Source organism: Microchirus variegatus (assembly GCF_963457635.1).
Source record: "Microchirus variegatus genome assembly, chromosome: 19".
NCBI lineage: Eukaryota > Metazoa > Chordata > Actinopteri > Pleuronectiformes > Soleidae > Microchirus > Microchirus variegatus.
In genome coordinates, this window is record NC_139820.1 from 21,528,282 (window position 1) to 21,672,460 (window position 144,179).

General features: G+C 40.8%; 1 protein-coding gene across 1 annotated transcript; it reads right to left on the reverse strand.

Annotated features, from left to right (window-relative positions):
* Nucleotides 1-14,650: 14,650 nt before the first annotated feature.
* ppargc1b (peroxisome proliferator-activated receptor gamma, coactivator 1 beta) lies at nucleotides 14,651-100,727 on the reverse strand (the record flags this gene model as incomplete). The annotated part of the gene is made up of 12 exons (XM_083906219.1): nucleotides 14,651-14,750; nucleotides 15,335-15,462; nucleotides 16,328-16,446; nucleotides 16,570-16,627; nucleotides 17,126-17,720; nucleotides 17,977-18,041; nucleotides 19,775-19,820; nucleotides 20,894-21,914; nucleotides 25,007-25,132; nucleotides 33,709-33,912; nucleotides 40,901-41,086; nucleotides 100,647-100,727. 12 exons carry the CDS (start codon nucleotides 100,725-100,727, stop codon nucleotides 14,659-14,661), a joined length of 2,721 nt encoding a protein of 906 aa, XP_083762345.1. The 3' UTR covers nucleotides 14,651-14,658.
* Between the last annotated feature and the right edge of the window lie 43,452 nt (nucleotides 100,728-144,179).

Sequence of the window (144,179 nt, forward strand, 5' to 3'; positions counted from 1 at the left end):
TTTTTGGAAAAAACATTTTGGTCCAAAATTTGACAAAAACGACATACTATACTATGTCGTCCAAAATCTGAAAAATGTATTTAAATTTTTTCTTTTAGCCCAAAATGTGACAAAACGTCATACTATACTATGTCTTCGACCTCAATGTCATACTACACTATTTAGTCCAAAATCTGACCATTTTTTTGGAAAAAACATTTTGGTCCAAAATTTGACAAAAACGACATACTATACTATGTCGTCCAAAATCTGAAAAATGTATTTAAATTTTTTCTTTTAGCCCAAAATGTGACAAAACGTCATACTTTACTATGTCTTCGACCTCAATGTCATACTACACTATTTGGTCCAAAATCTGACCATTTTTTGAAAAAAGAATTTGGTCCAAAATTTGACAAAAACGACATACTATACTATGTCGTCCAAAATCAGAAATTTTATTTAAATTTTTTCTTTTAGCCCAAAATGTGACAAAACGTCCTACTCTACTATGTCTTCGACCTCAATGTCATACTACACTATTTAGTCCAAAATCTGACCATTTTTTTGGAAAAAACATTTTGGTCCAAAATTTGACAAAAACTACATACTATACTATGTCGTCCAAAATCAGAAATTTTATTTAAATTTTTTCTTTTAGCCCAAAATGTGACAAAACGTCATACTATACTATGTGTTCGACCTCAATGTCATACTACACTATTAAGTCCAAAATCTGACCATTTTTTTGGAAAAAACATTTTGGTCCAAAATTTGACAAAAACGACATACTATACTATGTCGTCCAAAATCAGAAATTTTATTTAAATTTTTTCTTTTAGCCCAAAATGTGACAAAACGTCATACTATACTATGTGTTCGACCTCAATGTCATACTACACTATTTGGTCCAAAATCTGACCATTTTTTGAAAAAAACATTTTGGTCCAAAATTTGACAAAAACGACATACTATACTATGTCGTCCAAAATCAGAAATTTTATTTTAATTTTTTCTTTTAGCCCAAAATGTGACAAAACGTCATAATATACTATGTGTTCGACCTCAATGTCATACTACACTATTTAGTCCAAAATCTGACCATTTTTTGAAAAAAAGAATTTGGTCCAAAATTTGACAAAAAAGACATACTATACTATGTCGTCCAAAATCAGAAATTTTATTTAAATTTTTTCTTTTAGCCCAAAATGTGACAAAACGTCATACTATACTATGTGTTCGACCTCAATGTCATACTACACTATTTAGTCCAAAATCTGACCATTTTTTTGGAAAAAACATTTTGGTCCAAAATTTGACAAAAACGACATACTATACTATGTCGTCCAAAATCTGAAAAATGTATTTAAATTTTTTCTTTTAGCCCAAAATGTGACAAAACGTCCTACTCTACTATGTCTTCGACCTCAATGTCATACTACACTATTTAGTCCAAAATCTGACCATTTTTTTGGAAAAAACATTTTGGTCCAAAATTTGACAAAAACTACATACTATACTATGTCGTCCAAAATCAGAAATTTTATTAAAAATTTTTCTTTTAGCCCAAAATGTGACAAAACGTCATACTATACTATGTGTTCGACCTCAATGTCATACTACACTATTTAGTCCAAAATCTGACCATTTTTATGAAAAAAACTTTTTGGTCCAAAATTTGACAAAAACGACATACTATACTATGTCGTCCAAAATCAGATATTTTATTTTAATTTTTTCTTTTAGCCCAAAATGTGACAAAACGTCATACTGTACTATGTCTTCGACCTCAATGTCATACTACACTATTTGGTCCAAAATCTGACCATTTTTTGAAAAAAAGAATTTGGTCCAAAATTTGACAAAAACTACATACTATACTATGTCGTCCAAAATCAGAAATTTTATTTAAATTTTTTCTTTTAGCCCAAAATGTGACAAAACGTCCTACTCTACTATGTCTTCGACCTCAATGTCATACTACACTATTTGGTCCAAAATCTGACCATTTTTTGAAAAAAAGAATTTGGTCCAAAATTTGACAAAAACGACATACTATACTATGTCGTCCAAAATCAGAAATTTTATTTAAATTTTTTCTTTTAGCCCAAAATGTGACAAAACGTCATACTATACTATGTGTTCGACCTCAATGTCATACTACACTATTTGGTCCAAAATCTGACCATTTTTTTGAAAAAAACATTTTGGTCCAAAATTTGACAAAAACGACATACTATACTATGTCGTCCAAAATCAGAAATTTTGTTAAAATTTTTTATTTTAGCCCAAAATGTGACAAAACGTCATACTATACTATGTCTTCGACCTCAATGTCATACTACACTATTTGGTCCAAAATCTCACCATTTTTTGAAAAAAAGAATTTGGTCCAAAATTTGACAAAAACGACATACTATACTATGTCGTCCAAAATCTGAAAAATGTATTTAAATTTTTTCTTTTAGCCCAAAATGTGACAAAACGTCATACTATACTATGTGTTCGACCTCAATGTCATACTACACTATTTAGTCCAAAATCTGACCATTTTTAAAAAAAAAAACATTTTGGTCCAAAATTTGACAAAAACGACATACTATACTATGTCGTCCAAAATCAGAAATTTTATTTAAATTTTTTCTTTTAGCCCAAAATGTGACAAAACGTCATACTATACTATGTCTTCGACCTCAATGTCATACTACACTATCTGGTCCAAAATCTGACCATTTTTTGAAAAAAAGAATTTGGTCCAAAATTTGACAAAAACGACATACTATACTATGTCGTCCAAAATCAGAAATTTTATTACAATTTTTTCTTTTAGCCCAAAATGTGACAAAACGTCCTACTCTACTATGTGTTCGACCTCAATGTCATACTACACTATTTAGTCCAAAATCTGACCATTTTTTAAAAAAAAAACATTTTGGTCCAAAATTTGACAAAAACGACATACTATACTATGTCGTCCAAAATCAGATATTTTATTTTAAATTTTTCTTTTAGCCCAAAATGTGACAAAACGTCATACTATACTATGTCTTCGACCTCAATGTCATACTACACTATTTGGTCCAAAATCTGACCATTTTTAAAAAAATAAGATTTGGTCCAAAATTTGACAAAAACGACATACTATACTATGTCGTCCAAAATCAGATATTTTATTTTAATTTTTTCTTTTAGCCCAAAATGTGACAAAACGTCATACTGTACTATGTGTTCGACCTCAATGTCATACTACACTATTTGGTCCAAAATCTGACCATTTTTTGAAAAAAAAATTTGGTCCAAAATTTGACAAAAAAGACATACTATACTATGTCGTCCAAAATCAGATATTTTATTTTAATTTTTTCTTTTAGCCCAAAATGTGACAAAACGTCATACTATACTATGTCTTCGACCTCAATGTCATACTACACTATTTGGTCCAAAATCTGACCATTTTTTGAAAAAAAAAATTTGGTCCAAAATTTGACAAAAACGACATACTATACTATGTCGTCCAAAATCAGATATTTTATTTTAATTTTTTCTTTTAGCCCAAAATGTGACAAAACGTCATACTGTACTATGTCTTCGACCTCAATGTCATACTACACTATTTGGTCCAAAATCTGACCATTTTTTGAAAAAAGAATTTGGTCCAAAATTTGACAAAAAAGACATACTATACTATGTCGTCCAAAATCTGAAAAATGTATTTAAATTTTTTCTTTTAGCCCAAAATGTGACAAAACGTTATACTATACTATGTGTTCGACCTCAATGTCATACTACACTATTTAGTCCAAAATCTGACCATTTTTAAAAAAAAAAACATTTTGGTCCAAAATTTGACAAAAACGACATACTATACTATGTCGTCCAAAATCAGAAATTTTATTTAAATTTTTTCTTTTAGCCCAAAATGTGACAAAACATCATACTATACTATGTCTTCGACCTCAATGTCATACTACACTATTTGGTCCAAAATCTGACCATTTTTTTGGAAAAAACATTTTGGTCCAAAATTTGACAAAAACGACATACTATACTATGTCGTCCAAAATCAGAAATTTTATTTACATTTTTTCTTTTAGCCCAAAATGTGACAAAACGTCATACTATACTATGTGTTCGACCTCAATGTCATGCTACACTATTTAGTCCAAAATCTGACCATTTTTTTTGAAAAAAACTTTTGGTCCAAAATTTGACAAAAACGACATACTATACTATGTCGTCCAAAATCAGAAATTTTATTTAAATTTTTTCTTTTAGCCCAAAATGTGACAAAACGTCATACTATACTATGTCTTCGACCTCAATGTCATACTACACTATTTGGTCCAAAATCTGACCATTTTTTTGGAAAAAACATTTTGGTCCAAAATTTGACAAAAACGACATACTATACTATGTCGTCCAAAATCAGAAATTTTATTTACATTTTTTCTTTTAGCCCAAAATGTGACAAAACGTCATACTATACTATGTGTTCGACCTCAATGTCATGCTACACTATTTAGTCCAAAATCTGACCATTTTTTTTGAAAAAAACTTTTGGTCCAAAATTTGACAAAAACGACATACTATACTATGTCGTCCAAAATCAGAAATTTTATTTAAATTTTTTCTTTTAGCCCAAAATGTGACAAAACGTCATACTATACCATGTGTTCGACCTCAATGTCATACTACACTATTTGGTCCAAAATCTGACAATTTAAAAAAAAAAAGAATTTGGTCCAAAATTTGACAAAAACGACATACTATACTATGTCGTCCAAAATCAGAAATTTTATTTAAATTTTTTCTTTTAGCCCAAAATGTGACAAAACGTCATACTATACTATGTGTTCGACCTCAATGTCATACTACACTATTTAGTCCAAAATCTGACCATTTTTAAAAAAAAAAACATTTTGGTCCAAAATTTGACAAAAACGACATACTATACTATGTCGTCCAAAATCAGAAATTTTATTTAAATTTTTTCTTTTAGCCCAAAATGTGACAAAACGTCATACTATACTATGTCTTCGACCTCAATGTCATACTACACTATTTGGTCCAAAATCTGACCATTTTTTTGGAAAAAACATTTTGGTCCAAAATTTGACAAAAACGACATACTATACTATGTCGTCCAAAATCAGAAATTTTATTTACATTTTTTCTTTTAGCCCAAAATGTGACAAAACGTCATACTATACTATGTGTTCGACCTCAATGTCATGCTACACTATTTAGTCCAAAATCTGACCATTTTTTTTGAAAAAAACTTTTGGTCCAAAATTTGACAAAAACGACATACTATACTATGTCGTCCAAAATCAGAAATTTTATTTAAATTTTTTCTTTTAGCCCAAAATGTGACAAAACGTCATACTATACTATGTCTTCGACCTCAATGTCATACTACACTATTTGGTCCAAAATCTGACCATTTTTTTGGAAAAAACATTTTGGTCCAAAATTTGACAAAAACGACATACTATACTATGTCGTCCAAAATCAGAAATTTTATTTACATTTTTTCTTTTAGCCCAAAATGTGACAAAACGTCATACTATACTATGTGTTCGACCTCAATGTCATGCTACACTATTTAGTCCAAAATCTGACCATTTTTTTTGAAAAAAACTTTTGGTCCAAAATTTGACAAAAACGACATACTATACTATGTCGTCCAAAATCAGAAATTTTATTTAAATTTTTTCTTTTAGCCCAAAATGTGACAAAACGTCATACTATACCATGTGTTCGACCTCAATGTCATACTACACTATTTGGTCCAAAATCTGACAATTTAAAAAAAAAAAGAATTTGGTCCAAAATTTGACAAAAACGACATACTATACTATGTCGTCCAAAATCAGAAATTTTATTTAAATTTTTTCTTTTAGCCCAAAATGTGACAAAACGTCATACTATACTATGTGTTCGACCTCAATGTCATACTACACTATTTAGTCCAAAATCTGACCATTTTTAAAAAAAAAAACATTTTGGTCCAAAATTTGACAAAAACGACATACTATACTATGTCGTCCAAAATCAGAAATTTTATTTAAATTTTTTCTTTTAGCCCAAAATGTGACAAAACGTCATACTATACTATGTCTTCGACCTCAATGTCATACTACACTATTTGGTCCAAAATCTGACCATTTTTTTGGAAAAAACATTTTGGTCCAAAATTTGACAAAAACGACATACTATACTATGTCGTCCAAAATCAGAAATTTTATTTACATTTTTTCTTTTAGCCCAAAATGTGACAAAACGTCATACTATACTATGTGTTCGACCTCAATGTCATGCTACACTATTTAGTCCAAAATCTGACCATTTTTTTTGAAAAAAACTTTTGGTCCAAAATTTGACAAAAACGACATACTATACTATGTCGTCCAAAATCAGAAATTTTATTTAAATTTTTTCTTTTAGCCCAAAATGTGACAAAACGTCATACTATACTATGTCTTCGACCTCAATGTCATACTACACTATTTGGTCCAAAATCTGACCATTTTTTTGGAAAAAACATTTTGGTCCAAAATTTGACAAAAACGACATACTATACTATGTCGTCCAAAATCAGAAATTTTATTTACATTTTTTCTTTTAGCCCAAAATGTGACAAAACGTCATACTATACTATGTGTTCGACCTCAATGTCATGCTACACTATTTAGTCCAAAATCTGACCATTTTTTTTGAAAAAAACTTTTGGTCCAAAATTTGACAAAAACGACATACTATACTATGTCGTCCAAAATCAGAAATTTTATTTAAATTTTTTCTTTTAGCCCAAAATGTGACAAAACGTCATACTATACCATGTGTTCGACCTCAATGTCATACTACACTATTTGGTCCAAAATCTGACAATTTAAAAAAAAAAAGAATTTGGTCCAAAATTTGACAAAAACGACATACTATACTATGTCGTCCAAAATCAGAAATTTTATTTAAATTTTTTCTTTTAGCCCAAAATGTGACAAAACGTCATACTATGTCTTCGACCTCAATGTCATACTACACTATTTGGTCCAAAATCTGACCATTTTTTGATATAGTATAGTATGACGTTTTGGTCAAATTTTGGACCAACGTTTTTTTTCAGAAAAGTGGTCAGATTTTTGATGAAATAGTGTAGTATGACATTTAGGGTGATGACATTGTATAGTATGACGTTTTGGTGACATTTTGGACCAAAACTTTTTTTTTTCAAAAAAGTTGTCAGATTTTGAACAAAATAGTGTAGTATGACATTGAGAATGAGGACTTAGTACAGTATGTCGTTTTCCTAAAATTTTGGACCAAAATAAAATTTTCAAAGAAATTCTGGACAACATATTATAGCATGTTGTTTGTGTCAAATTTTGGACCAAAATAAAATTTTCTAAAAATTTTGTCCGACAGTATTTGGTATACATTTTTTTTTAATGTCCAATTTTGGACATTAGACGTCAAAAATGTCATCGTATAGTAAGATATAGAATTTCATAAAATTGTCATATTCCATAAAATAGTTAAGAAACATTGTACAGTAAGATGTCAATGTCCTAATATATAAAGTTTTATTGAATGTCGCATCACAATGGTCCATAATTAGCTCAGTCACAAAGTTCATAAAAACCACATTCAAAGAATGCTGTTCATTAGGATTTTTATTTTTTTGGAGGCAAATCAATGAATATATGTACTTTTTACAGTATATGAGGAGCACATCTCTACAGTTTCATAATGTAAACAATCTCTGGAGAGAAATGTATTCAGTTTAAAAGGAAGCCGTAGTCTTCTGTTTTAAACTATTTACATGAATTAAAATATAATTTATAACATCATACTTCCGCTTCTATGAAACTAGATTTTAACAATTCAAAAATACTGAAATGCCTTTTGTCTCCACATTCTCAAGACATGAAATCACACAAAATGAAGAAAAACAAAAACACCATTTAGAGATATCCAAACTAAGTGGTATATAAATAAAAAAAGAACGAAAGAAAAAATTAAACCAACATATGTAAAAATATAAAATCTCACTAGCAGTATTTACTTTTCTTATTTTTTTATTTTTTTTTACCAAAAAAAACTAAGTTAAAAAAGGAAAAAAAAAAAATTGGTGAATTTGATAGTCATTAGATGTAAATTGACAATGAAATCAAAAAGGTCATTAAAAACAACAATAAAACAATGTGTATGCCCTTATGTCAAAGTATTTTCTTCCACCTGAAAATAAAACACCCGCTCACATGAAGCAGATTTTTTTGACGGTCCCTACTTAGTGCCTATGTGACATCACTGTCGCCGTCCCGTCGTGAAATAATGCGACGCAACCCTTGAACGTGGAATCTTGGGGCTGGTATTGCAAGCACTCTTTGCTCGAGTAGGGGCTGTAGTTCCGCGGTGAAGCTCGTTTACCAATATTATATATTTGTGTCCTGAAATAAAGAAACCGCAAAAAAGCGACATAAAAACAAGGAAGTAGGCCGTGGCGTTAGAAACACAAGATGAATATAAAACAGAATCTGATGATGAGCCAGTCTCTTTATTATTATTATTGTTATTATTATTATCGTTTTATTCTTTTGGTCAACTTGCCTGTCAAGTTTTTTCCCGATTTCCTTCCACGTTTCTGAAATGAATCATGGAAAGAAAGGTATTGCATTCTGATGATAGTTATATATATTTTTTATTAAAGGTTTTTCTTGTTTTTTTTAAATTATTATTATTATTATTATTTGGATTGGTTGCCCGTGGACCTAGGACCTAGACCGAGTGGACAGCGCTTTTATGTTGAAATGTGTCAACGTGTTCTCAAAACACTGAGGAGAATGGTCAACATCAAAGTTTTCTATAAGAAAGTATATAATCATCTAGATATCTACACAAACACACAAATATATATATTCATATATATGTATATACCTTTTTTATTATATGGCTATTGAAAAAAGTTTTAATTACGTCAGTAATTATTTCGTAATAAACCACATTGGATTGGAAAGAGAGTTGCAACGGAAAAACTAAAAGCTTGTGGTAGCTTTGTTTCCCACCCCGATTTGATATTTAAGGCTCACCATGAAGAAAAATGGGCTCGTTTTTCGATGTCGGAAACACCTCAACAACAAAGGTGGCGCCTCGCGGCCACTGTAGAAATCCCTCCACATGCTAATAATGGCTTACGGTTTCCTTAAAGAGCTGGAAGTCTGCATTTCGGATTACTTACAAATAAATACAAACAAAAGAAATTGTGCGTTTATCCTCCAAAAAAAAGCCTTTCAATCAAACAGGTCAAACAGGAAATAAATTTGCCCCATAAAATACCCGACATGTGAAAATGTTAGCAAACAGTTACGTGTTTAAAGGCATCATTTTGGTCATTTGGTTAAAAAACAAAACAAAAAAACAAAATTGGATAATTTTCCACGAGTTTGAAGGCAAATTTCTTCTTGTTCACCGTTTGACCTGCATCCATTTACCTTTGTCTGGGAGTATTTCAATGTCAAATTTCAAAAAAGCTTAGTTTGTAGCTTAGAAGCTAGCAAAAAAGCTTAGTCACTAGATTAAAAGCTTAGTTTGTAGCTTAGAAGCTAGCAAAAACGCTTAGTTATGAGATTAGAAGCTAGTTTGTGGCTTAGAAGCTAGCAAAAACGCTTAGTCACTAGATTAGAAGCTAGCAAAAAAGCTTTTTCACTAGTTGAAGCTTAATTTGTGGCTTAGAAGCTAGCAAGAAAAGCTTAGTCACTAGATTCGAAGCTAGCGAGAAAAGCTTAGTCACTAGATTAGAAGCTAGTTTATAGCTTAGAAGCCAGCAAATCAGTTTATTCACTAAATCAGAGGCTTGTTTTGTAGCTCAAAGGCTAGCAACAAAGCTCAGTTGCTAGGTTAGAAGTTAGCGGGACCATTATTCGGCAACTTGTATTTTATTGTGATTAACGTAAACCAAACGCTTCCATCGTGGTGTAAAGTAAAAGTTCAGCAGTGAAACTGGGATTTCTACAGCGTCTCCTTCAATGAAATAATAAACGGGGTCAAATCAGCGATAACTTTCTTCTTCTTCTTTTTTTCCCACCAAATCATTCTTTTCCTCCCTCCCACGTTGTTCTTCTACCAGTTTGTTATATATTGTTAGCTGATACTGAAATTCAAGCGTTGAGTCAGATTTGAACAAACCTGTGCACCATCAAAAAGTGGCAATAACATAAGTACAACAACTTCCTTTTGAAAAGAAGAAAATATTGCGATAATATATATATATTTATATATATTTCTTTTACTATTTGGGACGTTATTTGTGCAAGGGTATATTGTAAGGTTTGTTATTTTCTCCGTATACGTGACGACCACATTCTTCCTGCATTATATATATGTTTTTGTCTTAACAGCAGTCGACATACAGTACAGCAGCCTATTGAATCTGCAGCTAAAGGATTTTCCCGCGTTGTCGTTCGACCACCAACCGCACGCTGTACATTATTACCTCAGTGTTTCAGAAAGGCCGTCTTAAAGAGATAAGATTAATACGTATTGCATCTCAAATTGCTTCTTTTTTTTAAAAAAAACAAAAAAACAAGAAAGAAAATCATCAAAACAGCAACGAAACAGATCCGTCTAGTGTGATCGTCTAAAGGGAAAACGTGTACGCGTTTTTCTTTTTTTTTTGTCTTTCTTTAACAACAGTGTTGGACTTTGGGTGAAGTCGTTTCTACGTCTATTTTCTTCCCTTCATTTCCTTCCTGCACTGAACAAACATCAAGTTAAAACGCCTCCCGTCTGATTAGCTGATTAAAAGTGACCCGCCACCTTTAAAAACAGAAACAAACACACAGTACATTTCATGTTTACAATGAGGCATAGTGCTATGTACACATTATATCTCCATAATATATTTTTTTAATATGTAAACCAGCACATTCTCTCACTTTTTAGTAGTATACATACTAAGCACAAATACTCATTCAGTTGTTTTGGGATCAGTTTTGTCACAATTGTCAATTTTCTCTTCGTAAATCGCTGACGTCTCGTTTCATAATCAGTATGTATAGCACTAAATTTAGTTAGTTTCTATGAGCCTGGAGAGAGCGAGCGACATACGCCGCTTCTCTGTTATTTTGAAACACTGAATAAGGCGCCTTTGTACTTAGTGTGCGTTCCTAATAAAGTCAAAGGAGAATCAAGTGATGTAAACATTCAAATTTTTTTTGTGTGTGTTGCCAAGGAGTTGATTAGATAGAGAAAGAACAAGGAGAGGGAAAGGGATTATTTGTTAAAAAGGAGGTGAAGGTTTGAAAGACCTCGAACAAGAGGACGGACCCGCGGGATCAGGAAGCGACAGAGTTAGAAAGAGAGAGAGAGAGAGAGAGAGGAAGAGGCTGCGTTTTATTGAGATTCTTAAGCCGAGGAGAGGAGGAACAGGGAGATCGGGGTGAACGGCCACTTCCTCGAAGGCCGAAAAAGATCGGGGATCTTCCAATCCGAGCGCACACTCGAGGACTAAAGCCAAACACCCGGGCCACCGTCCTACCTCTCCGTACCAACCCCCGCAAGCGTTCAGCAGTGTCCGAGCCAAACACGAGACAAAGACAACACTCACAAGGACGCACTATTGAGACTCCAACGAACGGACACGCTTCAAACCGTTAAAGAGGCAAGCGAAGGATAAGAGTACTAGACAGCGAGCGATTTACTCCCCGTACAACGGGCTCAGCGGTAGGAGGAGTCGTAGTATAAAAGTAACGTAAAACGTAAAAAACAACAAACGCCCGATCGTCACACGGACGTCACGTCTGACAAAAAGGACAAAACAAAGGAAGAGCGAGAGCATCCAGACGGAAAGAGACGGGAGGACCGAGGATGGGTGGATGTGAGGTAGAGATGCTCAGCTGATACAGAACCTCCTGCACGAGAAATCGGACTCTAATCCGAGTCTAATCACCACCACCATCAAGCTCCTTCCCTGGCTTTCCTGCAGGTGGCGCTCGGTGCCACCTGGTTTGCAGACTCTCTTATTCGACACATCGGCTGCTACTGGCTGCGCGAGGAACGTCGATCGGTCGCTTTACTCGGAACCGAACTTTGAGCTTGAATTAGTGCAGATGGCGACGCGAGTTCACCGTTAAAGCACCGAAAAAAAAGCTCCACGATCTTTGGGGGGGGGGGGGCAAGCAGAGACGGGGAAAGAAAGTTGTGATGATTACATTCAGACTGTTGAGTACATTCGCGTTTGAACCAACAGATTCATCTACGTCCGTGGTCTGTGGGTGGATTATGAAGCAAGATTAGGAAGCAAATTGGTCTGTAGTTTTGAAATGCAATCAGAAATACAAAGAGTTGAGTTCTATTTACAGTGCCGTTCCTTCTAATTACAGGTGTATTTGAGCAGAGTGGAGTACGCTGGTCTGGACAAACTACACATGGATGAATCCATATCAAGTGTTGTATAAAGGTGCCAACAGCTCTATACCATCTTTTATTTCTGCTTGCTTGCAATCCAAATGTAAACAGTAATCGTTGCATTGCATTTAGGAGAAGGAAGTTGGGAAGTTCATTAGGCCGACGCCGACGCCTTTGGACATTGGATGTTCAGTGGGAACCGATCCAAGATCAAGACCCATGGAGATGAGGAAGAAATTTACCAGGTAACCTGTAAATAACCGTGTTTTCTGAAGTTTAGAGAGATTTGACCGTCGCTTTTAGATTTCGTAAGCAGTTTGTTGATCCATCCATGACAAGTAACTCATTGGATGGATGGATGGCGCTTACTTGGCCAAAGCAACGTAATTCCCTAAGAGCCTTCTCTTGCTTTGGTCAACCAACCATCCATCCTTCCATCCTGTTACTTGCTCTTAAAGAGGTAAATAGACGGTGTTTACTGTACGACCCTAAGAGCATTCTCTGGCCTTGGTCATGTAATGGCCATACATCAATCCAAACAGTTACGGGTAACGCTCTTAGCGACACAAGTCGATGGAAGTTTACTGCAAAGTAATGTGCGGTAGATGGCACAGTGGTGGCGAGGAGCTTTAGTTTTGCACCACTCAACTCCCTAAGAGCCTTTTTCTTGCTTTGGGCAAGTAAAGGGCTATCTACGAGAAATGAGCGTTCTGTAACTCAAATCATTGTAATTCCCTAAGACCTTTTGCTTTGGTCAAGTATAACTGGTAGATCGACGATGATCTGGCCATAAAGCATGTACTGTATGCTCTTTCTCGTGTGTGTCACCTGGATTTTATCCCACGGAAACACCCGATTCTACCCTTTACTTGGAGCACTACGTCGCCTGAGTGAAGCCAGGGCTCAACGCGAACAGACGTCTACTTAGTTTAGCTATCTTAATCTAGCCATCGTTCCTAGAGAACGACAGCAAGCACGTTTGATGATGTCGGATCGTTTGGTTTGGCCTGATTGGTTGTAGGTCGATCAAAGTGCCTCTGCACGCAGACGACACTCTTTTGCAGTCGTGGCGTTAATTATTAGGCCAAAACCTTAAAGAAATTAGCCTTTTTTTTTTTACTACGACAACTTTTTTTTGTTATTTCACAAGATTTGACAACAATAGCAGCTATATTTTTAGCATTTCACACGAGAAACATTCAAGATAAGTGCTTTTTTATCGAAGACAGTTACGAGGTCTTTTTTTTTTTTTTTCTTCCACCAAATCCAAGCTGGGGTCGTAATGAACAAAAGCGCCGATCGAGCAGAGTCTGCAGCAGCCAGCAGCAGACGGCAAAAGCATCAGCGTGGCAGAGTTAGAGATAAGAGTCACAGGGAGAGGGAAAAGCCGAGGACAGCGGAGACATTTACCTCCTTACAGTGCATAGATCAAATCAAGGAAGCACTACAATTACAAAAAAGAAAACAAAAAACATGATTTTCTTCTTCTTCATTTTAGATTTTGTAAACTTTTATCAGTCATCGGATGATTACGTTAAATGTTTTCGTTATACTCTTTGTTCATAACACACACACAATAGATTTTTAAAGTTCAATACATCCACAATTTTTCCGCTAAAACGAAATCAGGGTATCTTTTCTTTTTTTTTTTTTTGTTAACACAACCACACAACTTTAGGTTTCACCGTCCCTGGTCGGAAAAGAGGGAGGTTAATTGTTTTTTCTTCTCCTTTTTTCTTAGAAAACAAAACAAAAAAAACAAAGAACACGCACACACGCAGAAACGCACACCACGAGGACCAACGCAATGCAGGGTTAGCAAGGATCTGCTACAGAGGTCGCTCACACCCGCGCTTCCAAGGCAGGGGGCGATGATGTCACCAACATAGACAGGAAGCAGCTTTGTTGTTGTTGTTATTGTTGTTCAGCAGGCAACTAGCATTATTGTCTGTAGTTGTTTTGTACCATTGCTGTTTTAAAATCGTATCTCCTCCATTGTCTCTTAAGCTCATCGAGACTCCCGGTGGCTTCCCCGTGTTTTATATAAGCAGTATCCTCCGGTGAAAGAAACTTAAAAAACAACAAAAAAAAAAAACAACAACAACAACAAGGTCCTTGTTGTCACGTTAATCCAATGGTAAAAATGTAAACATTTTACGAGGTTGCCTTGCATGGAGGTACCGAGAGGTCTTTCTGAGGGCAGAGCAGAGTAGTCGGAGGGGGGTGTTGCTGTGGTTTTTACTAAGGCTGGCCAGACGAGGGCGCTGTGCTGTGTCAGCGGTGGAGGGACTTCTGGGCTTCCTTCAGCAGAGTGTCAAAGTCCAGCGCGTCGTACTTGCTCTTGACGGGGCCTGGACCTGCCTCGTCTGAGAGGAGACAAAGTGGCAGGTAAGTGAACGACGAAAGAGTCTAAAACAGCGTCACAGGCTAGAAGAATTAGCTCGAGTAAGATCAGCGAGAGACGAATTAAACTTCATTTTTAAGCACGTTCATCAAAACATACACGGTTAAATTGTGAATAAAAGGAAGGAAAAGTTCTGCAAAACCTCCCGCAACCCATCTGTGGCCACACTTCAACACAAGATTGGATGTTTTAGCTAGCTAGCTCAGGTAGTAGTGTAAGTGTGGCCCCTGCAACAATGCATAGGAAACCCCACCAAGCTAACAAGGTCTGTCCACCTCCTTAATGACCGCATGCCACAGTCAACTTTGGTTACACAGGATTGTCAACTTAGCAGAGACAGTTTTTTAGCAACTTAAAAACAAACAAAAAACATTATTTAAGGTCAGTGCTTTAGTTGTAGCCTTTAGCTGAGTTTGTTCGTTTGTTGGTTCTACATAGAGTTTAGTGATGTTGAAACATTGTTGGACACAGTTCAGTCTGGATTTGATCATTGCTAAAAAAATGGGCTAAAAGCTAACTTTCATCATGCGTTTGTGTGTCGATTACCAAGATCAATGTAGCGCTTTCTTGTCAGCCTCCTCTGGCCCGCAGGTCCATTCTGAAAAACTGGCTCCCGCTCTCTCCAGTGTCTTTGACCTCCTGACTTACGAATCTTTATCACCCCACAACGCTCCCTGAAAGCAGACGGGTATTCCATGAAAAAAAGGTTCAAATGTGTTTCCCAGTGCACAAATTTGGACTCAAATGTTCTAACACAGGAAGAGCAGCAGAAGAAATTACTAAAAATGCCTGATGTTCTACTAAATGCTTCACAGGACTAAGCTAACATTGTCAATAACACCTAGCAATGATCCCTCACATCTGCTGGCGTTTGACGACATCCACCGTCTCGTTGCTGCTATGTTTTGAAACAAAAAATGGACAACGCTTTGAATTCGTCAACCCTGTGTGGGTTCAGTTCGAGCAGGAAATTGGGCAAGAAGGCAAAACATAAACATGAAGAAGAAAGAGTTTTAAGGGATGGCAGAACATGGAGATCCAGAACGGAACGGGGAACCAACGAAGACGAAAACGTGTCTCCAATTCCAATTCAACTTTGTACTTCTGCTGCAAACTGTTGCCGCAGAACAGATCAAATCCAAACAGAAAACAATTTATCTCACAGTGAGGAAAGAGAAGAGCGAAAACTAATCCAAGATTATTTGGGACGCTGCAAGAAGCTTCTGCCGGCGGGGAAACATATGGCAAAGAATCCTGTACACGGAGGACGTAAAAACCCGGCTGCAATTTCCAAATATGAGTACAACAATACGTACAAGTGTCTGAATTTGAATACTGCAGTTTCTGACAACTTTTGAGGGTCTTTGTTCTTTCTCGCACTAATTTCCTACCATTCCTCAGTATCTGGAAACCATTTCCTACATATATCTTGAGGGAAATTAAGACGGGGTTTTTGTAATAACTTGGTATTTAAATTTATTTTGCTAACCCCCCCTTTACCAAAAAGTTCTCCCCATCTCCTGACGTTGAGGAACTTACTCGTTGCAGATGATGACTTTGCAGTCCTCTGCTTTGCCGAACACCTGGAAGCGTTTCCTCAGCATGTTCTGGGTCACGCTGCTCGGCAGGTTGTGGATGTAAAACACCTGGCAGTTGTCCTGGAAACAGGGAAACCATGGCAACGGTCAGGACAATGGACAATACAGGAAAAACGTGAATACACGCGGGAGGAACGCACACAGACTGTTAGTATAAATCATGCGAGCGAGAGCGTTACGTACCTCGTCAGACTTGGCTTTGTTCCTCTGCGCGTCGTCGGGACAGATCTCGGAATTCTCGCTAAAGGACAAGGAGAGAGGACGGTGAGCGAGAGATAAGGACGAGTACAAGGTGAAAGTGAAATGTCGGCAAATAAAAACCTGGAACCTGAGTGCAGACATGTCAACGTCTCGTTGTCGTGTATCAAAATAACTTATTGAACGCGATCGATCTCTACTAAGAATTCATTGATGGATGAACTATTTATTTCAAAGTAGATTTCCTATCATTCACGTCAGACGTTTTTGGAGCAAAGCACCGCAGAATTTTGTAGTTTTTAAAGGTATGCTAGAACTGGACCTGCATACATTAGTGTATTCTCTCCTTGAGAAAGCCAAGCACAGCTTGCCGACTGAGATTGTGCAGCAGTTGGTTTGCCGTATGTGGTGCAATATGCTCTCAGGAGTCAAACTTGGACAGAATGTACAAACGTCCAAATGCCCTTCAGTAACAAAACTCTTCTCTCTCTGCATTTCAACTGTGACCCACATCTTCACACACACGTCCTCTCTGTCTCACCTGGAGTCTGTCTTACTGGCCGGGGAGTCGGGACATGGAAGGATGGGTGAGGGTGAGCGGGACGCTAAAGAACGCTCCGCCTCTTCCTCCGAAGCCGGCGTCGTGGCTCCTGCCGACTGGAATTCTGAGGGCAGCGACGAGGACACGACCAGCTTCACGACCTGCTGCTCTTTGTCCGACATCACTTCCTTCCTCTCCTTCCCAACCGACTCCTGATCGTCGGCCGATTTGGCGCCGACTCCGTCGCTCGCCCCCTGCGCCTGCAGGATGGCGCCGAGCATGGCGGCGCTGCGCTTGCGGCTCTCGCCGAGGCTCAGCGCGCAGTAGTCGTGGTCGCCAAAGTCTCGGCGGCCGTCGCCATCGCCCGCCTGGCCCATGCGGCGGAGCTGGGCGTACAGCTCCGTCTGCTCCGGGAGCTTCCTCTGGTGGTGGGTGCGGCTCAGCCAGGACGAGGCCTTCGTGGACGAAGCGGGATGAACCGAGTCGCTGCCACTGCCGCCGTCGTCGCTGCTGCCGCCTCCCTTTCCTCCCTCCGTGGGCTTGAAGAGCTCGTCCTCGACAGACTTGTGAGGTGGGGTGGTGGGAGGGGTCAGACCTGATGGGAAGGGGAAGTCGTATGAGTGGCACTTTAAAATGTAGTTTTGGTACGTTACGCAGACACTACATGGACGCAAGTGTTGGCCAAACCCGGTAAATATTGTGTTTCACTCCGGCTTTGGTCTCTAGACTCGGGTTCTTCAATCCTGGTCCTGGGGACCCACCCAAGTTTCCTTTCTCCAACACACCTGATTCAAATTATCAGGCTTCTGCAGAGACGTGAGACGAACTCATACGTATTAAAATGTGTTTACCTGCCGTTCCACAAAGATCCACACTGAGCGGCTGCTCAAACGCCTTCGTGCTGAACTGTGACTCTCTGGTGATGGAGAGAAAAAGAAGAAGAAGAAGAAGAGAAATGAGAGATTAGAGACTGGAATCAGTTTAAAAACATTCTCGTCCACAGGAAAGAATCCAAGAACCTCCTTAAAAGACTGAAGTCAAATCAAAACGTGGACAGAATCTGAGTCACGTTTCCTTTTCCTTTTGAATTCGCTCTTATCGCAGACGCCACATGTTCTTTTGTTGTCCTCCACCTCTGTTCTGCCTTTGCTTTCCATCGTTCTATTTCTGTCTCAACCTCTTTCTGCTTCTGCGGTCGCCGTGAAAGGCAGCGGCATCAGCATCAGCAGCAGCAGCATCAGAGTGTATTGGCTTCAGGCCGGATATTATTTACCCTAAACCCTTAAAAACTTGTGTTGTTTTTAACGGTGAACGCTTCAGAAGACAAATTCATTTATTAGATGGACGAACGCCAGGAGTTTTTCTATTGTTGTGGAATCAGGTTCATTTTTTCGGGACAGGACGGAGCTGGAGACGTTCCAGACGTTTGTGGGCGGAGGTTAATTTAGAGCGAGCGCTTCAGTCTGGTTCAGATTCACATCTGAGACGGTCGGCCAGAAAGAGTCCAACTTCATCAGAGTAAAAAAAAAGAAATCCTACATTTGCCCCTGGTTTAATAGAAAAAAAAAGCAAATTCTACTCGTTCTTGAAGTGAAATTTGACAAATTCTGGAATATTTTGAGTCAAAATTCTACATTTGATTGATCCTGGTTTATTGTTTAATTTCGAGACTCAATATTAGAAAAGCAGCAAATTCAATCCATTTTTTAAGTAAAATTTGTCAAATTTCAGAATCTTTAGTCAAATTTCTAAATTTGCCCCCAGTTTATTGTGTTTAACTTCAAATTACAGTAAGTGGTTCTAAGAGACACTGTAAGAGAAAACAACTAATTCAATTCACCAGTAAAGGAAAATTTTTTACGAATTATTTTCGCAATTTGCTCCTTGTTCACTGTGTTTAACTTCAAAAATATGATGATGTAACAGTTGCAAGAGACTGAATATTAGAAAAAACAGCAAATTGGATACATTTTTGAATTAAAGTTTGACAAATTATGGAATCCAATTTCTCGATTGCTCTTAGTTCATGTTTATCTTCAAATAATGAAAATCTGATGATATAATAGTTATTAAAGACTTAATATTAGAAAACAACACATTTAACCCATTCCCGACTAAATTTTGCAATCTTTTGAGTAAAATTCTTTAACTGTTTAACTTCAGATTATAGCAATATATTAGTTTATAAGACTTAGTAAAGGAATTATGGAATATTGCCAGATTTAAAGCATAATCGACATAAATACTGGGATGGAATCAATTACATTAAGGCTTCATTTCATAAATGACGACATTAAAGGTGATTAAGTCAGTAATCTGCGCCGGATTAGGAGCTGAAACAATCCTCTCTGTTTATTAATGCTGTCTGTTTATGAGTAATAACAAATGAACTGAAGAAAAATGCTGATTTCTGTCACTAAATAATCAACAACCTCTCGCACAGAGAACGTAAACGAGTCGTGGACGTTTTGCGACGTCGATATTTCTTCACACAGAGCTGTTGCCTCACACTCGTGTCCTCAGTTAAACCTCGAACCGTCACAAACTGACATGTTTTTAAAAATCACACACAGATCCTGCATTGCTCAACATTTATGAGTGTGTGTGTGTGTGTGTGTGTGTGTGTGTGCAGGTGCTTCACACACTCACCCTGTGGACTTGGTGTTCAGAGGCAGGCAGAGGCAAGCTCGCTTTTCTGCAATCAGAGAACAGCGTTATCATCGAGATCATCGTTATCATTTTATATCAGTTATTAGTTATAATTGCGACTGATATCACGTTAAAGGAATGCAGTCGTACGACGTATTTATCAACACAAAGGATAAGAGACGATGTCAGAACGAGTCCAATACTGAGACGAGTGAGGACGACAAATGTCTTCCACGTAGATCCGCACATGTTTCTAGTTTTAACGAATAAAGACACGAAAACCAACTCGGGTTGAGATTCTCCAGCTGACGTCACGTCATCATCCCGCAACCGGACGCTTTCTCAAGCTAACTGTCGACAACAGACACTGAACGACACCGGACACGTGGGTGAACGTCAGGCTAACTGGTGATTTCTAAAACTCAGCAATTGTAGCGCTGTACATCCCTTAGTTAGCATTAGCCCCAGTTAGCTCAACAGTCAGGTTTAAACTAGTGCTGGGCACGTTAACGGCGTTACCGGCCGTGACTCCCGATTGTTAAAACTCGGCGGCACCGGAATCCAGGCACCGTTTACCGGTCAGCTCAGTTAGCTCCTTTAGCGCCGTTAGCATCGCCTGTAGTGGAACTGGAGCGGTCTGTTTATTAAAGGAAAAGAGCAGCGCTACAAATAACCAGCGTACCTGTGTACTGCATTTGTGCGCCACTGTTTTTAAAGATTAGCGTTACTTTAGAGACTAATTTTAACAATCGGTAGTCACGTAAACATGACGTCATCCAGGTCTTTTTCCGTTCATGGAAAAGTGTCAGGTATGTTAACGACTGTAGGCGCTCTAACGGTGCTAAAGGAGCTAACGCAGCTAACAGAGTTAACTGGTAAACGATGCCGTGGCACGAAAAACTGCGTTACTTTAGAGACTCATTTTAACAATCGGGAGTCACGTAAACATGACGTCAGGTGCATCTTTTTCCGGTCAGTCGTTATGAAAACGCGCCATGCGTTAACACCGTTCCCAGCGCTAGCTTAAACATGATGCCTTGTGTGTGTAAAAGACTCAGTGAAGGACAATTCATTTCAGGGTAAATCTGACTTTCACGGGTGTAAAAACACGGCTCTCACCGATGTGGCCGCAGGGATCGGTCGCCTCCGTTGACGTCAGCGGTTCGGGCCGAGCCTCCGTCGTGGTTCCGCCCCCCGCTTGCGTGGGCAGGAGTTTGACTCCGCCCCCTGCCGCCTGCTCGTCCCTGCCATCTCCGTCCCTCGCCCGTCCGCCCGGTCGCAGCCTCTTGGCGAATCGGCTCGGGAACGAAGCCAAGCGTCGGGAGCGCCGGACGGAGAAGGAGCCGCCGATGCCGTCCTCCGCGGCCTCCTCCGGTGTTTGAGGAGCCTCGGCAGAGTTCCCCCTCTCGGGGGAGGAAGAGTCTTTGTGGAGGCGCGGCTGTGGGTCCGTGGAGGCGTGGGCGTGGCAGTGGGGCGATTTAGTGGGCGGGGCAGCTGCCGCTCTGTGGGGGCTGTTGTGGGAGTGGGAATACGGCGCGCTGTGCAGTCTGTAAGGCTTGCTCACGTCGAAGGAGGCGCTCTGTTGCAGGAGCTCGCGTAGGACCGAGTCCGCCTTCGTCACCCGCTGCCTCACAAAGGGCAGCCTCCGGGGGGCGCCACCACCGCCCACACCGGTCACAGGAGTGGACACCAAGACGACTCGACTGGCAGAGTTTGTGGGCGGCGGTCGCGAGGCCTCAGTTCGAGCGCGGGCCCGGCTCAGGTCGCGGTCCTTGCGCTCCCATCCGTGCTGCTTGCGCGTGGGCAGACAGTAGGTGTGCATGTAGGTGATCAGCTCCACCACAGACCGCAGTTCTTTCTCCGAGCTGAACTGAGGCTTCGCCGGCTCCGACGCCGCCGCCACGGCCGAGGCGCCCTCTACCTCGCTGCTGGAAGACGACTCCTCTTCCTCCTCGTCGTCGTCGTCCTCCTCCTCCGACTCGCTGTCCTCGTCCTCTTCTTCCTCCTCTTCGTCCTCCTCCGTGTCCGGGGCGGGGACGTCCTCCGCGTCCCGGGCGGTGGTGAGGTGACGGTGGAGCTCGGTGCAGAGGCGTCCCGCCGGACGCACCGCCCGCGGTTTACGCTCCGGAGGAAGGTCGGTCTGAGGACGCAGAGACAGAGACACGTGAACACGCGAACGGCGTCTTTAACGCTGTGTTTTTCTGTGTTGTAACGCAAAAATAATGGGAATTTTGTACAAAAAAACCAGCAAAAACACTAAAAACATCATCGCAAACATTCATCTATTTCTGATAGTTTTGCCTGACAGAACCTTCCTCTCCACATGAAGAAAAACCCTCATCATTTCTCTTCAACTCGACCAAACAGAGGCAGGAACGACCGTTACCATGACGGCGTGAATTCAAACGTGCAGCTGCGACAAAAATGACTCGATTCTCTGACTTTTCTGCGATTCACTGCTCCCCTTTCACCCTGTCACTCAATACTCATGCTGCCATCTGCCACAGCAAAGACACACCACTCACACACACAGGGTCAGGAGTGTGTGTGTGTGTGTGTGTGTTGGATAATCCCTGTGCTGCTGCTGCTTCCTGTGGGTATTTAGTATCTTCCTCATCTTCCTCCTCCTCCTCTCTGTGGAGTCAGAGCAGAAGACTTCACTGTGTTTTTGTGCCTGTACAAGATAAACGACTGCTATTGTAATCAATGGCCACTTGACACACAAAGCTAGCAGCGATCCAATTACTGCACAGTCATACAGCAGCAGCAGCAGCAGCAGCAGCAGCAGCAGCCTCTTCTTCAACACTGCATCTGTCATATACAGCAGCAGCAGAGTCTGTAGACGCTTAAAACTCTGCAGAGCTTTTATTCTGAAAGGACAGATCCGTCACTTTGGGAGATAAACAGTCGTTCATGCTAAAAGTCTGATTTTAGTCGGACTAAGACAATAATTCTGTTTTCTTAATGTCATGGAAACACGACAGTCTGACTAATATTGACCTAGTCTTAGTCAGACTAACATACCTGTATAATGTGATTCATAGTCCGATTACTCCTGCATGTATACACGTTAGTCCGACTAACATTGAGCTACTCTTAGTCGGACTAACATACCTCTGGATGATGCGATTCATAGTCCGATTACACCTGCATGTATACGCTTAGTCTGACTAACATCGAGCTAGTCTTAGCCGGACCAATATACTTGGAAGATGCGATTCATAGTCCGATTACTCCTGCATGTATACGCTTAGTCCGACTAACATCGAGCTAGACTTAGTCAGACTATCATACCTGGATAATGCGATTCATAGTCAGATTACTCCTGCATGTATATGCTTAGTCGGACTAACATCGAGCTAGTCTTAGTCGGACTAACATACCTGGATGATGCGATTCATAGTCCGATTACTCCTGCATGTATACACTTAGTCAGACTTGGAGTTGGACTCTTTGACCCAGAAGTAGAAGGAGACGACGTATAAACTATAAAAACAAAGTACTATTGGTGGAAAAGAACAAACAACACTATGGTGAAAGTGAAAGCTACGGAGAATAAGACGGAATTTATCCGATTTGCCTATCTTAGTCTGACTATGACCTTAGCTTGATTAAAGTGTGACCGTAAACGTGCTGAAGAAATGCAGACAATTGACAAAAAGAAGACGACACCAATGGAATATGAAGCCTCTAGTTTTCCCACATCGTCTACTTTGGACTTCCTGAACGCCGAGTCCATGTGAATAAAAAGCTGATATAAGAAAAAAACATTCTCATTCTCCTTCGTAATGACCCTTAAATAATAAGAAAGAGAAACCTTTAAGGGGTTTTTTTCTGAGCCATTTCTTACAAAAACCAAAATTGACTTTATCTTTCACTGACAAAAGAACTGGGGAAAAAGACTCATCGTTTCAGTAAAGAACACTTTGACCTAATTCTTCGGCCCCAAAAAGACGAGATTCCAAAAAACCCTGAGACACTTGAATCTCTACAGGACGCAGACGCTCCCTGGAAAACAGGAAGTCTTCCAGTTTCCCTTCGCTTTGTAACCTGAAGGTTGCCGGTTTGAATCCCGACAGGTCAAGTGTTAGGTTGCGCTCGAAGAAGAAGAAAAAAATTAATAAGCATTTAATAAAGAGCGGCTCTTAATTTCCCCAGAAGTGATGTAAACATCTGTAATCTCAGCTTCCTTACAGTCAGAATTAAGGATTCCGATAACACTTTACACTAAATGCTTTATAATTGACTGATTAATTATGTGATTAGAACTTCATAAATAATTTAGTCTTTTATTAAACCTGAAGTCATATTGGAAAACCGATTTCTTTGATATTCTTTGGTAGATATTTGAAGGCATTACATTATTCACTCATGGTCATTGCGCCCTCTACTGGCAACACAAAATGTCATGTTTTGCTCGGAAAAAACAGGTCGCTATAATTACTTTGTAAATTACTTGGTGAATTTTTCCCAACCTGAGCCAAATTAGAGTCTGAACCTGAACAGAAATGCTAAACAGCAAAGTTTTGCTTGCCAAATAGTGAGCCCACATGTATCTTCAATGTGAAGCCGATTCATTGGGTTAATTCAGTGTCAATCCCAAGCTTGGATAAATGGGAGGGTTGTACGAGGAAGGCCGTTAAAAAACCATTTAAAAAAAGCCACTTTGACTAAATGCCTTAACGGAAACTTAAAGATAGGAATAGTTTCTAACTTTTCTGCGTAAATCAACCGCCGCAAACCTGCGACTTTTCCACTCCTTCTGCGTTTGTTTCTCCCAGAACTCTTTCGACCCCCGAGGTTCTGAGCTCCACAGCACGGCGTTGTTGTTTCTCAGTCTCGAATGTTTGGACAGCTTAATAACGCCTTATAATCAAATGTCAATATCTATTCGGCGTGTTAGTTTGACTGCGGCCTGGAGAAAAACAAGCGCAGACACTTGTTTGAAGAACAACAGCCTCGGCAGCACAAGACGCTTCGCTCTGACTTCAGGGCGGCAGTGAATTACTTCAGCTTTAACTCGCCGCCTCTGAGAGGAAAGTGGTTTGAGGAAAAAATCCAATTCCGTTATCTCTGCAGTCTTCAGAAGACACTGAGGAAACAGCTGTGTGTGTGTGTGTGTGTGTGTGTGTTTTTAATCTCCGACACGTCGCATTAAAACCTGCCGCCGACTGTAAAACCGCCACAAATCCACCTGTAATTGACGGACGTTGAGCGTAATCCCAGACTCACCTTGACCTGAGGTCTGACCGGCCGCAGACTCAGGCTCCTGTTGCCATAGCGATGGCCGTGGACGCCGTCTTTGTGTGCGTCGGCGCCCGCGGGAACGTTGGGAGGAGTCAGCAGCAGCTTCTTCAGCTAAAGAAGAAGAAGAAGAAGAAGAAAATTAATAAGCATTTAATAAAGAGCGGCTCTTAATTTCCCCCTGTGGTGAAACAGAAGTGATGGAAACATCTGTAATCTCAGCTTCCTTACAGTCAGAATTAAGGATTCCGATAACACTTTACACTAAATGCTTTATAATTGACTTATTAATTATGCGCTTAGAACTTCATAAATAATTTAGTCTTTTATTAAACTTGAAGTCATAGTGGAAAACCAGCAGAAAGTCAACCATTTTGAACCAGTTTTGGGGATTTCTTTGACGTTTAAAGGCATCATGAGAGATATTTGAAGGCATTACATTATTAACTCATAGTCATTGCGCCCTCTACTGGCAACACAAAATGTCATGTTTCGCCAGGAAAAGACATACTTAGTTCTTAAATTACTACTATTACAAAATTTTTACAATCTGAGCCAAATTTGAGAATCTGAACCCTAATAGAAATGCTAAACAGCAAAGTTTTGCTTGCCAAATAGTGAGCCCGCATGTATCCTTATTATGTCAAAGCATATTTTTGTCTTTTCCAATGGCCACCAGTGATATCTGTCAATTAAAGTAGTTTAATGTCGTCTTGAGAGATATCTGAAGGCATTACATTATTAACTCAGCCATAGCGCCCTCTACTGGCAACACAAAATGTCATGTTTTGCCAGGAAAAGACAGGTTGCGATAATTACTTCGTAAATTACGTAAAAAACTTTAGAGTCTGAATCTTAACAGAAATGCTAAACAGCAAAGTTTTGCTTGCCAAATAGTGAGCCCACATGTATCCTTAATGTAAAGCCTTGTATATATTATGTCATAGCATATTTTTGACTTTTCCAATGGCCACCATTGATATCTGTAAGTTTAACACAATATTCAATAAGTCACAAACAATCAACTGTCGTCTGCATAACTTAACAGTCAACAGTGTTTTTTAAGGTTTTTTTGGGGGGATATTGTTGCAGATGACGAAGACGCAACAGAAACAGGACGTTGGTAAAGATCAGGTGCTTTTTTTACAGAGCCACAGCAGGAAAAACACAATCTACATCAATATAGGTGGTTTGTTTTGGATAAATCAAGGAAAACTGTACAAATGAGGCTTTTAGGGACCAATATAAACACAGTGGGTGTTGTTTTTCTATCAGCTTTACATTGTGTAAACAGTTTTATCATCATAAATTACGAGTTTAATCCAAAACAATTGGTAGAAATTCGAAAAGATGTTAACATATGTTAGAATACAAATGTCCTCCTCAACACTAGGTGGCGATAAGTTTGGAAAAGTTAGTCCGACCTTATTTTATTTTATTTTACTTACAATTTGCCTTGGACAAACATGTTTACATGTCATTTTAAAAGTCTGGTTTTATCATATATTGTGTTACAAAAACAAACGTAACGAATGTCAACAATTTTAATATATTGCGTCATCTGCAAAAGAAAAGGTAATCGGAGCATCTTCAGTAAAGGATGAAGACGCGTCTATAAAATCACAGTGAGTTTGTAGTTTGTTCGGAATATGAAAATAATCCATGGATATAATCTCTATAAATCTGTCTTCTGTCAGACGTTTGTAAAGAGGGAAAAACATTCGCAGAAATCAGGAGCTGATGAAAACTGTAACATTCATCAAGCCGACGTTTCCCATTAAAGATCATGATTCCATCCCTGTAATAACATACGTGACTCCTGCTCCTCTCCCTCCCTTCATCCCTCCATCACCTCCATCTTTATGACCTTTCACACCTCCATCCCTCCATCCATCCATCCATCCATCCTTTCTTTCCCTCAGTGAAGATACAGAGACGAAACGCAGCAGAAGCTCCTGGGTTTTACTTTTCAAATGGATATTAAAACACATTCTTCTTTTATCCCTTTCTTCTCATCCGTCTATTCATTCATTCATTCATTCATTCATCCCAGAGCCGCGGCTCGATGACAGAGGCCATCAGCTGATATAAATCAGCTTAGGGAAGAAAATCCCACCCATCCCCGCGACGCTACGCTATGCTACGCTACGCACCACGATATGGAAAACGCAGCAGACATGATGGGAATGAGGATCAGAGCAGAGGAGGAAACAGCGGAGATTATTGATGAATAAATTACAGCTGTTTTCAAGGCCTGGAATAAAAGGGAAATCCAGACAAATACTGTTTTTTTTCTAGTTCTAGCATCTAATCAAATAGAACTCATAAATAACAATATATATAATGGATGATAATACAAACAAGGTCATTCAGAGAGCTCAGAGCTCCAGGAAAGCTAAAAAAAAAGGTGTGTTTTATAAACCAGAACCTGAAATCAACTGGATCCAGAAGAACTTGTAGAGAATATAATCTGGATCACATCTAGATGAAATTTGGCCTGATGATAGAGTGTGTGATCCTGCACACACGTACCAAATTATGTTCCAATCCGATGAGTTTTGACAAAGATGTGATTATTTAATTTTGCACTTCTGCCCATTATAAAAGAGTGGGTTTTATTGTTGTTGAAAATTTGATCGTTGTTTGTGACGTCATCAGTCGGTCGATTGTTACCAAAATTGAATGGGAACATACTTTGATCATCACCTAAGCATCAAGTAAAATTCAGATTCATCCGACAAAAAATGTAACTAAAACTTAAAAAATAAAATTGAACCATGTTAAATTGACATTGATGCCAATTCCGTAATACGCAACTCAAAACTTCAGTAAGAGTCAGTTTATAAACTTGACATAAAAATACATGAAACTGATGAAAAAGTAACGTTTAAGTTCCTGAGAGTGAAAACCGTGAGCTTCAGCTGCTCCAGCGTGAAGCGACTGATCCTCCTCAGCTCAGAGGTCATGTTTTATTTATCATTATCATGATCGTGAGGCTGTAAAGCTTTAAAGAACATTAACATTATACAACAGAGCTGATGTAAACACAGGCAAATCTGGGTCAAATGACGATCAGTGTGTGGACGAGCCAAGTTGGCTCAGTGTGTGTGTGTGATGATGATGATGATGATGATGATGATGATGATGATGATGCTCTGAGAGTCTCTCACACATTGAAGGGAAAGTGAAGAGGAGGCTGAAGGTTTGAGTCTGTGTGAAACACTGAAAACACTCTTTGGCAAACGCCGGGTCCTCCTTTAAACACTCACTGCTCTGGACCAGGTCCAGCTGAGCGCAACACTGGCCACATCAATGAGGACCTTGTTCTGTGACCACACACACCCCCCCACACACACACACACAGACACAGGGACCAGTAGAGGGCAGCACCGCACTCAGCAGGCCTGAACTCATGAGTGACAGCGGACCACTCAAGTGATGGAGACACACACCCTCACACCCCCCCCCCCCCCCACACACACACACACACACACACTGCTGTAATAACATTAGGCTGCTTACTCAACTGAAGCTGCCAGGTGTGTGTGTGTGTGTGTGTGTGTGTGTGTGTGTGTGTGTGTGTGTACGTCAGGTTTCTATTTCCGTCGCTGAAAGTGAACAGAGTGGAAACATCAGCTGATTCGTCTACGCTAAAGTGAAATATTCTGCCTCCGTGCGTCAGGAACGACGGCGGCGATAATCTCTAACCTGGATTAAATGAATCTCACTCGTCTCTCTCTCACACACACACACACACACACACACACACACACACACACACCCCCCCCCCCCCCACACACACACGTCTGGACAAATGTCTTCTGCAGGGACGTCAGGAGACAGTGAATATAAACACAGATGCATGTTTGACAGAGTGTAATATTTGACTGTTTTATGATAATAAAGAGGCTTTTACAGGTGAATTATGGATTATTTCCTATCAGTTTTAATAGATTTGTGCTTTAAAACAAGCTAAATATTGACCCGTTCGCCAAGTTTTCCCCCCGATCGACATACAACAAAAGGAATTGTAAATATCTAACGTTTGTCAGATTAAAAACTCGGGCCCACTGACTTGTCGCTCCAAAACTCAGTATCCAATCAGCAGGCAGCTTCCTAAAGCCCCGCCCACAAACGAAAAACCACGGCGCAAAGAACACAGACAATAAAATACAATATTTTTGAATGATTTGCTTCTTAAAAATCAGATTCCATAGTGAACGCAGTGGTTACCTGGCAACAGTGTGTGTGTGTGCGGCTCCTAAATGACGGACACTTAAACCCTAACCTGAGCTGAAACGTTTCACAGATTTTCCTGCAGAACTTTAATCTCCTGCAGCACAGAGACGTCGTTTATGTGGAACATTAACTTAACGTGGTTTCAGTGAAGTGTTTTTAAAGCTGCAGTACGTGAGATCACTGCAGAGACACAGACACTGTAGAGACTTCTCTGTTATTTAATAAAAACACATTTATCATCTTATTTATCTGTTTTTAATCCGTTTTATTTGAGTGCGTCTTTTAGATAACTGTCTTTTTAGTCTGTTGCCTTTGAGACACGCCCCCTCTGGACCAGAATAGACTAGAGATTGAGACACGCCCCCTCTGGACCAGATGAGAGTTTGAGACACGCCCCCTTTGGACCAGACTAAATTTTGAGACACGCCCCCTCTGGACCAGACTAAATCTTGACACACGCCCCCTTTGGACCAGACTAAATCTTGAGACACGCCCCCTCTGGACCAGACTAAATCTTGAGACACGCCCCCTCTGGACCAGACCAAATCTTGAGACACGCCCCCTCTGGACCAGACGAGAGTTTGAGACACGCCCCCTCTGGACCAGACTAAATCTTGAGACACGCCCCCTCTGGACCAGACTAAATCTTGAGACACGCCCCCTCTGGACCAGACTATATCTTGAGACATGCCGCCTCTGGACCAGATGAGAGTTTGAGACACGCCCCCTCTGGACCAGACTAAATCTTGAGACACGCCCCCTCTGGACCAGACTAAATCTTGAGACACGCCCCCTCTGGACCAGATGAGAGTTTGGGACACGCCCCCTCTGGACTAGACTTGAGTTTGATGTGCTTGACGTCCATGTGCTGTATTTACTTTGTCTTTCCTGTTCTTTGTAACAGAGGGTTTTTAATGAAGCTAACATCCTTAGCAGCAGCAGCAGCAGCAGCATCTCAGGATGTGATCTGGTGTCTCAGGACGTCCGGGACATTCCTTCCAAATTGGTGGAAACCGTAATGACTTGACTGATCTTAGCGCTGCTTCAGCACAGGAAGATTAAGGCGTCGCTTATCGCGAGCTAGCGTAGCAACAGCAACAAACAGGACGCGGCCGCACAGAACCGGTTCTTCTTCGTCGTCTGCTGTTAAACGCTGTGACGCCGCTGTTTAGTCCAAAACAACGGATCAGTGACGAGGAGAGCGCACGACTGCTGTTGTGTTGGTAACATAAACACACACACACACGTGTGGGGTCACCCTGGTTTGACCTTGAAGACGACAATGATATGTCAACAAAACTGAGTTAAGACTGAGTTTATCAGCGACAGAGGAGACGACGCTGAAGGTCAAACCACAGGAGGTGAATTTACCTCTGCAGGTAAACCACTGAATATGGAGAAGACGCGCTAACACAGAGCTAGCGTAGAGCTAACGCAGAGCTAGCGTAGAGCGTTTCTCCTGAGCTATTCATGAACGAGTCAAATCTTCTGAACGGCTCTTTTTCAAACGAACGATGAGAAGCGAATTCGTCTGGGAATCGGCTCGTGAAATCTTCTGTATCAACTGACGCCACGCTAGAATGAGGAAACGTAGCATTTAGCATTGTAGCCTGCTAATTTTTCACTGTGCTACAAAGGTGGGGGGGGGGGGGGTGTGGCACAGGGATACGGCGCCACCTTATGGACTTGTGTTTACAATAAAAATACTTTGATCAAATCTCACATTTAGGGTTTTTATGACTCCACTCAAACAACGGGAACACGGAAACAACTCAATGGACATTTACACTGTAGGTATTCATTCATTCATTCACTCACTCATTCATTAATTCATTAATTCACTCACTCATTCATTCACTCATTCATTCACTCACACACTCATTCACTCACTCATTCATTCATTCACTCACTCACTCACTCATTAATTCACTCTCTCACTAATTCACTCACTAATTCATTCATTCACTCATTCATTCACTCACACACTCATTTATTCACTCACTCACTCATTCATTCACTCACTCACTCATTCACTCACACACTCATTCACTCACTCACTCATTCACTCACTCATTCACTCACTCACTCATTCATTCACTCACTCACTCATTCACTCACTAATTCATTCATTCACTCACTCATTCATTCACTCACACACTCATTCATTCACTCACTCACTCATTCACTCACTCACTCATTCACTCACTCACTCATTCACTCACTCATTCACTCATTCTTTCACTCATTTATTCATTCATTCATTCACTCATTCACTCACTCAATCACTCATTCATTCACTCAGTGAATCACAACCATCAGACAAAAGCATCTTTGTAAATCAGAGAGAGCAGGACGAGGAAACTCTGCTGTGAACTCAAATCAAGGACACAACGACAACACGGGGACGTTTGATTCGTCCTCTGTGACGAAGAGGAGGTTTAGGTTCAGGTTTAGGTTCAGGTTCAGGTTTAGGTTCAGGTTCAGGTTCAGGTAAAGGCCGAGAAAACAGGAGGACGACGACAACGAGAGAGAAAAAACAAGCTGTTTCTGAGAAATGAGGTTCAGGGGAAGAGAGAGAGATAAAAGAGGGCGAGAGGCATTCAGCAGCACTGTGTGAAAAGAGAGAGAGAGAGAGGGGAGGGGCTAAAAACAAGCAAACACACACACACACGTGTTTGCATTACTACACATGTGAAGACCACATTTTTAATAGTGTAGTATAATGTGGACAGTGTTGGTTTTCTATCAGCAAAGAGGTTTTTTTGTGACCCCAAAAATTCTGTTTCCAACCTCTGAGTTAAGATTGATGTGGATATTTTTAAATAACGCGCATAAAATAAATTTGGGTTCCGTTTACCGATGTAAAATGATTTAAGGTGCAGTGTTCGACGCTACATTACGCTAAAATTTGGGTCGAAAAAGTGGGTCGCCGTCCAGAAAGTTTGGGAGTTATTACATTATGGACTAAAAATAACCGTTAACACGTGAAAATGTGTTCGGTGTGTGAGGTTAAACTGGTCCTCATAGGTATAGAGTTACTAGCACACACACACACACACACACACACAGGATGAAAGGTGACTGCGTGACCCCGTGACCTCCTGTTTTCCTGGAGTTGAAGCAGACTTTGAACCTCGCGGCGAACAAGAGGAACATGAAGGTTCACTAATGTTAACACTGATTAAGATACAGTGGAGAGAGAGAGAGAGAGAGAGAGGGAGAGAGAGAGCATGAGGAAAGACAGGTGAGTGAGAGAGCGAGAGAGAGAGAGAGAGGAGATGGTGTTTGAAGTGTTTATCAAAGCCTCTTCTTCAACAGCAGACAGGTTTTTCATTTGCAGACTTGATAAAAACTAAACCTGAGGGTTTGTGAGGTGAGAAGGTCAAGTTCTTATTAGGGATCGACCGATACAGCTATTTTTGTGTCTGATACCGATATAACAAACATGAAAATCTACCGATACCACAAGCTTGAGTATCTACTGATATCACAAACTTGAGTATCTACCGATAACGTTATAACAAACTTGAGTATCTACCAATATCAGAAGTGTGAGTATCTCCCGATACCGATATAACAAACTCAAGTATCTACCGATAACAATATGACAAACTTGAGTATCTACCGATATCACAAACCTGAATATCTACCAATATCAAAAATTTGAGTATCTACTGATACCGATATAACAAACATGACTATCTACCGATAGCGATATAACAAATTCAAGTATCTACAGATACAGCTATCACAAACTCGAGTATCTACTGATACCGATATCACAAACTCAAGTATCTACCATTGTCAGAAACTTGAGTATCTCTCGATACCGATATCACAAACATGAATATCTACCGATAGCGATATAACAAATTCAAGTATCTACAGATACTGATATCACAAACTTGAGTATCTACTGATACCAATATAACAAATTCAAGTATCTACCGATACAAGAAACTCAAGTATCTATCAAGACGGATATAACAAATTCAAGTATCTACCGATACAAGAAACTAAAGTATCTATCAAGACCGATATCATAAACTTGAGTATCTCCCTATACCGATATAACAAACTTGAGTATCTACCGATACTGATATCACAAACTCAAGCATCTATCAAGACGGATATAACAAATTTGAGTATCTACCGATACAAGAAACTCAAGTATCTATCAAGACGGATTTAACAAATTCAAGTATCTACCGATACAAGAAACTAAAGTATCTATCAAGACCGATATCATAAACTCGAGTATCTCCCTATACCGATATAACAAACCTGAGTATCTACCGATACCACAAACTCATGTATGTGTGTTTGGGTTTGTAAGTTGTGAAATTCCGAGTTCCGACTACAAAAGGAACGAACCATTAAAGCAGGTAATTGTCCCAAATGTGTGTTGCGAGGTTCTAGCCCCGCCCACAGGAAGTAGAAAAGGTTCTTACCAGTGAAGGGTCTTCTGTCTCAGAGCCCAGGGAGCGACTGAAGTCCTCGGCGCTGAGTGACAGATTGTCGTCGTCCTCGTCGTCCTGCTGGTCTGACTCCTCCCCCAGGGCGGGGAAGACGGAGAGCCCGCCCACCTCAGCGTCCACCATGCCATCTAAACTGTCTGTGAGAGCGGCGAGCAGAGCCGCGTTCTCCTCTTCTATCTGCCACAAAACACACAGGGAAACAGCCTTTAATCAACAATTCAGTGTTTTTACTTATGTTATGTTAATTTAATTAAATACCATTAATGAGTTATATACCATTAATGTACTTTTTGAAACTTTACGTGTCTCTTAATTGACTAAACTGTGATGCAAATTAAACAAAATGTGTATTTTGGGGGGAAACTGCTGCAGTTGGCCGATATTCCATTTTTTGGATTTTTGATGTATTCTGACAACCATAAGATAAAAAAAATAAACACAAAAGAGCTTCAAATTCAAATTTAACATAAATATTCACATTTAAGAAGGTGGAAAATGCCCAAAATGTATGTATGTATGTATATATACATATACATATGTATATATACATACACACATATAAATACATACATACGTACATATACATACATACGTACATATACATATGTACATATATATACATACGTACATATATATACATACGTACATATATATACATACGTACATATATATACATACATACATACATACATATATACATAAATACATACATACGCACATATACATATATACATACGTACTTATATATATATAAACATACATATGTACATATATATACATACATACATACATATGTACATATATACATACATACATACATACATACATATGTACATATATATACATACATATGTACATACACATATGTACATATATACACATACATATGTACATATATACACATACATATGTACATATATACATATACGTACATATGTACATATATACATATACGTACATATGTACATATATATATACACATATATGTACATATATACACATATATAAATACATACATACATATGTACATATACATATATATACATACATACGTACATATACACATACATACATACGTACATATACACATACATACATACATACGTACATATACACATACATACATACATACATATACACACGTACATATACACATACATACGTACATACACATATATATACATACATACGTACATACACATATATATACATATATATATATATATACATATACATATATATACATATTGGCATTATTCTCTGCGTTATTTGTATTTTAAAATGTTAAACCGTAGCCAAACCTCTAATATTGAGATCACTGATATTCTTAGTTCAGATATTGTAAATAACTCTCGTTTTTCCTACATTTCCCAGAGTTTGAAGCATGAATTTCCTTCATTTTCCAGTTAATACGTAAAAGTTCGGCTCTAAAACGTCCTCCTTCGGCCACATTCCATTCAGCTGGGCGTCCTCAGTTCGTCCTCGAGCGACGCTAACGCACTTATGTGTTGACGTGCGTCGCCGCTCTGCACAGAATCTGAAGCAGCAGATTTGAGCCGACGCAGCGTTGAGTCATCGGGTCGCTATGAAAATAACTTGACTTCTGCTTGATTTATGTGTTTACTACGTTCATCTTTGGAAACTATTGTCCTTGTCGGAGTGGTTCGGAGACTCCGCGTCGCTGCTGAATCGCTGCTGAATCCTCCTCGTCTTCTTTGTTAATACAGATCATATACGACAGAGCAATGCACTTAAAAGTGACCTCTAACGTCATTATGAAAGAACATTATGCAAATTAGCTGAGAGCGTTTTATTTTAAGAAACGCTGTGAATCGATCTCGTCCACGTCGTCGTTGTCACAGGCTTTCAGACATTTTATGATTTAAACATTCGACGCTAACACAATGAATTGCCTGAAGCCTGTTTTCTCTTGAATGGCCACCAGGGGGCGACTCCACGTGTATTTAATTCTACCAGAAAGTTTTACAAACGAAATCGCTAGTTTCAGGTGTTTTTCAGTACAACAAGGCGTCCATTTTGTACATAATCATCCCCGTCGGAGTCAAATACAACAAAGTAGAGCATGTTTTGGGGGCGGGGCTACTGTGTTATTGACAGCTTGTATTATCCAATAGTTAAGAGAATTTCAGGTGTAATCTCACAGTAGGTTGACACTTCATTTAAAGCTCCTATAAGCGACATCATATTTTGGCTGGCTAGCTAGCTGCTAATTACATAGTAATCAGTGCTTATTTTTCCAGCATTAGCATAGCTAGCTAACGCCACTGCTGCTGACTCGGGATAACGAGATCTTTACGAGAATAAAAACTTTTAAGTGGCTATAATCTTATATCTCGCTAGAAGATGAGTATACAGTGCTTCACTTGACAGCATTAGCATAGCTAGCAACCGTCACTGCTGTCAACATGGGATAAAAAGCAAATGTAGGCTAGAAACAGAAACTTTAAGGCTGCTGTCATCTTGAGGCTAGCTCGCAGATGAGTCATCAATGCTTGATTTTCCCACATTAGCATAGCTAGCTCACGTAAGTGCTGTCACAACATGGGCTAAAAGGAAATGCCGCCATGAAAATGTACACATTTTAGCTGCTGTCATTTTATCGTTAGCTAGGAGATGAGTCACCAGTCGTAGCATTGTTAGCTAACATCACTGCCGCTAGCACAGGATAACCAGAGCGATAGCCATGAAATAGAAACTTTAAAGGTGCCGTCATATTTTGGTTAACTTTTTGGCCAGCATAGAGGGAAAAGTTAATTCTGGCTTCTGAGGATTCTTTTTTAAAGTTTTAGCATGTGGCTAGTTAGCGTTAGAGTCCTCCTATTTATTAAGCTAAAAATACTATATTTTGTTGTTGTTGAAAACGCAACAATTCTGTTCTGTTCTGTGAGTCCAGAAAACACGTACTTGCCTTATTTCTGAGTATTAGCTGCACATGGAATATTAGCTCGTCTCTGAATTTCCATTATCTCGAACAGTGAACATGCTTACATGTATTTAAATGTCCGTCTTCTAAATATGCAAACGTCCACGATCAGAGCCGTTTCACTGACGTTAGCTTTAAACATTCATGAGCGTTTATCTGTAATTTCAGTCTTAAAGTCCTCACCACCCACTCCATCCCTCCTGCTGCAGCCTCACACAGGCTGTTTACTGTTGTGCAGCTGCCATCTCGCTGAGAGCAGCGTCTGCTGGAGAGGTGATAGCACGGCTGGCCTACGGGAAGCCACTGAGCTCCATTCATCTGTCTCTCCACTTTATCGTCCGCCTCTATCTGTTTCCCGGCTGCCAAACTATTTATTATTTAATTCGCTCTGCGTCTCTCGGGCTCGCCGACTCGCTCAGTCTCCGTCTCCGTCTCCGGTGGACGCAGCGACTTTAAGGGGTTTTAAAAAACGCCACAGTCGCAGATGTCGGGAGACGCAGGCAAAGACAAATGAAGTCAATTAGGTGGATAATTATCTTCGGGATAATGATTTTTTTAAAAAACGAGTGAAACAGAGACACCAACAGGAAGAGAGAGGAAGCTTCTCCAGAGTCGATGGACAGGAAATGGGCCGTACCAACGATGAAACTTCACCCAAACTAAAATACATTTATTCATGGCATTAACAGGCCTATCAGAGGACATGGATCAGGTCCACAGTCCAGTTTAGACGAGTGACTACTAGGTGCTTTCAATGATCCTTACAAGCTTCAATACTGCTGCAGACACGGGATAACGAGATCTAATCTAGCCAAAATAATACATTTTAAATGGCTGTCATCTTATATCAAGCTAGTAGATGAGTACAGTGTTTCATTTGACAGCATTAGCATCGCTAGCGAACATCACTGCTGTCGCAACATGGGATAAAAGGAAATGCAGCCATGAAAATGTTTTTATCTTTTTATGCTTCTAATGATAATTATTGCATTTTTTTCCACTAAAATCCACAATTGGTCGACTTCTATTGGCATTGACACATGTATTAAAGTTCAGAGTGGGTGTTTCAATCATAAAAAGTATAGTTCCTGAATGAAATCAAAGCTCATGTACAGAGATATGGTAAATACCAAAGTATAAACCTTTGTTCAGATGTGCTAAATTACGTATATCCTAGATTGCAGCCGTTGGGATTGGGCCTTTTCAAATTGATTGTTTAGCCCAACCCCCCAAACTCTACATGCCTAATCTGCCGCCGCCCCCAAAAACCAGTAATCCTACAGGAAACACTGTAAACGCATATTGAGCATACCCATTACAGCATTAATACTACTAATGTAATAATAATATGTCATTAAACCATTAAAGCCGATCCATTATTTCTTTCTGTTCACTCTCGTATTAAATCGATTTTTCTGCCGCACGCGAAACACGGATCAATCTCAGCCCGACGTGGGATTACATTCCCATACGCTGCTGTAAATAAGTGGCAGAGAGAGACAGAGACACGGCGAGTCTATCACTCTGCTTATTACACTGTGTTCATGGCCGACAGTCATGTGACCGTCTGCTCCGCTGTATTAGCCTGATCAATACGACATTGGCTTAAATATAACACAGCGGAGTGAGGCGCAGAAAAGTAGACTTTGACTGTGTTTAAAGTCTCAAAAGACAAACGTAGGACGATCAAAGACGACATTTGGTCCAACAAAGAGTCCGAGGAAGGATCTGAGCCAACGTTGAAAGGATCGTGTGAGGACGCAGTGACCAGCAAACACTGATCACTTTATCCTCGAGTCCAAGTGAACGTTTGTGCCAAATCTGAAAGGATAATCTTCACGTTTGTCTGGGACCTTCACGCCTGATCTTTGAGGTGTTGATCAGTTCATTCTAGAGTCTAAAGATCTAACTTTTAATGTTTTTCTTAGCTGCTAATGGAAAATAATGGTCCGAACCGATCTAAAGTGGAAAAGGCAGAGACATAAAGTCAGACAGTGTGTTGGGGGAAAATCTAAAGAACAAATGAAGCCAGAAAAAAGTCTGTATCTGAAATGAAAAGGAAGTAAAAATAGGAAACAACAGATAAAGGCGTCTGTCTGTGTGTCACGTCCTCTTTTGTCCTCTTTTGTCTCCATGTCCTCGCTGCCTGAACGCCGTCAGTAGCTTCATGCTCGTGCACATTAGCGTCTCGTGATATAAAACGATACGAAATCAGTGCAAATATATTGAACGTTACGGTCGACGCTTTCCTGAGTCGTAAAACTTCTGTTTTGGAAGAGACGCGAGGACCCAAACCCAGCAGAGATGGAGACGCTGGCTTACACTCACTCCCATCATGCCTTGCCAGTCTTCATTTAAACCAATAGTCGGCGGCGTGGCCACAGCATTAGAGCAATTTTCACCAGCAGAGTTGAATTACGACGACTTTGGGCCAATTCCAATAAGTCGTGGTGTGTGGTAACTGTCAGCTGAATATTTGTATGAGTATCATCTTATAACTAACTGACAACCTAATAACTTGATGACAAACGGATCGTAATAAATAATCCTGACGTAAATGTGTTCTTCTTCTTCTTCTTTTTTGGAGTTGACAGACTGGACGCAGCTTTCGCATTATTCTGCCCCCTACAGTCTGAAGACGTATCTGCATCTAAGGGGTGTCCCATTTCTGAGTGACAAAATAACCCTCAACACTTGGTTTTGAGGCCAGTTAAGATTAAAGGTTAAGATAGGAATTGGCCCTTTATCTCCCTGTTGTTTTTCTCGCGATGCATTCAATTTGGTGCTCGGTTAACGGGACATCGAGACGTCACCGGGGCTGGAGGCCTTTAGACGATCGATGATGGCGCAGTGGGGGGTTTGAGTCGTCCTGACGTCGGTCGGAGGGTGTTCCCTGAATTCATCCCGATACCTGAGCCTCGAGGGATCTTTGCGAAGACGTCTTCCTTCATCGTGTTACACGCAGCTATAACTGGCCGGGACTTTCTTGGCAGAGCGAGCTGAGACTCAGCTGAGAGCGAGGGGATCCGGTGATGGAGCGAGGGGGAGGATTTTCACGGGTGTCGACGGAGGGAAAGACTTTGGCGCCGAGGGCCAAGATTCATTAAATGACTGAACAATTAGCAAAGAGCTCCACACGTGTGTTTGTTTACACGGCAGCTTCTGAACGCACTGAAACCAGATCCGAGGTGTTAACGTAACACATGAAGACTCACTTTCCTGTCGCTGCAGTGAAATATTCAAACTAGAGCTGCAAATAACAATTTGTTTGGTCCATAAAATGTCAGAAAACCTTCAAAAACTAATAAAATAATGAAGTAAAATGTCTCAAACAATGTGGACAGAAAACTGTTAGCGTAGCAGTGCGTAAAATATGTACATTTTAGCTACTTTATTTTTCTGCCCGTTTTTGGACTTCGTAAAACAAAAAATGTGTTGCGTTATTAGCATTCTGTGTCGTTCCTGTGAAAACAAGCTCCGTCAGGCAAAACTATCAGATCTGGCAGAGGGAGCGTTTGCGTGTATACAGCAGCAGAGCAGAGAGGGGCCGGAAACGAGAAGCGATATTCCCGTTAAAAAACTGCTGAATGACAAAAACTTTCCGTGTACTCCTGTTGCCTCCGTCTGTCTTAAGCACTTCCTGTGTGCAGCGCGGGAGTGTCCCCCGGTGACATGAGGTCTTACCACTGATATACCGAGATACACCGGTTTAAACTAGGACAACTTTGTTTTTGACTTTATTATTCTGCCCTTTTCTGGACTTCGTGAACAAAAAATACGCTGTTACGTTATTAGTCGTCAGGCAAAACTATCAGACCTGACTGAGGGAGCGTTTGTGTGTATACAGCAGCAGAGCAGACAAGAAGCCATATTCCTGTTCAAAACTGCTGCATGACAAAAAATTGGACAAACACGATGTTACGTTATTAGTAGTATTCTAGGTCGTCAGGCAAAACTATCAGACCTGACTGAGGGAGCGTTTGTGTGTATACAGTAGCAGAACAGAGAGGGGGCGGAGACAAGAAGCGATATTCGTGTTAAAAACTTTCCGTGGGTTCCTGTAATCACCTCCTGTGTGACACGAGATCTTACCACTCATATACCGGCGTCGACTACTGTCCAAAACCAGCTAAACCTAAACGACGACATCTTAGGTTCGAGATTACGCCAAGTTTTTTCGACAACGGCGTCTCTGAAAAAGTGCAGACTCGTGGTCCTCACCTCAAACAGCTCGTCTGCTGTGCTGTAGTGGACGGAGGCCGGCGAGGCGTCCGCAGGCTGGTCGTTGCACCACTGCAGCTCGCTGAGATAGTTGACGCTGTCGAAGTCGCTGGTGTCCAGCTGCGAGAGGTCGATGTCCGGGAAGTCGGTGTCCAAGCGGTCGGAACACACCTCCTCCTCCCCATACTGAGAGGGAAACATCAGAAGGAAAAGGTCACGTTAGTCAAACATGGAGACGGACGTCGACGTCCCTGAAGGACCAGGAGCGTCTTTGTTGTTTTCTGACACTTTTGCTCTTTAACTCCTACCAAACATGGGAAATAACTCTGCTCCCAGCTGAGGCTGGCGTTTCCGTTGCTCAGCGCTTTGCTAGCTTTTTTTTTTTTTTAAATATGTATGCAGTGCAGTGGAGGCCACTTTGGATAAAAGCCTCCATCATCTGCCGTATGGTGTGTATTATTACACTGTTCACTGTCTCCTCGCCCATCAACAGCCCCTCGTCTCTCAACAGCTACTCATTATAGATAATGAGACTTCCTCGTCTGACGAGAGTTTTATTTATTTATTTATTTTTTACACGGAAGAAGAAGAAGAAGCTGCTGCTGACGTTAAAAGATGAGTTCTTGTTGTTTGTGTGGCCTTCAACAAAGTCCACAGGTTCTGGAGCGTCACAATATATGTTTTTTACAATACTTCTGTAAGACTAGGGCGATATTTTTAGGCCATATCGCGATATTTATAAACTTTGTATTTCAACACCTAACCCTGACCCTAAGTACTAACGTTTTATGGCAACAGGAGGATGTAGACGCAACAACAGTTGGCACCAACTTTGGCCCGAACGCACTTGTAAACAATGGAAGAAACACGGGACAAACGGGAACTAGTTCCAGACGGATGCCTACAGTATCTGCCAAAATACTGGTGCGTTAATAATTGAACAGCTTTAAGTGAAAACCCCCTCAGTTCCCTTAAGCATCGAGGAAAACCTCTTTAATAACTATTTATCTTCCACAAAATCCATTAAATGTATGTTTTGACAAGTTGTAAACACAGATAAATCTTCACAGATTGAGCTCTCGAAAAAAGAGAATTCCCGAAACTCTGCGATGCCCTTAAGTTCAAAATAAACTCTTCTCAAGAAGTTTTCATCACTGATAGTTCTCGAGATCCCTCTTACCCTGTGAAGGGACCCCTAAAAACTCTTAAAAGTTTGAAGGACAAACCCCTTAAATTCTCTCAAGATCACATCAAACCCCCTAGAAATCTCTTTGTTGATCAACCGCCTTCAAAACCCTGAAGAAAACCCTCAAGTACCAAGAAACAAGAACTCTTGTTCACTGGTAGTTCTGGGGCTCCATCTTACCAAGTTTAAGAGATCCCTAAAAACCCTTTAAAGAAAAAGGAAAGTTCCCTTAAATGCTCTCTTGATCCTTCTCACAAAAAGAGAATTCCTGAACCTTTTACGGAAACCTTTAAGTACCAAGAAACTCTTCTCAATAACTCTTCATCACTGATAGTTCTGGGGTTCCCTCTTATCCTGTGAAGGAACCCCTAAAAACCCTTTAAAGAAGAAGGACAGAGCCCTTAAATTCTCTCAAGAGCACATCAAACCCCCGAGAAATCTCTTTGTCGATGAACCGCCTTCAAAACCCTGAAGAAAAACCCTCAAGAACCAAGACACTTTTCTCAAGAACTCTTCATCACTGATAGTTATAGAGTTCCCTATCACCAAGTTAAGAGACCCCTAAAAAACCCTTTACAGAAGAAGGACAGAGCCCTTAAATGCTCTCAAGATCCTTTGAGAAGTTCTAAACCTTCATAGATAGATCTCACAAAAAGAATACCATTTTTATGGAAACCCTGCAATTCCCTTAAGTACCAAGAAACTCTTCTCAAGAACTCTTCATCACTGATAGTTCTGGGGTTCCTTCTTACCCTATGAAGAGACCCCTAAAAGGCCTCTAAAGAAGAAGGAAAGTTCCCTTAAATGCTCTAATGATCCTTCTCACAAAAAGAGAATTCATGAAAGCTTTTTGGGGAAACCCTGCAATTCCCTTAAGTACCAAGAAACTCTTCTCAAGAACTCTTCATCACTGATAGTTCTAGAGTTCCCTCTTATCATTTGAAGAGACCCCTAAAAACCCTTTAAAGAAGAAGGACAGACCCCTTAAATGCTCTCAAGATCACATCAAACCCCCTAGAAATCTCTTTGTTGATTAAATGCCTTCAAAACCCTGAAGAAAAGCCCAAATTCAGATCTGCAGAGTGATCCAGAGCCACGTGGTGAGCAGACACAACACATGGCTGAGACTGAAACTACCAGCCACGTCACTTTAGAGTAAAGAGAGAAAAAAAGAGGAGGAAGTGTGTGTACGTGACTGAGTGTGAACAGACGAGTCTGTGGTCTCTCTCTGGGGAGGAGGAGGAGGAGGACGGAGGGGGAGGAGGGACAATTTTAGGGAGTTATGTGGGGAAATGAGTGTGAGGAGGAAACGAGGAATCAAAGGCAGTTTTCTGTGCACACGTTTTCTTTGAGAGAAGACAAGAGGAAGATCAATATATAACGTTGTATTTGCAGAGAGGAAGCATTTACTGGTGCGCACGCACACACACACACACACACTTCCTCTTCCATTCTTCTCACAGGGCGAGTAAACAGGGCCGACCAGTTACAAAGCAACCGTCTTTCAAACAGACGTTTGTTTGGTTTTTTTCTTTCCTTCTCTCTCTGCATCACGTTCACTCGACTGTAATTTAATCTCAAACTGACACTGAAGAGCAGACGCTCAGAGTAAATAATCCAGAGGAGAACAGACACTTTGAGAGCTGCATTCATTCAAATTATTCCTTAAGAGGTTTGCAAATATTTTCAACAGATCCTTGTTCAGGGCGATGCCGACTATTATGATGCTCAATTTCACGTAATTCCGAGATACTTTTTGTTTTCGAGAAGAAACTCAACTTACTGTCAAAGTGCTTCAGGGAAAATGTATCATTGCCTGAATTTCAAAAATTCATCAAAATTATTCCTTATGAGATTTGCAAATATTATCAACGGATCCTTGTTCAGGGCGATGCCGACTATTATGATGGTAAATTTCAAGTAATTCCGAGAAACTTTTTTTTTTTTTTGAAGAAAGTCAGCTCACTGTCAAAGTGCATCAGGGCAAATGGATCATTTCCTGATTTTCAAAAATTCATAAAAATTATTCCTTAAGAGATTTGCAAATATTATCAACGGATCCTTGTTCAGGGCGATGCCGACTATTATGACGGTAAATTTCAAGTAATTCCGAGATACTTTTTGTTTTCGAGAAGAAAGTCAACTCACTGTCAAAGTGCTTCAGGGAAAATGGATAATTTACTGAATTTCAAAAAATCATTAAAATTATTCCTTAAGAGATTTGCAAATATTTTCAACAGATCCTTGTTCAGAGCGATGCCGACTATTATGATGGAAAATTTCACGTAATTCTGAGAAACTTTTTTTTTGAAGAAAGTCAGCTCACTGTCAAAGTGCATCAGAGCAAATGGATCATTTCCTGAATTTCAAAAATTCATTAAAATTATTCCTTAAAAGGTTTGCAAATATTTTCAACAGATCCTTGTTCAGGGCCATGCCGACTATTATGACGGTAAATTTCAAGTAATTCCGAGATACTTTTTGTTTTCGAGAAGAAAGTCAGCTCACTGTCAAAGTGCATCAGAGTAAATGGATAATTTACTGAATTTCAAAAAATCATTAAAATTATTCCTTAAGAGATTTGCAAATATTTTCAACAGATCCTTGTTCAGAGCGATGCCGACTATTATGATGGTAAATTTCACGTAATTCTGAGAAACTTTTTTTTTGAAGAAAGTCAGCTCACTATCAAAGTGCATCAGAGCAAATGGATCATTTCCTGAATTTCAAAAATTAAGGCAAACGTCCTTCATCACGACGCGTAAACAAACACACGTGCGATTATTTGTTCACGATCAAACGAGAGATTTCAGATTCAGGTCAGAGGAACACGAGGGAAAACGAGTGACGTCGTTTATGTTTCCCAACGAACGACAGAAGATTTAAACGGAAGAGAAAAACGCTGTCAAAGAGTTAATCAGCCGAGTGGAGGAAGAGGAGGAAGAGGATGGAGGGAGCGAGGAGAGGTGTGATAAAGGAGGAGAGAGAGGGAAGGAGACATTAAAGTGGAAGTGATTGGTAAGACGAGCGAGTGAGGGGAAGAAAAATGGGAGATGTGGGTCAGAGGAGAGAGAATGAAAGAGTGATGAGGGAGGAGGAGAAAGATGGAGGAGGAGGAGGGCAGTCGTGACTTAATGGAGAAGAAGAAGAAGAAGGGATGAGGAGAGAGGAGAGGATGTCCTCTGTAAGACCCTCCCGCTGCTTCCCCTGTGTGTGTGTGTGTGTGTGTGTGTGTGTGTGTGTGTGTGTGTGTGTGTGTGTGTGTGTGGTTAGCATGCAGCTCACATCCTCCTCACGAGCGCCTGACTCATCCCCCTCTTCCACTCCTTCGCTCTGCACATCCCTCCTTCCTTCACCTGTTCATCAGCTTCCTCACTTTCTTTGCCTCCTTTTTCATCCTTCTTCTTCCTTTTCCCTTCTTCATTCCGGTCACATCTGTTTATTTTCCTCCCTCTTCCACATTCATCCTCAATCTCTTTCTTCTCGTTTCTTCCCTCACAACAGTGCCTCCTCCTCCTCTCCTCACCCTGTTCCTTCCCTTGCCTCCTTCTCTCCTCTCCTCTTCCTCTCCATCCTCACTCCCTTCTTTACTTCCTCGTAAACTCCGAGGACAGACTGATTGATTTCTTTGTTTCCATCCGCTCTCTCTCTCTCTCTCTCCTTCTTCTTTTCCACCACCTGAGATGTCAGTCAATAAAAACATCCTTGGGCTCGTCGCACACGCACACACACACACACGTGCACACACACGCACACACACACACACACACATAAATCACGATAAAGTACGCCTCACTAAAACCAAACGGTGACTTAAAGACACCGAGAGGAAAAAGGACGTCCCACTTCAATCCCGTTTTATTTAAATAGGCCTCCGATAATAAAAAAAAGTTATGATTAAAAAGACCCTGAACGCCTCACGGTGTACTTCCTGTTGCCAGAAGGTGGCGCCACACGTCGGCTTTGTCGGTTATCAAAAAGAATGGAGATGGATGCTGCGTGCTATTTATGCAATTTTAGCCACATATTATATATATATGTATATATTTATCATGGTTGCCACGGTAACCCACCTCATCTATTCTCATTGCATTATGGGATATATTTACAGCTATAAACACACATGTTGTTTTACCTCTTAAGGAATCATTTTAATGAATTTTTAGGGTTTAAATGGAAGAGAGAGAGAAAAATGTTACCCAGAATGCAAATCTGCTGGCCGTCTCACTCTGCGACAGCTTCACCGGTTCATTCAGGTACTGCATTTAGCTCAAGACGAGCTGCGACAGCGCAAGTATGTTAGCGCGCGGCTATTTTTAGCTCTTATCCTGGTCGCATGAGCGACTCTTCCACAGGCTGCTGGTGACTGGAGGAGCTGCTGCCAGACACACATGACACACACACACACACGCCCGTGCACGCATACACACACACACACACACCTTGACCCCGAGGCTGTGTTTCCACCACATGACAAAATGATAAAATGATAAACGTGGTTTTGTCTCACACACTTTAATGAATGAATCAAAGGCTGAACTGACAGCTCGCGTCCCTTATTACACGCCTCACTACGTTAGTGCATTAGTGTGTGTGTGTGTGTGTGTGTGTGTGTGTGTTCAAAATGAGTAAAGGGGCTCCATTCCATTTTTTTAAAAGGGACGTTCTGTGTGACTTTAATTTAATTCCCATAATTCCCTCTCAAACTCGCTGAATGACCAGCAGACGGTCGGGGTCGTCACTCAGTCACTAAGTCATGAGGTCAGTGTGTGTGTGTGTGCGTGTGTGTGTGCGCGCTGTGATAAACTCAAATTAGGTCAAAGGAAAGTGTGTGTGTGTGTGTGTGTGTGTGAACATTCATTCATTCATTCCAGTGGATTAGGTGTCTCACTCACACACACACACGCGGCTGTCGCGTCTTTCTAGGATCGTCTCAACGTTAACTTGATCAACATGAACTTAAATAACTTTTCCATAAGCGTTAGCGCTTCTGGTCGCAGAGATAACGAGTATAACATGTTAGGCTATATATACGTTAAGTAAACACCAACAAAGTGTACGAGAAGAGGAGAGAGTGAGAGTGTTAGCTAAACTGAGCTAACTTTCTCTCATCTGTCCACTACAGACTAGTTTTTCTTCCTGTTAGGCTTCGTTTTTAAGGTTTTGTATCCTATATTTCTGTTGCTAGTAGTTCTCTGCTAGCCCTGCTAACATAAACCCGAACTATCATCAGCTAGCTGCTCTCTGCTAGTCGTGTTAGCATCCTGTGTGTTAAAATGCTTCAGGGTACAACATAAACACACTTTGTGACCCACAAATGACACATTTATTCCACAAATGAACCAGCGACAACACTGTTAGCATGCTGTAATACGCTGCTAACAAGCCATCTATGAGAGGAGAGTGAAAGTGAAAACTTAGCTAACTTTCTCTCCGACTGTAGTTTTTCTCCCACTTAGGTTGTCACCATAAGCTAGCTGCTCAATGCTTCAGGGTACAACATAAACACACATTGTGGCAATATATTCCACAAATAAACCAGCGACAACACTGTTAGCATGCAGTAACATGCTGCTAACAAGCCATAGCATCAATATCAATCAGAAAATCATTTAATTTATTCAATATTTGGGACCAAACATGTATTTTTAATGTAATAAGTAAGAACAAGTTGCTGCTACGATGTAATTAGTTTACTTTTTATTGACAGAATAATTAAATTGTATTCCCAAATGGACTCTTATGTCGTTTTTAACGTCGTTATAGCGTCTCAACATCGACTCTGTGGCCTTTTGCCCTTTGACCTCATGACAATAATGTACTCGTAACACAGGGAGGAGACGAGAAGTGATGAAAAAGAGGGAAAGAAACTATGGAGAAGTGAAATTGAGTCGTATTGAGTCAATAAAAGAAAAATCACGTATTTCTAAATATTGTTTTCGCTATCTCACACACACACACACACAATCAAAGGCTCTCTTCCTCTCAGACACACACACACTTTCTCTTCCCTTATATCTCTGCGAGAACACACACACACACACTAAATGATGTGTGGCCTTCAGTCAACAGCAGCAGTGTTATTGAGTGCTGCTGATGCCACTTTCAGTCTCGACTCTGAAAACACTCAAGAGTTCAATCAAACTCTCGCTCGCTTCTTTTTTTTCACGTCAACTCTGCGCAGCTCGGTTTCGTAATAATAAAAAAGTTTGGGAATTGGGAAAGCACGAAAATAACTGGGAAGTGATTTGATGATCTTCAGTTTCAGTATTAGTCGTCGTGGAAGACGTGAAGCCGCAGACTTGTTTACGTCGGGTTTTTATTCACGACCTCGTACGTTTTTCTATTAACCTTTTGTGGATTTCATCCGACTTTGGGGCGGATTATGAATTTACAAGAATAAGGCTTTAAAAGAGTCAAAGAAATGTCTTCAGAGAAAAAGACAGAACTGTTTCTAGAGACTTTAGGGAGGGGGGGGGGGGGTGGTTAAAGTAGCGGGGGCCCGCTAAAGTAGCTACTTTAGCATCTACTGTAGTCGCTAAAGCACTTTAGCTGCTACTCTAGTGTCTACTGTAGCTGCTAAGGTATTTTAGCGCTACTTTAGCATCTACTGTAGCCGCTAAAGTACTTTAGCCGCTAATATTGCATCTATTGTAGCCGCTAAAGTACTTTAGCTGCTAATTTAGCATCTACTGTATTCACTAAAGTACTTTAGCTGCTACTTTAGTTACTAAAGTACTTAAGCTGCTACTTTAGCATCTACTGTAGTCACTAAATTACTTTAGCTGCTACTTTAGCATCTACTGTAGTCACTAAAGTACTTTAGCTGATACCTTAGCATCTACTGTTGCTGATAAATAATAATCAGCTAATAATCAGAATTATCTGTAGTCTGAAAGCTACTATTGCGACTAAATTACTTTATCTGCTAATGAAGCAGCAACTGCACTTTAGCTGCTACTTTAACAGCGACCTTACATTAGCATCTAATGTAGCCACTAAAGTACATCATGTGAACTTTTATATAGCATCATTTGTCTTTTTCTCTTTGTTTTCAAACCCTGTTGAAGCCAAAACCCCCAAAAACAAAAAGAGGAATAAAGGACGAGGCAATAAAGCGCTCATTACTTTCATAATGACGCTCATAAATATTACTAACGGTTTCTTAACAAAACACAAAGTCAAGGTCGACACCCTCAGCTTTGTTATCGCAGCATTGATTAAAAAAGAAGAACAATAAAATCATTCATCGCACATGCGGCTAACGTGCTAAATCAGAAATTAAGTGAGGTTTTCCGGCTTCGTGAAATGAAAACGATCACGTGAACATTAACGATACTTTCTGAATTAAGTTAATTTGTTGACGGTCCCTGGTTTTTCTTCAAAGGTACCGCCAGAGGAAACCAGCGTACCGTCTGTGGTACACGCGCCACAGTTTGAGAACACGGGCGTAGATCCCGTCAGTCTACAGCTCTTCCTTCCTCCAGTGAGATCTCTTACACTGATCTCACCTCCAGTCGACCTCTGCCTCTCTGAAACCTAATCTGACTCCATATCCTTCCTCTACGCCATCCCTCCATCCCTGAGACGGAGGAGAGAGACGCTGAGGCTAAATCTGGAATCAGCTGCAGCGCTGAGCCTCGGCCTGTTCCCTCAATGTAAGAGGCTAATGATGGACGCACGCACACACACACAAGGACACACACACACACACACACACACAGCTCCATTCAACAGGCTGATTAAACTGCAGTGTGGGTGAGAAGTGTGTCAGTTCTGCAGCGAGGACGCAACGGCCTCTGTGCTGCAGAACTACACGGATCCACAGACGCTCACTGACGCTCTGACACTCACATACAATCACATACATAGACATGCACAGACAATGTGATACTCACAGATGCTCACAGACGCTAACAGACACTTACAGATGCTCACTTAGACCCTCACAGACACAGACGCTAACAAACGCTCACTCACAGACACTGATGCTCACAGACACTGACGATAACTGACGCTCACTCACAGACGCTAACAGACGCTCACTTACAGACACTGCCGCTAACAGACACTCTCTGACGCTAACAGATGCTCACGGACACTCTGACACTAACAGACGCTCACGGACACTCTGACACTAATAGACGCTAACAGACGCTCACAGACACTGACGCTAACAGACACTAACGGACGCTAACAGACACTCACAGACACTATGACACTAACAGACGCTGTCTGACGCTAACAGATGCCAACAGACGCTAACAGACGCTCACAGACGCTCACAGACACTCTGACGCTAACAGACGCTCACACACACTCTGACACTAATAGACGCTAACATACGCTCACAGACACTCTGACGCTAACAGACGCTCTCTGGCGCTAACAGACACTCTCTGACGCTAACAGGCGCTCACGGACGCTCTGACACTAACAGACGCTCACAGACACTCTGACGCTAACAGACGCTCTCTGACGCTAACAGACGCTCACGGACGCTCTGACAGTAATAGACGCTCACAGACACTGACGCTAACAGACGCTCACAGACACTCTGACGCTAACAGACGCTCTCTGACGCTAGCAGACACTAATAGACGCTAACAGACACTATGACACTAACTCTCTGATGCTCAAAGACACTTTTTAGAAAGGATAAAAATGTAAAAATCTACAGTGAGTTTTTTAAAAGCGTTCGAACGAGAGCGTGAACTTTGACAAAAGAGCCGCGGGCAGAGAACAATCACCACTGACAGTCTGTGGACGGATGACGGATGACGGACGGATGATGGACGGATGATGAAGAGGACGAGACAGAGTGTGAAGCTGAATCAGAGCTGCAGAGTCCTGGTGTTTGTGGTTAAGGGATCGGAGAGAAAAGCTGATCGAACAGGAACAGAAATAACTGCAGTGACACTGACGTCTGCAGAGAAACTGACGCTTTGGTTCTTTCAAGACTTTAAATGTGTGAGAAAAAGATGAAAAGAAGGAAGTGAACAAGGTTTTAGAGACTGAGCAGCAGCTGGAGAGGATTAAATCTGCAGGAGAGGAACAGATCGGGTTTAAAACTGATCAATAATCCATTAGCAGAAAATGTTCTTTTTCTTCACTGCAGTTCATTTAAAGACTTAAAAAATAAGGTTACGAAAAGATAAAAAATAGACTAATGTGGATTTTATATAAACATTATATAGTTATAATGAATTTCTAATTATTTTCTCATTTTAAATGTTCCATTTTATAATGAATTTCTAATTATAATTAAATAAAATACAAAATAAAACAGACTTTTTTTATTTTATTATTTCCCTAAAAGTAAAAAATGATAAAAAAAAAAAAAAAATTTTAACAGAATAAACTTCCCCAAGAAAAGAGCAAAGAAAACATAAAACATTTATATTCATATTTTTTCACTCGCAGGGCTTCCGTAGTATTGTAAGATATTAGTGTTACATCGTCCGTGTACGTGGGGTGGGAGGAGCTCTGGACAAAGAGACACGCCCCCAAACAAGTGAATCAACGACTCACGATTTTGCCGACTGTGCGATCTGACTGCTCTATAATCTGGAGACTCCACATCACAGTGTGTCCTCTGTGTCCTCTGGGTCCAATCTCCTTAAAACACCCGTAACATCCTCTAAATTCCCTGATGATTAAATTACCAGAGAACAGGTTTTTAACCCTCGGCGTCTCAGGTGTCCAAACTGTCCCAGCGTCTCGTTTCACTGAACTCCACCTTCATCAATCCATTAGACTCCTGCAGCGAGGACGACGTCATCCACATTCAAAAACGTTAAGTTTCCACTGAGACAGAGACGCAAACAGGACGAGCTTTATTTTGAAAATCTTACGCTCCGTTGCGACTCTTGATCAAACCGCCATTACACCGTTAGATAGTAGTAGTATAAACAGACACTAAAAATATCACGGAAAAACAATGCCCCCCAAAAAAATCGCGTAAAAGCAGACATCCACAACAACATCTCACAAACGGACTCGCCCCCCTAAAAAACTGCGTAAAAATTGCCCCCAAAAAATCTTGTAAAAACAGACACGGCCTCAAAACAATCTTGTAAAAACAGACACGGCCTCAAAACAATCTTGTAAAAACAGACACCCCCCCCCCAAAAAAAAATTGCACGCACACCTAAAAAAAATCTCATACCAACAGACACACCACTTAAAAAATCTCGTAAAAACAGACACACCCCCAATAAATCTCGTAAAAAACAGACACACCCCTTAAACATCTCGTAAAAACAGACCTCCCAAAAAATTCTTGTTTATTTCCTGTTTACTTCTCATTTATTTCCTGTTTATTTCCTGTTTATTTCTCGTTTATTTCCTGTTTATTTCTCGTTTATTTCCTGTTTATTTCTCGTTTATTTCCTGTTTATTTTCTCGTTTATTTCCTGGTGTCTTCCTCTCCAGTCCGACTCTGTGAACTCAGCAGATCTGATGTTTGTTTATCCTCTGAAGCTTCATTAGCACTTAGCTCTGGATGCTGAGCGTCAGATTGGATCGTTGATCCGTCCAAAACGACACAAACTAATGAAGTTTCACTCTCCGCACTTCATCCATCATCATCATCCTCCTCTTCCTCCTCCGCTCAACCTTTCCTTCTCTTTCCTCCACATTCATCCTTGGTTGTGATGTAAATATCCCGCACACTTCTGCCCGCACAGAACAGGCCTTTTGGATTCTTTTATGGCATAAAAATGCCACATTTGGCACAGAATATTAAATATTTCTATTCTGTACGTCAACATTGTGCAATAATCCACGTCTCGTCGAGGAATAAATCAGGTTTTTTCCTTTGAAAACAACCCTTTTGGACTGAAAACTTAAGTTTGTGCGACTTCACTCCCCTACACCAAACCCCATTGAGAAAATCAGCGATTTTACGACACAGCACGCAGGAGTTCTTAATCCACTGCTGCCTCAAACTTTAACCTTAAATGTATTTTTTTGTGTTTGAAATATTTTATTCCAGTTTACACGAGTGACACAAACTGACCACAGGAGGCAGCAGTGGACCAGCAGCTCCTGTGTTCCTGTGAGATAAAAATGATGATTTTCTCTATGGAGTTTGGTGCGGGAGAACAATTCATTTAGAAATGTAATTTTTTAACCACAAAAGGCCGTTTAAAAGTGAAAAATTATGTTGTAGATGTAAATTGGGGATTTTTTTTTAATTTCAATTAGTCTTTTATTACGTTTTCATCCATTTTGCCGCCGACTTTGTGTCCAAACTTCACGCGACCACACTTGGAAAAGCCTGAACTGCAGCCTTCGCTCCTTTTTTTAGCAGATAATCTATCTTTTCTGTCAGGCGGTGTTTGCAAAGCTCTTAACAGGATAGAGTAAACCTTATTGCAAAGGGGTCGGGGTCAAAGGTCACAGGTGTGTTTACGCTTGAATCACGACAGGAGCAGTAACCGTGCACAGGGTAACGACTTCTGTTCTGATTGTTTTCTAATGTCTAATATACGTTTAAATGACCACACACACACACACACACACACACACACCTTTCTCCGACCCCGTGGTCACATGGTTCTCTTATTTTGAAACTACAAATCCCACACTCGCCGTGACCTTAATCCAGCGGCGACAGGTTCGGGCCAATCAGATTATTTCACCTCTGACCTGAGCCCAGCGGCGTTTGATTAGCGAGTCTCCCGGTGTTTGTTAAACACAAATTTGTGTAACTTATTCACGAGCTGTTGCTCATTTCTGCCGTAATTTGATGTTTGGGAAAGCAAATGTGCAGACGTACAGAATTAAAATGTTTTCAGTGCTGCCTTTAGCCGCCGACAACGTGATCTACTTTGGATTCTCGTCTCTCGTTTCCTGCTCTGACCCTGGACCAGCTCGCTGTCTGCTGCTGCTGCTGCTGCGTCGTCGTCCTTTGTGCTTCCCAGAAGACGCTGTCTGCAAAATAAAGAGGATGATGCTGCAGCAGCAGCAGCAGCAGCAGCAGCAGCGCGGACACTCATTCTGATGAAGGGAAAGCTGAGGCTCCACATAATGTCAGAGACACCGAGCTGCGGCGGCGAGGAGGAGGAGGAGGAGGAGGAGGAGGAGGAGGAGGAGGAGACGAGCAAGGACGTTGTGGGGGAAATACGATGCCTCCGCCCGGTAAAATGATCTCACTGAGTCACTGGTAACGCTGGGCATTAATCAATTATCACGAGTCAAACGAGGTAAGACGTGTCCAGACTGTCCACCAGAGACCTTTATGAACGAGAAATTAGACAATGAGCTCTAAAGTTGCCATCGACACCGAGTTAAAATTATTTATTCAGAAAGGAAACATAGTATTAATGCATTTTTTTGTCATTTTTAAATAGAATTGAATGGTTTTGGCCTTAAATCTGAAATTTGCCAGAATAAAAATGATGAAATTAGTCTAATAATGTGAAATAATCTACTTCTTTTGACTTCTTTAAGGAGGGAAATCAATAAAAATATAGTGTTAGCATCGCAGAACCAGGTCAAATGCATTTACTATACATAATGTTAGCAAAAAATAGGTTTTTCACGATACTAGAATTGCAAATATTGATACTCATACTGCTGTATGCAATGTATTATTGGTCTTAAAATAATCTAAAATACAGTATAATTTAAGCGTAACGTGTGTGCAACGACCACGACTGTCCACCAGAGACGTTTAGCCTTTCATGAACGAGAAATTAGACAATGAGCTCAAAAGTGGGCATCAACGCTCTGAGCTCCCCCAATAAAAGTGATTTATTCAGGCAGAAAACATGGCGTTATTCCATTTAAGAGCCATTTTTAAACAAAATGTTATGGTTTTGCCTTAAATATAACATTTTCCTGAAGAAAAATTATGAAATTTGTCTCATAATGTTACTTATTTTGTCTTCTTTAAGGAGGAAAATCAATAAAAATATAGTATTAGTATTGATTTTTATCGCAGAACCAGGTCAAATCTTCTAATAGTTGTGTTTTAAGGTGAAAATGTTAACATTACAGCAGCACTGTTAGCATCTTTACTGATACTGTTAGCATCGTCAGGTTGGCGGGTCGTTCCACTCACCAGGAGGTGGGGGGGGGGATAAAGACGAAGAAGGATTTTAACACACAGAAGCTTCTTCTTCTGGTTTCAACTGTCTGTCAATTAATCAATAAATCAATCAATGGCCTGCAAATGTAATCAATCAGCCCGTGGCGTCCGGCCAAGGTCGACCTTGAGATGAGACTGACGACGCAGCTGGAGCTGATTCAGTAAAATCGACTGAAACAAAAACAACAAAAACAACCGCTTCATAACGCTCGCTTCATTCTCTCTCTCTCTCTCTCTGTTTGTCTCTATGTCTCTCGACCGTCAGGTGTTAGCGCCTTCGATAACGCGAAGGAAGCCGCGGCGCTCTGAGATAATTACACGGCTAATCACGTCCTGTTTGAGCTGAGGGAGAAAAACATAAACAAAGCTCTGAGTGTGTGTGTGTGTGTGTGGGTGTGTGTGTGTGTGTGTGTGTGTGTGTGTGTGTGTGTGTGTGTGTGATTATGATGTGCAGTCAGAGCGCTATGATTAACGGACTTCTCATTACACAGTGGTTGTGTGATGTCGAGCGTGAAACACACACACACACACACATAAAAACAACAACAACTCAGTCACTATGGTCTCTATAATGGCTAGGCTAGCACTAATGCTAATTACGGCCGTCATATTCTCTTCAAAATTCACATATCCGGACGTTAAAAACACGTTAGATTTGAAGATAAACAGCCTCGAAGCTCTTCAGACGACTGTGTCGTCCAGCAGAGGGCGCAGTGAACACGGCTAAGTCTTAAATCCACTTTGAATCCATCAGAAAAAAATAAGCTAGTGATCGTAAAGTTGTTCTAAGAACTGTGGTGAACGGCTTCACCTTTAGTTTTGTTGTGTCAGTGGAGAACACAAACAACACAAACATGTGACAAGGCCATGTATCAAAACAATTTATTTTTCTTCACTGTACAAATCTGCCGACTCATAAACTAGCTTAGCGGTTAGCGCCAACAGAGTGACACGGCAGAAGAAGAATCAACCAAAAATACCATCATAATCTGTACTTAATTAACCATTTACGTCCCAGAAAACACAATTAAACTTACATTCTAAGCCTTAAATACATATCATAATCTGACATAAATGTCAGATTATGATAAATTATAGACGTGTATCCCATGTTTTTGGGCTAATTTTGGAGCTAAATGTCAATCTTAGCCTTTATGCTAGCCGATATCACAATCACAAGGTCAGCACTTTGAAAATATCGCCCAAACACAGCGCAGAGTGGGCGGAGCCAGAACATGGCTAACAGAGTTAGCATCACGTAGCATCTCCTGTCACTCCACTGAACCTGAACTATTACGAGCTTAAATTAAAAAAGAGACAGAGACTTTTACTCCAATCAATTAAGACTACATTTCCCATCAGCCCCCTGGGCTCCACGTCTGTCCACACTGTCACTCAAACAGCCGATCAATCAATCAGGTTTTTAAATATTAAAACGACGATGATGTGCATTTATCAAATTAACGACTAAATTTCCCATCAGCCCCTTTGGCTCCGTGCCCTCCTTTACTTTTCTGGACGTTTTCCAGCAGCGATTTATAATCAATTAACAGCAGATTAATGAGGATCAATCAAGCACTTAGTGTTTGATATGTAATTATTTTGTGATTGATATTGACAAAACTATCATTTATTAATAGTAATAATAGTAATAATAATAATAATAATAATAAGTGAGTGTTTAATGTGTTTTAATTAAAGTAAAAGTCGACATGTTAATTAACATTAGCGGCAGCTGTGATGTAAGAGCGCGTCGTGATGTCATGTGACACGACCACAAGCTGCTGGTGTGACCCAGCTGGCAGCTGTCACACACACACGCACACACACGCACACACACACACACCCCCCCCCCCCACACACACACACACACACACACACACACACACACACCTGCATGTGTCGACGTCGTCACACATGCATTTTCCCAAGATGATAAAAATATACCATTAACACACACACACACACATTCTCTCTCACACACACACACACACAGGGTCGGTCTACAGGGGTTAGAGAGTCAGTCAGCACATCGGTGTCCTTTACACACACACACACTGTGTCTTATGTTACAGGGGCCTGGAAAACACACACCTGTTCCAACACACACACACACACACGAGCGTGCGCGCACACACACGCACATAGAGGACAGGGTCTGTGACCTGGAGGACAAAATAAAAGAGCGGACCATGAATAATCCTCGACCTCACAATGAGGTGATATCACCTACAGTGTGGGTGTGTGTGTGTGTTAGGTGTGGGTGTGTGTGTGTGATCCAGGTACTGTATCCAGGCAGATTAACTTCTTATATCATAGAGGCAAAACCTAAATGGTCTGTTCTCGCTCTCTCTCTGAGACACACACACACACACACACACACACACACACACACACACACAGTTTCCATGTCTTCAGAGGACATTAGATCGACTTACATTCATTTCCTGAAGACTTAATCTCACCCCTAACCATAATTACTACCGTGCCTAATCCTAATCCCAGTCCTGACCTTTGACCTCAGCCTAACGTCATGTATAAATGCAGTCATTTACATTAAAGGGTTGACTTGATTTGAGGAACGACAAGTCCTCGTGATGACAGTTTGTGATCGTAGGTCCCCACAACATAAGGAAAACAAACACACACACACACACACACGGGCTGATTTATGTGTTGCAGCTGTTTTTTCAGCTCAAACACTGACATGTTTCATTAGTGAAGGAAGGATAGAAGACGGAGGACGAGAGGAAGAAAGACAGGTGAGTCATGGAGGAGAGAGAAGGAGAGAAGGAGGTGAAGAGGAGACGATGGAGGAGTTTAAAGTGAAGGAATGAGGAGAGAAAACAATAAACAGGATAACGTAGAGAAAGAGAAAAAGAGGAATAAAAAGAACGATGTGATAGAATTAGAGGAGAAAAAGAATCAGGTAAAAGGTAAGAGAGCAGCAGGTCGTCACTGGATCTAATGGATCATCACCTCTCTCTCTCTCTCTTTCCTTCTCTCCATCTTTATCTGTGTGTGTGTGTGTGTGTGTGTGTGTGTCATGCATCAATCAGTGTGTCGGCACATTCTCCTCCTCCTCTTAAATCCTTCTCTCCCTCCTTCCTTTCTCTCTCCATCACTGCATCTCCACCTGGTGCTGCAGAGCAGAGAGGTGAATCTGTTCATCACGACACACCCACATCCCTCCGTCCAATCCCCTCCCTCCTTCATCCCTCCTCCATTCCTCCTTCATCCCTCCTTCATCCAGTCACGACTCCTTAATGGTGCAATGAGAACGACAGAATAGGAGAGAGAGAGAGGTGGAAAGAAAGATGGAAATGAAGAGAGGACGAACGCACAGGTGGACGTGAAGAAAGGTGGAAATAAAGATTGATGACGGATGAAAGAAAGACAAATGAAAATGGAGAGAGAAAAGATGGAAAGAAAGAAAGGAGGACAAATGAAAATGAAGACGGGAAAGAAAGAAAGTAAGAAAGAAGGAAAGAAAGAAATAAAGAAAGGAGGAAAGAAAGTAAGGACAAATGAAAATGGAGAGAAAAGATGGAAGGAAAGAAAGACAGAAAAAGGAAGAAAAAAGAAGGACAAATGAAAACGAAGAGAGAAAGAAAGAAAGAAAGAAAGAAAGAAAGAAAGAAAGAAAGAAAGAAAGAAAGAAAGAAAGAAAGAAAGAGAAATCTTGATGGATGAGTTCACTCGTTCATCTCTCCGTCATCGATCACTTTATTCAAACTCGTTATTTTATTTTGACTTTTATTTTGTTAAATAAAAACGATGTCGTTCATCAAGAAACAATAATCATCTCCTCCAAATAAAACAAACGTCAAAATAAAACCCACTTCATCGCAACACGTCATCAAAGCTCCGCCCACAAATCACAGCAGCTCAAACCCAAAAAACATCAACAACATCAGGGGGCGCTGTAACTATTACTACTTAGTGTGGTACTCAAACTGGAACACACTTCCTGTCAGACAGGAAGTTAGCCAAACGCTAGCCAAAACGACACACAGCTGGTTATTTAGAGCATTTACGTCCAAAACTATGAACAAACACAAGCCAGATATTCTTTAAATGACTTAAATTTTGTTGTTTTAAGAGGAAATAATCTGCCGCTGTGGCTAAGCTAATGTTGCTAGGCTAGACTGTAAACAAGGAACATTTAATAAAGTTAAGGAAAGGAAAGTTTAAAATCTGATTAAGATAACATTAGATATTTTTCGAACCTTTTTTTAAAGCAATATATAACAATTTCCCAGAATTAAGGCTAATTTTACAGTTCTTTAAAGGTCCCGAGAAACAGAATTACTGCGTTTGAGGAGAACTTCTCGGCAACATGTGTGTGAAATGATAAGATTCTTTCACAGTTAAAAATAAACCTTGCCACAGTTGCTTTTCTTAGTTTTGTCTCGAGGTCGAGACGTCTTCCAGGAAGTCGCCGCTGACCTCTGACCTCCGACCGTTCCGTGTGATCTCAGAGTGTTTGAACCAGCTGGAATACGAGTCGTGACGCCGAGGTCAGAGGTCAGCGCTCAGCCAATGAGCGAGCGAGGTTAAAAGAGACAAGAGAGAGAGAGAATGTGTGATCTAAATATAGAGTCAGGATATCTGAGAAGTATTTATTACAAAACATCAATACCAGAGAGGACAGAGAGAGAGAGAGAGAGAGAGACATGGGATTAGAGAGAAGACAGGAGAGGCTTTTCCTCTTAGTGCTGGTGTCAATCAATCAATCAATCAATCAATCAATCAATCAATGTGGTTCAATTACTTTGTGTCACTGAAGTGAACACAGAGCCGTGACGACAACAACCTTCATGATTTAGAGCTGTTTTCCATCTGTAAAACACAGCAAAATCTCGGTTTCCCGACACAGAATTCAAAGACTTCTCAAGGACCAATCCCTTGAAATTCAAGGACCAAACGTGCAAACGACACGATACCAAACCTCCCCGTTTAAGACTGTTGTCGTTCACTTTTATGGATTCGCAGCACGGACAAGCCATCGTCCTTGGGATCTTGGTCAAAGTCAGTGTCTAAGATCTAAACTCCACCATCGGGTCATTGTAACAGATCCAGACGGCCACCTTGCCACCAATACGAGAAACTAGCCTCCTCTTCTTCCAAGGTCTGAAAAATGCATACATTTCTATGTTTCAGCAACTCACAAAATACGTTAGCGGGACTTCACAAGTGGTGACATTTACGAGGTTCCTTGAATGCATCTCGAAGCTGCTCCACACTGGAGATCCGGCAGAAGTCACAACATTTACCGCGGTTTCTTGAATGCATCTCAAAGACTGAGAACCCAGGTTTTCTATCATACCTGGATGTGTCGGTTTCTTGTGTACATTGCAATCATGTGATTGGAATTAGCCTTTTTTTGTAGCGCGTGAGATCTAGTGAGAGTAATGCATGTTTAGCTTAGCATGTTCATCTAACGAGATGCATTCAAGGAACCCCCTTAAATGTCACCACTTAGTTCATTTTTTAAAAACGTATCACAAACTAAATATGATGCTTCCTAATCCGTGTCACGTTTTTCTCCCTCCCCCCGTCCACAATCTCTCTCTTTTTGGACCCGTCCCTTTTCTCCTCTGGCTGCATTCGTCTCCTCGTGCGAGGCTAAATATGGAAGTTATTTCTGCAGCCGAGCTCTTCGTCGTCTCTCTGCTCTCTCTCTTCCTCCTCAGGGATTCGGCGCTAACGCTAATGCTAACGATGAGAGGGATGGAGTCAAAGAAACATGGAAACCTCAGCACGACTTTGACCCTCACTTCCTCTGTAGAGCCACACACAATGTTGTGTATCGTCCACTGATGATGATGATGATGATGATGATGCTCTTTTAAATAATACAATATACGCTTTAAAATTCTACATCGTAAAGATAAAATATACAGGAAATAGAAATGAGAGAGTTGTGAATCAATGAACGTGAACTAAGCTGTGATATTTTGATTATAAAGACAAAGTTAGATATATTTTTCAGAAAATTAGGTTATTTTAATAGTGCAGAAGATTATTTATGCAAAAATATATAACAATTTCCCCCAAAATTTGCCAAGAAAATAATTAAATTAACTAGAAAAACTTAAAACTACCAAAATTTGGTCATTTTCAGACTGTAATGTTCTCTAAAATTATGAGAAAGTTGTTCTAAATATATACTAATATATAAATAGGTGCAAGGAAAATACTATGAAAACAAGATAAATGACTATAGCGCCGCTATGTACAAGTAAACCCCGTGTTTTTATTCAAAAATGACATTTTCAGATATTAAAAATGCCATAAAAATATTTTTATTGTTCACAGGAAGCTGATTCACGTTTTACAAAAGATTTACATGATGAATTAATCTGTGGATTATTTTCTTTGTTATTATTCCGTTTGAATGATTTCTTTGTTTTAAAGAAAATATTCACATTTAAGAATCTGAAAAATCGGAAAACTGCCTTAAATTACTCAACAAAAAAACACCTTCAAATGGATTAATCGGCGATAAAAAAGAGTTTACGATTCACTTAGTCATCGATTAATTACTTCATGTCATTTGAAAGTAAATCAGATTAAATGTGGATGGTGTGAAAATGTTGGACTAAAAAGGGGGAGGGGCTTGTTTGTTTTGAAACTCTAGCGTGGCCGAAGAAGGGGGCGGAGCTTTGACCTTTACACAAGACCCACGAGTGACAGCTGTTTCTCACCATGACACACACACACACACACACACACACACACACACACACACACCTTCAAGACACAAAAACACACACTAAAAATTCACTCAAACACACACACACACAGTGATTACTGCTGATTCTGCATTTCTATAACCATTAAAGACAATAATCCACAATAATCCACATGTTCAATAACGTATAAAACGTCCTGGTTCCTATACTACGACGATATATATATTTATATATAAATATATAAATAAATACAGTATATATAAAGTTTTACAGCCGGTGAAAGCTATTCCAGGAAAAAAAAAACACAAACAGGAAGTGACTTTAGTTTATGTTGATGGAAGCAAACGGAATTAATTATTTAAATAACGATGATGTGGATTAATGGCAGCAAATGGGCTGTGAGTGAGAATCAGGACGATAAAAAGAAGAAAGAAAACAACACCGTAAAAGAAAAAGAAAAAGAAAACCTGCAGAGCTTGCAATAATTGAAGTGCGCCCCCTAGCTTCACTCAGGCTGAGTATGATACAAGCACAGTATTTAAAAACATTAAAAAAGAGACATTTATAATGAAACATTAATCTGTAAATATAAATAACATGCAGAAATATCTCTATATGTGGCCCATGAGGCACAGGTTTGAGACCTCTGTCCTGTGTTGTTTATATTTATTTATTCAGTTTGAACAGATAAAGAAACAGAGAGAGTGTTTCCTTCTCTTTCTGTGGCTTCCTGTTCTTATCGGGACCATCGACTGTGTCTCGCTGGTGTTTTATAAACGTCTAATAAATAGGCAATAAAAGGCTTAGACGTCCCAAAGCACAGAGCCAATCACACACACCTGCCCCCAGTTCACACAGGTCAGTGTGTGTGTGTGTGTGTGTGTGTGTGTGTGTGTGTGTGTGTGTGTGACTCCACTGATGCTAATAGTCAGGGGCTTTAAAAATGTTGTCGCGCTCATTTTGACAACCTATTCCTCTCTCTCTCTCACACACACACACACACAAACACACACACACACACACACACACACACACACACACACACACACACACACAGCAGTACAGAGTGCTCTCATCAGTTCTGCAGTAAATACAGAGCAGCAGAGGAGGCAGCGACGCAGCCTCAACCTGCTCACACACACACACAAATGTGATACATCACACTGTGCAGGCGGCACCATCTCATTATCATTATGAATCAAATATCTATAGAAAACGGACGTCATGATCTTGTCCTTCGAACGCAAAAGGTGGAATCGAGGATTTAACCACGCCCCCAATGTGACGTCCTGCAGATAAAAACAACAACCACAAGCTAACTACATGTTAGCTTTCCTACTAACCTGCTGCCAAAAGCTATAACCACAAGCTAACTACACGTTAGCTTCTCCCACTAACCCTACTGACAAACACAACAACCAAAAGCTAACGACACGATGGCTTCTGCCGCTAACTTGCTGCCAAACACAAACACACACAAGCTAACTACATGTTAGCGTCTCCCCCTAGCCTGCTGCCAAAAACAACAACCACACACAAGCCAACTACACGTTAGCTTATCCCGTTAACCTGCTGCCAAAAACAACAACCACAAGCTAACGACATGTTAGCTTCTCCCGCTAGCCTGCGGCCAAAAACAACAACCACACACAAGCTAACTACATGTTAGCTTCTCCTGCTAACCTGCTGCCAAAAACTACAACCACACACAAGCTAACTACATGTTAGATTCTCCCGCTAACCTGCTATCAACTAATAGTAACCACGGCAACTGCTGATTCTTGACATTCTGAAAAACGTCTTCAAAATTCAAACTCATGCTAAAGCGAAAACACAAGCTAACGGCGCGTTTGTAGCATCAGTCACGTGACCTCATTCACTGGATTTAAACTTTTTTATTAACGTAGCAGGTCACGTTTCACTACGAAGACGTTACCTTCCACGATTGTTCTACGTGTTATTGGAGGTCAGAGGTCACATTTAGCGGTGCTGCAGCTGTATACGGGGAGCAAAATGTCCAGCGACAAACAACAACAAACACCAATTTTCCTCCAGGATAAATCTAAAGAGTCTGAGGCACAGAATCCACAATCCTGCTCACAGCGGGAGTTCAATCAGAATCTGACTCGTCACGTGGTCACATTCTCTCGCCTCCATCAGCGCGGACGTTTATTTTGAGTTTGCGTCGTCGATCGGACGCACTGAGGCGTGAAAAGAGCGTGAGAGATTTTGTGAGTTCAAGAAAATACGTCTTTACTCTTCAATCAGACTTCCTTTCTGTTTCACACCAACAAAGCGACCGATTTCTCAGGCAGCTTCAGCGTTTCAGCTGCTTTTATACGTGTTAGAGTGTGTGTGTGTGTGTGTGTGTGTGTGTGTGTGTGTGTGTGTGTGTGTGTGTGTGTGTGTGTGTGTGTGAGTCAGCGATGTTCCTGCTGTCTCTCACAGGAAGAAGAAGAACAGAGAAAGTGCGACGAGAACAGACATCTGCAGACTAACACACAAGGTACAACGCACGTACACACACACCACAGAGAGAGTGTGTGTGTGTTCTTGTATTTATATTCTTGTGAGGTCCAAAATCACATAAAAACCCATCTTTGTGAGGACATTTTGTCAACTTTGAATGTCTTTTTCAGGGTTAAGACCTGGTTTTTGGGTGGGATTAAGGTGAAGGAACGCAATAAGATATAAATAAGTTTGCGCGTGTGTGTGTTTGTGTGTTTTCTTGTATCCTGTATTGAACACCTTGTCAGGACCAGTAAGTCCTCATGGAGACCAAAACCTGGTCCTAAACGAGGCAGAACCATCATTTTCGAAGCTACGAACCGTACAAAATCTGATCCAGGGCCGAACTACAGTATATGATATTACATTTATTATTAACTTTATGGTATTTCATAATATAAATGAACAGATATATACAGATTTATATCGATAGTAAAACACAGAAATAGCAGCGAGCATAGTAGCAGTAGATTACTGACATTAACTGGTTATGGTTAAGGTTAGTGAAGTCAATGCAGTGTTTGTGTGTGTGTGTGTGTGTGTGTGTGTGTGTGTGTGTGTGTGTGTGTGTGTGTGTGTGTGTGTGTGTGGGTGTGACTCATCTCATCAGTATCTTACTAATGTGGAAACAGACGGTTGGACCATCTGCTCCGCGAGGCAACCGGCAACTTTTTCGTCCTTGTAGCAACGTCGCTCTAAGCTAGCGCACTGATTGGTTAGCACACACACACACACACAGGCAAGCACATCCTGTTCTCCATTTTCCTGTCAGTCACCCTTTAGCCCACATGTACAGAGGCTAATCTTTAGCCCCCGGTTGCGTCTACACGGCTAAACAAAGCTTACTAACTAGCTTGGTTTTGGCTAAAGAGCAGCGGCTCAGTCTGTGTGAGGGTTAATCTCCAGTCTGACTGAAGGCTGTGTAAAGGTTAACAGCTTATTTACAGTTCATTAAACGTCTGCTTTTGTACTGGTTTATTTTTTGGGTCATATCAAGTCCGAGTGACAGGTATGCTAACACGCTAACATGAGTAGCACCTTGATATGTTCAATTTTAGCTAGTTGGCTTGTTAGTTAGTCTAGTTTTATGAATTTAAACATGTGCTGTAAAAGTATTTTTGTATTTTCTGATATTTTATAAATGAAAATACCGTTTCCAGGAAGTATTAACACTAAAATGAATCAAGCTAACACCAAAAAAGGTCATTTCTGTGGTCCTGAGTGGATGCAAATATTGCAGTAATATTATACTTAAGTACTTATAAGTACTATTAGTAAAGTCAGGTAATTTGAACAGTTTGAACAGGTGGGTCTTGACTTGTAGTTGTTAAGCAGATTATGATAATAACATTTAAATCTAATTAAATAAAGGCCAATAGTATCAGCATTTTTATTGGCACAGCTCTACTCCTGGATTTCCCAGAATGCATCATTCTGCAGTCAGGGCACAGGGATTATAGCGAGGTCTTGTTTGGGTGAGTTTAGAGATTTTCAGATTTAGAAGGAATAGTGGGGGAGGGGAAGTGGGGAGGAGGGTGAAAAAGGCTACGTTCAGCATCAGCAACTGTTACAGAAACTGGGATTACGGTAGAACTGTCAGGTCGGGGTCATTCAGGGGTCACTGGGTCAGCGCGGCCTATTTATACACAAACAATACGCCGCGGCACTAATGAGTGAGAATTCTGCATGTTTTTAATGATGAAACCTCGGCTGACAGAAGCACAGTCACATTCTGGGAGGATTGCAACACCTAGCTTAAATAAGTCATGAATAAAACAATCTAAAAGTGACTCTTGCGTGAGAGCGTTTAGTCAAAAATACATGTTTTAATAGCTCCGTATTCTGATATAAGCACCGCGTCCACCCGAGCGCCAACGGTTCGCTTCATTTCACCGCGTTATCCAATTAAAAATGAGATCACATCGAGCGGAAAATGAGCCCAAAAAACTGATATATCAATGCTGATAAAAATCATCATTACAAGTGGAATAATCAGCAAAATATGGAAGACGCTGATAATTCAAACATGAAATTCATCAACCGATGAAAGTAAACATTAAAAAGTTCAGAGAGTAAATGGTAAAATTCAACATACATCGCGTTTGTTTGCAGGAAATAAAGCAAAGTTTTTATAAAACATAACAAATTGTGTGTGTAAATGTGTAATTTACCATCTTCTCGTGAAGATATCCATCGGATAATTTAACAGGGTTCCCCACACCTTGTTTGACATCAAATTCAAGGACTTTTTAAGGCCTTTCCAGGACCAAGTCCCTTAAATTCAAGGACTGAATAAGCTCAAAACAGTTTTCAAACACAGAATAATGGGGTAACGGGTGCAAAATCCCAGAAAAAACAGGAATTAAAACTCCCTGAACTGGAAAACCCTGACAACAGGAGAAAGCTCTAACAGCTCTTTTAACTAAAATGATATAATGTTTGATGTTTTATGTTAAAACACAGAACTTTTTAAAGCACAACCTCTGATCCGCGATGTTCTTTCTTCACTTGGGAAACGAACGAATGAGGTTTTGTTTGGTTTGAGTGGAAATAACCAGTGTTTTACTCTCATCCGAGCACAGAAAACACAGACGGGTGAATCCGTCTCCCGTTTCCTCCACAAACGCTGCGAAGTAATTTAATTACAATAATAATAAAACCAGAGATTAGCGAGGCGTCTGGAACAAAAGGTTTTCTGCTGTCAAACAGCAAAAAAACCCCACAGTTACAAAATGGTACAATCTTGTAAACGCTCGTGTACACATAATTAACCGGACTCAGGTGCTTCACACACTCACACACACACTCACACACACACTCACACACACACACACTCGACTAACTGAATTACTCTGACAAATATCCTGTAATTCCGACTTCTGGCTCGACTCCAGCTGCAAACGCAGGTTTATTGTGCTTTATTCCGACTCCTGCTGCTGAAATTGTTTGTTTAAACACTCATTTGTTTGCATTGTTGGGATATAAAATAATCAGGTGACCTGTGAGCAGCAGAGGGAAATCCTATAATTATGATTCTTGCTTTTTTTTGTAAAATCACATATAATCCGTTATATTCTCGTAACAAAACTAATTCCCCGTCCTCGCCTCAGTCTGACCCTCATCTTCTCATTTGTTCCTCTGTTGAAATAACAGCAACATGAAAAAGCGTCGACAACAATCGAAGAGTTCGGATCGTAATCAGCGTCTCATTAACCTGAGCGTGAACTGTGTTGCTATGACGACGGAGGAAACCGTTTCCCTGCTGGACCTTTTTTTTATAACATTACAGAAAGTTCTGGAAACTTTATTTGCAAATGACTATAATAGAAATACCAAAAATATCCCGATACAACGATTCTGTGGTAATCGATAATGTCGCGATACGTTACGATATCTGTCTCATTGAAGAAAACCAAAACGTTACCGTGAAAAGTTCATTATTTATTTTTTTCACAACTTCTTCAGTTCAGGTAACTTCCACCCTAAGTTTTACACTCATTCATTTGAAACAGCGCCACCATGAGGCGACATGAAGTAGTGACGCCCGACGAGTGAAACTGGCGTTAAAATATTGATATTTTATTCCTGGCGAATCAATTATTATTGCGTGAGAAAGGACGACGATATTTCACCAAACCGATATTTTGACCTAAATTCTACTTTTTTTTTCTATTTTCTATTTTTTTGTTTATATTTTATTTTTGTTTGTTTTAACTTTGAGCTTCAATGTATTTCCAAATTTTACAAATTCACTCAAATTTCAGAAAAAAATACTACATTTATTTTGCTTATATACTTGAATATAACTTAAAAAAAATTATATATATATAATTTTATCGGATTTCCTATATAGTAGCTTGTGCTGAAAGCTGAAAGACACAGATATAAGACACTATATTGCACACAAATTCTTAAAGTCTTTGTATAATATACGTTTTAATGTAGTTATGGAAAAAAAATCAGCCTAAACGCTCTGTGTCCTCAGGGTTAAATCAATTAATAATCAATATATTGATATATTATAGTACAGGCGACTAAATAAAACATTTAATAGTCCATTATTTTGTCAGAATCCAATGTTCATAGATGATCCACAGTCGCAAACTTTGACAGGATGTATTGTTTCAGAGTTTTGTGCAAAAGCTTCCGTGAAGTTTCTGAATTAATCATTAACTGAAGAAGAAACAAAAGAAAAAACACGTTCTGACTCATCGTGAAAACTCGCAGCTCCATAACTTTCTCTGGTGTCGGGAGACGAGTTCATCGCTGACGAATCAACGCTCGCGACAAACAATCCGACTTTCACCGGATCAATTTTCAAACGATGACATTAAGTTAAAACACTTAAAACAGTCTTTAGTTTAAATTACATAACGACAATAAAAAACCCTCAAACACAGTATTTCCACTAATGAGACATAAAAACTGTCACTCACTCGCCGAGTCCGTCCATGAGCTCAGAGAGAAGGAGACGAGGGAACAAACTAGGAAGGAAACTGAAAAGAAGGACACAATAAGGAGAAAAAGGAAGGAATATAAGAAAGTCCGTAAAATGAAGGATAGAAAAGAAAAAAAGGGCGGGAAAACAAGATATGAATCAAGATTTGAGTTAAGTGATAAAAAATGAACAAGAAAGTGATTTACTAAACATTTATAGTGAGATTTAATCGTTAAAAAGTGGCTTTCATTTTAAAAATGAGGTTTTAAATCATGTCACATTCTCACACACACATACATACTGGTCTACTGGTTTTAGTGGGGACCAAAGTAGAGTCAGAATACTAACGTACACTTCCCGTTCGACAAACATGTACAGAAGTGAATAGGGCTGCAGTAATTCATCTATAATTAATTAATTACTTAATTAATCGCCAACTGAAACAAGTTCTGGTTCTTAAACGTGAATATTTTCTGGTTTCTTTGCTCCCAAATAACAAAAAATATATAAAAAATCGTTAAAACTCATTCATTTTGATTTGTGAACAAAACGATGACATCAATTTTTGGTTTGGAAAAACACTGATTCAACATTTTTGTTGACCAAAATGTCTGCTCCTCCGTAATGCACTGCCACACACACAAACTGGTCTACACGCTTTAATGGGGACCGTAGTCCGCAAGGGTCTCTGTGTGTCCGTCAATGTTTATACAGAATATTAACCAAAACTTTCCAAAAGCTAGAAGCAGCATTTCCACCATTTCCACACAGCTACAGTTTAGCTACAGTCCTGTTCTCTGTCGCCCTCTTTGTCCATCAGTGGTACTGCAGCCTCACACTGTAGGTATTTTAAATAAAGTGCCAGAGCTTTTTTGTCTGTGTGTTTGTACATCGACAGTAAAACAAAAGACAGTCATGAAGGAGCGGTTACGCGTTACGAGTGAACGCTAAACTGCGGATTAAGCTAGCTAAGGACTGGAGTTACGCTACAATTGCTATGTACATACGTCATTTTTAAGTCTTTACTCCATTATTTGTCTAGCGTCTATAGAGTATCGTCGAACATTTGCTTTTTCAAACGTATGTAAACAACAGTTTGAAACGCGCCGCTGTGATGTAATCCCTCGTATGCAAACATGTTTAACAAAACCCCGCTTGTCAAAACACACCTGGGCGTCACCTGCAATCCAGCGTCTACCGGTCGAAAGGATGTGTGTGCGCAGAGTCGCCAGGCAACATATAAGCACACACACACACACACACACACACACACACAAGGAGTAAGAACTCACACTTTCACGTTGTGAAAACACACACATTTGACAATATCTTGGGTTCTTACTACGCCATACTGGCTGCTTTTCTCGCCTCCTGTATCTCCTTGGAGACGGTCAGCAGATCTGCCGACTTGGCCAACACGCACACACACACTTGCACACACACATTCGCACACGCACTCACACACACACACACACTATTAATTATCTCTCCTCTCATTCAAACCTGTGAATCGTCTCTATTTCCGCAGCCAAAGTGGCAAAGACGACCGAGAACAAGAGGAGAAAAACTAAGGCACAAGCAGTGACCACGTCGTCCTCCAATGACCCACAACACACACACACACACACACACTAACACACACACCTTCACACCTCGGGCCTCTCGTGGGGACTGAAACATGTGAAAGAGGCACAGAAAGAAAGTGAGAAAGAAAGAAAGAAAGAAAGAAAGAAAGAAAGAAAGAAAGAAAGAAAGAGGTTTTGGTCTCTGCCGCCAAACGCTTTGACAAAAAGTGAACTCTGGAGCTTTTATTCAAATGAACTTGAGGCCGAATTCACAACCACAGACGACAACGACGCCATCGCAGGGAGGAAGCAGAAGAGGAAGTACATCATCATCATCATCATCATTATGCATGAAGTTCTGTGACTTTAGTTTCCTCTAATTCAATCCTCATCCTTTGTTCGCTCCCGTACGAGAACACTTCTTCCTCAGTGACGTCTAACGTCCTCTCCTTCATTTCCTCGTACTTTTTCCTTCACAATCGTCTTAAATCCCATTTTCCTATGATTTTCTCCCTTCTACGACCAAGTATTGTTCGGATTTTATCAATGCCGATACTGATATTGACACCAATACTTATATTTGAGCTCCGTTAATAACATTTGATTTGCTAAAAACCGCCAAACGTCGTATTTGTACGTGTTTCATGAGGTTGTAGACAGACACAAATGCACAAATAATTGCTAAATTTATCGTGAAATTGCAACATGCTGAAGAGCGATATCTGAAATGAAGACATAACGTGTTTTGCTTGTTCAAAGATTGCAAAAACTGCTGTGATTTGGATTTTTAAAGTTTGTGAAAATCCGTCGTACGTATTACGTAATCACATCGCAACCACATTACATGTTAAAAATAATCGTAATATGATTGCTTTTTTTTTTTTACCGTATTACCCAACTCTAAAAAAGGAAATTTTGTTCAAATGAAAAAGTTGCTAAATTTAGCAACGTTAGCCCAAACTTTACGACCACTGACCCACCGTGTGGACTGTAGCTAGCTACGGACCGCAGCGCCACGCGCAACCGCGATATTGGCAGCTTCAATATCGTTAAATTTGAATAATTGTACGTAGAATACGTTACGTCACACAACTCTAAATAATACATTTAAATTTAGCAACGTGAGCCCAATCTTTACGACCACTGATCCACCGTGTGGGCTGTAGCTAGCTACGGACCGCAGCGCCACACGTAATCACAATATTGGCAGATTTGTCATTGTTAAATTTGACTATTCATAGAATAAAGGTTGTGTCAGATGATTCTCCTCCTCCTTCTCACCTCCTTCCCTACCCATCTGCCCTTTAGCCTCCTTTTTCTCTACCCTTTTTCCCTGAGTCACCTCCTCTCTCTCTCTCTCCATATCTGCTGATATCTGCAGTCCTGAAGGTCAAAGCAGCTCCTCCCTGAAGGACACGCGGGCGGCGGTGGATGCAGCATATGCTGTTACACCCGGCACAACATGTGAGAGCTAAGCATGGAGACAGTGCAGCTATAAATACAGTCCTGCAGCGACGCCTCCTCCCTCTCTGTCTCTGCTTCACCTGAGAGAGGAAACGCATCAGAGCGAAGAAACCGATACGACAAAAAGACGCGTATCTGATGACCAGACGCTAACAGAGGTTAGGGGGCGGAGTCACGGGGCGAGGAAGGACACGAAAGCATACTAAGACCAAGTATTGTTAGGATTTTATCGATAACAAACCTTATATTTGAGCTCTGCTACTGCTATTGCTTTGCTAAAAAACTGTCAAGTCCTGCGTCGTATTTGTAAGCGTTTCATGAGTTTGCAAATGAAGGCTGCACAACTTATCGCTAAATAATCCGAGAAATGACGCGAAAGCATACGGCGCCGTGCTAACGTGACACGGCAAAATGGCGTATGATTATCACACCGAACGCAGTACGATATGTAATATAAAAGAATATGATATGACCCAAAACTACAGAACTACAACAGTTAGAATCAAATTAGATAGAACGTAGATTACGGGTTACGAGTTGCACATAACAAGATATGACACGTCAAAATAAGATCCGATAAGATGTGACACAGTATGATACGATACGCGATACGAAACCATACGATACGACACGATACGCATATAGCTGGCCCTCGATAACAATGAGCGCTAGCAAAGCGTGAACGTGAAGAAACAAATCCATTTAAAGATTTTTACGTAGATTATAGGCTGGAGTTGAAGGCTAAGTCGGCACATAACGAGGTATGACAACAAAATAAGAGCCGATAAGATATGACACAGTATGATACAATAAGCAATACGAAAGTGTTAAAGTGAAGAAACCAATAGATTTATAGATTTTTACGTAGATTACAGGCTGGAGTTAAAGGCTAACGAGATATGACACGACAAAATAAGATCCGATAAGATGTGACACAGTATGATACGATACCCTAGGATACGCGATACGAAACCATACGCTACGATATGACACGATACGCGATAGCTGGCCCTTGATAACAATGAGCGCTAGCCAAGTGTGAAAGTGAAGAAACAAATCGATTTATAGATTTTTACGTAGATTATGGGCTGGAGTTGAAGGCTAAGTCTGCAAATAACAAAATATGACAACAAAATAAGATCCGATAGGATATGATACACAGTATGATACGATACCTGAGGATACGCGATACGAAAGTGTTAAAGTGAAGAAACAAATCAATTAATTGTTTTTTTTTAAGTAGGTTAGCACGCTAAGTCAGGAAACAACGAGATATGATACGACGCGATACGTAAAAATATATCACAGTACAATATCATATACTGCGATCCGAATGAAGAAACGTAAGTGAAGTAGAATCTAGGGATTAGATGATACGACCTTCCGGTAAAATTAATTAGCCAGCAATTAAAATATTCATATAAAGTCGTATATCACGAGATCTGTCAACAAGAAAGATATGAAATACCCACGGGAAATTTAATATTTTAAAAGAGTCACATCTGTTCATTTAAAACATCAACATTTGCTTCCTTTTCTTCAGTAATCTTATATTTTCAGTCAGAATGATGATGATTTATCACAGGGTCGACCTTTAACACAGAGCTTTAATCCACACCAGGCTTCACTTCATCATTTAAACCAAATTTACAAACGTATGGATGAAGACTTTTAATCATTCAAAGCTCCGCGATGCCAGACGTGTAATTTCATCTCTTACTGGACTAATGACAAACATAAGTAAAAAGGAAGGAGAAACGATTCATATCACAGGATCCACTGATCCACGATCAGATTAAAGAAATCTGGTCCAAGGCGACGGCTTTAGCGCCAAATTTGATCAACTTCCTGCCAAAGTTTTCCCGCTCTAATCTCTGCGTCAAACATAAACACCGCGGTCGTTTCATTCATTCGTTTTTAAACGCGTTGATTTAATAATAAAAAAGAAAATGTGATCATCGCCTGTATTCTCAGATTGAGTTTGTTGTGAGCAGATATTTTTATCAGCAGATCTATTCACGGAGGAGCGATCGAAAATAAACATCAGTCGCTCGCAGATTAAATTAGAAGCAGCCGCGCGTGTGTGTGTTTGAGGAATATTTATCCTGATGTTATTGTCGTAAAGACGTCACACTCAGACGTTTCTCAGTTTCATATTTAAGCTGAAACCATTCATTTCGTCCATTACAGCTTCTTTCTTTCTTTCTTTCTTTTCTTTTTAAAGGTGAATCAATTTTCTCGGAGCTTCTATTTTCTCTCGTCCCCGGAGCTCAGAACACACTGACTTTGGCCTAGATCGACTCAGGCTGAGCTTCACCAGGTAAAAATAAGTCAAAGACAAAAATCTGCCTTAAAAAAGGTACAAATAACAGAGTTTTACATGAAGCAAATTTACACGTAAGACGATTTACAGCCACTTAATTAGGTCCAACAGTTCATTTACTGCTCATTAATGCAAATATCTGATCAGGAAATCACATGTACACGTCGAAAAGGGGAGTTTTAAAAACCAGGACGTCCAATAATTGGTGCCAGTTTTTTTTTTTTTCTCCATGTGATTAACATATAATGTTTAACGATAATAAAAAATACAGAAAAATGACGCTAAACTTCCATTTAGTAACCACTGTAGTGCAATTATATAGCTTTTTTCCCCATAAAAATCAGGTAGACAATTAATATAAAATACAAGAAACAGAAGCTAAACCAAAAAAATACGTGAAAATTTTAACGTTCCCCCACTGCACACAGGAAGTGATTTGATTTAAGATAAGCGCTTCCTGCCTCCGCCCCACCCCGCTCTGCTGCTGTATACACACAAGCGCTCCCTCTGAAACGGGGCCATTTCTAAGAAATCTGAGATTAAAGTGAGCATTTTAAATTTCATCTCACAATTCTGACTTATTTTCCTGCAGAATTCCAGCTTTCTTTATTTTCCCATTTTATTTTCAAAAAACATGCTGATTTATGGCTTTTTGGATTATAATCTCATAATTGGTGTTAATCTCAGTTCTTTTTTATCCCCATCTCAGAAATCAGAAAACAAAATTCAGACTAAAAATCTGAGAATTCTGAGCAAAATTCTGCCGTATTTCTTTTCAAATGTTGTTTCCAAATAACAGTTTCAAACGTGTCCCTCGTCCTCTTCCGTAGCTTTGACTCAAACGAACGTGACGTGACGTCGACTGAAGGTTCAGCTCTTTAAAAATAACCGTTAACACTTTGTCATATTTCCGTTTTATTGGACTTTGATCAGATTTCATCACGAGTTTGTTCTGACGCGCACACGCACAGTGCACGTGCACACACAGTGCGCGTGCACACACACACACACAGTGACCTCACAAGTATGCAATTAGCAGCAGTCATGTCTTCACACACAGAAATAGATCAGCAGATGCCTCAGCTCTGCACACATGATCACATGAACACATGATCACATGAACATACAAAACCACGTTGACTCTCAGCAGCTTTTTACGTCTAAAGGTCAAAACCACGTGCTTCACAAAGAGCTTTCACCTCAGAATAACCCTCTCTTTACAAGGTGACTTTAAAAAAAGAGAGTAAATTTAGCCGCGGGACGGAAATACCTGAGAACACAGGACATTGACCAGCATGCACTGCTGCATCCGCGGAGCAGTTGCTCCGAAAGCATCCTTGCTAAAGGGCACGTCAGTCGGGACTGAAGGACGCAGAGACTTCCTGCTCTCACATGACCGCGATAAAGATGTCTGTCCAAACTGAAGCTGTGGACGTTCGTTTAACGTAGCGTAACTGAACCTTTAAACCACGTTACGTGTACGAAATGACGATTTCTGTATTGAAACGAGACGTGTTGACAATAAAACCGGTGTCTCTACTGCCCTCTCTGGTCAAACACCAGCTACTGCATTCAAATTATGCCATTGGCTGTTTATAAACACTAACATGCATATATATATGACCCTGTATATATACATTTAAGGGGCTTTTTAAGGGCTAGCTAAAGCTAAGGCACTTAGGTAAGGTGTTAGGTAATGTGTTACGTCTTTAAGGGTCCTCACTATGAAGTGCGTGTGTGTGTGTGGTGCAGGCTAATGTTAGGCTAAGGCTGTTAACGTGTTAACACTCAGTGACCACGTTTCCCCTTTAAAACACGGCTATACATGGAAGCACGTGTATGTGTGTGTGTGTGTGTGTGTGTGTGTGTGTGTGTGTGTGTGTGTGTGTGTGTGTGTGTGTGTGTGTGTGTGTGTGTGGAAGCCAACAAGGAGAGAGAGAGAAAGAGCAGGCGACGCATCAGAGGCTGCTGCAATAAAATGTCAAACCTCCCATTTCAGCTATGACACACACACACACACACACATCTGCTGGTACACCTGTAGAAACCAGCAGCACAAAAGTGCACATAAATATACAAGGACACGTGTTGTGTATACACACAAACGCGCACATGCACACACAGACACGCACGCACACGCGCACACACACACACACACACACAGTAGGCAGTAGAGGGTGGACAGAGCAATCAGTGACTCCGTCCTTGAGCGGAGTGAGGGATGCCGGTGACACATCACTGCAGAGACGACACACACACACACAGTTATGAGATACAACACACACACACACACACACACACACAGTTATGAGATACAACACACACACACACGGTTATGAGATACAACACACACACACACACACACACACAGTATATTATAAAAAAATTCAGTTGTTTTCACACCTGAGACAAAATTCCTGTCACGACCGTCTTAAACTAGAAATTAAATCCAATTTACATTATTATGATGATGATTATTATCATTTTAAATGATTTTTTTTTTCCTCTTACGACATGTTCTTTTGGTATTTTGTACATGGGGCTCCAATACTCTATATATAAATATATTTATTTAACCTCATGAGTCATTTAAAATGATGTTAAACTTCCTTATAGAAGCAAAAATACTTTGTTTTTAAACTAGCTGGTTATGCTAGCTGGTTATGCTAGCTGCTAAACGCATCGGAACAAAATGATCGCATTAATGTTGGTGTCAGTATCGTGTTTATCTTTCATGTTGGTCATAAAACGAATGATTTTGTTTGCATTGTATTTTGATTTTTAACGTAAAAAAAAAAAAAATCATCTGACGCCCCCTTGTGGCCCTTCAAAATAAATGATTAGGTCTGTATGTTGGCAACATCGATCAACAAAAACAAAAAAATCAACAAAATCAACGTATTGAGAGCAAATTTTATCGCAATACGCGATAAAAATCACACATCGTGGCAAACGCTACTGTTTTTATAATCCCTATAATCCACATAATCCCTCATCTTCACCGTCCTCTCTGCTGCTTTTATGAATCAACCTTCTCGACCGCAGTAACCGCGTCGTAAAGAGGAAAATGCCAAAATAATAATAATAAAGTTAAAGAAGTTCATTCACCTGCAGGCAAAGGTTACAGCGACACCTTTATTTAACAACTAGGAAGGAAGGAAGGGAGGAAGGAAGGAAGGGAAGGAGACGAGGGAACAAGGAGAGGACATGAGGAGGGATCAGTATCAACCTCTGCGTTTCAGACGTTTGCAGACTTTAAAGCGACTTAACCGAGGATTAGTGGCTTAACACACACTGAATTAGTCCACTCACACACACACACACACACACACACACACTGTTACATGGACTTCCTGTTTTTAAACATCAATAAAGTTTTACATTTCAAAGTTTCTATTTCATTTACGGCCGAAAATAAAAAACCTTATTTTTTTAAACGTCATCAAACCAAGAATCTGCAGCTAAAGATAAAGAATTTAACGACAAACTGACGTTTGAGTGAGTTTTCAATAAAAATGTGATGATTTTTCTGTTGATTCTACGTAAAATGAACAGTTCAGACTTTAAATCGTTGGTTGTTTGAGGTCAAAATGTTTACGTTTGTCCGTGTTTGACATCACGAATCTCATTATGCAACAGTTGGAGCCAAAACGACGCCATTTTGGCAGGAAGCCACGCTGTAATCCATAGATTTACACACTTACAACTCCTCGTTTCACCCGCTGTTGTTGTGTAAAGGAAGGTGTTGTACGAGTTGTTATGATTCAAAACAACAAAACAGTCAAACACAAGCAAATCACAATATAAATTTAGATAAAAGCAAATGTCTGTGTAATGTAGCGCCTGATTTAAAGCTAATTCCGTAATACGTAAAAAATATTTTTAACCATAAAATATGTTTCTATGCATAATATTTAAAACGAACATACATAAATGTTAGGTAAAAGTTTGGGAAAATTCAGAAAAACTTTGTTAGGGGAGCCAAAACCGAATTCCAGGATACAAACTCGGATGTTAGTGCTTCATGCTAATGTACGAAATCGTAAAATGTACATTTTATTTTCTTTAATGATTCTTCTAAAGCAGCGTTTCCCCATATTTAGATATAAGGACACATTTTTTGACGATAATAAACAAATAACGCTAAAAAAATTTGTCTGCGTTAGCGGCTAATTTACAGCTAATTCTGTAATACGGGAAAAAAAAAATTTTGACTGTAAAAGCATGATATTTAAAACAAACAAATAAGTAATATATTGGGAAAATTCTGAAAAATGTTGTTAGGGGACCCAAAAACGAATTCCCGCGACCCATCCGAGGGTCTCGACCCACGCTTTGGGAACCTCTGAGTCTGACGTTAAGTTTTCACAGCAGATTATGGTTAAAAGAGATGAAATAAGTGCCTTTAAATAAACACAAAACAACTGTTCCCTCATCAGAGGAGACAGATTAAGACGTAACAGACTAAAGGACGACTTAGGGAAGATTTAAGGGAGAAAAAAAGACCTTAAAGACAATGATGATGATGATGATGACGAAGAGAAAACAACAACAATAACAACAATAACAGTGGTTTCAATGAATCAACAGGAGAAAAAAAAAGTCTGAGAGGATTTAAGGGATTTTAGCTCCACAAACCACTGGAGAGAGAGAGATTATACACACACACACACACACACACACACACACACACACACACACACACACACACACACACACACACACACACACACACACACACACTTGAACTTCTCTCACTGTAACTGTTTATACGTCAGGGGCTGCTGTATTATGTTTGGTGTGTGTGTGTGTGTGTGTGTGTGTGTCCCAGGTATTAACATGTTGTGGGGACACACACGTGTTTACACACACACACACACTTACATTATGGGAACTTGTCTTCCGTGTGCGTGTCCGTGTGTGTGTGTGTGTGTGTGTGTGTGTGTGTGTGTGTGTGCACGTGACGCAGAACCTCCTGCAGCAGCCAAAGCCATATTAGGTAGAAAAGAGAGAGAGAGCGAGAGACAAAGACTTTGCACCGTGACCTTTGACCTCCTGGTTTATCTGTAAACACAGCAGAAGGTGAACCTGCTCCTGAGAGGCTGACACAACAAGTGTGTGTGTGTAAGTGTGTGTAAGTGTGTTTAAGTGAGTATAAGTGTGTGTAAGTGTGTGTAAGACATGTTTTTAAAGTTAGGCTGAGGTCAGAGATTAGGATTAGTCTGAGTAGTAATTATGGGTAATAACGTAATGTCCTCTGAAGACATGATAAACAAGTGTGTGTGTGTGTGTGTGTGTTGCATCAGCAGAGGTTTTGTATTGTCCAGCTGTCCAATCAAACGATCCTGCTACTGTTTTAAACACACACACACGTTCCCACACTTCATTCAAAGTGAGGACCTTGACCTTAACCATGACAAGTGAGGACCTAACCTTAAGCTTTAAACTAACCATAACATAAATCCAAAAATCCCTTAAAGATGTGAGGACCAGACCAAATATCCACACTCTGTATGGTCTATACCATTTTTCTGGTCCTCACAAAGTCACAAATACAAGAAGACACACGTACAAACGCTTATCTCGACTTTAAAGTTGAAGAGCGGTCCACAGAAGCACACTTAAACAAACACAAACACACACATACACTCTTTATCTCTGTCAATTATAAACAAACACGACGACAGCGACGACGACTGTGGAGAATTTTCCAGAATAAAAACCAGATAAAAACATTCACACGACCTGTAAACAAAAATAACTTACACTAAAATAAGTGTCTAAATAAGATATTTAATATATTATCTAAGAATCTACAAATACAAATAATCCAGATTTACATGGAAGACGTTTATTTTAAATGCATGTTTGCAGCATTTTAGAGGAAATTAAATAAATAACTAAAAAAACAAACTCCAGTATCTGCCCATTTAATCTGATCCACTCCCAAGTTCCAGGGAAATCACTTTAGAAGCAGATTAGTCAAACAAAACCACGTTTCCTTCCTCGTTGGTTAGTTATTTTTGCTCGATTCATACGTAAATCATCGATATTATCATTGTTTCACCACTCGTTTTTGGTGTATCTTCATTTTTATATGTAATAAAAACATGTTTTTCCTCTTCGTGGTGGAGCATCTGCGTCAGTAAAACGTCTCTGTTCCCGTCGCTGTGACAACGTCTGCAGCGAGTCTTTCACCTGGAGACTCACACGCACGCACACACACGCACACACACTCCTCTGAGGACACTCCTGTGTGTTTCCCATTCATCTGCACAGACGAACCCTGACCTCCACTAAATGAGGTTCGTCGGGTCCCCACAAAGCACCGCTCCAGACGCGGTCCTCACGAGGTCACAAGCGCGAGAACACGCCCCAAAGCTCAGGTAGCAGGTCAGCGCTGAAAATGTCGCAGTAAATAACACACACACACACACGGTCTGACAGACAGCTGATGCGAGACCTTGTGAGTGTGTGTGTGAGTGTTAAGTGTGTGTGTGTGTGTTAAGTGTGTGTGTAGGATCATGTTTATAGTGGCAGAACGACCTTCACGCCACCACCTCATTCTATTACTATACTACCCTCATTCTCCTGTCTATTATACACACACACACACACACACAAAACACACCCACTATTGTGAGTGTATAAAGAGGTGTGTCTGTGTGTTTAGTGAAAATAAGGGCAAATAACTAGCTTTAAAAGTAGGCGTAGAGATGCACAAAAATAGGGCTTTTGAAATAAATACCTACTAAATACAATAATTCATCTAAAAATGGTATTTTGACACTGGTTTTGTAGATTAATTGTTAATTCCTGAGCAAAAAAACGGTCAAAAATATCATTTAGACAGATACTGTGGTTGCAAGATGTTCCAAAATGGTACATTTTTGAATCTTAAACGTCGTTTTTCATGAAAGAAAATCCATTAAAATCATGATAAGTTGACATTTCTTAGGCAAAATCATCGTCACACATTTTACCTTAAAAGGTTTTGTCGTGGTGTCATTTTGATTATTTTGCTGATTTATTATGGAGTCGGTAACATCTCACACACACACACACACACACGTCACTGCAAATTATCAAATATGTGGGTGTTTGACGAGCTGTAGTGTGCGTGTGTGTGTGTGTGTGTAGGACGTTCCTTATGCAAGTGTTAGTCACCACAACAGTCTGGACAAATGTCTCCGTGTACGAGAGCAAACTGGCATATTTGCCTCCAGTCAATCACCAAGCGAGCAACATCACGTGGATTATTACAGATTGTGTAAATATGAGTCGCATATATAACTTAGGTTTGCAGAACAACGTCGGTTTGAATGGAAAATTAGCATCTACTTCATCGTATAGACCTCATTTTTGAATAAAGATGTAATTCAGGGTCACACAGTGTTCCCGAGTTCCTACGATGACGTTCGTATGATCCACATATCGGCTGTTTTTTGCTTAAACCAACTAGTTTTCTTATTGATCAAAGTTCTTGTCTGGAAATGCTAAACTGGAAGTTTATTTTAGCCAAAATAAGGTCTATAACGTCGCTAACAATAGATGAGTTCACAGTAATAGTGCTTTGGTGTCGTTATACAGTACAGGTACCGTACAACGATGAGATGATATCCAGCCCGGTTGCAGGCGATTGCGAATCTCGAGGTTTCTTTTGAAATCGGACGACTGCGTCCACGTCTTTATGGATGAAACTAAAAGACCTGATTTGTTCCCCTTGTTCTTTTGCCGAGAAAAAAAACTTGTGGATTTGTTTCCGCTGCAGAGAAACAACAGGAAACAATCATACGGCTCGTTGCTCAAATGGAGTCAGGAACATTTCAGCTCCTTCACGTCGCTGCCACTTTTTATGAGCTGAACGTCTCCAACATGGCTGCCAGAGCCGGCGTTACATCAGCTTCTCTGCTGCTGCTGCTAAAACACAAACATCCAAACAACAGCAGGAGCGGAGGAACAACGCGAGGCCGAGCAACAGCTCGACACACAAACACCTGTGGTTCTCAGGTGAAGATCTGCACAGGTGTTAACACTCCTGACCACAGAGTCTGGACACACAGGGAAAAAGATCCAGAGAAGCTTCGTTTACCCTGGAGTTCACCTCCTCGTTCAGCTGCTGGCAACCGGACGAACGAACTGGACCAATGGTGCCGTTCTGGTTCTGATGAGAGACGCACAAACCTCCCAGTAAGGTGGTCCACGACATTACCAGACAACATCACACAACACACACGAGTCAGTCAATGATACCAGACTCAGTATCGGTCCAATCCTGGTCAAAAATCCAATTTATAATCCGATTCAAACCAAACGAGTAAAAGAATCGACAGATTAATCGATTATGAAAAAACTAATCGTAAATTGTGGACCCACGTAAAAAAAGATTAGCATAAATATCAGTAGATACAAGTTTTTCTTATTGGTATGATACCTCAACCATGTTGCGATAAACTGAGTATTTGCAAAATCAAATATCGCGATGTGCTCACACAACAGCTCGAGTGAGAGTTAGCACTTGGCGCCATCTAGTGGACTGAAACGTCAATTGATTTTTTTTACGCTAAACGACCAAAAGTTTATGTGTAACATCAGTCGTAAAAATTATACGCTCTATAATTGGTGTTTCAAAAGTGATATATTATCACAACGCAAAATATCGCAATATTTCACTGTAACCGCCCCCCCCCCCCCCCCCCCCCGGTATCGCAACAACAAAAAAGCAATATCATGTTTTCCTCGTTTTAATCCAGGCTGAAGCACATAAATCTGTGTTTCGTCCCTAATGAGAGAACGTGACATGAATTATGTGTTTGAATATCAACAGCAGAGAAACACGCTGAGGACTGAACTCACTGAATTCATATTAAGCAGGTTTTTCTCTGCAAAAACACGACGTTAAAGGTCACTGTTTCTAACTCGGTTTCCCACTAAAAAAAACAGCCATAAATGGCTTCTGTGAGGCTCGATAATTATCCGAGAACATGGCCAAATATGGCCCCTCTCTCTCTGCCTGGTGGTCCGATCCACACGGCAGCGCTAAACGATGCTTTTCTGAGGGGGGGGGGGGGGGGGGATTACTGATTAATTTGGTCCTTGTAATGGATTAATCTGATTAAACAGAGACACACGGATCCGTTTCCTCATTCCGGATCGTTCCTGTTATCAAACATTTCACAATTCTTACATTGAAGGCCGAAAAAAAAAATCATAATTATGAGTTAATCTGAATGAAACCTGGTTTAAAACTTGAATTAAATGAGAAAAGTTGATGTTATCGCGATAATCCAATCACCCCCCCCCCCCCCCCGCTCATTAACAGGACAATCGTCCAATTAAAGCGTTATCGAGCTGCGACTTTACCGAGGGAATGAGCTCCAGTTCTTAGGAAGCCAATAAAAGCTGATAAGCGGCTGATAGCAGCAGGATCAAAGGTCAGAGGTCAGCGTCTGCTAAAACATTTGCCTAAAACAATGACTCCCTCTTTTCTTTCACCCGTCTTCACTCAATCTTCCTCCTCTCTGAATCACCTGCAGAGGAATCGATAAAAGCTCTCAGAGTGTGAGATTCTCAGCCGCCGAGCGAGTTCGTGCTCCTCATTCTGTCAAAGTAAATCTCACATTTGATTGACAAAACATCCGTCACTCTCTAAACAGGCCTGTGTGTTTACTGTAAAAATAGATTTTTCAATTTCAGGCAAAATTGCTCCTATTTTTTTGGGGCCGAAAGACATTAAAATAATCTTGTTTTGTGCGACAAGAATAATCGGATTTAGAGGAAAAAATACATTAAACTTTTACCAATTTTCTTATTTTAAGATTGTGGGTACATTTAGAGTGTAGTAGAAGCTGCATTTTGTAATTCTACACTGTAAAAACAGTCTCTCACAGCAGATTTGACACTTTACGTTAAATTTTAATTAGCAGTAACAAGCTAAAAACAATGGTGTGTTAAATACAGAAGCAAAATTCACGATCAAACTGGTTTGTGTGCGAATAGAAGAAATTCCAATTGTTTGAATTAAAGACGCCATATGTAAGAATGTGGCCAAAAACGGTTACTACATTCAAATTCAAAATACCGAGGTCTTTTAGGTTTGGTTTTCTGACATAACTGGCAACCCGTGGTCGCTCGACAGCTGAGACTATACTGACTGCACTGATTGGTAGACGGCGGTAGGTGGCGCCACATGCCAAAACATGATTTGCAGTCTGCAAAAAAATGTTTATAATGCAAATATTGAACATTATTCCTGAGTCTCTGTGACATATTAGGAGGATTTTAGATTTATTACATAATGCACCTTTAATTTGTACTTAAGAACCTCAATTTTGGCCAGTTTTCGGCCGATAGTTTATACTTTTTAAGGCAAATTACAGACTTAAAATTGCTCACTCCGTTGGCAGTTTTTTCCCCCTTAAATTAAGAACATTTAAACCAATTTAAGAATACCTGGCACTGCTTTTGCACATGTGTGTGTTGCTCTGTGTTGCCCTAGAAACTGCTATCACACAGCAGATCTCTGTGAACTCAGGTTAGACAGATATCCTGGTGAAACGCAGCAGGAGAGACAAAGACAGCGAGACAGAGCGAGAGTATGATGCTGATATCAAAGGGAAGAAATGAGTCAGGGAAAATAAAAAATACAGCAAACACAGTCAGTGACAGAGGAGACGAGAGAAACTGAGGGGGGGAGGGGGGAGGAAAAGTGAAAGATGGGGGAGAAAATAAAAAAGTAAGTTAAACCAGGTCAATGAAAAGTAGAGCAGAGCTGATAGAATAGTATGAAACACAGCAGAGGTGTGTGATTGTGTATATATATATAAATGAGTGCTGGGCACTAGGTTAACGCATGACGTCATGTTTGCGTGTCACGACACTGGAGTCCAGGCACCGTTCACCAGTTAGCTCCGTTAGCTCCTTTTAGCTCCGTTAGCCTTAGCCTACAGTGGATCTGGAGCGTTCTGTTTATTAAAGGAAAAGAAATAACTAGCGTACCTGTGTAACTGCTGTATAACTGTACAATTAGACAATAATATGATTTCATATCAATTACAATTATACCAAAACAACAGCAGAAGGTTTTGTGACATTAGCAAATATCGTGCAGTTCTGCAAAGAATCAATCGCATCTCGGGCTAAAACTTTAAAACAATTATTTGTTGTCGATCGCCGACCCATGAATTACTACAGTCCCTGATCAATCACTGTCATTTCACACCTTTATAAAAACTCTCATCCGTTCATTCAGCCGTGTAAACACATGAATTAACTCTCAGACACAAACACTGAAGTTCCTGCAGAGCAGCTCACGCGTGTTTTAACACATACTCACACACACACACACACACTAACCATGAAAGAATTTCGGCTTGTTTGCGACGTTGCATCATAATGGCGGCATTCCTCCCGTGAGCCACACCCCCCCCCCCCCCCCCACCACAACAACACAACCCCGCCCTCCCCCCACGACAATGTGGTGTATATGAAAACAGAGGAACAGGAGGGAACGCTTTTATACAACACTTCCAATAAGGGCGCGCCGGAATTTTTGGGAGTGCAGTCAACAAGATGTCACTCGTGAAGCGTGAAGAAGAATCTCAAAGTCAGACTGAGGCTGCAAGCGGCGCCGTGTTTTATTTATATCGGAAGTCGGGAACGGGAGCGATGTCGACGGTGTTCCAGTTGGGAAAAATACATGTACGCAAACATATCTCGACTAGCCACTGTTTGGCATGGCAGTTGGTATTTTGTGCGCACAAACAACGTAGCAACGGATATGAATTTAGCGTAACTATGTGTACGACAACAGTAAAATCCGAATCGGCGTTCAATCCAAGATGGCCGCCTTCCTGTAGGATTCACGGCAAAGTCGTCATCGACTTTTTTGACCGTCCCGACGTAACGAACGTGTGTACCAAGTTTTGTTCATGTACGTTAAACTAAAATCTGGTGACCAGTAATATCATCAAAACAAGAAACGCAGTCATACTAAATACTGAGGATTATTATATATTATAAATATATATTATATATATAATATATATCAATAATTACAAAATTACACAGAATAACAAGATATAACTCATTAATTTACCATTAAATATAGCAACAAATATCAATTACTAGTGCAGGGGGGCGTGGCTCTGTCTTCATACATGGTATGGTATGAATGTTAGCGTGTGTGTGTGTGTGTGAGTGTGTGTGTGTGTGTACAGTAACATGCCATAGTGAGCACCGTGGTCACGCAAGCCTGAGCAGCCATTAGGAAGTAGGTCAATGAGTGAGTGAGGGAGGGTTAGGCAGAGATGGATGGAGAAGAAAAAAGATGGAGAGAGTGAGAGAAAGAGCCGAGGAAGTGAAGAAGAAGAAGAAGAAGAAGAAGAAGAAGAAGAAGAAGGAAAGAAGGAAACACGCAAAGGTCGAAGGACAGTGGAAAGTTACTAGGAAAAAAATCAGGATGCTTGTGTCAGTGGGAACATGTACACACACGCTATATATGGCATCAATGTGTGCGTCTGTGTGTGTTCCTGTATTTGTTGCCTCCTGGGGACCAGCGTCTAACGTACACCTTTGTGAGGACCCGTCGTACCAAAACCTGGTCCTAATGAGGCAGAGCCTGATTTTCTGAGGAACTGGTTAAGGTTAGTGTTTGGTGTTAACTAGTTAAGATTTGTTTAAGCTGTGTGTGTGTGTTTTCTTGTATTTGTTACCTCTGAAGGACCATGTACAACGTACACCTTTGTGAGGACCCGTTGTCCTCATAGGGCGCAAAACCTGGTCCTAATGATGCAGAACCTGATTTCTTAGGAACTGGTTATGGTAAGGCTGATCAAATTAATGTTTGTGTGTGTTCTTGTATTTGTTACCTCTTGAGGACCGTGTCTAACATACATCTTTGTCAGGACCCATCGTACTCATGGAGACCAAAACTAATGAGGCAGAGCCTGATTTTTCTTTAGGGCTAAGATTTGAACTGTGGTTAGGTTAAGTGGTTAGTGTTAGACATCAACTAGTTATGGTTTAGGTTAGTGATAAGGGTTTGTTTAGGCACACACACGTTTGTGTGTGTGTGTGTGTGTGTGCGCATCCCAAGAGGCCTCACCCACCTCTTTCTGCAGCGTGCAGGTAGAAGCCTGCTGCATTGCTTGCAACCCACACATATGACTCACACACACACACAATAACACACACACACACACTCTCTCTCTCTCACACACACACTTGTCTAAACTTTTCCATGCGCCTGCCTGAGCTCATATCAACGCAGCGACCTCTCCCAAAACAAAATTATCATGAACACAAAAACAATTATATCACAATATGAGGTTCGTTATACATTATCAACACCCACACATAAAAAAAAAAACACACACACACAGACACACACACACACACACACACACACACACACACACACACACACACACACACAGTTTACTAAAACGTGTTGTTTTATTTTGAAGGCTCGACATAAGGCGGAGGGGGGAGGAGCTACAGCTGCAACCTGTGATCTAAATCAGTAATAAATAATAAGTGGACAAACCAGATTAGATTAGGATTATTTACGACAGATATGATGCATCCTTTCATTTTCACGTCAAAAAAATAAAAAGTTTTTAGCGTTTTTTGACGTCACATTCTCACCATATTCGTATCATTCCAGCGTCTTTCAGTTTGGTTTTGCACTTTGTTCGTAATGTGATTTTGATTATTTTCTTCCAGATTAGACGCGCAGCGTTATTGTGATGTGACTCATGTACGACTGGGCCAAGAGGACTATTTATACACACACACACACACACACACACATGCAGAAACGTCTAAAAATGACAAATTCATTTTAAAACCGTGTGTGTTCTTGTACTCGTCACCTTTTCTAACATATACCTCGACAGGACCTTTGTCCTCATGGAGACCAAAACCTGGTCCTAATGAAGCAAAACCTATTGTCCTAATGAATGGAAGGCAATGCAGTGTTCACTGAAGAATAAGTGTGTGTGTGTGTGTCTGTGTGTGTGTGTGTGAGTGTGTGTGTGTGTGTGTGTAAAGTGGCTCGCCTCGCCCTGACACCTGGTTGCCACAGCGATATGCCATGCTGGCATCTGTGTGTGTGTGTGTGTGTGTGTGTGTGTGTGTGTGTGTGTGTGTGTGTGTGTCCTCTTGTCCTTTCACAATTCCATGGAAATTTCCTTTAACCTTTTCTCTCGTTTACACCATCGCCCATGAGAGCCGCAACACACACACACACACACACACACACACACACACACACACACACACACACACACACACACACACACACACACACACACGCACGCACGCACACACGGGTTTGTGCAGCTATTCTCGTCAGGACTCCGTCACACACTCTCAATTCTTCTTAGCGCTCAGGTGAGCGATGACTACGTCTGCTGCGACTTTGAGACGCCTACCGCTACAACATGTGTTTACTATCACTACAGTTTGAAAGTGGTACAACTCTCCCGTAACTACAGCCACCTTTGAAACGTGTGACGACGACAGGTCGTTATTTTACGGCTTTTACTGCCGCCGTTATCAGATAAACGCTTACTACGACGGAGAGCGACCGCAACGATCGCCCTGCAATTACTACGACTGCTGCTACGAAACACGTCTGACCACACGGCCGCTAGCATTAGCACAGCTTCAGCCGCTAGCATTAGCACAGCTTCAGCCGCTAGCATTAGCGCAGCTTCTGCCGTTAGCATTAGCGCAGCTTCTGCCGTTAGCATTAGCGCAGCTTCTGCCGTTAGCATTAGCGCAGCTTCTGCCGTTAGCATTAGCGCAGCTTCTGCCGTTAGCATTAGCGCAGCTTCTGCCGTTAGCATTAGCGCAGCTTCTGCTGTTGACGGCAGTAGAAAAATTATAGATTTTTGAGAAAGATCAAGAAAAAGATTGTATATCGGGAAAATTCTGTGTCGTTTGGTCCATAAAACGTCAGAAAATGTGAAAATAAACGTTGATCAGTGTTCGTCAAACCTGGAAATGACGATGTTCTCGAAAAAATGGTGCCATGTGTAAGAATGTGGCCAAAAACGGTTACTACATTCAAATTCAAAATACCGAGGTCTTTTTGGTTTCGTTTTCTGATGTAACTGGCAACCCGCGGGTTGCTCGGCAGCTGAGACTCTACTGACTGCAATGACTGGTAGACGGCGGGAGGTGGCGCCACATGACGCCAAAACATGATTTCAAAACATAAACATGATTTGCAGTCTGCAAAATATATTTTTTTTTATGCAAATATTTTGTCTGTTGTTGGTGAGTTCAGTTTGTTATATGAACATTATTCCTGAGTCTCTGTGACATATTAGGAGGATTTTATGGCCAGTTGCCAGTTAGATTTATTACATAATGCACCTTTAATGATCTATATGAGAAAATAATTTATAGGGTTAGGGTTTTCCTCGGATTGTCCCAAACTGTAGCCGCTGGATGTGCATGAAAGAAATAAGTTAAATACCAAGGTTAGATCCCTGTTGTTGAATTACATTAGAGAAACCGTTTATAAACTCCTGCCTCGCCACTGAAATACACTGTTGTCATCCTGCACCTTGAGGAGCCATGGGTTTGTAATTAAATACAATAATCCCGTTGAACCAGTGGATTATAGGAATGGGAAACACCCGCTGGTACGTATACATTATGGTTGGCCGAGGACCAGCGAGTGTGAGTCACAGTCGGCGAGCTCCGGTCCAGCAGACTGAAGTGTCGGAGCAGAGATGATGTGTTTGGGCAGTTGGGCGTTTGCCCATCTGCAGTCCAGACATCTTTACAACTCGATCCGTCTGTCGGCTGAAGTCTGGGGCGAGTCGCAGCCAAAACACTGGCACTACGTCAAGGAGAGAGAGAGAGGGAGAGGGAGGGAGGGAACTAGAAGTGTGTTCTGGATTGTGACAGAACCCGTGTCCGAGCGGCGTTTACACCTCGCGCGGCAATCATCGATCTGCCATGTTTTATTGCGGCGCGGCGGCACGGATCCGAGTCAAAGTCCAGTGGTTTTAACGGTAGCAGATATCGAACAAGCCCCGAATTATTACAGTAGCAGCAGCAGAGGAAGCAGCTGGAGACGACATTAAGGTGTTAAAGTCCAGCCGTTATCTGTAACCTGCATCCTCTGAGGGTCAAGAAGGAAGCTGGAGACAATCCAAGGTTACATTCCACGAGAGGGGAGGTAGAAGCGAGAAATCAACGTAGGAGACTGTAGCTTTGGCTGTCGCTCCCGTTGTACGCTATCAGGGTTAGGGTTAGTTAGGGTTAGCGCTAACCCTAGCTAACCCTAATATTATCAGGGCACAGGCACTTTACCTTTCTCAATGTGTACAAACAAGCAGGTACACATTTTAAAGGTACAGTGCTTGTACCCTGATAGGGTTAGGGTTAGTTAGGGTTAGAGCTAACCCTAACTAACCCTACCAGGGTACAAGTACTGTACCTTTAAAATGTGTACCTGCTTGTTTGTACCTCTAAAGAAACATTTCTGCACCCCTAGTGACAAAAATGTACCTGTACACACTGAGAAAGGTACAGTCAACAAGAGGCGCAATATTTGTGAAAGTCAAAATGTGTCCACAATTGTGCCGGGCACGCTAACGCGTTAACCACGGTTAGCGGCGTTTTCACGGCGCCAACGTCAACGCACGGCGCATTACCATGACGACTGAGCGGAAAAAGACGCGCGTGAGGACGTGTTTAAGTGACGTCCCGATTGTTAAAACGAGTCTCTAAAGCTAACGATAAACGTTAAAAATAGAGGCACACATACGCAGTACACGGGTACGCTAACGTTATTTGTAGCGCTGCTCTTTCAGTTTAATAATAAACAGACCGTTCCAGTTCCACTGTAGGCCAACGCTAACCGGCGCTAAAGGAGCTAACGCAGCGAACAAAGCTAACTGGTATACGGTGCCTGGACTCTGGTGCCGCGGCACGCAAACATGACGCCGCGCGCGCCGTTTTCCGGTCAGTCGTCATGGAAACGCGTCATGCGTTAACGTTGATGCCGTTAACCGCTGCTAACGTGCCCAGCGCTAGTCAAAATATCATTGTAGATGTACTGAAAAGGGTTAGCACAAATATTACACGGTAATCATCGTTTTACATCGTCATTTCCAGGTTTGACAAACACCGATCAACGCTTTTTAAACAAAATAACCGTCAGCTGCAGCTCAACCGACGTCCAACCCCAAGCTGGCAAAAACTGTACACATTCTTGGAAACACGGCTAACACCGGGCTACGTGTGTGACACCAACTGAGCGATCAGCTTCATCTTTCTCCATCTCAGAGACGTATTTTTCTCAGAATGAGCCTCAGCACGACTCAGCGTTCTCTCCCACTTTAAAATAAGACATTTCTCCGGTGGCCGCCGTGGCGATAAATCAGGTAACAGAGGAGAGAATTTAAAGAAATAGGGCAGCGAGTGAGCGAGTTAGTGAGCGCGGCGGCGGCTGCTGCTGCTGCTCCACACGATTCCTTTATTCCTACAAAACCCTGAGTTGCTGAGGTGAGATTGGATTCCCCCTCTCCTTCAACCCCTTCCTCTATCTGTGTGTGTGTGTGTGTGCGTGCATGTGTGTGTAGTGAATGACAAATCGTCTCACGCTCATGTTGACACTATCAATATAGCAACAGGAAGCCTGTGATACATACAAATTGCGGCTAAAGGTTAGCTAAGGACACACATGACAGCGAAGGAAACGTGAGCACAATCAGCATGTGTGTGTGTGTGTGTGTGTGTGTATGAATAATTTCTCCAAAAACACAAACGTATGAACACCATGAATGTAAACAGCCTTCTCTCTATCTCTTAGGCAATTCATAAATATAGAGTTTACTGAACGTTAAACATGGAATTTGGGCCTAAAATCTGCACGTCGACCAGACGTCCTACATCTAAAACAGCAAATTGGGGAGAATCCAGTGGTGTTTTTATCCATTATACACCAATAAAGACTCACAATAGTCACATTTTTCTTTTGTCTTTTCAGAAAACAATGCCTCCAAACTGAAAATATCTACATTTTGTTAAAGCCCAATGGTGTTTTTATCCACTTTATACACCAATAAAGACTGATAAAAGTCCCATTTTCTTCTGTCTTTTCAGTGTAAAATCAAAGCAGCACAGCAGAGTTCTCCTGGACGTCTCCAACAACAGTCTTATCACAACATTAACAAACTCGAGTTTAGCAGCAGCAGAAACAGCAGCAGAAGCAGCAGCAGCAGCAGCAGTTAATCTCAGCCACGCTGCACAGACACAGGTCCGGCTCTCGCCGCCGTCGAGTCGCGAAAGGTTAAACGGGATGTAAACGATGATTTAACGGTAAATAAGCAAAACGTTACGTCCGGCGCTGAATGTGACATAAAGATAAAGACGCCGTAAAAAGAGATGGAGGAGGAGGCGATAACGGAGAATCACAGCACGGACTGTTTAAGTATATAAACAAAACTGATTTTCGTGTAAATTAAGGAAACGAGAGACGTGAGTGGATGAATGATATCAGACTCCTGTTATCTCTTCATCTTCTTTCTGTTCCCACTGAGCCTCACACGCTTGACGAAGCTTCATCACGCGTGTGCGGACGCTTCCCTCGGCTCAGTGCCGCTCTGCTGCGCCTCCTCAGGGCGGGGGGGGGGGGGGGATAATCCAGCAGCGAGCGGTGAGACAGGAGTCGTGTTTGAAGACGGAGTCTGTGAAGACGAGGGATTTCTAACGAGAAACGCTGTTTGCATGTTTGAAAGTCCAGCGCATGAGAGCCAGTGAGATCATTGCAGGGTTCACAGTGTGTTGAGCCAACGAGACGCATTCAAAGAAATGGCTTAAATTTCGTTACAGGAGTAGAGAGTTATTTGTTTTTATTAATAACACAATTATTGATAAAACACTTGTTCATTTTCCAGTTTTTAGTGCTTCTAACTGAACAATTCTCACAATCCGAGGTTGTTTTCTTGTATTTTTACTTACTTTTATACCAATATATCTAAAAATTCTTATCCTAGTAGCGTCAAAGTCGGCGCCGTACGCACTGGTGACCTCAGTAAGACGCCTGCCAGGTTTGAAGCCCGTCAACTGTGAACCATTGGACAAATATGGGATTAACGGCGAGACGGACGTTCCTCGCATTTATTTATTTAATTATTGCACAATTAAATCAGATTAAAATTGTAATTTGTTTTTCTCTCAACCTCAGTGGAATCAATAATCGGCCATATTTTGACGAAAGCAGGTCCAAAATATTCAACAAATTGACTACAGAAATCTTACATACTGTATCTTTAAAAGCAAAAGTAACTGGAAATCTTATGGAAATGCGACGAAACAGCGAGAAACTGCTTCCTTTACATTCTGGTGTGTATGTGTGTATGTGTGTGTGTGTGTGTGTGTGTGTGTGTCACCTCTAATGCCAAACAGACCTGAGTGAGCAGCTGACGAATCACCAAGCAATTAATTATTTAGGGACCCCCTCACCTGCTTCTGCTAGCATGTTAGCTCGGAACAGCACACACACACACCCACGTGACCATTACACACACACACACACTTACACATACACATACACACACACGGGCCCTGTTCTGGAGGGGCGGAGTCAGTGTCTTATCCGGATCCCTGATGAACCACATCACATCAGGGATTCAGTAGGAAAAGAAGCCGTATTCCCACAGCCCACACACACACACACGTACACACACACCCCCTCCACACACACACACACACACTTCCACTCAGCACCACAGAAACCACCGGTGGTTAAAGACGCGGCTGTGTTAGGAAACATGATCCTGACCAGTGTGGACAGACCAAACCAAACCAAACCAGACCAGGACTGTTTCTGTCATTTCACCAGTGAAAGAAAACAAGAAAACGGTTCCTCCTCCGTCTCTCTTCTTCCCTCCTCTCCCAGATTAGGAATCTTTACGTGAGCGTGACCTTTGACCTGAACGCCGCAGAGTGAAAATAATGACGATATCACAAAAAGGTGAATGACAGGATTATTTAAGTGCCGTTAACTTCTTCTTCTTCAGCCTCTTCACTTCCTCTCAGGTTAATTATAAGTGTGATGTAACGACACGGCCGACAGGATCTATTTAAAAAGTGCCACCGTTTTATTTTCAACGTCTCAGTATTTAGCACTTGTTTAGTTTTTCAGTCATGACAAAAACAAACATTTCTAAATCCAAACAGAACAGAAAGTTCTTGAGTCATTTTTCATAATCTGCTTTTACATTTTAATCTTTATTTGTGTTTTTACTGCGTTACGTATTTAGCTAAACTAGTTTAACCAGTGAAATACAGCCAGGCTTTTACTTTGAAATAGTCACAGGTTGAAAAATGATGTATTTTTTACAGCATTTTGCTTCTATAACAGAACTGAACCTTTGGTGTGAAATGCATCATTCAATGCAGACGTTAAATATTAAACAGCTGATCAATATAGATTAATATTAATCCCAAAAATTTACTGGAATCACAAAAAAGTGTAATCCAGCCATAAAAATAACAGCAATCCAGCAAACGTACGTGTGTTTTTCTCACATTTCTGTGTCTGATGCTGCTGATGCATCACCTGTGTGTGTGTGTGTGTGTGTGTGTGTGTGTGTGTGTGTGTGTGTGTGTGTGTGTGTGTGTGTGTGTGTGTGTGTGTGTGTGTCTCAGGTGAGTCACTGTACAGCTGCTGCACAGATGAACACATCGCTCTGCAGCAGCAGAGAGTTCAGTTCATCACGACTCAGAGATCTGAGGCGATCGTGAACCAGGACGACGAGAGAGAGAGAGAGACGTCCAAAATAAAGACAAAACAAAAGAAGACAAACAGAATAATAATTGAGACGCAGTCGAGACGTGATAGAGAATGTGTAGGCAACACTAACACCTGTATCCATCACTGCTGCGTTAGTGATGCATTTATCTGCTTTTAATCCAAATTAGAGCCTAAAACCTCACACTGGGATGATTCCCACACATAATTCCACTGAGACAATGATTCCAAACTGCTACGATCTATCATTTTCACACACAAACGAGCTTCTCTGTCGCTAATGCTGTCAAATCATTCAAATTTCATTCCAAAATAATCCAGCATATGAGAGCTGGTGAAAACGAATAGGAGCAGCAAAAAAGATGCATTCAAGGAATCCCGTAATTGTCATTTCGAACCAAACGCTCGTTGCTTGTGGTCGTAGATGCACCGCAAATTAGGTCGTCATCGGCGAAGAAAGATTTCTTTATATATTAAATATTTGTTTTGCATCTTATTTTATATATAAATTAGTCACAATCTTTTAAAAAATATATATAAATAAGCAATAATAGAATAATCTAATAGTCTAATGGTCTGTCCCTAATCCCAAATTATGTTATTTTAAATCTGTCAACAAAAAGCAAGATGTTTCGGTTGTTGAATGTCACAAATGTGTTATATTTAAGTAATTGTAGTGACTTTCTCAGTAACAAAAATTCATATTTTTTAATAATTAACTGATTAATATGCAATAATTGGTCAATGCTGACTCATAAAAACATTAAATTGATGTAGTAAAGTGTTATTTATACTTCAGAAAACCCACAAATGTCACTTATTTACTCACTTTAATGGATTTGTTTGTTTATTAATTGTAAATGTAGGTAATTATCCATCTAAAAAGTACAGAAAGTCAATAGATTTTCAAAATAACGGTCTATTTTCTGCACACACACACACACGCACACACACACAGTCATGGTTACATCAGGTAACAAAGTGCTGACTCAGCACAGAGTGAGTCTCTACACAGTGTTATTATTAACTGAAGGTGTTTAATGTTTTTTTAAAACACCTCAGAGTCGACCTGATGAGCCTCGGCACGTCGACGCGATAATAACGTGTTGCTAAACCCGCGGCTCTGACGCCGTGTTTACGAACGCCGTGTTCTTTCAGAGTTTTGACTGCGCTCACGTCTCGTTCTTCTGATCACAGCTGCTCAACTTTAGATTCTCTGTGTGTTTTTTAAAAAGTGCTGTAAAATGACTCTGTAACGCTGTAACTGAGCAATAAAACTTTAACGATCGCTGCGAGGGAAACGGTGCGACTGGTTCAAACTACAGCTCTACTGTTCAAAAGTTTGGGCTCACGTAGAAATGTCCTTATTTTTGAAGGAAAATCACTTTTTTGTCAATGAATCTAACATTAAATGAATCATAAACACACTCTGTACATCGTTAATGTGGTAAATGACAGTTCTAGCTGCAAACGTCTGGTTTTTTAACGGTACATTGTGTTTGCTAATGGCGTTAAAAGGCTATTGGATGATTAGAAAACCTTAGAAAACTGTTTTATTTTGAATAAAAATCATTATTTCTAATCTCGTCAATGTCTCGACTATATTTTCTATTCATTTTCCAACTATTTTGATGAATAAAGTCTGACTTTTAATGGAAAACACAACAAATCGTTTGAACGGTCGTGTGTCTGTAATTTTATTTTGTAGGAATTGAACAAACAGTCTTCCAGTGGCAGTTCCAGTATCGCTTTGAGGTACTTTACCAACAGAACACTTATCTTTAAGGTAAATATACGATATCCTAAAGGGAAAGTGAGGGAGAACATGTGACTTCTGTCGTATTTTACGACCATGTGGCCGACGGTGGACGTGGTGACGTTAAGTCGTTCTGATCCGAGTCTGACGCTCGATCAATGATTAGCACTGAAATAGATCAGAGAGAGAGACTGTGCTCGTGAAACAAGGCCAGACATGAAACAGGAGGCAGAGGTCAGAGGTCACAGCGAGGAAATAAAGAATAATCCACTTCAGCTGTGGTTCGTTACGTTTATACAAGTAAACGCACAACAATAGGTATAAAATAAGCTAATAATAGCTTAATTTATAATAATTTATTAATATTAGCCACACTTGTGGCGCTAAACCCAATAAAAGTCCTTTAAAAACGTAATTAGCGAACAAAATATTATACATTATATATCATACGTATTCATTTTTTTGAACCTACAGCTGACCTCATCATTTATATCAAAAAATAATACTATTTTTAAAAAAATGAACGGGTTTCAATGAGACATTTTTGGCGCTTAAGGCTCAGAGTGTTAGTCTGTGTATTTTACTGTCGGAAATTTAAAAAAAATCACGTAAAAATCCATAATCTGGACAAAAATCCATGCATGAATTTGCACGAACACATGAACACGGTGAAAATTATCAAAAAACAGGGTAAGAAAAGCGACTAAGTGCACACAACTGTCCCCTAACGGCTTTCCGTACGTCCCAAAAAACCTCTTAACGCTGCAGTACACACGTCAGGCCTGTAGGTGAGGATGTTTTCAAAGAATTTCAAAATAAAAGTGTTTCTTTTCAAATTCAATGTATGCAAATCAGCATTTTAAGATGCAAAATAAAACTGTAATCTGTAATCTGGTATTAATGTTGGGGCCGCATGGAGACCACACGTTGATGCACAGAAGTTGGGATTGACCATTTTAAAACAATTCCATTTGGGATTAAAACCAATTTAGATCGACACAATGTCAGAGGAAATGTTTTAAAACACATTGAGCTGAGATTAAACTATTTTAAAACAGCCTCAATTGGGATTAAAACCATTTTTAAAACACCTTCAACTCAGATGACAGATTATAAAACGGGTTCAGTTTGTATTTCAAACTGTTTTATTTGGGATTAACAAAAACCCTTAAACAATCATCCATCATGTTCCCGTCACGCGGTCGTAGAACAACTCAAACACGTCGACCTTTCTTAGGCTTTTATTTCCCCCGTGGTCCGGAGCCAAAACAGAAATATTCAAACGTTCATGAAAGTCAACGGCCTTCGTCATAAAGTGTGTGTGAAATCCAGAGAGAAGAAGATGAAAGATTTACAGTGACAGAGAGAGAGAGAGAGAGAGAGAGAGAGAGAGGTCACATGCTAGAGAGAGAGAGAGAGAGAGAGGGGGGGTGGGGCCGTCTGACAGTGGACTACGTCACAGTAACGCCTCCTTCCCTCCTTCCCTCCCTCCCTCCTCCTCCACTACGACTCACATGACTGCTGCAGCTCTGTTCTGTAACTCCAGTCACGAGGAGAGAGTAGGATTACAATGACCAGCCGACACACGCGCACACACACACGCACACACACACACACGCACACGCACACGCACACACACTAAAGGGGAAGTGAGAGCATAAAAGGGGAGGAAACAACCTTAACCTTAAAGCCTAGTTTGATGTTTTTAATTTGATTTTTTTGTAACTTCCTGTTCCTCGACTCTTAAAGAGCAAATACGTCAAATATTTCTTCACTTTCTAGGGAATCTTGTGGATTTAATGGGATTATGTGGGATTATTATTATTATTATTATTAAAGGACACTTCCTGCATGCGTGCACAAATATCTGCATTTTATTTTGAAAAGCAACACGGTATGAATTCAGTGGCTATAAATAAACAGGAAGTTGACATAGTTTACTATATAACAGTAAGCGATGATATAACAGTACAGTACACTGATGCACCAGAGGATCGTTTATGTATCCGCCTCAATTATGGGCTGTTTCATCTCATCTACTGCATGTGTGTGTGTGTGTGTGTGTGTGTGTGTGTGTGTGTGTGTGTGTGTTGCACATGCATGTTATAAATAGACCAGCATTCTCCCCTGGATCCCTGCACGCACGCGCACACACACACACACACACACACACACACACTCACTCACTCACTCACACACACACTCTGATGATCCAGCAATCAGAGCAATAACAATCACTATGACGTCACTGTGATGCAGTAAACGCAGGGGTCCCATATTCCAATGACAGGCCGTGTGTGTGTATGTGTGTGTGAACGTGCACGCGCTGGCCGTCCACGCGCGTCGAGAGAGCCGCAGATAACGTCGTCCTCCTCCTGTTGTTGTTGCGCCGAGCGAGAAAAAATTAATCCATGCACCAAATCCCGTTCGCGAAACTACACATTTACTGGCTCCTTCGGCTCGTGCGAAAGAACGCACGCGTGCACTCGCGCAGCTCGACATTGACCTTCATCGACGCATCCCGACGGTGAATTCGGCGCACACACAACATCGATATAATGACACTTAATATGGATTAAAGCTCAGTTTGTGTCTTTGGTGAACGCCACTTGCTGCAGCTCTTTAGCGGGAGATTATGGGGGGGGGGGGGGGGATTAAGAGGAAAAGCAGCAATTAAAGTTCACATCTGAGCGGAAATAACCGCTGCTCGATGAGCCGAAATCCACTTGACACCACGATCGTCCGTTCACAGCGTGATTTGCGCTTTAAATGTTGCGCATTTACAGGCGCTGCGCGTGAACACGCGTAAATGTGGCAGAATGTGAACGAGGTTCGGCGAGAACAGGAGGAAACATCGAATAAACAACGAAAAAACACACACACCGTATGAAGCAGACGTTGGTGTCGTAACAGAGTGTCGTTACGCAAACGGTTACGAAAAACTTTCTGAGCTGATCAGAGACCAGCCGCCGCCTTTATATGTGCGCGTGCTGATCAATAACAGATACACTTCCAGTAATTATCGATCACGGAAAAGACAGTTGCTCAACTTTACAGTGAAACATGAGGAAGAAGAGGAGGAAGAGGAAGATGCACCGGTGCGGAGGAGCGAGGGGGATCCACGCAGATCCTCCCCGGGTCCAGGTTCTTAAGCTCCGGCTGCTGCTGCGGCAAAAAGCCGCTTATGAACGGGAAGAGGATCAAAGAGGGAGGCGCGCGCACAGCTCTGATGTTACAATGTTTCCACAAAGTCACGCTTTTTTTCCAACATCCGATTTTAATGTGACACAAAACTCAGCAACAGACGAGGAAGACGTCCACGCGTGGACACACACACACACCCACACCCACACCCACGCGCGCGCGTGTTTCCTTCACGCTCTTTTCCAAACCAATAATCTCCGGTAAAAGTGTCACAATGTCACGGAATCATAATAATCCTCGGGTCTGAGTCCACGCGTTCAGGCGCGCGCACCACGTGTCAAAGTCTCCGGCAACAAAAGTTCCCTGAAGGTTGCGTCAAAAGTTTCCCCACAATCGCCGCTGTGCATACCAAATAATCCCGCAGCTGCGTCCGCGCCACACCGGCGGCGGCGGCGGCTCCGCGCTCCCATCACCGGCACCGGGACAGAAAAAGAAAAAAAAAATCCGTTTCCACTGCACAATCTGCCGCTGTGAGCGCGTGACGGTTCCTCCAAAAAAAAAAACACACACGTGAAAACCTCACGTCAAATCTTACACACACACACACACACACACACACACACGGGGAGAGAGAGACCCGGGCGCACCGCACTGTGCCGGGGGAGATGCTGCGGACGAGCCGCCGACACAGGCTCGCTGCGAGCCGGCGTTTGCGCGGCGCCACAGCCGGCGACGCGCAGAGCCGCGGCGGGCTCCGCAGAGGCCGAGCCCCGGTGGTTTTCTTACCTGGCTGCCGGAAGTCTCTGTCAGGTAACTGAAGACGAACGACGAGAGTTCCTCATCCAACAGTGGAGCGCAGTCCGCCATCTTCTAGTGAATGAGGAGCCGCGGAGTCAGAGGAGCGGACTATAGGAGGAGGAGGAGCAGGTGGCGGGAGGCGCCGACAGGGGGCGCATCTGTTTACACACACACACACACAGGGAGAGAGAGAGAGAGAGAGGTTCAAATGAAGAGACCCACAATCTTCACAGATTAATCCCAGTTTACCGACATTGACTCAACAGGGATTTTTATGTATGTGTTTAAATATGTACAAGTGTTATTTTAAAAGATCATTTAGAGACGAAGTCAATTTGATTACGTAATATTAAGAGGAAACGAATTCGGGATTAAAACGACGTTTTAAAATAATGGTTTCGAATTGGGATTATCACACACAGAAAACAGTTTCAACTGGGATTAAAAGCATTTTATAACAATACCAGCTGGGATTGAAAATATTCGCAAACAGATATAACTGGGATTAAACATTTTTAAAGATTCGCAACTGGGATTAAAACAGTGTCAGTTGGGATTGACCATTTTTTAAAAACATCTTCATTTGGAATTAAAACCAACTGAGACTAAATCAATGTCAGATGGAATGTTTTGAAACTGATTGAGCTGGGATTACACATTTTAAAACCGTTTCCATTGGGATTAAAATGGTTGTAAATCTATGTGGAATGGGATTGAAACAACCTCAATTGGGATTAAAACCATTTTAAAACAGGTTCAACTGTGATTAAAATAACTTTAGCTGTGATTAAAACGATTTTAAAACAATAGCAACTGGGATTATAACAGTTTAATTTGGGATTAAAACGGTTTCAAAACAATATCAACTAAAATTAAAACACAAAAAAATGGGATTAAAACTGTTATCAAATCACACAGAATTTGAACCACAGAACGTTGCAAGATAAAAATAAAAGAACATGATGTGTAATCTGGATTAAGATAAATACATAAATAGAGAAGTTTTTAAGACCTGATTAAAAAGAGGCTTCAGGTTTTCTCAGATTATCACACACAGGTAAACGATCAGTCAACCATGGATGTAATCTGAGACGGACCAGGATGAAATGTTTGGAGATTATATGAAGTGAAACAAACGCCTCGTGTTTTCATTTCAAAACCTTTGATTCTCGCTCAGATTGAGTTGTTTTTTTTAAACTCATTCCTCCACAGTCGTGTCAGGATTTGAAGAAGATGTCAGATATTTTCACTCCCCTATCGATCGCTCGCTCGCTGGAGCTGAACCCAGATTAATTTGTTGCCGCGCGTCTGACACGTTTGTTTGATGAAAGGAAGAAAAAAACGCAAAATCACTTTTGCTAAAAAATAGAGTGTTTTGGTTTATTTTTTATTTCCTGTTTGTGAGAAAATGGACAGCAGAGGTGAGTGACTGAGACTCAGCGTCTGTTGGGATTAAAACCATTTTCGAACAGTTGTAATTGGGATTAAAACATCTTAATTTTGGATTAAAACCAATTTAGATTAAAACAATGTCAGATGAAATGTTTTAAAACAGATTGAGCTGCTGGGATTAAACATTTCGAACAGTTGTATTTGGGATTAAAACAGAGTCAGTTGGAATTGACCATTTTAAAACAATTCTATTTGGGATTAAAACATCTTAATTTGGGATTGAAACTAATTTAGAATAAAACTATGTCAGATGAAATGTTTTAAAACAATGTCAAATGGGATTAAATCCTCCTCAATTGGGATTAAAACCATTTTTAAACAGATTTTACTCAGATTAAACAGGTTCAGTTTGGAATTCAAACTGTTTTTTTTGGGGGGATTAACTTGTTTCAGTTGGTAAAGCTGTTTTTGAAACCATGTCAAATGGGATTGGGATTAATTTCCTGTGGGTGAGACATGGACAGTAGAGGTGAGTGAATGACACTCAGCGTCACACTTTCATAATCTCCAGTGTCACAAACTGAAATAGTTAGAGTTCCACTCTGTGGTCAGTGGGTCAAAGGTCGCCGAGGACGACGCCAACATTTCTCTGGAGGACGACACGAGTCGTTCCCGTTCCCGTGTTCCTTCGTCTTACGTTACGGCGTCTTCTATTTACAGTTCCTCCTTCGGCCAAATAACATGAAATAAATCCTCAACATCAAAGGAAGCGAATGTGGGTCAAATATCAGAGGTCAAAGGTCAGAGATTTAGCACAGCACTGGCACAGGAAAATTAAGATTTTCTTAGATTAAATGAGTAAATGAACAAAATAATCTGAATAAAACGCAGAAATTAACGTTAAATTTACACGATGTGACCATGATTTCACAGTAATTTCCTGGACGAACAGTATTTTTACAAATATTTACAGTTAAATCTTAAGATTTTAGCAGTAAATTTGGGGAAAGACACTGAATTTAGCTTTAATTTCAGTGCTTTTCTGAATAAATACAGTATTTAACTTTCATTTTACAGTATATTGTATTGATTTAGCAATAATTTCCAAGCAAAAACACTGTATTTAAAGTATATTTTCCTGCTTTAGCTGCAGTTTTCTGAATAAATAGTATCCAACATAACTCCATAGTATGACCATGATTTTACAGTCATTTCTATACCTATAGAGTATATAACATAATAAAAACACTGGTTTTTAAAGTATATTTCCATGCTTTAAGAGTACCTCTCTCAATAAATATTATTTCACTATAACTTTACAGTGTATTATTATGATTTTGCAGCAAAAACATTGTATTTAACTCTAGTTTAACAGTTTATTTTATGCTTTAGTGGTCGTTTTATGAATAAACTGTATTTAACCATAACTTTACAGTATATTTTCATATTTTAGCAGTACTTTTCTGAATAAATACAGTATTTAACTTTACAATTATATGATATGACCATGATATCACAGTAGTTTTTTGAATAAACAGTATTTTTCCACACTTTTACAGTATATTATTATGATTTAGCAGTAAATTTGGGGCAAAGACACTGAATTACAGGAAGTTGATTAATTGTAGTACTTTTCTGACCTTTACAGTATATTGTCATGACTAAGCAGTACTATAGCTATATAGCAGTACAGTATTATCATGATTTTAGCAGGTATTTCCTGGAAAAACACAGTATATTTCCATAGATTCACAGTCATGTTCTGAATAAACAGTACTTTTACTTCATTATCACAGTTTTGTGTTGTTTTCTTTACTCAAACTTTTGTCTCTACTTCAAACATTTGACACAAAGACGGATTATTTCAGTGAAACCAGCACCAAACCTGTTTTATATTCATTATATTTCAGTTTTTGTGAAAAACAAAGCTGCGTTACCTCGTCATTGTTTAGTTGAAACAACTTTAAATCCTTGTTTTCTGTCAGTTAGCTTGTTAGCAGCTAGCAGCTAGCAGCACTGCAGTCCTTCTTCCTGGTTTGACCAAACAAATTTGAAGTGGTGGGCGGAGCCTGGCTAAATACAGAGGCCGGACAGGAAATGGACAAAACCAAAGCCTGAATTAGCACAGGGTTGATTAGTGTTTCATTGAATTAGACTGAAGTTATTTTACCTTAATCCCCCCTCTCGTTACAGAATGGTTTAATCTGTCAGTTTATATACGATTTCACCTCAGCATGTTACGATATTAGCATCCACGTTTCCTCACGTGTAATCCAGATTATATCTGTATTGATGTGTAATCTTCACATTTTAGTGCAAAGTATTGAAACTGTATGATATATTATATGTTGTAAAAATGAGAAATTGGCTGAAACTACTGCCCCCTGTGGACCTTCTTTTTACGTGACTTTTTTTTTTCTGCGTTGTGATTTTAAAAAATATGTATATTTAAAGTACAATAAATAGTATTTACTCATTACTTTACAGTATATTACAATGATTTAGTTGTAATTTTCTGGGGGGATAAAACTTCTGTATTTACATTATATTTGCATATCAGTTGTTTTCTGAATAAATAGTATTTACCAGTAACTTTACAGTATATAACCATGATTTTAGTAGTATTATTCTGGAAGAAACTGTATTAGAAGTATCTCTGAATGACTTGAAATTTACGATCATAATAGTCGGCATCACCCTGAACAAGGATCCGTTGAAAATATTTGCAAAACTCTTAAGGAATAATTTTAATGAATTTTTGAAATTCAAGAAATTATCCATTTGACCCGATGCACTTTGACAGTGAGCTGAATTTCTTCTAAAAAAAAAAAAGTACCTCAGAATGACTTGAAATTTACCATCATAATAGTCGGCATCGTCCTGAACAAGGATCTGTTGAAAATATTTGCAAATCTCTTAAGGAATAATTTTAATGAATTTTTGAAATTCAGGAAATTATCCATTCACTTTGACAGTGAGCTGACTTTGTTCTCAAAAACAAAAAGTATTTCAGAATGACTTGAAATTGAGCATCATAATAGTCCACATCGCCCTGAACAAGGATTCGTTAAAAATATTTGGAAATCTCTTAAGGAATAATTTTAATGATTTTTTGAAATTCAGGAAATTATCCATTTGACCCGATGCACTTTGACAATGAGCTGAATTTCTTCTAAAAAAAAAAAAAGTATCTCAGAATGACTTGAAATGTACCATCATAAATGTCGGCATCTTCCTGAACAAGGATCTGTTGAAAATATTTGGAAATCTCTTAAGGAATAATTTTAATGAATTTTTGAATTTCAGGAAATGATCCATTTGCCCTGATGCACTTTGACAGTGAACTGACTTTCTTCAACAAAACATTAGGCACATTTGCATAGTGCCTAATGAGGTTGCACAGTGTTTGTATTATTTTAGCGTTTACGTTCCTTATCATGCATTACCATAAATGAAAAATCTTCTTCAGCTCCCACTGTAGGAACACATACTTCCTACGGGCACTGCACTAGTTTGTATTAATTTACAAATACTTTGCGTATCAGGGCTGTTTTTTTTTTACAGTGAAGAAACACAGAAAACAGAGATGAAAACCAAACGTCTGCACCCACAAAACAAAACACAAAACCAGAGCAGAAGCTAACGCGCTAACACCTGGACATTTATCACAGACACAAACACCACAGACAGTAAACTGAGACGTTGATGTTGTTGTGTGTCGCGGCAGCGTCCAGGTCCAGGTCATCCGAGCTGACATTTCAATAATGTTCTGGTCCTCGGGGCTCGGCCAGGAACAAGGCTACGCTCCAAGGTCGGAGCGTTTTTAAGCGCAGAGCCCTCTCCGTGTGTCAGGCGGCACGGGTACGGCGTTTTTTTTATCTGAGTGGACGTTCCAATAATAATTTGGATTATATGCAGCGGTGACTTTGCCCTCAGACTACTTCAGGAATAATTAGACCTGCAGCGAACGTCTGGATGAGTTTGAGGATATCAATATCAAGCTATAATAAGAGTTAATTCACGTTTCATTGACCGTTCGCCACGGATGCCAATTAAAAAACAAAGAAAAAACACATTTTAGCCACTTAAAAAAGGGCTCATTTAATAAAAATGATGTTATTTTGTCATTAAAAAAGCATTTTTCATACAAGAAAGTGAAGTTTGTAAACGCTGTCGCTCTCCCGCACCAAACCCCATAGAGAAAATCAGCGTTTTTTTAGCTCACAGGGACACAGGAGCTGCTTGGCCACTGCTGCCCCGTGTGGTCACTTTGTGTCAGAGCAAAGGATTTCAAACACAGAAGTGACAAAATAAGACATTTGAACTTAGTGATGGAGGCAGAAGTGGATCAACAGCTGCTGTGAGCTGTGATGTAAAATCACTGATTTTTTGAATGGAGTTTGGTGTCATTTATAAAATAAAGACTTACTGTACCTCTCTCTCTCTCTCTCTCTCTCTCTCTCTCTCTCTCTCTGTTTAATATTCAGTCTTAAAACTTTACATTTGTCGTCCTCAGATAAATGTATCCTGGAGAGAACACAAGTGAATTTGCTGATTTATGGGAGCGTTTAAGTGAATCGTCGACACGTTACAGGGGGGTTTCATTACGTGGTCATTGGTTTAGTCCGCGGCACAAACACAGTCCTCTGTCATTCGCTGGATTCCCTCACTCACTTCTTCTAACCCCCCCCCCCCCAGTCATGCCTTGGCTCGCTCGCTCGCCGCGGGGCGTTCACCATCGACCTTAACCTCCGCAGTATTTAACAGAGCGTGAGGCGCTGACAGGTCACCGCTGTGTCCACGCAGATCTGTTTCACACACACACACACACACACACAGCTGCGTCGACGCGACGGAGGTCACCGTTTGTCAGGTTCGAGTCGAGTCCCGATCGACCGATTATCCTTTAACCCGAGGCGGAGAGCGGTGGAGGCTACGCGACACTCGACAGAAAGGGTTGTAGCACGACTCAACTCCACCTAGCACCTGGTACCTGGATATTGAATTACTTAAAGTCGGACTATTGTGCCCAGGAAATGTGATTTGAGCTCTTAGTTGGACTAAAGCTGGACTCAAGCTGGTCTGGACTCTCCGCAACATACGTCGCAGTTCCCGCCCTCGACGTCACGCAGCCAAGGTAGCGCCAATTTGGCTAAGTTGATGGTTAGCATCATAAACTGTGACGTCGGACTGCGAGCCACCGATTGGTCAGAGAGCGTCGTCGCTGGAAGAGTCGAAAAAATACTAACAAATCCTGGAAAAAACACGCTTCAAATCACCAACATTTAGCAATGGTCGTTAATCTCCAACATTGTCCAAAAGCCGGCGACCTTGGCGTCGAATCCACAACCTTTGAGTTGAAAGACGACTCGCTCCACCACTGAGCTACCGTTAAGTTGTATTTTAGTTCAGTGTCAGACGTCAAAGTCTGTGCTCCTGTTCTTTTGCGTTCCCAACAGGAATGGTACCGAAATAACCGGCCCCAACCGGGGTTCCATTCTTTGGCACCCTTCCCTACCTTGGTGGTACCAGATTAAAATGGGACGATATAATCTATATCTATATATATATATATCTATATAATCTATATATAATCTCCACCCACGTCAGCTGATTGGGGCGACAGAAAAACGTCACTGTCCTGCGACCGTCTTGACTTGACCGTCTTGTTGAGGCAAACCGAGCTGCTGGACGTCCTCCTTTGTTGTGCGCCGTGTCGCTGTCAACGTCGTCATCCTTTGTCTTCGTTACCGGTTTGTCGTCACGATACGCGGCCTACCAGGTTAAAGCTCACATAGAGTGGTCCTGTTGCACATAAATGTTAGTTATGGAGGTTTTACTTACATACATGAACTTGTTTTTATGGTCAAAAACCTCCTAGTTGCTGTAAACGAGCCGATAAAAATCTTTCTTTTCTGACGCTGTTCCTCAGCCGCGATATTTCAGACTCAACTCTCACACACAGAAGACAGAGTGTGTTGTGATTGGCCAGTACCCGGAAGTGACATAATTAGCACACCCGCTCTCAGAAGCGCAGCTCCCCCCCCTGGAACGGTGGAGGCACTGCTCCTCATTATCAAAACATTGTTTTAACAGTATTTAAAAATAGCTTCTTCACGACTCCCCGCCGCAGTCCCTTTGACGACCTTTGACCCGGAGTCAGACGACACTGTCGCTAGTGAAACACCTCCACAACGGACGTTATTCTTCTTCTGCGGTTCAATGTACGCAACCGGATGTGCCCGGACTAGTGCCCGGAGCAGGACGATCTGCTGTTCAGGAGAACCGCTGTTTACGTAACCGGACCGGGTTTTTTCAGAGATCTCACTGAGCCGAGATTACAATAAAACACAGCGTTCTCAGCAGTGGCTGAACTGTTTGTTTAGAACCTTCAGGGCTTCGTAAACAAGGTAATGACGCAGATACACACTAAAAAACAGCGTTAATAGGAACTTCCGGTCTAGGACCGCTTTAAAGGTACTGGACTACCATTCCGAACTGTACCAGACTGAGCCGTACCATGGTGGTAATGTGTCTTCTAGACCAACGGAGAGACAGAAACTACTCTGCTCACGAACAGAGCCAAACCCTCTACCCTTTTATCTGAAGACCACACGTGTCTTTGTCGCGCCGCACAAACGATACGATGACCTCGGCGGCGTTGTGATTTACAGCGCGGCGATCTTGAGTCCGCGCCCGGTTCTCGTGAAGCCTGAGATGCTTTCGGAAAAGGTCCCCGGTGTAAAAACAGACACTGTAAACAGCAGAGTTTATCTGAGCGACATAAATAAACGGCCGTGTGATCCTCTGGCGCTGACATCAGTCTGTCTGTGTTCACACTGTGTTCCCGACGCTCATGGTCGACCGCGATTAAAAAAAAATTCCCGGAGGAGACGGGGACGTCTCATCGCGCCCAGACACCTGTTAGCGAATCGTATCACTAACAAAGAGCTGCAGCTGTTAGCAAGTTTGTAATCTCGCCAACTTTAGCAGCTCTTTCCACTCAGTTTGTCCTTCGTAATCAATGCGCGTATCGATGTGTGACGTAATCTGTTTACGCTGCCCATATATGGACGTAGTCTCCTGGTACAAACACTGAAGCCAACGCTGAAGTGTCTTAAAGGTGTGTTCTACTAAATGGACACTAGGGGTCGACACAGAACTCCATGAGAAGCTCGGAGTTCGTATGTACTGGGGCGGGAACATATCACAATTGACAGCAACGTAGATGTGAACTCAGTTCCACCCCCGTTTTTTTCAAACTTTGGTTTCTTCTGGTTTTAAAATGGCAGCGGCCAAAATACTAAGTTTGCAAACCTATTCAAATTCAATGCAACTTTATTTATAAAGCACTTTAAAAACAACAACAGCTGAAATAAAATGCTCTGCATCGTAAAATAAAGCAAAATACTACCTAAAAGACCTACACGCAAACGATTAAATCAATAAAATATTTAAAAAAGACATAATAAGTCGTACAATAAAAACAGGTACAATAAAGTAAAAGTAATTCCAAGGTTGACACTTTGGAACGTGACCACTTCGGCTACACTGCAAAAAATTATTTTCAAAAAAGTAAAAAAAAATTCTCAATACAGCGCCACATACAGGCCTGGCATGTACTACAGTGTTGAGAGTAATTTTTGGGATGAAGACATTTCTTGAAATTATGCCTGGTTTACAGAAAACTTAAGATAATGGAAATAAAAATTCAACTTAAATAATGTAAATAAAGGCTAAGTCAACAACAAACAACAAAAACAGCCCTAATTAATGAGCAATTGAAATTATTAAACAACTTTAAAGGCCAAAACAACAACAACAATTATTTCCCTGAAACAAATCTTATTTTACTCTCTTCAAAGTTAATTTTTTTGCAGCGTTGCCTTCGTGTGCTCTCGTAAATGTAAGCGCTCAGAAACACGAGCGGCACGGAGGAGAGCGGAGCGTGCAATCAGGGAAATGGACATTTTTATAAAAAGGTAATTGAATTGCAGTAATTTGGAGCGGCGGCCGTAAAGAACACTGTGTTAAAAATGACGGCCGTGCGAATGCGGGTAAAAGCAGTCAATAAATCAATGAGAGCGTCTTGTATTCACATCCATGTGCTGCTGCTGCTGCTGCTGCTGCTGCTGGTGCTGCTGCTGCTGGTTATTGTTACTCGACTGTTCGGTATATTTGTACTAAAAATAATATGTTTCCACAGTGTTCTGACAAGAAAGCAGGATAATCAGGTCGAGAAACACGAGAAATATAAGCGACAAAGTTCGGATTACCATGTAAAAGAAGAAAAATCAACAAAACGATGTGACGCAAGAGCAAATAAAGAAATTAATGTGAATAAATATGTGAAGTAAAAGCCTTGAAAAGACAGAAAAGGGCTGAGTCACCTCAGATAATACAGTAACACAGAGAGTGACGTGAAGGAATCAATGAAAAACAGCAGATTATTAACAGGAGGATGTTTAGATCTGCACGTTTTCTTCTGCTCGAGCCGGATTATCAGCTGCAGGATCTGCAGCCAGGAACATTTCAAGGACGCGGCGCGACGACGCCGATCTGCGGACACATTTGTGCGTCCTAATGTTGCACAAGTGGCTTTTTGTGTTTGGACGATTGGACGATAGGGAAAACAGACGTGTGACACATCTACAAGACGCTTCGTGAGTCATGATGGGTGTGGACGTCCTCTTCCTGCACAACATTCTCATGAGTAGAACGAATACAAGAGAGAAAGTGGAGTTACTGAACCTACAAGATGATATTAACGACGTGAGCCACGTTCAGAAGTTTACTTAGACAATGTTTAGACATTTAGGTCCAGTCCTATAGTGTACGAAAGGTAGCGCATAAAAACTAGTGCTAGAAAAAATGGAACGCCCCTTCAAGAATCGCATATAAGCAGAAAGCGTCAAGTTTTTTCTACGAGCCGTCGTCCAAAACAAACAAATAAAAACAAACGCGCTCACAGTGAGCAGAAGCAACAGATTCCGTGGTTAACTCTTGGTAAATCATGGACTCAGACTGGATTTACCAAGCACTCGTCTGCACTGCAACACATATTTGTAGATGTTTTAATTACTAGTATGTTAAATAGATGGCCAAAAGGTTTTGTTACACTTAGCATGGCTACACAACATGCTAATCAATTAGCTGTACAAAGGTAACTTTAGTTTCTATAAAGTCCGGAAAAATCTCATCTAGAAAAGTTGATTTGAAAGCTTGACTGCATCCTCAGTTTTTTGTGGATTAACTGATGACGCCGACAGTCTGTTTATAATCTGAAGTCACGTTAAATCACGCGAGTTTCTGCGAGATCCCAAATCACTTGAAAGTCACATTTGAAAAAAGTGTGTGACGGCCTTTTTAAGAAAAAGTCCATGAAATGATGGAACCTGACATTCGGTTGAAATCTAGTGGCCAGAATGAGGAAAACACCACCTCTGTTTTCCAATTAAACTCATAAAATGAAAACAAATAAATCATATTGTCTGACTTCAGAGGCCGTAAATAACGGCTTTATCACCTGAAGGCAGCATCAACGTGAGGAAAACCCTGCCGTGACCTTCACTCCGACCTCAGCGGCCACTTTTCTCCATTTGTTTACGCCCGTAATTCACCTCTGTGAGTCATTTCATCACAAAGTTTCCGCCCGTCTCTCTCTCCATGAAACCTCCCTTTGTCTGCAGCGAGAAACTGCTGCAAGAAAAAGCAGAGAATCACCACGGCGGCCCTCACTCCCGAGCGTCTCGTCGCGTTCTCTCCTCTGATTGGTGAACAGGAGGTGAATCGCAGGTTGAGGATGAGCTCACTTTGCCCAGGGCTTCACGCATTTGTACGAGGAGGAAAATAGACGACGTATGAAGGGGAGGATGAATACGCTCTCACGTTCATGCAGAAAAGCCCAGGTTTTACTGAACGACGCAGAAAATATGAAGGCACACGTCCTGATGAAAAGAGGCTGCTTTTAAGTGTATGTTAGTAAATCTGCCTTTTGCATTTCTATCTCTGTTTTACTGGAATTATTTATGTATTTAATTTCTACCTTCACCTCCCGAGGCAGTTGTGTTTTTGTTTGTTCATCGTCAGAGACAGTTTAGACGGATATTTCCAGAGGAGGAGGTTGATTGTAGCCTAAAGGGAAGTGACAAGATAATGCTTTTGTTTCACTTTCTGAAAAACAATAGTTAAAGGTGCATTATGTAATTAACCTAAAGCAACTGGCCATAAAATGTCACAGAGACTCAGGAATAATGTTCATATAACAAACTGAACTCACCAACAACAACAGTACAGACAAAATTAAAATTTGCATTAAAAAAAAACATTTTGCAGACTGCAAATCATGTTTACGTTTTGAAATCATGTTTTTTTGGCATCATGTGGCGCCACCTACCACCGTCTACCGATCATTGCAGTCAGTAGAGTCTCAGCTGGTCTCTCTCTTCTGTCTCTACCTCACATCCTTCTTTCACTTTCTGTGCCCCATTTGTCCTTTCACCACAACCTGTCCAGGCAGATGGCGACACGTCTTTGAGTCTGGTTCTATTGACAGGCAGCGTTTGCTCGTTGTGTGAACCGTTGGGTTTCTCTTCTCTCTAAAGCTTTGTGCCTTGCTGTGTACAGTGATCATTGAGATAATATGTGTTGCGATTTGACGCTTTACAAAAAGTGAATTTAATGAATCCTCACACAACATGGATAGATGTTGTCGGGGAGAGGCTAATGGCTAACAGGCTAATGGCTAACGGGCTAATGGGAGAACATTTTACCGGATCCAGAGAGAGACCGTGGAGGTTAATCACTGCTAAGAAACACACTCACAACGAGCGCAAGAATACCGATCGATGTGAACAAACACAAGCAAAGGGTTTTTCGTGGTTAATGCTTGGTAAATCGTGGATCCAGACTAGATTTACCAAGAGCGAGTCTGCACAGAAACACATATTTCTAGCTGTACTTGAGCAAAATCACTGAACTGATTAGGTTTAACAAATTCTGGCATACAACGGTTCAGCCTCTAACTCTTTACACGTTCACATCTTTGAACAAAACAGTTTTAGAACAACAAGATTAAAAGCGAGTGCAACATATTAGATCAAGTGTAGCCCAGCGGCGTATTTATAGATCAGGGTGGAATTGACGTCACAAGACCAACGAGATTAATAGAAAGAGAACATGGACAATATGTGCACAGTATATTCACTGTAATTGTGACAAAGCAACGTTCACCGTCGACAGTGGGGGAAATCCCACATAGTTAGAAAAGATTAATGACACGGGATGATGATGAATTAGGTTCATATTTGGCTGTTCTTTTCATGGAGACGAACACACAATGTCAACGTCAAATTTATATATATAGCATATTTAAAACGGTCGTAGTTGAGCAAAGTGCTTTACAGGCTTGAAGAATTCTGCCCTTTATTGTACCTTTTGGGCAAATGCGACATATATGTACTTTAAGGTTCAATAATTATCCCTAAGGGCTTGTATTAGACTAATAGATGGACTCATAATGTACACATATAATATTAGTATGCAGGTTATTTCCCGTATACTGCACTGTCTCCATGTTTCCATGCATCTTGCATCAGTGTCAGTTCACAACGAGACTCTAAACTATAAACAACAAACAACGTCGTCATCGATCAATTCCGCAATAAAAATGTGATCAAAGCTAATATCGGTCTCCTGTCGTGGATTAAAGTCTCGTAGAAGCTGTCAAAGACATTAGGCTGGAATAAATGCACACACACACACACACACACACACACACACACACACACACACACACACACACACACACACAGAACATCCTCTATTGACGTGTGATATAGAAAACAGTGTCTTGTTTTGTTGTCATCACTCAGTGCCGTGGCCCGTTTCATAGACGGGTCACGAGTCCATTGATCAGCGCGGTTCAGACCCGACGCTGTGAAAGCAGCCGATCAATAAAACCTCACACACTGTTTCACCCAGACATGGACGAGAAAACGGTCGTAAAAATATAAACTTTATCGTAGATTTTGAAAAAATAAGATGTTTTTGTTTTTGCAGAAATTAAACATGAAATAAACAGGAAACGACTGTTGGCGTCTCTAAAAGTCTCTAAAAGTTCTGGACATTGTTGACATTTATTCCCAAATCTTATCGTCATCTTGCTTTTAAATAAAAAAGAGTAATAATATAGCGACTGGGTGTATTGCTCTGTGTAGCTTGCTAGCTTGGATACTTGCTTGGATATATTGCGTGTACACATACAAAATTTAGGATTATCTAATTTAATATTAGCACCAGGCTAACATCTTTTCGCCTGCTGACTCATTTCTCCACTAAAATGGCTGTAGATTCAGAATCAGGCTGTAAAAACCGGTTTATAACTGTGGCGCGTTAGCTCGCAGTGCTATGGTATATGGTAGTGCTATGTGTTTGCTAATGTACATAGGTGTATAGAGGTCCATTTCCAGTGTTGTAATGGTACATTGTGTTTGCTAATCACGTTAGAAGACTATTAGATGATTAGAAAACCCTTGTGTAATGATGTTAGCACAGCTGAAAATAGTTTTATTTGGAAAATAAAAAAAATCATTATTTCTAATCTTGTCAATGTCTTGACTATATTTTCTTTTCATTTTGCAACTCTTTTGATGAATAAAAGTCTGACTTTAAATGGAAAACACAACAAAAAACGGTATAAGTGAGCCCAAACTTTTGAACGGCAGTGTAAATCTTCCTAAACACGAGAAGAAGAAGATAAGATTCAATATCGTTTTCCCAAAGTTGTGAATTAGTTGTAAACACAGAAACTAACAGGTGTTGTTTTTGAGACAAAAATGTCTCTGTTTATTTTATCTTGTACTTTGTTTGTCTTTACTTGTGTTTGCGATATTAAAATCGCTGAAGCGGAAAGATGTTATTATAGATTTCAACATCGAGCTTCTGTGCATGGACCATGATCATCATCATCATCATCATCATCATCATCCAAAAAAGAGAGGGAAATAAAGTCGTTAAAACAGACGAATGGAAACGTTTGGTGTTTTAGTGAAGAATTCTTTAACTGCGCAGGAATCATCAGCTCTGTGTTTCCCTCTGAGGCAGAAGAATGTTTACATTCACTGTAGTGGTTAGACTGCACAGTCACACCCCCACACACACACACACACACACACACACAATGTCCCGACAAGGAAAAATGTCCCCATGAAAAAGGTGTTTTGCCAGAGGGTGGTCCACACAAGCATATAAAGACAAGAGCACACACACACACATGCACACACACACACACACACATACATGTCTTTACAACATTGTGGGGACCGCGTTTGGGACCGGGCATTAAAAAAAAATGTCCCCACGTAAATGGTGTTTTGCTAGGGAGTGGTCCACACAAGCATGTAAAGACAAGAGCACACACACACACACACACACACACACACACACACACACACACACACACACACGCGTGTCTCCTCCTCTGATGTCATGTGTTTGCTCATATAACACAGAGTAAATCAATCGTGTGTGTGTGTGAATCGATCAACCCAGATTGGTTAACAATACAGAGAGTAAATAACGCACATACACACGCGCACGCACACGCACACACACACACACACACACACACACGCAACACACACACACACACACACACGAATGAAACACACACTCAAAGGAGCAGGACGAGTAAATAATACAGATGCAAATACACACACACACACGCACACACAGACTCTGACCATCCGTGAGAAACACCTGCACTTGTCCACTATGTCTCTCGCCCCCCCCCCCCCCCCACCCCTCTCTCTCTCTCTCTCTTCCATCTGTCACACAGTGACTCAAAGGCTTATGCTGCATTATATTTAACAGAGTCATCCTCTGGTGTTTGCTCTGCATCCACTTACTTAGCACGCACCACCACAGGGGGGGGAGGGGAGGGGTTTACTGAGACTAAGAGCTGGAAGAAGAGGCGTGTTCATGTCTTCAGGGCCGGTACAAGCTTTTATGAGGCCTTAACCAGAATATGACGATCAGGCCCCCCCTTTAGCTTACACTACTGTTCAAAGGTTTGGCGTCGCCTATATCATTTTTGTTGTGTTTTCCATTAAAAGTCAGACTTTGATTCATCAAAAGAGTTGCAAAATGAATAGAAAATATATTCAAGACATTGACAAGATTAGAAATAATGATTTTTATTCAAAATAAAACTGTTTTCAGCTGTGCTAACATCATCGCACAAGGGTTTTCTAACCATCCAATAGCCTTCTGATGTGATGAGCAAACACAATGTACCATTAGAACACTGGAAATTGGTCTCTATACAAACGTGGTCTAATTTCATATTTGAAGTGAAGCATGAATAATCCCAGTCCCACACGAGAGGATTTTCAAGTCTTTTAAGTCTTACTTATTTTCAAGGGTAAGTATAAATTTCAACGTTTTTTTTAATCCCTGACAAAAACCCAGACTCAGAGCTTTAATGTGGTTTTAACTGAATTACATAAATTATAAAACAAGTAAATGTGCAAAATTCAGCTACGAAATAAAACCAAACACTGCCCCCTGGTGCTTTCGCCTGTCATAACACGACGTCTTTAAGTCGCTGGTTAGGAAAAAAAAAAAAAAAAATGTCTCATCCTAATTCGTTCAGGAAACGCTGACCCGTCACAATAAAAGCATATAATATTAAAGTTAGTTAACGCAGGATGTTTTTATTTATGTGTGAAGCATTTTCATCTTATAATACTACTATTGTTATGATGATGATGATGACATGAATCATGAAGTCCAGCCTTTAGAGAGAGAGAGAGAGAGGGATGGAGAGGAGAGAGGGAGTGATCCACAGATGCTGTGTCCTGATTGGCTGAGAGGAGACTCTGTATCTAAGTGAAAAGAATGTGAGGAGAGAAAGAGAGAGAGAGAGAGAGAGAGAGAGAGAGAGAGAGAGAGAGAGAGAGAGAGAGAGAGAGAGAGAGAGAGAGTTCACACTGCCTGCCAACACGTGTCGCTCTGTCACATGACTCACACACACACACACACTCACACACACTCACACACACACTCACGCCATCTCTCTCTCCTCCTCCTCTTCTTCTTCTCCTCTTTTTCATCCATCCAGTTCTCTCCCCTCTCCATCTCCTCTTGCTCTCTCTCTTCTCTCCTTTCACTCATTCATTCATTCATCCTTCTATTTCCATCTCTTCTCCTCTCTCTCTCTCAATCTCTCTCTCTCTCTCTCCACTTCCTTTCTTTCACTCTTCTTTCCTCTAAAGCAACTGGTCAGCAACTGGTGGCTCGTGGGCCCAAACTGGGACGCCAGCATGAGTGTGTGTGGCCCAACACAGGGTTTTTCTGAGCCAATAAAATCATGGATTTATTCAGACCTTGTTTCCGAACAAGTAGAGCCAAAACCGTATATCACAGAAAATGTTATTTAAATAAATAAAAAAAGTACTATATCAAAAAATGTAGATTGTAAAGATCTATAAATGTCTATGTCTCAAGGTGTTCTGTGAACTGTTGCACTATTATGGTCTATGGGAAAATTGCTTTTTTTCAGCAAAATTTGTATTTTTGTTGCAGTACCACAAGTGGCCACTGGGAGTGGGTGGGGAGGAAAAAAAACTATAAATGTCTATGTCCATGTGGTCTATGGGAAAATGTGCTCTAGCTAACAGGTGTGATAAACTATAAAACCATAAAAAAAATTTTTTACTACAAAATAAAAACTACTTCAGAACAAGTGCATGATCTCTTAAAAATATGTCAAGTTGATAAAGAGCAAAACCAGTCATTGCGCCACCTACTGGCAACAGGAAGTACTCCTTCAGTCACAAACACTGTTCGTGTGGTCTACATTTTACTCTGACCTCTCTCTCTCTCTCTCTAGCGCCACACAGTGGCCACACAGCCCAAATCGCACGGAGGCCCTAGTTTTTAAATGTGTATGACTAAGAACACAGGTGTCAGAGGAACCACGTTCTATTTTTATAAGACGTTTATGACGTATCCCGAGGTTAACGTGAGACATAAAAGAGTCTGTTGTCTCTCATTAGTTGTTACAGAGCTTTGTAAAAACTCATTAAGTCAAAAACTTTTTTCACGGCGAGAATTTAAACCAGGACTTCACTCATTAAACTCAGCCTCATTAAAACACCTTATTACTTTCATTAGACGCAGCAGAGAAAAGATCTGCAGAGGGAAGACGTTCAGAGAGCGAAGACGTTCAGAGAGCGAAGGCATCAACACCATCAACACCCGAGATATCACGTAAAGATTAAGATTAAGATTAAGAACCCTTTAAGTCCCGCAAGGGGAAATTCAATTCTGCAGTGAGTTAGTGAACACACACAGCACACAGTGAGGTATAAACATGTAACCCAGCGCAGTGAGCTGCCATGCCAGTGAGCGGCGCTCGGGGAGCAGTGAGGGGGTTAGGTGCCTTGCTCAACAGCACTTCAGCTGCGGACTGGTCGGGGATTGAACCGGCTACCTTCCGGTCTCGAGCTCGAAGCCCTAACCACTAAGCCACAGCTGCCCTAACATAATATTTATGTGTAAACAGGAACAAATAAACCTATAATCCAGATCTTTAAAGGGCTTTTTTAGGGTTCAGACCTGGTTTCAGGGTTAGGTTTAGGTTCCGGGTATAGGGTAAAGGTCTATGGATGCTGCAGAGAACACAAACTGCCACAAACACTGACCTCGTCAGGACCAGTAGACCTTATGGAGACCAGAACCTGGTCCTAATGAGGCAGAACCTCATTTCTGAGGGACTCATTTACGTTTAACTGTGGTTAAAGGCGACCTGGGGGCCAGTGAGCATCTCGTCTGGTCAGCAGGGGGCGCTGTCAAGGGATAAAAGTCCAGCTTTTCAAAATAAAAGGGTTTGTGTTGATATGGAACTATTTAGAGTTCACAATAAAACACTTATGATGTGAAATTAATGTCGTCATTTACACTGAAATAACTGTGTGTGTGTGTGCGTGTGTGTGTGTGTGTGTGTGTGTGTGTGTGTGTGTGTGTGTGTGTGTGTGTGTGTGTGTGTGTGTGTGTGTGTGTGTGTGTGTGTGTGTGTGTGTGCAGTGGGCTGTGAGTGTGTGTACTCTGCTTCGGTCGCGTCACATTCTTGTCACTGAAGTTTCAATGAGCCGGTGTCTGTTCACGCAAACTTCTGCTCTTCAGCCTCTGAAGATCGCACACACACACACACACACACACACACACACACACACACACACACGCACACACACACACACTTAACATATATAGTGTTTTTATGGCCCGTTATTGTCGTGTGATAATTCTCTTTTGCTGCCGTTTTGAAGCAGAAACATTTATTTTTGTTCCGTCTGTTGGTGACAAGGAAATCAACCGTTCAGGTTCAACGTTTACAAAAAATAAAATGTGTTTGTGTATGAAAACTGACATAAAGTGCAGCTTTTTAGAACCGTGTCCTAAATCTGGCAACCTTTAAGTGTGAAAAGAGCCATTTTGAGACGACGCAAAACCTGTTTAACCAATAAAATGAAGAAAACATCGAGTATAAAGTGAAATATATATAAATAAACGATATATAAATGAAGAATAATACTATAATAACAATAATAGATGACATTCCATTGCTGTTTTTATCCGTTAAACACCAAATAAAATAAAAACTAAGTGTGTTATGCCCGAGAAAACCTGGTGGCCAAATGAAGAAGTGCACTTTTCATGTACACGTTACTTTATTTAAAGGCGACATATGTAAGAATGTGGCCAAAAACGGTTACTACATTCAAATTCAAAATACCGAGGTTTCAGTTTTAGGTTTCGTTTTTCTGACGTAACTGGCAACCCGTGGATTTATTACATAATGCACCTTTAAATATTATATCTGACGTAATCATAGGATTGTTGTGGACTGGGATCGCAGTCGTCAGTTGTACATATTTTACACGCATCACCTTTAACACAACACAGGAAACATGATAAAAACCACTGGGGTATTTTTAGAGGCCGTTCATTAAGCGGCTCATTTAAACAGCGGCTGCTTGTGCAAAGGCCCGCGGTGCGATTTCTTCTGCAGCTCTGCAGCTCAGCCGCTCGCTGTCATGATGTGCAGGAATAGAACATGACTCATGAGAGTTCTCCCTCTAAAACCCAGCAGCACACAGCACCGGCTTCATTATCACGGCAACACAGAGACGCAGACGCACACATCGTGGTCTCAGCTACACAAACTAAAACATGGTGGTTTGTTTGTTAAAACACGGCGTCGTTTCAGGACTCAAACGCTGTGGCTCATAGAAATAAGGTGTTCTTCTACAAGGGCTGAGGTTCTACCTGGAACCATCTGTTTTTCGAGGGTTCTTGGTAACACTGATGGTTCCAGTAAGAACTATTTTGATCCAGAGAACCCTTTAAAAACTCTTTCCTGAATAAAGGGTTTTAAAAGGGTTCTTGGTAACCCTAAGGTTTCCAGGTGGAACCTTGATAAAAGGTTCTACTTGGAGCCAAAAAGAGTTCTCCTATGAGGACAAGCCTAAGCACTTTATATGGTTCTACTTAGCACTTTTATTTCTAAGAGCGAACTGTATGCCAATAAAGATCTTTTGAATATTTTGACACTACCGTTCATAAGTTTGGGGTCACCTATACAATTTTTGTTGTGTTTTGACCTTGTCCTCATAGGAGAAACCCTTTTTGACTCCAGGTAGAACCTTTTTATAAAGGTTCCACCAAGAACCCTTTTAAAACCCTTTATTCAGGAAAGTGGTTTTAAAGGGTTCTCTGGATCAAAATGGTTCTTACTGGAACCATTAGTGTTACCAAGAACCCTTGAAAAACCCTTTCTTCAGGGGAAAGGGGTTTTTCAGAAGCAAATGGTTCCAGGTAGAACCTCAGCCCTTGTAGAAGAACCCTTTTGGAACCCTTATTTCTAAGAGTGCACCATCAGAACAGTGGAAATGGGCCTCTATACACCTATGTACATATTCCATTAAAAACCAGACGTTTGCAGCTAGAATAGTCATTTACCACATTAACAATGTTTAGAGTGGATTTTTGATTAATTTCATGTTATATTCTTTGAAAAAATAAGGACATTTCTAAGTGACCCCAAACTTTTGAACGGTAGTGTATACGTTCCTTGCGATATTCAATCACAGAAACTGACGACTCAGGAAAGGTAAAACCAAACTTTCGCCAAACTCTAAGAAAAAAGGATGAACGATCAGACCTATTTTCAAGCGATTTGGACACATTTCCAACATCGGACCCAATTATGAACGCCGGGAACGATGATGATGATGATGATGATGATGATGATGATGATGCTGGGTTAAAAGCCAACGGGTAAAAGTGAGTTGTTTTTATGCCTTGTTTTTAGGAATAACAAGAAGAACTCGATCTGAAGACCTCAGTGCCCTAGAGGGAGTAAACAACTCGAAGAGATCTGAGGTACAAACTCATTCAGGAAGTTAAAAACAAATTTTAAAATGAATCCTAAAATCCACAGGAAGCCAATGGAGAGACTCCATTACAGTAACTCCTCGGTCGTTTGCGCTATCTAGAAAATCCTAAAACTATGGACTGGCGATCTGTCCAGGGTGCAGAAGAAGACGGGCGGATGGATACCGGAAAGCAGAAAAATAGAGCCGTATACTTGTCATTGCGGTAGAACCTCAGGACCTCCAAGCATCCAATCACAGACGAGATTCACCAACACGTCACTTCTCAGTACCGTAATTCCTAAACGGTCGAGTAACCGACAGATATCGGAACTGAACGTTATCTTGGGATTAAGGAGCAGAAGAACTCACTCATTGAACATTTTTGAACCAACTTCAAAAATTAATAAAAATTATTCCTTAAGAGATTTGCAAATATTTTCAACTGATCCTTGTTCAGGGCGATGCCGACTGTTATTATAGAAAGTTTCGAGTCAATGATTGGTCCCCGGAAGAAGACACGGCAAGAATCAGTGCCGCTGGGATTGATAATCTGACACGGTGACCATCGTGGAAGAGAGTTGGGATTATATGACATCATCGTTTTCATCATCAAGTAGTGCATTTGTTGTTTACACAGAAACGCAAGGAAAAACAGCATTAGCATGAACGTTAAAGTCATTTTGTTGCATACGGCCTCTTGAACGCTCCACACAGACGTTAGCATGCTGCGTTCACAATCACTCAGAGACACTCGACTCCCTCTCTGTGCACAGACTGCAGGATTCTCAGTGTTGTTGTGACGGCGCTCCATCAAAGAAACATCACACGAGCCACTGCAAACCTGCAGTGTTTCATAATTCACGCAGATTTCCTTGAGATTTCTGACACGAGAGCGTTTGACGGTGAAGAGGAAGAAGAAGAAGAAGAAGAAGAAGAAAATGAACGACTTCTGCTCGTGTTTGGGTTAGAAACTAAAGACGTGTGATCTTCGGTTACAGCTGAGAGTCGTACGCTGAGCTTCGGGCGCGACGAGCGACGTTTGATGTTGTTACTGGAAACCTACAGTGACGCGGTGTCTCCGTACAGTCGCAGCTCTTTAACCACAACTGTCACCCATTAAATATTTAATGGACTTGGTAGAGTGTGTTGGAATCTTGTCAGCGTGCAGGACAGGAAACAGAATCATCTTTGTGTCCATACAACAAAATGAAGTCACAAATAAATCTGTGGAAAACTTAGCCGTTAGCATCGGTGGGGATGGTAGTTGTTAGCAGCAAAAGCTAAGGCCTTAAATGTGTGTAAAACCACCATCAACGATTAAGCTAAGCTTAACTAGAGTTAGCTCTGAAGTTAGCGGCTCCACCGAAACTAATGTTAGCTCCGCGCCTGTGGCGCTGTCCTCAGATTTGTTTGCTAGTTTTCAATCTATGATAAAATTAAGATAGGGTAAATTGAATCTAAGAGGTCAGTTAGCGGCTCCACCAGAGCTAACAGCGTCACTCCTGTGGAGCTAACGGCTAAGCTAAGTCTGCAAATATGTTTGTTACTTATCTATGGTGAAGAACCAGGTTAAACCGCTGGCAGCGCTAACAGATAAACTCGACAAGAGTTAGCTCTAGAGTTAGCAGCTCTGTCAGAGCGACTATATTTATATTCAATTTGAGTCGCATTTATGCACAAATGTTTATTTGTATCCTTGTTTACTTGTGCGCTCACTTCTTTTATGACAGTGAACAAACGTAGGACACAAAATAGGTATACATTATATTGTATATAATATATAAAGTCTGTTTTATGTATAAGTACATGGGGACCTACTTTATAGCAAAACTATCGTGACCCAAATCACAATTTAAATTGGAACAATAGCAAATTTGTGCATAATTTACAGCCATATCTGTAAAACTACATGTGATTCTGAAGTGGTGATTGAATAACACAAACCTCACTGAATTAACCATCACAAAATTCTCACATGACCCACCTGTGGGTCCTGCTCCAGTGTTTGGGAAACACTGTATGAGTTAATATAAATGAGCACTGATAATAAAACTGGCTTAAATAATCACGTGATTATACCGCATTGATATTTGAGCTCCATTGAGGTATTTTCTCCTGGATTACGTATTTCAGGAACTCTCTCTCTCCTTCTCTTTTATTCTGCTCTCTAAAGGTTTTTCCTCACATCATGCAAAACATACACACACACACACACACACACACACACACACACACACACACACACACACACACACACACACACACTCCTCTTTTGGCCCATTTCCTCACCTCCCTCTCTTTTCAGCTACTCTCTCTCTCTCAGCTTTATTTTGGTCGAGAGAGATAATCCCCAAGTCACGTGGAAAAAGAGAGAGAGAGAGAAATGTTTCACTGGATTCATGAATTAAATTAATTAAAATTATTCCTTATAAGATTTGCAAATATTTTCAACGGATCCTTGTTCAGGGTGATGCTGACTATTATGATGGTAAATTTCAAGTCATTCCGAGATACTTTTTGTTTTCGAGAAGAAAGTCAGTTCACTGTCAAAGTGCATCAGGGCAAATGGATCATTTCCTGATTTTCAAAAATTCATTAAAATTAATTCTTAAGAGATATGCAAATATTTTCAACAGATCCTTGTTCAGGGCGATGCCGACTATTATGATGGTAAATTTTAAGTAATTCCGAGATACTTTTAGTTCACTGTCAAAGTGCATCATTTCCTGACCAAAACCTGATTCTAATGAGGCACAAACTCATTTTTGAGGAACTGGTTTATGTTGTTGGACAAGTATTCTAATGGTGGTCAGGTGAAGGTTAGGTAAAGGTTAGGTGAAGGTTAGGTTGAGACATCAACAATCCTCACAACTGTAACTTGTGTAGTAGTAAGTTACAGTTGTGAGTAACTATGCTGCGAGAGTTAGAGGAAAAACACAGTTTTGAGATGAAATAACAACACACACACACAGATTGAACCTCTGCCCGACAACAGAAACTTGCTGGACAACCAGCAGAATGATAGATTAATCAGAGACGAGGAGGAAGAGGAGGAAGAGGAGGAGGAAGAGGAGGAGAGCAGCAGCAGAGAGTGATAAAAAGGGAGGTAGAGACAAAATGAAATTGGGTGGAGGACGAGTGGGAGTGATGGGAATGAGAAAGAGGGATGAGTCATGTTTGAACGCAGCGATAAGACAGAGTGTGTGTGTGATGGGACAATAAAAAAATAACACACTTCCACTGTGGACACGCCCCCCCCCCCCCCACACACACACACACACACACACACACACACACAAGAGAGCAGTTGAGTCGCACACAAACATCAACACAAATACAGCTTTTGAACGTAACTATAGGTCACAGACGCACTGATCTGTGAAACTCACAAAACAATTCAAATAGTTCATGTTTACAGCTGTAGGGGGCAGCATCGTCACCGTCGAGTCTCAATCTTGTCGTTTGTTATCAATATTTAGCATCGACGGATTCTTATTTAACGGACTATTACAAATATGACAAATGACACAGTACAAAAAATGTATTGCCCTGATTCATGTATTTGATATTGAATTTAAAATATATATTAATTTGACAGATATATTAATTATAACAAAACTAGCTTGCCGTACATCACCTAACTCGGTTTGTTTACGCCGCCATGTTGACAGGAAAAGCTCCTGAATAATTAAAATGTTCCACTGCTGGTTTCAAGGTTCCACAGAGATCGAGAAATATATCGCAAAATCTGACAGACTGAATATATATATCTGATCCTTATACTGCCCCCTGGTGTTCCACACGAGTATGAAAACAGACACAGCGGACAAGACCACGTTATCCAAGACCTGCAGTACTACTCCAGAGAACACTTTGTTATAATATTAAAATCATTAATAGGCTATGTTACATAAATATAGCTAATTTGGCTAACTTTGAAAAAATGTAATTCAACAAAACATTGACCACAAGCGATTCGATACTTGGAAGAAGGGGACGTCAAAAGCCTCCAACGTCGTCATTTGTTAGCGTTAGCATGACCAATCTCACAGCACAGCAGTTTTGTTTATCCTCTTCTTTTGTTCAGTACAGTGAATTAGTCTGTAATTGGCTGCTGGTCGAGGTCGAACTGAAGGAGAGTCATCGTATGTCGCTGTGATGGCAACGTTTTAAAGAACCAGACGGTGAATTTGGCCGATTTAACCGACCGTGTCTGAACTCAGTAACGATGCAAAAGTGTGTGGAGATGAACATTTGGCTAAAGTGTCAATAACGACAGTCGTTTATATACATTTACAAGTGAGTTTCACACTTCAGAGGTGCAAAATTACACCTGGAGAGTGAAGCTCGTGGGACCAACAGTGACACACACACGCACGCACGCACGAGCGCACGCACGCACACACACACACACACACACACACACACACACACACACACACACACACACACACAGAGTCTGGTTTCCATGACTTTAGAGGACATTACATTGACTTACCCCAGCCTTAAACATACTACTACTACTACTATTACTATTACTACTACTACTACTACTCACCTTGTGACGGGTCCACACTTCAGTACATCACAGAAAACCAGGTGGATGACACGTCCATTTATTGCAGTGCACTCCTGCAAAAACAGTACGACAGTGTAACGATGAGAGAACATCAGGATTGGTCTCAGGATAAGATTGGATAACACTAACCCCAAATAATTAAACATTTTAATCCGTAAAATCTCATTTTATGGACGACATAGATCACAGACTGTGCACAAACACACACACAATTAACCGAAGGTGCATTCCTCACAGCTTTGTTGTGTTTCCTACCCGCACATACCACCTCCGTGCCAGTAGAAGGCGCTGTGGCACCACTTTGGCCACAATTTAACCAAGTATATTCTACTTTGTTACACTAACGCCAACTTTAACCTCATCCTAACCGTACAGCATGTCTTCACCTTTAAATTTAATCAAAAAAAATTATGGGGACACAATGTCTGTTTGTCCACATAAAGACGAAAGGTCCCCATTACGTGAGTGTGTTTACAAATTTGGGTCCCCACAACATGAGCACAAACGCATACATATACGTATATATATATATATAAAAAAAAAATATATATATATAAATATATATATATATATATATATAAATATACATATATATATATAAATAAATATACATATAAATATATATATATACACATGTATATATAGAGATATATGTAGATACATATATACATATACATATATTTGTACATACATATATATATATATATACATACATATATATATACATATAAACACACATCTATTTATATATATATATATATATAGAGAGAGAGAGAGCGATACACAAATATATATATATACACACACACATCTATATACATATATATACACATATATATACATACATACATATATATATACAGGACAGTTTCAGTGATTTCTCTCAGATTACGCTGATCATTTTCCTGGATTATCAGATTGAAAAGTGTTTTCAAACACACTTTTGTTAAATCCTCATCATCATTGTTGGCAAATATCAGAGGAGAGAGAGAAAAAAGAGGAAAAACAATCATCACTCGCCCTTTTAATCCTTGATATTTGTGCTAATTGCAGTAATCATTTGCAGGTCAAAGGTCAAACAGGAGGTTGAGATTAATAAGTGTGAGTTTTTAAAAAAGTGCAGCAGAGAGAATGAAGCTTTTGACCCCAAACAAACATTAAAGAGTTCAACACTTTTCATAATTATAATTAAAAACTCTCTCCGCTCTGATTAATGAAAGACTTTTCACAGTCGACTCAACACGACATCGGCTTTAAATTCAAAAGAACAGAGTCAGGATTTTATTTTACTCAATGGGTTGGAAAAAATCATCAGAAATTTGTGTTTGAGAATAAAAAAAATGTTCACCGACGTGGAAATTAAATCAATCACGAGAGAAGTTACAAACAAATCAGTGGAGTCGCCCCCTGATGGCCGTTCACGAGAATACAATTTTTGGGAAAAAATTATATAATACTAACATATATATGTAAAATTTTAACTGACAATCAATTTGTCATAACTGCAGTTTCATTTAATATAAAATAAAGGTTTTTGTGTTTTGTGTCAGCGTCGCCATAGCAACCGTTCCCCAGCCTTATTTAATCCTCGCTGGTGAAACAAAACTAATCACGGATTAAACTGCAGATAAATTCAAAACAGGAGCGACAATCATAACATGAACGTCTTCTTTTCCTCGTGGCAAAAATAATTAATTACGGAGTTTGATTAATTCATTAATACGGCGTGGGATGGATTTCTGCCCTCGAGGTCGACACAGAGACGATAAAAACATGGATCTTTGTCATTCGTTTAACTGATAACGTGGCAAATTTACATTTTAATGTTTATTAATATGCATTGTCCCTTTCCTTAAGTAAATAAAATAAAATAAAATATTTTGAGGACCAGTGTAAGTATCCCATAGCGCTGGACGATGGAACAAACGCTGCAACAAACGCTGCATCACGTCATTTATCCATAATAATATTAACAGTGAAATATGAATGCAACACTATTAATAACCACATTTTACAGTTTTACAGCTGCGTCTGAAACAAACACCACAAGATCACAAATATCACAAACAGCCGGGAGCGGAGAGGTCAGAGGTCAGAGGTCAGAGCCGCAGCGACACATGTACAATGCAGCGACACTGACATTTGGTGGAAGGTGGAATGTGTGACTTCCCTGTGGTCCCGACCTTTGACCTCATTATTTCAGGCTGTCGCTGATAAAGATAGAAACCTGTTGTAGGTCAAAATAAAAAAACAACTAAAATTTAAAAAAAAATGAGCGTAATCGGCTCGACTAAAATTGGGGTTTAATAAACCACAACTAAATCCTTGGTTTTTTCCTCTTGTTTCCTCAGTTTGTTCTTGAACTAATGGAAAAACATTGGTCCAGATGCTTTGACCCGGATTTCACCTGATTTTAGGTCTAAAAAAATCTAAATCTAAAATCTGCTAAAGAAATAATAGCATAATCTGACACATAAACACTGACCCTGCTGCTTAATATTGAATAAAATGACTAAAAATCTACTTTTTAAAGCAAAATTTGAATCTGGGGACTCTACTTTCACAATAAAACAGTCTTAAAACATCTTAAAACGCTATGTAAGCGCTACTAAACGCTACTAGCTTAATCCACAGGTCAAATCATCATTTTCTGTGAGGTCGTAAGTCGTAAAACACTGAGTCTCGGTCATTTTCACTCATTAAATCGTGTGCTAGCTATTTGTTTACATGCTAGCATAAAACCAGTGTCACCCGACGTTCTGCTCACCTCGTATTTTTAGCTTTTTTTAAATTTTCTTCCTCCACACTCTGCACCGACCCTGACTCAAAAATATCTGAATCGAAATACAGACTTAAACGAGATGGAGGCGGAGCCTCGTCCACCTTAAAACGCCAGCGTTAGCAATTGTTAGCAATTTTGATAATTTGGTCAAATGGGAAACAGTAGCGGGAATGAATATTTGTGTCATTGCAGAGTCTGTCAGGAAACATTTGTGGACGATAGGCTCCTCCTCCTCCTGTTGTGACATCATTTCCTCCAAACGCTGTTAGCAGTTAGCAAGCTAGCTTAAGTAGAGGATTTTCCAAATCGGACTTGATATTAGACATATATTAATGTAAATGGTTTTAAACGGTGGCTAAACTTGGTCAAACCTGATTTAGTAAACACTAACGCTGCTACTAAAGTTAGCTAATGCTACCTGAGAGGTGATGCAAACCATACGTGTACACAGACACACACACACACACACGTAAATACACATATATACTGTATATATTACATGTCACACGGTGATGGACTAGTACTTGAACGTTGTGTAGTATATGAAGTAATTGTGATGCCAAAGAAAATCCGAATTACTTTTCTTTTTCTTCTACTCTGTGTGATTCACGGTGACAGTGAAGAATCTGGTGAAATAGCCTTTAGATCACCTCAGCACGATCCTCCTGAGAAAGAGCAGATGATGAAATGCTTTTCTTCGTGAGTCTGGCAGCTCGTGGCAGACGTCTGATGCAGTTTCATCACAGGTTTCTTCACTTTCTCTCTGATTCTCTGCTGCTCTGGGATCAAAGTCTGGAACAGCAAACAAGACCCGAATCTGATTTCTGCAAAGAGGTTTTGACGACGTTAGCGTCAATCCACGCTGGCGTCCGCTCGCTCCCCCCTCGAGGATTGATGCCGTCTTTTTGTCTCGGTTACTGCGCGTTTTAATAACTGTAGAATCTTATGACGCTGCCTCAGATAACAGCATCTCACAGCATCAGTGACGCGAAGTGACCACACGAGGCAGCAGCAGAGCAGCAGCTCCAGCTAAAAACGCGAGAATTAAGAGTGCGATAAAGCAGTAAAGACATTGGAGCTTCTGTCGTAAGTCATAAAACACTGAGTCTCGGTCATTTTCACTCATTAAAAGCGTGTGTTAGCGTGTTCGTTTACATGCTAGCATAAAACCAGCGTCACCTCGTATTTTTAGCTTTTTTACATTTTTTTCTTCCACCACACTCTGCGCCGACCGTGACGCAAAAATATCTGAATGAAATACAGACTTAAACGAGATGGAGGCGGAGTCTCGTCCAGCTCAAACGCCAGAGTTAGCAATTGTTAGCTATTGTGATAATTTGTTAATATGGGAAACGGTGTCAGAAATGAATATTTGTGTCACTGTAAACGCTCTGTTAGCAGTTAGCTCGCTAGCTTAAGCCTGCCACACAGTAGGAGGATTTTCAAATCGGACTTGATTGATTGATTGATTGATTGATTGATTGATTGATTGATTAGACACATATTAATGCTGGCTAGCATAAGTGGAAAACGCAATTCCATAGACGTCAATGGCAACGAAAGAGTTAAGCAGGTGTAGATTTTACAAAGTGACTAAAATCAGTCTTTTCTTGTGTCTCAGGTTGTTTCATCATGAATAAAAACACAGCGGCAGCGACATTCTGTAAATTAATCTCCGTCACAATCACACAGCTGCTAATGACATTTACGTCGCCGTGTGTCGTAGCCCTTGAAAATGTCAGCCATGTTGCTGCCTCTCAAATGTTAGACCCTTATTTTTTTCATTATAATACACCAATGATTACATTATCAAAGGTTCGAGAGCATTCGAGAGCGCCCACATCTGACATGAAGGACCTTGGCTCCTGATAAGACTCCAGCCTCTCCCTTCTCTGGAAGGTGAAGTGCAACAGGCCGATCTGAACACTCCCACAGACAGAAGTGACACCTCTGCTGCTGCTGAGTGTAACTGTGTGACGCCTATAAAATAATACATTTATATAAAAATGTTTTTATTACGTCTACGGTGGTAAACGGCGACGTCCTGTTGATCTCGTATACTTTTATTTTCTTATCTTGATCACACAACATCATCATGACCGTTCACAGAAGGATTTAAAGACCTGAAAGTGTCCTGTCCCCTTCCTCTCCTCTGTCCCCCATTTTACCCTTTCACCACAACCTGTCTAGGCAGATGGCTGCACATCTTTGGAGTCTGGTACTGGAGAATTCTGCGATTCAGTGAAGTGACATTTGGGTAGATTAAAGCTATAAAACTTGGACGTATTTAGACGAATTAGTGTTTTAGTGGAATAAACCCCACCCCCTTCCAAACACCTGTTTCTAACTGTCAAAAAACAGTGAAAAACTGAAAAGTCAGTGTTTTAAAGTTGTCGTCTTTCATAAACGGTTGATGATAGAGATACAAATTTGGTTTGTGCGCGTCATGAGGCTTTCAGGAGCTCCCACTTTCAAATTTGTGAAAAACGGGTGTGAATTGACTGAGATATTGCAGTTTTAAAATCACCCTCGTCTTCATTTTTTCAGCGTTTTAACATGGGAGTCAATGGCAGGTTTGAGTAGAACTCTCGGCACTTTTAGGTGATTTTAAGAAAAACTGTAATTCGTATGAAAATGAAAACAACACACAGGGTTAGACAACAACTATAGCAACATTTCATGTAAAAATTATCTCTGTAGGTTGGAAATTGTGAGCAAGAGAAGTGTTTGTTTATAGATCTTTGTCATATTTTACAGCTAGAGTGAGCCACACTAACACGCAATACTCATTATAAAAATCTTAATACGTCTAAAAGAAGTATGAAACTTAAACTGCGATTGTTTAAAAAACGTAATATATATAAAAATTTTGATTTAGGTGAGAAAAGTCTAAAGTCTTGTGACTTGTTTAAAGTTTCAACCACGTCTCTATGTTAAAGTACGACGACACTGTGAGGCTCTAAAGTGGGCGGGGTTAAAATCGTTTTTTGGACCGTTTACCATTTGTTATTGGCAGATTTTTAAATAAATGTCTAAATCGAACAATCTTAATGTAGTTTTTTTCCACCACAGAAACATTTTAAACACGCGTTGACGTCTCAGTGTAGCTCACGTTCACTTTTCACAGTCGGTGTTGAGTTTTCACAGAATTAAAGCGCTGGTGACAGAACTCTAATTATGTTTCAGTCACAAACACACACATAAAAACCATAAAAACGTGATATAATCTTATTTATTTATTTATGTGTTTTATCAAAAGAAAAGAGGCCAAAGGTTTACACACGGACACAGAGTGAGTTATAGTGAGTGTGTGTGTATAAAGATAAGTGTTTATAATTAGTGAGTTCACTAAAAGTGAAAGTAGACACAGTTTTACAGCTCATTGTGTTTCTGTTATTAGACGTTGGTTCAGTTTAACTGAAGCACATTTTTTTTTAATTCCTGTATATTTTATTCTATTCATGTGAAAGCAGGAGATAAGAGGACGGAAATGAGGGGGAAACCGGTGTCGTCGGTGACTGGAGGCAGAAAAGAAGACGATGGAGAAGAAGAAGAAGATGGAGGAGGAGGAAGAGGGGGATGGAGGATGGAGACATTTGTTGCGGGGAAATTACCATGAGATAAGGAGGAGATGGAGAAGAAAAGGGAGATGATGCAGGAGAGGAGAGTGGAGGATGGGCGACGAGATGAAGGGAGGAAAAAGAAGGTGTAATCACAGCGGAGGAAGTGATGTCAAAGGGTGAAGAAGCAAGGAGAAGAAGAAGAAGAAGAAGCTCTCCGTCCCTCTGTTCTCCCTCTCTCTCTCATCCCTCCATCAGGCTTTAATCTCTGTGGCTCTGAGAGGGTCAAAGGTCAAACAGAGGACGGGGAGCGAGCGGTGGGAAAAGGATCCGTCAGCGATCGGTGATTCTGTGATGGAGTCGTGAAGAAGAAGAAGAAAAGCTGAGCTTTTCAGACGTTCACAGAGTCTGTGGCTGAGCAGTGAATAACACACACTCTAATACACAAGTTTACACAAAGGTAAAAAGGTATTTCTTATACCTGTGATTCGTGTATTTATATTTAACTGCTCTGGACACTAAAATAAGAAAGTCTGAATATAATTAAATTTTGTTGAGATTTGAGAAGAAACTTGTCGGCGGGTTTTTCCATCACAAGCTATTTTTACTATTTGAGAATTAAAAAAACACAAAAAACACACACATATATATATAGATATATAGATACATACATACACACACCAGTATGTGGAAGCTCTTTAACCAAAATGATGTTTTAGAGGAGCCGTTACACAACTATATACAGTTTTTTAGCTGTGATCCAGTTTTAGATTTACATATAAACACACACACACACAGCCACACAGTGTGTGTAAGTGTGTGTTGTGTGTGTGTAAGTGTGTGTAAGTGTGTAAGTGTGTAAGTGTGTGTCCGTCTCATGTGACTCAAGGACAAGTATCAGTGGCCGAAGGTCAGCTGGTTCCACACGAGTGGCCTGCATTCCAGTCGTGTCACTCTCAGCTGTGTGTGTGTGTGTGTGCGTGCGTGTGTGTGTGTGTGTGTGTGTGTGTGTGTGTTTGCATTTCAACACAGCAGGAGCATAATGTGTGACTTTGAAGGGGACTCTGTCTCTCATTAGTTAGTTACAGTATGTGTGTGTGTGTGTGGGGGGGGGGGGGGGTGTGTGTGTGTGTGCGTGGTGTGTGCATGTGTGTGCGTGAGTTCCCATTAGCGCTGCTATCGATCACTGGTTGCTATTACACGTGACTGCATGTGTGTCTATTCTTGTATTTGTTAACTCTTGAGGACCTCTTAATAAATAAATTAGAAACACTGACCTTGTCAGGACCAGTCGTCCTCATAGAGACCAAAACCTGGTCCTAATAAGCAGTTAGTCATTAGCTAATTAGCGATAACTCTGTCCGAATGAATGGAAGTCAATGCGTGAGGTCCTGAGAAGAATAGCTACACAAACCTCTGTGTGTGTGTGTGTGTCTTTAGTAGTCAAATCTATCTTTGCGAGGACCAAAAACCGTATGAACCAAACGCAGTACGGTCGGGAATCGGTAGCAAAAGCATTTTAGCTGAGTCATGTGTAGTCACATCTTTTTAAATGTGTCGTTAACACCTTCGTACGTTCAGAAGTGACATAAAATCACTGTCGCGGGAAAAATATCGCTATTATCGCTAGTTTTTGATATCGATGTCGTGGTATCGTCCACACAAAGGATACTAAACCAGCAGGTGTGTGTGTGTGTAGATATGGCTGATGGAAGGTTTGTTTAAGTTTCATTTTCTATTGGTATGCATGTGTGACGGTGTGTGTGTGTGCGTGTGTGTGTGTGTGTGTGCGTGCGTGCGTGCGTGTGTGTGATGATAATAAGCCTCCATGTAATTCCTCTGGTATCAAGGCCATCTCAAGGCCACATCACCTTCCTCTGGAGTGTTCTCTTCTGGATCAATGCTCCCACACAGCAGAGGAGGAGGAGGAGGAGGAGGAAGAGGAAGAGGGGGAGGAGGAGGAAGGCTGTGGTCACAGTCACAGTCACAGTGGAGAGAGAGAGAGAGCGCCCTCTAGGCTTTTTCCCACGTCTCCTGCTGTTCGAGGACGCTAAAAATAAAGCCGCAGTAGACGACTTGCAGAGCTGGCAAAATAATGGATGGCTGAGTTTCATCCACGCAACGTCCGCTAATCCGTGGCTTTAAAACACTGCAATCAGGTTGCATTATGGGACTTCTTGACATCTATACGGACTTTTAGAAGAAGGTCTTGTTGGATACTGCCTAGAGTTCCAAATTGGGAAGGGGCCCCCCGGCCCCCCCCAAAGGACAACTGATACAGCAATGACAGAATGAGGTCGTTTTAAACCGCAGAGAACGCGATGACGGGATACCACCAACAGGGGGCGCCCCAGTGCAGCCACCTGTTATTGCAAGACCGATACAGCGACGTAAGGTCTTGGAATGTCCGTCTCAGACGGGCCAACGTCCCTCAGAGACCACAGAAAACATCTGTGCTCACAAAATTAGCAGCCGAGAGAACGTTTGACCGCCGCTCTGTCGCCGCCGCTCAGCGTCGCCTTGGAGACGCAACAAGACGAAGAAGAACTGAGTCGATCCTCTAGAGCTGTATCATGGAGAAGCTCCATCAGACCTGGTTTCTGACCTCGCGTAACCACCGCTAACGTCCTCCAAACGGCTAAAAAAAAAAATTCTGTTGACCAGTTTTTGCCTTTGCGTAGCTTTGTGATTTAATCTGAACTGATGGCGGGGGTGTGTGTGTGTGTGTGGGGGGGGGGGTTCAGCCTAATGAGGGTCAGTCGCCGTCGCCCTCCGAGGCCTTTGTGTTTGGACGAGGTCGTCTGAATATTCACGGCCAGGAGGACGTTCACCGACGTTGGGGTTGAATGAGCGGGATAATCCAGGGGCTAATTTTGGAAAGGTAGAGCGGGAAGGACAGATTACACCCCCACGCTATAGAGTCATGGTGTGGGCCGTTTGTGATAGATAGATGATGGATAGATAGATAGATAGATAGATCGGACAAACGTCGGAAAATGTGACGATTCAGAGAAACAGAGACTGTGAGCGTCACAGTGAGATGTCACCTGCAGTAACACGGATTATCTTTATGATGTATAATCTTGAGTGGGTTAATGTTGGACTTGAACCATTTCTACATTAACCACCGTGTCGACCTGGTACTTTTCCTCTCCCCCCCCCCCACCACGCAGACTCTGTATGAGGATTTTCTGCCATAGCTTTATTATGACAGTTGGCTCAGAGGAATTCCAAACAACTAACGCCGCTCGTCTTCCACCAAACCCCCCCCGGGGCAACCAGTGTCCCCCCCCCCCACCCCTCCACCCCTGCAGCACACTCCTGTGGACCATGTGCTCACACATGCATGTAACTAACGGCCACAACACATAAGGGGGTGGGGGACGTGTTTTCATAACGCGGTGTAAAGGTTAGCTCCGGCTCTGCTTGTTTAACGTGCACACACACACACACACACACACACATACTCACTACACTTATGTTATGAAAGTAAAAGGAGGAGTTCCCCCCTCAAAAACACCCTCAAAACATGTTTTCCTTCATCCTTATCGAGGCCACACCTCTATAGAATATATCAAATATGCCTTATATGAGTCTGTGATCTTAAAAACACGTTATCTCACCATCAGACGTCCTTTTCTGAATGTTTTCCTGACTTTGTAAACCAAACTCTCTCTCTGCACCAAACCACTGCTGCATCTTTATCTAAGTTCTCACATGTTTCTCTGAGACTTCAGTGGTTGAATTACTTTTCTCCGATTATCCTCAGCGACATTAACTCACTAAACAGGACGGCAGTAGAGCAGCAGCTGCTGCGTCACTGCGAGATAAAAATCGATGGTTTTCACCATGGACTTTGGTGAGGGAGAGTGAAACTTAAATAAAGCTGGAAACGTAATCTTAAGACGTTCTAAAATAGATTTTATGAGTTGAGACTTTAACAGAAGCTAAAATCAGTTAGTGACTATGGCTTTCTGATGAAATATCACTTTTATAATGTTCATTTAGTCATGAAGATAATGTCCTGGTGACTTTGGAGAAAAACATCTCCACATGAGTCGTCCACCGTCTCCATCTCACACGTCTCAACGTCTGTTTTTAAAGCTGTAATTTCACTCCCTTTTTGTCCTTGTTGTCCCTCCATGTTTTTTTATCTCTCACAGCATGAAGCAAAGACTGTGGGATTTGCTTCAGAGAACAGCCTGGAGACCAGGTAACAACACACACACACACACACACAAGCTGGTACTTCTGGTTTACAGAGAACACACACACACACACACACACACACACACACACACACACACACACACACACACACACACACGGGTAAACACCTGAAACCTAATTTCAAACCACCGTAAAACATAAAAGTACGTTTTAACAGAGGAAATAATACACTCAAAGCTCAGTTTCTTTCATAGACACAGGGAAGAGGTGACAGTAAACCGGTCAATCAGACTGTGAAGAACCTGAAGAACTAGGAGAACATGGAGAACCTGGAGAAACTGAAGAACCAGGAGAACATGAAGAACCAGGAGAACCTTAAGAACCAGGAGAACATGGGCAACCAGGAGACCCTGAAGAACCAGCAGAACCTAAAGAACCAGGAGAACCTAGAGAAACTGAAGAACCAGGAGAACCTGGAGAAGCTTAAGAACCGGGAGAACCTGGAGAAACTGAAGAACCAGGAGAACCTGGAGAAGCTTAAGAAACAGGAGAACATGGACAACCAGGAGAACCTGAAGAACGAGAAGAACCTCAAGAACCAGGAGAACCTGGAGAACCAGGAGAACCAGGAGAACCTGAAGAAACAGGAGAAAACCCCATACAGAAAGACCTTTGGCAAAACCAGGATCCGAACCAGAGACCTTCTCACTGTGAGACAGCGATGCTCGGCCATAAGAACAAGTGTTTCTCACACACACACACACACACACACACACACACACACAGGTTTGTTCATTCGCTCTACTGAGGACACTGCGATGAATTCCATTCATTTCATCAAACTAAACCAAACATTAAACCTGACTTAAACCACAATTTAAATCAGTTCCCTTCAGAAATGAGGTTTTGTCTCATTAAGACCAGGTTTTGGTCTCCATGAGGACTCCTGGTCCAGACACACACACACACACACACACACAGTGTGTGTCGTCTTCATTCAACAATGAGGAAGCACTTAAACTTACAATGTAATGCATATACAGTATCTACTGCAGCACATGCATGCTAATGTGTGTGTGTGTGTGTGCGCATACATTATCATATCACGTGAATGCGCACACACACACACACACACACACACGTTTCACCTGCAGTCAGAACACACTCTCACTCGTCTCCTCCTTCACTGTTTGTTCAGCGTTACGTCAAACTACTGTAAAACATTTGTCCTGCTTTGTCTCAACAGTTACACACACACACACACACACACAGACACACACAGATATTTACTAAATTAAAGCACACTATGCTTATTTGTACATTTGTCCATGTCCAGAGTAACTCGTCAGCTGGATGTGCTGCGTGTGCGTGTGTGTGTGTGTGTGTGTGTCTGTGGAATTCCACTGTGTGTGTGTGTGTGTGTGTGTGTGTGTGTGTGTGTGTGTGTGTGTGTGTGTGTGTGTGTGTGTGTGTGTGTGTGTGTGTGTGTGTGTGTGTGTGTGTGTGTGTGAAGGTCACTGTGTGTGTGTGTGTTTCATACTCATGTGATACACTCTGCAAACAAAATAGAGCAGACACCAGCGGCTGCTCCCTCTGGTATGACGATAGAAATATACAGCACACACACACACGCATGCACACACACACGTCTGCACTTCATTCATCGTGAGGACACGTCATAGACCTACTGCAGTCCCTAATCCCTCACCCTGAGCTCAGCTAGCACAACACCAAGTGCCTAACCCTAAAACCTGGTCTTAAGCCCCAAAAAGTCCTTAAAAGACCAGAGGACAATCCAAAATGTCCCCACAAAGCCACAAATACAAGAACACACACACACACACACACACACACACACACACACACACACACACACTGTTGTGTCTCCTTGACTTGACGAGGACATCACACTGAGCTGCATTCAACACTCACTACAACCTTTAAAGAGATAGTCCAGGTTCAGACACACACACACACGCACACACGCACACACACACACACACACACACACACACACAATGACTATTTCCTCGTTTCACAGCTCATTTTCTGCCCAGAAACAGAACTTTGTGAACCTTTCTTTCTGCACCAAAGTCCATAGAGAAAATGTCAATTTTTAGCTCACTGGGACACAGTGAGCCGCTGGTCCACTGATGCCCCGTGTGGTCAGTTTGTGTCACTGAGGTGAACCTGAGAAGGGTTTCAAAACACTGAGGTCACACAATAACACAGTTGGACTCAGTGATGGAGGCAGCGGTGGATCAACAACCCGTGTGTGTGTGCAGTGATGTTAAAATCATGGATTTTCTCTATGGACTTTGGTGTGGGAGAGTTAGTGAGTTCAGAGTTCACAGAGTTCCAGTTCCTAGTTCAGGAAAAGTCTGCAATAAAAATTGCAATAAATAAATAAATACATTTAAAATTAAGAAACACATTTTTAAAAAAGGGAAGAAAGAAATAAGAGAGAACTTCTAATGAGACAAAAGTGAAAAATGGAGAACGACGGTGAAAGTGGAGTAAAATGTGTTCTGGCCGACGCCCAGAATAGACCTGCTCGCTAAAAACCATTAATCATCCGCGATAACGCCAACAACTGGCTCTGTCCAACACTGGAAACCTGCTGCCACACATTAACAGTGTGTTAACGCACTGATTAATGTCCTGACGACGAGACGGAGACACGAAGCAGAGACACCGAGCGTCTCACAGTTTATTTATATATCTGTGTTTAGTCTCCACACGCTATTGAATCAAACATGTTAACGGTGTCAAAACAATACAAATAAAATGCATTTTATTGTACAGTGTATTATGGTTGATTATTGAATTGTTCATTGCAAATTGTTCTGTAACCTCAAAAAAATCATTTTAAACTAGGATTGCACACAGTCTCGCTCATTTACGTAATGGCCCAAAATGGACGCCCAAAATTAAAAATGGCTGACTTCCTGTTGAGTTGAGGACATGGTTACGGTTGACTTTTTTCTTCGTCTTGGTCGATGACAGCTTCCCACCAAGTTTCGCGAAATTCCGTGGAACCCGATTTATGCCCGAAGTCATAGGGCACTTCCTGTTTCGTAGCGTATGGTCGAAATTCGCTAAAATACAGATGGTTGCCGTGACCGCACCATTTTGAAACCTTTCGGCAATTTTTCACCTTTGATGATTTTTTTTATGTTGGTATGAAAAACAAGCTCATTTACATAGTGTATATCGCCAAAAATGGACGACCAAAATTCAAAATGGCCAACTTCCTATTGATTTGAGGCCATGGTTACTGTCGACTTTTTTGTCCGTCTTGGTCTACAACGTCTTCCCACCAATTTTCGGGACATTCGGTGGAACTCAATTTTGCCTCTGTTTTCACCTTAGGGAGCGCTATAGAGCCCTTGAGCAACGCACGAGTCCGAGAAAGATGCCAATATGGCATTTTCAACACACCTGACCTCCATGCCAAGTTTCAACAGTTTTTATGTATGTGAACTCTCTCAAAAATGACCGCAAAACCACAGATAGAATAATAATCTGAAGGATTAACGATAGGTTCCTCGCACAAAATCATGCCAGGAGCTGTTCTGTTTCTGGAAAACTAATTACAACATCGTTTTTTAGCATGTTATTTAAAACATATAGATATAAATGTGAAATAAAAGGTTGGAAAAATTCAGTAAAGTTGTTTGGGAGCCAAAAACATTATTGCGTGACCCATGTGTGGGTCCCAACCCAGTGTTTGAGAACCACAGTTTTACACAACGCTGTTCAACAGATTAGATTATACAGTGTGAACTGAAGGTTCTTACCTTCTCCAAAGCTGAGAAAGGTTTCCTTCCACCTTCAGAAGACGTCCTCGTAGATCCACGTTTGTCAAAATTCACGGCTTCTGCGACAGGAAATGACGTATAAACGTATAAAAACGTATAAACTCGTCAGAGTTTGAGTTAAACTGAACTAAACGACGGTGGCGGTCAAATAAAATAAAATAAAATAATCCAAACACTCACAGAGTAAAAAGACAGAAGAGACTAAATTATGAAGAGGAGACAACGAGCTGCAGCTGTGACCTCATTAGTGCAGGTGATTAAAGGGGCGGGGACACACAGGGCAGACAGGAAGTGTGTCAAAATAAAACAGGAAACGTGAAGATAATCGATCTGAACAGGAATGAGATGCATCCATGTTTGAAAATTGTTGAATTTTTACTTTTATAACTGTCATTTATTTGCAAATGTGTTTGTTTTGTTGAGAGGATTTCAGTAAAAAGCTGAGTCACTGTAACGCTGTCATGTTTTCTTCGCGTTTTTAAGTAACACAAAAGTATAAAACTGGACAAATTATTTATTATTTTTTAACAGTTTAAGTAGTTTAAGTACTTTTTTAAATGTCTTAGTATCGACTGTAAATGCACTTTAATTAATTTTAATGATAAATTGCTGTTATTATGCACTATATGTGTATATTATAAGTAGATTATATAATAGATTATATTAAATGGTTGTTGAACAACTGAACTTGTCCAGGACTCTTTCAAAATACATATTTATTTTATTATTATTATTGTTATTATTATTATTATAACTGAGTTTTATTCCTGGTTAAATAAAAAAAAATGTTCTTTTATCATAACTGTGGATTAGAAATGATTAAATATTAAGATCTTTGGCTGTTTTTCACTCTGAGGTTAAATGTCCCTCAATCTGGAAGTTATTCATTCTGCGTGTGTGTGTGTGTGTGTAGCGTCAACACAAGTGTTGTTGTGATGTAGTTGGTGAGAGAAGAATGAAACAGAACTCCAAACAGAGAGGACAGAACGTCTCTGAACCACAGTAATAATGACTGAAGAAAACAGAGAATCTGATGTGAGAGAAGAGTTAAACGTGAGATTCAGACGCTCGTCGACAAAACGACAGAGATTCTAAACCCTTGATATTTGTCGCGTCGTCATCAGCGTAGAGTTCGACCGAAATAAAAAGCCATCGCACGCCGATGAGAACATTTAGAGCCTCGGTGGGTGGAGATGATGAGAGTCGTCATGAGTCTGTCGTTGCTCTTGAATTTGAATTTGAATTTGCTGGACGAGTTTCTGTCACATGACCATCTGAGTGTGAGTGTATGTGCATAACGACGTCGCCCAGTGGCTGCAGCAGAGTTTATTGATGCCGCTGACCTTCAGGCCCTGAAATGATGGCAGTCTACTCAATAATAGATTGGACTGCTTTTATGGGGGGCGGGGGGGGGGGGGGTGTGTGTGTGTGTGTGTAATATAAAAGACAGTGAAGGAAAATGACACTCACATACATATATATATATATATATAGTGTATATCTCCATAAGCACTCAGGGTTTCTAAGATGAGCTCGTGAAAATGACTGAGTCTCTTTGTTATTCTGCAGAATCTGATAAGATAAGATAAGATAATCCTTTATTAGTTCCACATCAGGGGGAAGGCGGAAGACGTTCTCTAAGAAGGTTTCTGTGTGGACTGTTGCCCCCTGGTTGGTCATAAAGGTACTGCAGGTGGAGCCGTTATGCCGGTATGTTTTCGTGTAGAAGCCGTTGACTCTACGAGGTTCTACCGCGATCTTTATTTACTAGCGCTAACCAGATTGGTGCCTAGACCAAGCTACATTAAAATGGAACTTCTGCAAATCTGGTCACTTTCTTGGCCTTTGTCTCTACAGAGCTCCCCCTACTGTTTTGGGAGTCCATATGTTTTACGACACCACCGCAAACATCCATCCATCCATCCATCGTGTACCTCTTTATCCTCACTGCTCTGCCGAGATGAGCGTCTTAAATGAAGCTATCACTGCCTTCATCTTATAGCCGCGAAGCTACGCTACATTTGTGGTTCTCGCGAGACAAAAGACTTCCTGAGAGACTCTGGGTCGACGGCCCTGATCTTGCAAGGCTGGCTTTCCTCTAACAATCAGTAGGGGGCAGTGGAGAGAGACCTCCCCCAATATCCCCACAACAATTCAGGGGTTTTAAAGGGTTCCCAAAGGGTTCTCTGGATTAAACAGGCTCTTACTGAAACCATTAGTGTTACCAAGAACCCTTGAAAAAACCTTTCTTCAGGAAAAAGGGTTTTTCAGAAGCAGATGGTTCCAGGTCAAACCTCAGCCCTTGTAGAAGAACCCTTTTAGAACCCTTATTTCTAAGAGTGTAAGAAGAGCCGGGTTCACGATCCGGTCGGAACGAGGGCCTTTCTGCATGGAGTTAGCATGTTCTTCAGACCTCCACAACACTCACGTGGAAGCAGTAGAAGATTGAGTGAATGAATGACCCTGACGCTGTTAAACTGGGGGTAAAAATCAATCCTTTAATAACCAGGAAATGGTTTTCATCTCCAAACGCCTTCGTACTCGAGCGTAGACGCGTCGTTTTGGCCGAGAATCACGAGCTCAAACATCGAAAACGTGTGTTTCGCGGACGATTGAGCTTTGAGATGTTTATTGTTGACACTCGGGCGTCTCCAGCTTCCTCTGCTGCGCCTGAATGTTCTGCTCCACAAGAGCTGAACGTTATTGCACTAAATATTTCATCTGTCTCTCGCTTACTCTGGAGTTTCATCCGCGCAGCTGAACTGACGCTCATGAGTCTGGTGTTATCGTCTCTGCAGTGAAGCAGGGTCTTCACTGGAGATCTGACGTGACGAATACAGGCTGATGATTATGAGTCTTTACTGGAGATTGAGGAGAGGCTGTGCAGATCTGCTCCGGACGTCCAGAGCGTCTCTGCTGCCAACGGTCAGCAACAACTGGTGTGAACAGGAATGTTGAGAAGGAGAAGGTCAGGGATGCAGGAAGCAATAAAACCTTTACATTGATTCAGAGGACTTTATGGCTCAGTGACAGGGTGAGGCGGGACATGTGCCGTCAGCTGTGCTGCATGAGCGACGCGTTCAAACAGCCACGCTGTGTTTCTCATTGAGGCAATCATTCAAAATAGCTTAGCATGTGTGAGGAGGCATTTGTGTTCAAAGCAGCCGACAGGACAGTGATTTAGAGTCCGAATCCTTCACAATTTCTTTTAAAATGATCCACAGATTCTGGAGTTTGGTTCTGTTCCTGAAACAGTTGAAGCTCATTTCACGCCGTTATTTATACATAAATCCTTCAAACGAACAATTAGAACAAAAACAGAGGCAAAATTCAGTTCCACCAAATGGCCCGAAATTTGGTGGGAAGATGTCATAGACCAAGACGAACAAAAAAGTCGACCGTAACCATGGCCTCAACTCAACAGGAAGTCGGCCATTTTTAATTCCGGCATTCCTTTTTGGCGATTTGCAACCCTACACTGTAAATTGTAGTCCCAATATTTTTAAAAATGCGCCAATTTGTATTAGACACAACAAAGGCAAAATATTGTTGAAAGGTTTTGCGGATTCAAAAAGGGGCGTGGCCACGGCAGCCATCTGCGTTTTGGCGAATTTCGACCATTCGCCACGAAACAGGAAGTGCCCTCCTGTAACTTCGGCGTACATTGACCGATCGCCCAAGAGACCGAAGCCAAACACGTCTACGGACACAGATATGGATCAACAGGAAGTGGGCCGTGAAATTTAGCTGCACATTTTGCCACAAAACAGGAAGTGCC